We start from the raw sequence: 118,755 nt of genomic DNA on the forward strand, positions 1-118,755 counted from the left end.
TGATTTTGCCTTTCCCAAAGTCATATCTAGATTCAAAATAATAAAATTGTTAGGATGAATTTTATGCCTACACTATCTGTGGATTTTCTAAAGTGGCCATTAGATGGCATAAATAAAGATTTGCTGTTAACCACATAAAAGTAAGAGCAATAGGAATGATTAAGTTTGTCCAAAGTTTCTCCAATTCTATTTCTTCAATTCTATTGCAAGAATTTTTGTCTACCAAGCTTATTTTCTTTTAATAAATTAATTAATTTATACTTTGGCTGCGTTGGCTCTTCGTTGCTGCGCACGGGCTTTCTCTAGTTGTGGCGAGCGGGGGCTGCTCTTCGTTGTGGTGCGTGGGCTTCTCATTGCGGTGGCTTCTGTTGTTGCGGAGCACAAGCTGTAGTCGCACGGGCTTCAGTAGTTGTGGCACATGGGCTCAGTAGTTGTGGGTCGCGGGCTCTAGAGTGCAGGCTCAGTAGTTGTGGCGCACGGGCTTGGTTGCTCCACGGCATGTGGGATTTTCCTGGACCAGGACTCGAACCGTCCCCTGCATTGGCAGGCAGATTCTTAACCACTGCGCCACCAGGGAAGTCCCTACCAAACTGAATATTAAAACAATCGTGACAAATTAAAAAAGGAGTTGATCTTCCTAGGTTAGTTATATATAAGTAAGGTCTATTAAATATCTTTCAATGAATATGTTTTTCAAGTTAAAAGAAACATAGTCCTAGGACACAAAGACTGGTACAATCAAACTATCTTCCAAAAGTTTCCTCCATTGTTCTGGATTCACAAATCCTCCTCTTGCCCCACCCCCTTTCCTTTTATTATAAATCTGAACAGGCACTAGGGAACTGCTTCAGTTAAATGGAAATCACCAGAGGCCCTTTGCTTATCTCAGTCTTTCTTTAGCTCCAGTAGCCAAAACATATATATATCCATCTTGTCTAAGAACCACAGCAGTGACAACAAAAGTGTGAAAACTTCAGCTGGTTTAGTTCTAGGGTCTCCACTCATCTTAATGGTTTCCCATGCTGTGCTGTATAGATTCTTCCATTGACAGTAAGCTCTCAGCATCTTTCAGCTAGTCACCTAACCTATGAAGTACTGGTGCTTTTCCGTCACGCATCACTGCCCCGCTCTAAACCCAGCCACCTCCTTCCCTCTCCCACAAAGGGACAGCCCATAATTGCTTGCCTCAGGGAACTATCCATACCCTGCACTGACCTTCTGAAGACTCCCTTGGATAACTCTGATTTAATTGTGTATGTAGATTATTCATACTTAGAAAGTAAAATTAAAAGTGTCATCAGACTCAATTTACCCTTGAATTATAAGGTTTTCTCAAAAATTGCACCCATTCAATACCCTCTCCCAGATCTGCCAAATAACAAAAGTAAATATACTGATAGGATAGGTAGATGATTTGGAGATAGTCCATGACATTGAAATGCTTTAGAAACAAATGCCCAGGGCCTCCCTGCTGGCGCAGTGGTTGAGAGTCCGCCTGCCGATGCAGGGGATACGGGTTCGTGCCCCGGTCTGGGAGGATCCCCCATGCCGCAGAGCGGCTGGGCCCGTGAGCCATGGCCGCTGGGCCTGCGCGTCCGGAGCCTGTGCTCTGCAAAGGGAGAGGCCACAACAGTGAGAGGCCCGTGAACAGCAAAAAAAAAAAAAAAAAAAAAAGAAACGAATGCCCATCACACGGGCCCCTATAAAATTGACAGTGAATTAAAGAGCTTTGACATGCTTTTCTATATGTAAGGAGGTGACCATGATAAAAAGTGAAATTTAGCAAATATTGTGATATTAAAAATATCAAAAAGTAGTGATATTACCCATAAAGCAGAGAAAAATTGGCAACAGTATTGAACCAGCATTAGTAGGGTAATTTTAAAGATACCACTGAGGAGTTTTCCACTGCATATCCTACCTGCCAACAACACAATCCTGACAAGACTGGACAGGATGCTCATGTCCCCTTTGAACACCTTGATTTCCTCTAAGCTGGTGGAGGGTGGTTTGTACTTCTTGCTGCATTTATGAATTACAGGGCAAGCACAACTGTGGATATTAGGATAAACAAAAAATCCATCCGATTCTCTAAAAGACCCAGCTGGATTCTGGGACATGCTTTCATTGCCTGGGTTTTATAATCTGGGACCCTGGCTTTAAGTCTTGTCACAAGACTCATGATCCTTTTGCTTCTGGTCATTGCCTGTGTTACAGTTGGTCAGTGTATCCTGTCCAACAACTTAAATGCTGCCGTGCAGTCGTTGGCACATCAGATAACTCAACAACTCATCCTACAACTAGCCCTAGTCCAACAAAGACTATGCCCTCTGGACATCCTCCTGGTCTTAACTGACAAAATCTTGACCAGCGAAAATCTGGACGTCGTGGATTAATGCCTTGTGGTCTGACTTTGTCTGCCCTTGACTGAAGAGGGGCATTAGAGAAGAGCAGCTCTGACAGCCAGGAGCTGGCCTGGAAAGCCTCAGTGTGTCTAGGAGACGGCTCAGCACTGACAGGTGTTTCCTACTGAACGTAAGCAATTTCACAGGTCACCAACATCAGATGAAGCGGCTCTGTGACTGATGTATCAAGGCGAAAACAAGGTCACTCCATAATCACATCCGAGTGCAGACAAAAACACAAGCAGTGTTCAAGCTGGAAAAATGAGGCACATCCCCTATTCCGGGTAATGTGGGGCCTGCTGCTCCTCGTCACACAGCTTTAGCCTCGCTTCATTCCTCTCACCTTCTAGATGAGATTCATGAAGACACCAATCATAGAGCCATCTCTCTTTTCCTGACAGCATCCACTCCAGAGCAAACCGTGCTTCTTTGAACACTCATCAAAATCATCTAATAAGAGCCCAGATCCTTTAAAGTCCATCCCAAAGAACTTTTCATGAGATGCAATAAAGGGAACTTATCCAGCTCCAGGTGTGTCTGGTGGTCTGTGGCCAGCCTGCACTCCCGATACTAATTCTTGTGGCTCTCGGGTCTAAGCTGCTGAGGATCATTCTACTCAGCCTCGAACTCCTTAGAGTATCTCTTTGCTCCTTCCTTCACCACAGGTAACCCAGTCTGCTGGTTTCCCAGCCTGGAGAGCTTGCCAGAAAAAAAATTCAAGTGGATTTGTTATAAAGCAGAAACTAACACACCATTGTAAAGCAATTATACTCCAATAAAGATGTAAAAAAAAAAAAAACCTCAGGTGGCACCAGTCCTGCTTTCTCTTCTGTGCAGGAGGTCATCATTTCCCTGCTTTCTGTGTTCCTTTTTCCCAGGAAGGCTGGTACAATTCCAGGGCCTCCGGACAGCTTGGCCTGACATGTCAAGGGAATCTCTAGGGAAGAGAATGTGGGATAAAGCCTTGGGGGTGAGAAATGGGTGCAGGAAACAGGACAGGAGAAACCGTCAGGTGCCGCTACCCCTGCCAGGACACCTTGCCCCTGTTCCGCCCTAACTGAGGCTTGTACCCTGTCCCCTGCAGCCCCAGGGAGTCCTGGGCAAGCTCCTTGATAAGGGCAACTGTCAGCAACTGTGTGTCGTTATCCTAGCTGTGAGGTGTTTTCATATATGTACATGTAGTTCTTCCAAAGCTGGCATTCTGCTATTTGGGGAGCTTGGAGAAGATACTGCATCCTCTGTGCCCACTTCAGTGTTCACGGTCCTCTTTCTGAGCCCCCATAACCCCAGCCTCCACCTTCTCAGAGGGCACTACAAGGTCTCCCAGCCTCTGCTGGAGTGCCTTCCACAGGCCCGTTTCCCTTCACTGCAAACGTCCAGGCTCCCGGCAGTTCTCCCTCACTGTCTCCCTCCTCACCGGCGGGCCCTGCCCCCTACCACACTTTTCCACTGCATCACTGGCTCTTGTTCTGCCGCCAGGGCCCTCTCTGTCAAGGCCCCTCCATTCTCACTGGCATTCCCACCCCCAAGGCTGGCCTTACCACTTTGCTCGGGAGTCCCCTGGCCACTGTGTCCTCGTAATCGTCACTTGTCCTCTTTCACTCCCACTCATCCCCACCGGCTTCTTTGTCTTGGCCACCAGGGTCTTCTCTGTCCTTAGACCCACCTCCTCCCCACTTCCCCCTTGTTCACCATCAACCTTGGGCTTCTTTCTGACACCAGAGCCCTTCTGGCCCCTGGACCGCAGTCCTAGTGGACCATCTCCCCAGCTCCCACCAGAGCACGCTCTTGTTCCCCAACTAGATACCACTTTGTCTCTGGGGGTCTATTCTGTAACCCCACGTTCATAGCAGCATTATTTAACAATAGCCAAAACATGGAAACAAGCTAAGTGTCTATCAATGGGTGAATGGATAAACCAAATGTAGCATAGCTATACATATACATATATATATATACATACACACATTATATATATATTCAATATATATATATTATTCAGCCATAAAAAGAAGGAAATTCTGTCATTTCCAACAAGATGAATGGACCTTGACAGCATTATGCTAAGTGAAATAAGTCAGACAAAGACTAATACTATATGATCCCACTTATGTGGAATCTAAAAAGAAACCTCATAGAAAAAGAGACCAGATTTGTTGTTACCATAGGCAAGAGGTGGGGGAGTGGGAATTGGATGAACGTGCTCAAAAGGCCTAAACTTCCAGTTGTAAGACAAATACTAGGGAAGTAATGTACAATGTGATGACTCTAGTTAACACTGCTGTGTGATGTATTTTGAAAATTGGTAAGAAAGTAGATCCTAAAAATTCTCATCACGTTAGATGCTTTTTTGTGTGTGTACATCCGTATGAGATGACGGATGTTAACTAAACTTTTTAATCATTCCACAATATGTGTAAGTCAAATCATTATGCTGTACACCTTAAACATACAGTGTTGTAGGTCAATTGTATCTTAATAAAACTGGAAAAAAACTGAACTAAAATGAATAAAAGAAAAAAAGAAATGCAGTCATTGAATTAAGGCCTTGAGTCTTCAGGAATACCCAGGGAAGGGTCAGCTGTTCAGAAAAGTTACCTCCAAGCCACGGTCTGCTCTCCTCAGGTCATCAATTCAGTCTGATGGGGGAAGCAAGTGGGAAAGTGATGGTTCTCAGGGAGCAGCAGCCTGTCTGGAGCACAGAGAGAGGTGGTGCCCCAGGGAGGGAGCTGGGATTGGGTAGAAGAGGTGCAGGGCAGAGCCCCTGAAAGAGGGCACCTGGAAAGGCACATTTTGCCCACCTAAAACTTGCCACAGAGTATGCGTTGGGATCATTTTCGTGCTATAAAATAAAACAGTCCCTTAATCTCCTGTGATGTTTTATAGCCAAAATGCAACAGCCAACTGAACCAGCCTGCACGGCTTTGCTGTCCTACCTGCATCAGCCCGAATCCCAATCCGTTTCCTGTATCTCCCCAGGCATCTCTGAGGACCCGCCCAGCATGGCTCTCCCAGGAGATGATGGCTGCAATGCTCTTTGAGTCCACACAAAACCATTTCCCAGCTTCTTGGCTGCTGGCTTTTTTGGCTAACATCCTTCGAAGATCCTTTGCTTCAGTCTTTCGGAGGCAGTGACCCCTGAGGACAGGAGAAGAGAGAGGGTGCTGTCTCCAAAATGGAGCTTGCATACCCAAGGGAGAGAGCGTGGTACACTGGGGTGAGGGAAATAAGTACTGGAAATTCTGTTTCCATTTGTTTTTTCATCGAATCCTTCAAATTTATATTTTTGTACTATTTCATAATGTATGTAAAAGATCAGAGTACAGGAAATTTGTAAAATGAACAAATATATTCGGGTATCCTTAAAAAATTCTTCACTAGTAGCGATGTGCAATTAAAGTTTTGATGTATGTGCTCTATGTAATCTGCTTTAAAGAGCCCATCTACATGAGGGCACTGAAGGAAACATACTGTCACCATTACTAGCAATAAAAACAATGATAGCTACTGTTTCTGGGCACTGAATCAGTTGCTTTATATTTATTTCCTCATTCAGTTCCCATGATAAAAGTTCAGTATGTTTTCTTCAGAGTCACCACCCTGGGAAGGATCCTACTTAGTCCACCAGGTTGGAAATTCTTCCTTTGGGCCGGTGTGGTGTCCATCTGAGTTAAATCAGGCTCATTAAACCTCTACATTTGAATGAAAACAACCTTGCCCGGGCTAATCACCTGGTTCTTTGCGTGTTAGCTTTTTGCAACATGTGACTCCAAAGACCTTTTGGGGGTTTCCAGATATCACCTCTACCTTCACAGGTAATCTGCCTTCATGGGTGATATTTTAAAATTGCTTCCTAGGCAATTCCAAAAGAAGAATGTTTTAAATTATGCTGGAAGTTTCCAGGGTAACTGATCGAAGGGGTTGGGGGAGGACAAGGTTTCTTTGGGTTTATATCGGTTGTATTTTACATTTCAGAATTAGCCACAACATTATACATGTCTGAAACCGAGTAGGCCTTTATTTTACATACAAAATGAAGGAGGCGAACGAGGGAAGAAAAGATTCAGAGAAAGAATTTCCAACCAACATTTGATTGATCCCTTGCATTACTGAAGACATTTAATCAGCCATGTACCTTATGGGGTCAACTAGAAATTGTGAGGGCAGAGGTGGGAATTGGTGAATCCATGATGCAGACAGAACACTGTTACTACACACATAGGACATCACGGGGATTAAGGGCACATGCTCCAGAGCCTGGCATCCCTGGGTTCAAACCCTAGTACTGTCTGTGGGAACTTGGCAAGTAATTTAACTTTGCTGTGTCTTATCCATTTTCTCATCCATTAAATGAGGATGATAATAGAATTTTTATCATGGGAATTAAATGAGGAAATAAATGTAAAGCAGCTGATTCAGTCCCCAGAGATAGTAGCTATCATTGTTTTTATTGCTAGTAATGGTGACAGTATGTTTCCTTCAGAAATGAACACAGTCACTTAACCTTTTTATACCATTTGACCTCTGCCCCTAGCATATTAAGGCCCAGGCTATCAGTGAATCCAGGCTGCTGGGGAGAACCTTGGACTGGCCCCTACTTTTGCCAACGTGTTGAGGAAGGCAATTAATCTTAAGATTCCTTGACGTCCTAGCTTGGGAAGTAGGCCTCCTTACTCTCCCGACTATTAGCACCTGGGAGGCAGACGACACCTGCTAGCACTGGGCTTGCCCCCACAGTAGGGCTCATTTCCTGAGCGATTATGCAATTGAATTAGATCCATAACCCTGCCATGTCCGTAAGAATTTGATCTCACGGGAAAGACTTGATTTGAAAGTTTTGCGAACTGGACTCATATCTGTGTGCTGATTTGGGGTGTCCGGTGCCTAAAATGTTTATGCCCCTGTGCAAACACGATAGTTACTATTCACACCTGAGATCATTTTTCCCTCTCTTTGGGAGGTTATCACTGATGCTCCCTTAATCTCGCACTTGTGTAGATCACCAAAACACCCATCCAGTTCCCTCCTTCTCAAACACCAGCTGAAAATTAGGCAGAGAAATGAGAGTGTGTGTTGGCCGGGGCAGAGTTGCTCTCCTCAGGGCCGAACTTGCCTACTGGGAATTCCGGCAAAGTGGTCACATGGAGGTTTCTGGACCCAGCTCCAGACCCCCACATTGCTCCAGAAGGGAACAGACCAAGACTTTGAGGCCAGGCCCAGAAAAGGGAAGAAGCTGCACACAGAACAAAGAACGTCTAAGCGAAATGGTCCATATCGTACCTACAGCAGCTATGGCCCAGTTTTCTTCATCATCATGAGTTTTAATAATTGAATGTACTTTGCCATTAAGGAGGTCCTCTATTGGTCTCTCCTGTTGTTTCAACAGCAGCTTTGTGTGCAAAGAGGTCTTATTAGTAAAGGTATGCAGATGGATTCACTCATTGAATATTGATCAATGCTGGTAAATTAATCTTATTCCCTAATGGATGTACTCCATACTCTGGTCTAATTCATGTCCTCTGACCACCCCCCCACTGCCGTGCTGAGCCACCTCCCACAGAGCACGCACTCTCGGGTGAACCTTCGGCTCTTGGCTCTTCTTTGAGCAGAAGGCTTCTCTCTTTTCAGAATGCATCTTCCATACTCTGAAGATACCTGTGGCTCTCACAACTTCCCCCTCCAACTCTGCTCTCACTGTGGGTACTGGACCTCAGGACCTTTCAGAGGTCTTCGCTGGTGATGACAGTCAAGACGTCCTGAGATCTCCACAGGGTGGACACTCTCCCCAGATCCCCCAAGAAGACCCCAAGACCCAGAACCATCCACAGACTCCACAGCCTCATGCTCCTCACCTGTCTTCAAAGTATGCTGAGAAGGAGACAAAATGAGAACAGACCCTATCTCTTAGCACTACTCTGTAAATAAGAGCATAGATAGATAGACAGATAAAAACTAAAGCAACCCATGCACTGCACCTAGGGGAAAGTCTTTGTAAGCACCATGGTGTTGAGCAGCTGTGAGGAAAGCTGTGTTTTCTTCACCCATAAACCCCACAACAATACCTTCAGAACTGTATTGCGTTTAAGTTGTATCTTCTTCCCCTAAGATACTCTGACAAAACATTCTAGAATCTAGGACAACCCCAAGATCAGTTCATTATATTCTTGCAAGAAAATCAAAGTAAAAATGTGTGTACATAATCAAATTTAACCTAATTATTATGCTTTTATAACTTTCATAAAGTATAAGGACACATATTGGAACACATTGTTCTATCTGATCACTTTTATTTTAGATCCGTGGACACAAAGCTCAAAGGACACCTGAGCAGGGGACTCTTTTCTTTAGAGAGAACTTCAAACAATTCTCAAAGATGTAAGTGATAAGGAATTTTTGTTCTTTACTTGTGAAAATGCTAATCCAGATTCTCTGGCTCCAATTCCTTAAGTTGGAAATAACACATAATAACAATAACTTAACTAAGAGTTCACTTTGTAAAACATCTTCGTCTTCATTTTAGAATGCAGTGTGGGAAAGAGACAGGAAGTAGTGAAAGAAGGCTGGGAAATGGAGGCAGCGGGAGGGGATGCCAAGCCCATGGCAGAGCCTTAGCAATGGAGAGGTTGGTGTAGACCCAAGAATTCAGAAGGGGCCGACGACCTGGGCAACAGGTGGGGGAGCATAGATCCTGCAGAAGGAAGGACCAGGATGTGAGAGACGGAGTGAAGGACATGGTTGGAGAGAAATTTAGGCAGGAGAGAAGAGGATGTGGTTAGGAATGGAGCCATGTAGAGCCATGAAGAGAAGCCAAACCCATAGCTTTTCATGGCGTCGGCTTGGTGTGATCAAACAGGTGAGATGACATGCTCACAGCCATGGCTCCTAGAACACTCCATATAGTTTGGCCAGTTTCAGATTACAGCGAACAGCCTACAGCGACTTACTTCATTCTTTAAAAATGAGAAAAGCTATTTTTCCTACATTCAAAATGGATTTGGCAAAGCCAAGCCCTGGAGTGGGGTTGCTACTCTTTGCTGCTCTTAAATTAGAGCTTGTCAATCAAGTAGGAATCACCCCCAGACAACCAGCAAAGAAAGACAAGCAGGTGGAACAGAAATGAGCAGCAAACCCTCCGTACCCAGACTCCGCTCGCTCCCTGTGTGCAGCTCATCTCAGGATGCCAGAGCCTGCGGGTCAGGCAGGCGCTTCAAGCTCAAAGGCACAATCAGAAACCACGCCTCTCCCATCCCTTTCTGCCCTTCATATTTTCAAAGCTTCGTCCAAGTTTTAACTTTTCATCTTACTAAAAGTAAACAGCATAGCTTTTTTGAGGAACCTATTGAGTGAACCCAAGCAGCAGGAATGTCCACATGGCATGATAATTCCTTTGAGACTTTAATTTGTGTTTTTTTTGTGTGTGTTTTCTCTCCCTCATTGGCCAGGCCTTCCTTTGTGTTCCTTTGACTGAGGTCAGCCTCTGTTCCAGGTATTTGTTTTTAAAAGCGTGAAGTTATTAAGGGGTATTAAGCTAGAGGGAGGGAAGAGAAGTGTTTTAAAGAGTGGAGAAAAGAGAGGCTCTGCACCGCACACCCAAGCAGGCGCCTTCCTACATCCCTAGACATTTCAGGATGCTCAGCTGATTTCCATCTGCCAGGATCTGCATCTCGGTGTCAACGGTCTCATTCCCTTGCAAGTTCAGAAAAGTGTGCCACCTATTTGCATGGCAGACCAGAGGAGCAAAGAATTAAGCTGCTCTCCTCCCAACAGGCAGATACCCTAGTCAGTGGCTCTTAGAAGTTGATGTATAAATACCCCAACTTCTTGGCCCTTGTGTATAATAATTCTGCAGTGTGTTTTGCACAATCCCTCAACGTTTGCTTGGAGGATTGAGCTCCAGTGCCCACTGTGGTAGCCGGCTTGATGACACACATTTTATTGGCTTTCTTCCCTTCCCTGTATCCCCCAGCCACTTCATATCAGCATTCCCTGAACCTCTCAAATGAACCACCTGCACCTGAACTTGTTTCAGGGTCTGCTTCTACGGGAACCAAACTAAGACACCTTAAATATTGACCCTCCTCTAGAACATCTGGTATCTCAGTCATAAAAAGAATACTGGGGGAATAGATTCAGAGTATGAGTCATCATACTATTTCTTGTTTTTCACATTATTTGGAAATTACTTCACCTGGGTGTACTTTTTTGCTTTAGTAGTGACATTGAAGGAGTTGGCAATTAGATGGAGTACATGCTGTGGTTTCTCCCACAGAAGAAATCATTCTTGAGCGAAGTGAACATCTAAAGAATGTCCTGGATTGCCCACATGCAGAGATAATAATCAAAATATTTAACCGGTTCAGCATGGTCCTCAACCAATCATAAAAGATGCTGGTCTACATGCTGCAGGGCTGCCTCACCAGCTGACCATAGGCTCTGCCCAGTGAAACACAGGGGTCCCAGTTCTGCCTGGGTCAAATCTGCAGGTAGGGTTGAGAGGTCACTGAGCAGAGAAGGGTTTACTTGGCTTTCTCCAAGGGGGCTCAGAGGTAGGTGGGTATGATTTTGATTCCTCCTCAGAAAAAGAAGTGATGTGTAGAAACATTTATTGAACATCTCTGAAGGGAGCTAAAGGCCCAGCAGGGGCCACATCGGCAGGGACTTTGAGAGCTTTACATTCCAACATATTATTTGTGTTTTCTTCTGAGTATGGACGTAAAGCCACAAACTGCATCAGGTTTCCTTCTGGAAGAATGTCTCTTCTCCATTGTGGGTGGTCTGGGAAAGACCAAAAAGCAAAGCAGCCAGCCTGTAGGTGTGTATATGGTCCAAGGTAAGTCCATCAGTCTCTCCTGGAACTATAAAAGTGAAGCAGAATGATGAAAGGATGGGAGAAAACGTCGTTGGATTTCATTTACACAGTGAGAGTGCCCATTCATTCATGCAGTAGGGATGCTATAAAGTATGGTCAACTGCTTCCTGCTACCCAGACCCCAGAGTTGCCTGGTTACTCTTCTTGTCCTTGACCCTCTCATTGGCTCTGTGAGCCTTTTGATAGCCTTTCAGTAATTTCCTTTTACTGCTTAAAATTTCCAGAACTGGTTAATTTTACTTACACCTAAAGAACCATAGCAAAATTGGCTCCTATATGCTTATCTTCAGCCATGTTTGGTGGAGAATGGACCTCTTGAAAGATTGTGTGGCAGCAACTACTGAAAAGGGAAGAAAAGAAGCCAGTCCCTGGATCTTCAGCAAACAAGAGGAAGAAGACACAAGAGGTAGGTGTGGGCCTGAGGGACACAGTGTACGTCCCTTGAGGAAGATCAGCTTCACCACAGTTGGCTCTCAGGTACTCAGGGAGCTAGAATTCCACCCTGGGTTCTCCATGGCCTCCCAGGTTGACTGGCTTGGGAGTCAGGCATTCCTCACAAGCAAAGCCCTAGTAGCTTGAGCAGATACTAGGAAAAGGACAAAGGCTCAGATCAGGCTCTCTTCTTGTTAGCAATTCTGGTAAGACAGGGAGTAGGTGGGCATTGAAATCATGGGCTAGGAGTTCCCTGGAAGTCCAATGGTTAAGGCTCCACGCTTCCACTGCAGGGGGGTATGGGTTTGATCCCTGGTTGGGGAACTAAGATCCCACATGCCGTGTGGTATAACCAAGAAAAAAAAAAAGTAAAGAAAAGAAATCATGGACTAAAATGAGGCCTTGCTGCAATCTGTAGACTTACTCTTAAGAATATGCTAAGAATATGTCACTTACTATGATATTTACATTTACTGCACAATAATTATGCATATGTTTATGCATATTTCATGGGAACCATAATGTGAACTGGGTGGATTTTCCTTTTTTATGCTTATTTGCATGAAGAAAAGTGAGAAATGAATTTTCTGTCATAAGTGCAACCATTCCTTTGCCAGTGTTGGGTACAACACAACCATATCAAACCCTCAAAGAAGGGCCATCTGAGCACCTGCCAACCTGGCCCACCCACAGAGCTTTGCCTAGAAGCCGTGTCTCTTATAGAATTTAGCTCGAGTTATAATATCACTGATGAAGTCACTGTCTATGTCCACGGGGGTACCAATGGCTTCAGTTCCTGACTTGAAGGCTGAGAGACCACCTGAAATGAAACCAGAGGTTCAGATTAAAAGATTAACTTTCAGCAGAAATAAGCTATGAGCATTCCCGGGATGTCAGCCCTCCAGGGAAATCTTCCAAAGCAGACAGTCCCAGATCCTCTTTCCCCCTTTCCTCTCCTCCTGAAAGGATCCATTTCCTCAAGAATCACTGAAAAAATTCCAGATTGGTTTCCTTCTCTTTCTCTTTTTCTGAAGACTTTTGTTTTTCTTGCTGCAAAAGTCAGATTTGTTTCTTATTTAGTGCAGGCCTGGCAAAACTAGATCCCCAGTAAACCTTCAGTCTAAAACTGCTTGTAACATTCTCTCAGTCATTCAAGAACTCACTCATTTATTCATTCATTCATTCATTCAATAAAATTTTTTAAGCACCTACTATGGACCAGGATGTGTGCCACACTGAGTGCACGGTGCACAATGATGCTCAAGACATACTCATTCCTTTGTAGGTGTATGTGTGCAATATGCATGTTTGTTCATACGTGTATTATCCCCTAGAAGGTTAATCTTCAGTAGTTACTCATGTGTTTACCATAATTGTGCTCTGCTCGGATGTCTAGAGATAAAGACCCCTGGTCCTGATCCCTGCCTTCAAGGACTTTGAAATAGAAAATAGAAACTGTTTATTTGAAATTAAGGCCATAAAATGTAAAACTGTTTATTTGAAATTAAGGCCATAAAAGGAGAGAGGTATATACATACCATGGGCCTATAGGAGGCAGACTTAATAAGAATTGGTATGGCTGGATGTGAAGGGAGAAGGAACCAGAGAACCTAAGAAAAAAATGTTTTTTCTGGCTGGGATGACTGGGTATATTATAGTGCCTTTCACAGAGATAGAAAATACAGAAGAAAAAGCAAATTTATAGTGGGAGGCTATTGAGTTAGTTCAGTCTGGGAGATGCTGAACCTGAGGGGGTCTGTGATCAGCCGAGCAGGGATTTCCGCCTGGACACATCATGGTACCTAAAGCCCTGGTGTCACTGAGGATGCTCAGAGAGTGAAAACTTGTTCAAAAAATTCAGAAAGTGGGTAACAGCTTCTTGCACCAGGGGGAAAATAACCCATCAGAGGAAGGCAAACATATTCTTTGAAACAATCGCACTAACTCTCAAGGTATCACTCAATGGCTCAATAACCAATGAGATGTAATAAGAACACCCAACGTCTGGCAGAAGGGGAATGGAAATTGGGAATGAAGAACACTCTAAGGAACTCAGTGCTTCAGAGAACACTAGGGGTCCTCCCAGGCCCACTGCTGACCCTATGGACACAGGCCCAGGGAGGCCCAAGGTACACGTGGCCTTCTGGGCTCTCACTGCTCTTCTAAACAAAGCACTGGTCTACCTTTAAGGTATTGAGCCACACTCCACGTGGGGAATTTTTTCTGGATTGCCTTAATTCTGTCTGTGAGAATCCCAACAGCCTGCAAAAGGTGTTCTTTGCTGTCCCAGGTACCAACAGGTTGATGGATTTTTTTTATCAAGCTAGAAAATTCAGATAAGAATGTCAACATCTGGATGGAGCAACACATTTTTCTGCTGTCCTGATTTCTCCTCTTTATGTTCAAGGTCAGAGACACTGGCCTTATCCCTTTTCTTTATTCCCACAGAATCAATTCTAAAAGTCCTTTCACAGAAAAGAGAATCAGAGAAACACAGTAAGATTTGGGAGAAGTGTATGTGGCATAGTTTTAGTTAAGCACTCAAATATAGAAAAAAAAAGAAAAAGTTGTTTCAAAACAAATAATGAGCACCCAAAGTCTAGATATTTGCAGTCAAAAATAACTGGAAGGCTAGAAGTCTGGGTTTCTCAGACAATTTAAAATAAAGCCTGGGGGAGTTCCCTGGCGGTCCAGTGGTTGGGACTCAGTGCTTTCACTGCCGGGGCCTGGGTTCAATCCCTAGTGGGGGAACTAAGATCCCTCAAGCCGTGTGGAATGGAATAGAATAGAATAGGGGAAAACCTGGAAGCAAATATCCTGATAATTTGGGTCCCCTTCCTCCAATTTGCCTAAAGGACAAGTTGGTTCAAGTAGGGTTTCATTATAATGTTTTGATCTACATGGATGAAATTTACTATTGCATGAACCTCAAAGGGATACCTGTAATAGTACCCTTTATAAAATTTTCTCAATTTAAGTACATTGCATAATATTAATTACAAATTGTAATTACAAAACTCATAAGATACTTTAAAAAAAGGATATCCAATAACTGGTATATCTTGACACGTTTACAGAAATCCCAGTGGCAATTATGCAAATACCAGTGTTTTGAAGCCTAGGATAAATGCAGATAGATTTCCAGTTTGGGGTAGCTTCTGTGAGGAAGCATGAAGTGGGGCTGATGGAAAGTTTCTAGCTGAGTACCTGCATCAAGCCAAATTTAAGTCCTTTGTGGTCCCAGGCGTCTTGCCGGACGGTTCCGCCATGGCTTTCTCTGGAACTGATGGCTGCAATGAGAGCAGGGTCCATGCAGTGCCTCAGCCCAACTTCTTTGATTAGAATTTGGTAAGACTTGAAGACCTTCAAATCCATCTCAGCAAACATTTCAGAACCACGGATGCCTACACCAATAGAAAATAAACTGTTTCCTCCACTCCAGAGGAGACCCCTTTTTCAAAGTTTAATAAGTTAGCCACAGGTCCTGACTGTGGCCCACAGGCTTGGGACAACCATTTTAGGACATTTTTTGATCTCTGATTGCATAAACCCAGAAAGGTCCTCAGCCCCAGATGGATACCACTTCTGCTTTCTTTCTTGTTCTCTTTTCTGCCACATCTGGTGCATTGGGAAAAGTCTTGGACTAGAAGTCAGCCAACCTATGTTTGAGTTTGGTTCTGACACTACCTAGCCCTGGGCCCTTGGGAAGTCTCTCCTCCTTGCTGAGCCTCGGTTGTCTGATCTGTCAACTGGGAAGGTAGGATTAGATTGACCTTGTAGTTGCTTCCAGCTCTGACATGCTAATACTGAGACAACATGAAGAAGACTTCGGATCAGAATTACACAAGAGAGGACATACAGAGAGGGTTGCTTAAAATGCTCATGCTGTAACCTGAAGTAGACACAACAACAAACGAGAAAACATAGCCAGAATTTGATACTTTATTTAAGCAATCATTCCAATATGTAGAAATAAACACATCTCGACCAGGTTTGGAAAAGATGAAGGGAAAATGAAAAGAAGCAGATTGATAGGGGAGTCAGGGTTCTGTTTTTCTCTCTCTCTCTCTTTTTTTTTTTTTTTTTTTCCGATACGCGGGCCTCTCACTGTTGTGGCCTCTCCCACCGCGGAGCACAGGCTCCGCACACGCAGGCCCAGCAGCCATGGCTCACGGGCCCAGCCGCTCCACGGCATGTGGGATCCTCCTGGACCGGGGCATGAACCCGTGTCCCCTGCATCGGCAGGCGGACTCTCAAACACTGCGCCACCAGGGAAGCCCCAGAAGCACGAACTCTTAAAGCAAACACAGAAGGAAGGAGGCAGCTTGGTGTGACTCATGCTGAGACAGGAGTTCAAGAAGAGAGAGAAAATACACTCCAGGGACCTGGTCAGTGGTCTAGGACTGAGAAGCCCAAGTTTTGGTCTGAAATCCCTTGTGGCCCTCCCTAGACCTGAGATTATGATTCTCCTCCTTTGCGCTTGCGTCCACATCCCCTGAGGAGTGTCCTTTGTGCTCCTCAGCTGGGCTCTCAGGGGCTGCTCTGGCCCACCCTGGAAAACTCCATGGGCACAGACACCATCAGCCCCATCATAAGCATCCCAGAGTGACCCAATAAAATGTACCTGTCCATCAGCTACCATGTGACAGAATAGGAGAGAAAAGTTCTCCCAACTCTTCAAGGAGTCCTTGGAGAGTTTCTCTGGCAGGTTTCCTCATGCCTGGCCACCATTCTGCCCTAAAGTGACACCCAGAATCATGTGAGCTTAAACTTTTATGAAATAACGAGAAATGGCAAAATGAAGACCAGTACTAATTTACCTGGCTAGCCCACTTTCCTGGTTTCACAAGCACTCTCATCCACCTTACATCAAACAAAGCTGTCAACACTGTAAAGTAAGTGCTATTCTCACCCTTCCAGTGGATGCTCAGGAGACCTGAGTGACTTGTTGAAACCCCAGAGCTAACACTCAGACAAGCTCTGTGGACCCCACGTCCAGTGCTCTCTCCATCACTCCGCTGCGTGGGGCTGTGGGAAGTAGTGGGAACCTAAAGGATATGCTGAGAGGATCAAAACTGTGGGGAAGGGCAGGAAGGCTTGGGGTGGCATCTCAAGGGAAGGGACAAAATCCTGTGGAAGCCACGCTTGCCAAAAGGAGTCACCTTCTGAGAGAAAGAGGAAGAAGAGGAGGAGGGCAAGGTGGACAGTGAGATGATCAATACCACAGTATTTCAGGCCTTCCAATCCCGCAAGAAGCCCCAGGGGTGTAGAGGGTCTGGAGGTCTCCATAGCGTCCCCAACTGCTGCTTTCAGATGAGCCTACAAATGGAGAAAATGTCAGCCTAAGACATTGAACTAGTAATTCTGATCCTGCTTCTATCCATCATGAAGTGATGTTAATAAAAATAACTGGGGCTTCCCTGGTGGCGCAGTAGTTGAGAGTCCGCCTGCCAATGCAGGTGATACGGGTTCGTGCCCCAGTCCGGGAAGATCCCACATGCTGCAGAGTGGCTAGGCCTGTGAGCCATGGCCACTGAGCCTGCGCGTCCGGAGGCTGCACGTCCAGAGCCTGCACGTCCAGAGCCTGTGCTCCGCAACGGGAAAGGCCGCAACAGTGAGAGGCCCATGTACCGCAAAAAATATATAATAATAATAATAATAATAATAATAATAATAATAATAACTGTACTAAAATCAATGACAACAGGAACTCAATTTGCCATGGAAACACTTTTGAAATTTACAGTATGGCAACTAAGTGATCACAGATACTAACTTCTTACCTCCTCTTCCATGGACTCGAGAACAGTTGGAGCAGTTATACTACTTGCAAAGCTCTGGGGCTGAACAGTGCTGTTGGGTGGGTGTCTTAGAATCAAAGCAGAGATTCTGTGTTCCCTGTAAACTAGTCCTCATCTTGTGTCTTAGGTGAGCTCGGCACTTCTCCCTCAAATACTCCTAACTCATTGGTCTGGTGAGATACTTGTGTTTGCCCTGGAGAGACATGTAGTATGAAGCCTGGTCCTCCCTGGGACCTCAACCCAGACCCAAAGTAAAGGCACAGCTGGTAAACTGGGACTTGGAGTTGGCTTCCCCTGCTCTGGTGTGCACTTCTAGGTGGGAGCCTAAGACAACGAAGGGGGGAGGATACGTTGTGAGGTCCAGGACCAGGTCTCTATGCCGGGGCTCCCTCTTTCCCCTTCTTCCCTTTCTCTCTTTGCCCTTCCATCTCTCTCCCTAACTTTCACTGTCATTCTAGTCACTGAAGGGGAGGGCATTGTCTAGAATTTATAATTCACACCACAAGGAGGGCACATGAGCCAGCAACAAGTTACCTACAGGGGGCAGGAAGCTGCCCCTTGACAGAATCATCTCACTATAATCAGCCTGTAATGACTTCTCATTAGATTACTCTTTTTGATTAATTTAATCTTTGACTAAATTAGATTATATCCTCAAATCTTAATGATATGCAGATCTTTGTAAATATATCTGTTGCACATCATCATCTGTGTACTGTAGGTTTATGTAAATGCATTTTAAAGTTCTGTTTTCTTACTAAGAGCTTCATGGGATTGACATCTGAAAATACTGGTATTTTGGAGTAAATACTTCTATTTTAAAATCTTGTGATGAGTAATCTAAGAGAAATGAGGAAATGAAATGACTTGGTCTTTTATGAGTGTACTAAAAATTAAATGAGCCAACTGTTCCTTGTTTATTTTTTAATCAGTGCACTTTTTATCTTTATAATTGGTGACAAATACCCTTAATAGTAGTTGGTTGTGTCACTCATTACTCCTTGCCCTGTAGTCTCTCCCTAATCACATTATAGGCTCCCCAAAATTTCCTTTTCTTTTCTCTTGTAACGGTCTTTATTTTAAAGTCCATTTTGTCTGATATGAGTATTGCTACTCCAGATTTCTTTTGATTTCTATGTGCATGGAATAACTTTTTCCATCCCCTCACTTTCAGTCTGTATGTGTCCCTAGATCTGAAGTGGGTCTCTTGTAGATAGCAAATATTATGGGTCTTGTTTTTGTATCCATTCACCCAATCTATGTCTTTTTGTTGGAGGATTTAATCCATTTATGTTTAAGGTAATTATTGATAATGTATTTTCTGCCATTTTGTTAATTGTTTTGGATTTGTTTTTGTAAGTCCTTTTTCTTCCTTTCCTCTTTTGTTCTCTTGTGATTGTTGACTAACTTTAGTGTTGTGTTTGGATTCCTTTTTCTTTTTTTGTGTGTATCTATTATAGATTTTCGGTTTGCAGTTACCATGAGGATTTGATATAGCAGTCTGTATATAAGCAAGATTGTGTTAAGTTGCTGGTCTTTTAATTTCAGATGCATTTCCAATATCCTGCATTTGTGCTGTCCTCACAATTGCTGATTTTTTTTTTTTTTTTTTTTGGTACGCAGGCCTCTCACTGTTGCGGCCTCTCCCGTTGCAGAGCACAGGCTCCGGACGCGCAGGCTCAGCGGCCATGGCTCACGGGCCTAGCCGCTCTGCGGCATGTGGGCTCTTCCTGGACAAGGGCATGAACCCATGTCCCCTGCATCGGCAGGCAGACTCTCAACCACTGCGCCGCCAGGGAAGCCCAACAATTGCTGATTTTGATATCAAATTTGTGTGCAGATGATTTCCTACCTTTACTGTATGTTTACCTTTACCGGTGAGCTTTTCCATTTGTAATTTTTGGTTTCTAGTTGTGGCCTTTTATTTTCCACCTAGAGAAGTTCCTTCAGCCTTTGTTGCAAAGCTGGTCTGGTGGTGCTGAATTCTGTTAGCTTTTGCTTGTCTGTAAAGCTTTTGATTTATCTGTTGAATCTAAATGAGAGCCTTGCTGGGTAGAGTATTCTTGGTTGTAGGTTCTTCCCTTTGATCACTTGAAATATATCGTGTCACTCCCTTCTGGCCTGCAGAGGTTCTGCTGAGAAATCAGCTGAAAACCTTATGGGAGTTCCCTTGTACATTATTTGTTGCCTTTCCTTTGTTGCTTTTAATATTTTTTCTTTGTCTTTAATTTTTGTCAGTTTGATTACTATGTGTCTTGGCATGTTCCTCCTTGGGCTTATCTTGCCTGGGACTCTCTGCGCTTCCTGGACTTGGGTGACTATTTCCTTTTCCATGTTAGGGAAGTTTTTAGCTATTATCTCTTTGAATATTTTCTCAGGTCCTTTCTCTCTCCTCCTTCTGGGACCCCTATAATGTGAATGTTGGTGCACTAGATGTTGTCCCAGAGATCTCTCAGACTGTCCTCATTTATTTTCATTCTTTTTTCTTTATTCTATTCCACCACAGTGATTTCCACCATTCTGTCTTCCAGCTCACTTATCTGTTCTTCTGCCTCAGTTATTCTGCTACTGATTCCTTCTAGTGCGTTTTTCATGTCAGTTATTGTATTGTTCATCTGTTGCTTGTTCTTTAGTTCTTCTAGGTCTTTGATAAACATTTCTTGTATCTTCTTGATCTGTGCCTCCATTCTTTTTCCAAGATTGTGGATCACCTTTATTACCACTACTGTGAATTCTTTTTCAGGTAGATTGGCTATCTCCACTTCCCTTAGTCGTTCTTCTGGAGTTTTATCTTGTTCCTTCATCTGGAACATATTCCTCTACCATCTCATTTTGTCTACCTGTCTGTGATTGCAGTTTCCTCCACAGGCTGCAGGGCTGCAGCGTTTCTTGCTTCTGCGGTCTGCCCCCTGGTGGATGAGGCTGTCTCAGAGGCTTGTGCAGGCTTCCTGGTGGGAGAGACTGGTGCTTGCCCACTGGTGGGTGGAGCTTGGTCTTGTCCCTCTGGCGGGCAGGGATGTGTCAGGGGGTGTGGTTTATTGGACAGCTGTGTGTTCAGGAAGACTTTGAGCAGCCTGTCTGCTGTTGGGTGGGCCTGTGTTCCCACCCTGTTGGTTGTTTGGCCTGAAGCATCCCAGCACTGGAGCCTACAGGCTGTAGAGTGGAGCCAGGTGTTGGTGAGAAAATGGTGGCCTCCCAGAGGGCTCACACCAATGAGTACTCCCCAGAACTGCTACTGCCAGTGTCCTTGTCCCTGCAGTGAGCCAGAGCTGCCCCCCACACCTCCACAGGACACCCTCCAATACTAGTAAGTAAGTCTGGTCCAGTCTCTTATGAGGTCACTGCTTTTTCTTCTGGGTCCTGGTGTGCACAAGACCATGTGTGCACCCTCCAAGAGTGGAGTTTCTGTTTCCCCCAGTCTTGTGGAATTCCTGTGATCAAACCCTGTTGGCCTTCAAAGCCAGATTCACTGGGGGCTCCTCCTCCCATTACCAGACCCCAAGCTGGAGAGCCTCATGTGGGGCTCAGAACTTTCACTCCTGTGGGAGAACTTCTATGGTATAATTATTTTCCAGTTTGTGGGTCACCCACCTGGAGTGTATGGGACTTGATTTTATCATGATTGCACCCCTCCTACTGTCTCATTGTGGCTTCTTCTTTGTCTTTGGATGTAGGGTATCTTTAGCACTTTTTTGTTGATGGTTGTTCAGCAGTTAGTTGTGATTTTGGTGTTTCCATAAGGCGAGGTGAGCTCATGTCTTTCTACTCTGCCATCTTGTCTCCTTCACCCAAAGTTCTTTATAGTCCCAAAATTCCTTGTAAAATTTTAAAAAATATTTGTTGAATGGATGGTTCAAGAAAGAAAGGAATGAATGCAAGGCTGGCCCTATCTGAGAAGTTTTTAAAATTCAGAGCCAGGAAAAAATTTGCTTCTCTTGAGGAACTATGCTTCCTACTTTTCTTTGTCCAAAAAAAAAAAAAAATTACCTTTTCCTCTTTGCCCCAGTTGCAACGAACCTTAGGACCAAATCTGAAATTCAAGCATGGCAACGATGTCAGCCTCAGTGGTTAGCTGAGTCCCATCTCCTTGATCCCAGTGTTGCTAGTTTTTTATTGAATTACATTAGTTTTACAATGGTAAATCACGTCAATGCTTCTGTAGAATTATATGGTCTATTAATAAATTCAATAAATACTTCTGGTGAAAGAATTTTTATAGAGAAACAGTGAGCATTTTTCAATGATATGGATTTAAAGTCTGGCCCAAGCAATGCTGCTGTAATCCACCCCACATTCTGGAGAACCCCCTCCTTTTGTGAGGCACCTGGCAAGAGGCTGCTTGTCAGTGGCTGTTAGCAACTCCAGGATTTGTTGAACAGCTTGGTGGGAAAAAGAACATTTTCCACTGCAGTTTTAAGTATCAGAAGTACCACTATGTTCCCATGCTTATCTTTCCCATCTCCAAGGTCATTTGGGAAAAATACAACACACTCACCAGTAAAGGCAAGAAGGCCCAGAAGTAGCCACAGCACAGACATATTGAGGACTTGGCACTATGGATCCTAAAATGATTTTAAAATAGAAATTAGCTCAAAGATATGAAGATATCAATTGTTGTCATAACATTATGTAGTGTTTCTATGGAAAGATGTGAAAAGAATGAATGTGTGTCCCCCTGTCTGAACTAAGAAAATTAATTATTTGAATCCTAATGAAATAAGCCAGAGTGGGACATGTACTCCATCCATCCTTTTAATTAGCTTAAAAATGATGAGACTCCTGCTCAGCCCACAGGGACTCAACATACTGTCGAGTTACCAAATACAGGTTCTTTTAGGAAACCAAGATACTTTGATTCTCAATGCTGAGAAATATGGAGATCTGACTGCAGATCTTGAAAAGCCAATTTCTGATGCATGTAGCTTATCCCAATAGCCTCTTCATTATCAAAAGATAATACCAAAAGTAGAATTTCTTATCAGTGCTTCTCTTACTTTGGGTTCTTTTTCCTTCAGTTAAGAGGAAAGGTTACACTTTCCTTGGTGCCTTGCCATAGTCTTTGCTTTGGTTAGAAGGAGTTGGAAGACATTCCCCACTGCTCTAAGCCCCCAGCCTGGGAATCTCAGACCCCTTTTGTCACCTTGAGCCATGTTTCCCGTTCTCCCTCTGTAGGACTCCTAGGCAGGAACAAACCTGGGCCAGAGCCTGGGGAGACCAATAAACAGGCTATGTCCACCAGCAAAGTCAAATCCTCATGAAGTCAGGTCATGATAGGAGTCCAGGATTGAACTCATATGGGGGTCAGCAGACAAGAGATTGGACAACTGGTCACCATCAAGCGCTTGCTCTCAAATACTGTCTCATCCCAGCCATTCCTCTAATCACCTTCCTCGTGTACAAAGAGCCCTGGTTCCCCCACTAGCTACCAAATGAATATACAAATGCCACCCAGAATAGCTTGCCGCTGACCCCAGGGGATGCCTGAGGAGCCAGCCACCTGCCCCCAAAGCCTCCACCTTCCATGAGCCCCTTCTACTGCTGGCTGCTCCCATCATCTCCCTTGGTCAGCTGAGCTTGGCTATGATCCTTTTGAGTTATTACTATCATTACAAGTGGGGTGTGTATATTGGCACTTTCATAATGCTTTTCTCATCTCTTTTGTTTGAAGGTTAGTATTATGGGTGGTTCCTTCCAAACACCCAGGAAGAGAATATGTCAAGATGAAGAAGAGGTATTAAGGAAGTCATTTGAATTAACAAAAAGCCATGCTTTTTGTTTTTCTTCCCTACAACATTGAGATGGTCTATCTGATTTCCCTTAGTTGAGTAGAAAATGTCGTGCCCAGTCCAGAACACCAGAAAGATACAGGAACTTTGAATTTTAGCTGTGTTTACAGGAACTCTAAGATATAGTCACCTAACAGGAATCACCCACTGAGCCCCCAGCACTGAATGAGAGAGGACACTCCATCCCAGGAAAAAGAGCAGAGAAAGAGCCATGGAGGTACAGGAAAAGCTCGTAGTTTCATCAAAGTGTATATTTACAGAGGCTTCTCACTGGCTTTATGGAAAGGACCCATCAGAAAAAAGGACTGCTTGCATCCAGATGCAAAACCCAGAGCATTTTACTCTTTATACTGCTTTTCCAGGGAAAAAAATACTTCTTGGAAACACAAGTGGAAAAACTTAGCTTTTATTGCAACATGAAAGCTCATTTCATTTTCCAAGCATGGAACTAAATGTCTGTGTTGCGTAAGCACTTGAATGAAAAGAGTCTGTGTAAATACATGTGCCAATGACTTAGGTACACAGAGTTACTTTGGTTTGTTTTTTTTTTCAGTTACATCACGAAAGAGCAAGAAGTGACAATAAGACATCAACATAGCATATCGAAGGAACCCAAACTCTGTGACCCAACTTTCCAGGTGCCAAAAAGGAGTCTATGTTCAGAAGGGAGTGTTGAGGCGTCACTGGAGTGTGTGGGGGGAGAGTCCACTGGTCACCCAGGACTGATCCGGTCAAACCCCTGTGGCTCCAGACACTTGGAACCATTATCAAAACGTCAGGTCAGTCCAGCACTGTGTTCATGACGCCAAGCACAGCATCCACTGCAGCATCCCTCTTCTCCCTTTCTGGAGAGCAAAACTGTGACAGACAGCATGGGGGTGTCAAGGTGTAGGGCTCGTTGGAAACTGACAATCTGAATACCATTTGGGGCCAGTCCAGGTTCCTGGTGGCCTCCACTCACCCTTCCTCCACTGAGCACTTTTAATTCTCAAAGCAGTGTTTAGATTTGCAAGGTGTCATGGACCATTTCCTCGTCAGTTAAACAATGTTTCTGGAAAGATGGAAATAAAGGTCTTTGGTCTTTGTAGTTCTCTCACAAGACAACCCCCGTTCCCTTTCCATGAATGTTCTCCCAGATTTTCCCCACTAACCTTGAACCATAGGCATCCCAGGTCCTTAGGGTCCTCCAACCAACCTGGAAAAGGTGCCGTGTTAACAACCTAAGGTGCTGGGAGAGGGAGGTGGCCCTGCCCCATCGTGCCCCACCCCACGTGGTCCTGGAAGGACTGAGAACTGCTCTCGACACACACACCAGGCCGGTCTCCTCTGCTTCACGTTGTACTGTCACCCTGACCCCGGTTTTATTGCTAACTCAGCTTTCTTGCTTGCTCCCTATGGACTGAAAGGCCTTTCCAGTAGCATCACATCTTAGCCATATTCCCTCTCGCTCTCCCTCCTCACACACACCCTAGCATTGCCCCGCAGACTGCTGTGCACCAACAGGCCTTAAATGAAAATAACAGCAATGACAGTCACATACATAAAATGTTTCTGCCACTAGGACCACATTTTCTTGAGGAAAAATCTAACTTTCTAGAGTCAGATATAAGGCTCCTTTTAAACTCACTTTTTGCAGGGTTGCATTTTCACATGGTGCATGAAAATACATATTTACTGAATTTGGATTGTGAGCAAGGATTGCCAGCCTGGAAGGTTCGATCACTTCTCTTCACTCTCTGCAGGCAAATCCTTTCCTGGTTGAGAGAAACCTGGGAAGGAGTTCCTTCTCTCCCTTCGGCCTCTGTGCCTGCTTTCCTCACTTTGCCCATCTGGGAATCCCAGAGTTGGGAACTCCAGGAAGGCTCCTCTCCCAGTGCGAAGGACTGTCCCAGGAATATCCCGTTCTGAACAAAGTTCAAATCTAAGAGACTGTGGTCTCTCTTCCATCCAAGACTCTTGAAGCCTGTCTAGCCTTTGACTCTGCCAAGTTTAAGCTGTTAGACTTGTTGGCCCTAGATCTTTCACAGCCTCCAGAGAAGATAGGAGTTTGTTATCAAAGCGTCACTTAAGGTGGGTGGGGTTAATGAAATAGGAGGGAGCCTGAGGGTGGGGGAGAGGTTACATCTGGAAAAACATAAACACCTCTGTCCTTTGGCTTTGAATTCACAAAAAACACATCTCATATGGCCTATAACAGTTCCCATTAAATGCACACATGTTTCTGTTCTCCCATTCTTTCTTTCGCCTGTGCTCACAAATCCAAAAGTAACTATATACTTAAATTAAAAGAAATCTAAACATGTATAAGTATTGTAAAAAAAATCATTCTATCATCTACATAATCTTTTATAACTTGCGTTTTCCTTGCAAAGTTCTTGAGTTTTCTCTGACTCCAACTTTTCTTATTTATTTAGCAGCAGAGACACAGTCATTATCAGTTGATCAACATATCCTGGATTTTTCATGCTAAATAGAGCTGAGCAGAGTTCCACCGCTCACCTGTTTTCAGTGAGCTCTTGTCCTTAGCCCATCACCCCTTATATAGAGTCCCTGGCCTGCTGCCTCTTTCAAAAAGGGTTGACTTCACCCTCTTACTAAGAGATTTATGGCTAAGTCTTAAAATTATAGTAATCATCAAATAATTATAAAGACCTTGAACTTATATAGGGCCTTTTATTCAAGGACGTCCTGACATTTTGCAAACATTAAGCAATATTATTTCCTGCCACACCTCAGAGGGCAGATCCTAGTTCTATTCATTTTGACATTTCTGGTCCTACACTTGTTTTTATTTGCACCAGTTTCTGGGAATGGGGCCAGGTAGGAAGGAAGGAAGGGAGGAAGGGAGGGAGGGCGGAAGGAACTGAATCTGGAGTGTTAGAAACTCTTATTCTTGGTGTGTATTTCAGGCAAGCAGAGCCACACCTTAGGCTGAATGATGCTCTTCTATACACATCTAATACCTACAGTTTGTTCCTAAATGTCTACCCCAATAGATACTTCAAGAGGGTTTATATGAAATTTCCAGGAAAGACTCCTTGCCCCAGATTGCCCAAGGGATGAGTTCCATAACTAAAACAAGGAGCCTCCTCCACCACCATGCCCTATGCCGCAGCTCTACTGAATGGCTTGATCTCCCCCAAGCAGCCCCATCATTTGCTCTCTGCCTATGGACAGGCTCCTCCCTCTGGCAGAAATGCCCTCGGGGACAGGACTGTGTGTCATTTGTCTTTACAACCCTAGCACCTAACACCCTGCCCAACACATATGAGATACTCAATAAAACCCATGGAATAAATGGGTTGCGCATTGGCTGACTTGTTGCTAATCTGTCTCCTCTGCATCCCCTGCCTTCTCCTGGGTCCCCTGCCCTGCCACTCCTGGAATGTGTGAGAGCAGTGAACTTGGCGGCTTCATTCATGACTGAGTCCTCAGAGACCAAATCAGAGTCTAGCACATTGTGTGTGTTCGGTAAATATTTGTTGAATCAGTCAATGCATGAAGAATCTTCAATCTCACCCAGCAAGGTTCCGATTGGGCCTCCAACCTCGCATTCCAGGTTGGTTTCCATGCTGCCTGGTAGGTATTTCAGCCTGAGAACAACTTGCGAGCAAGAACTGGGCCTTTTTTCCTGTATCCCCTAAATGGCACATAAGAGGTATTCGGTAGATGTTGATAGAATGAATAAATGAACCAAAGGATATTTATGACTTGGGGAAGTCACTGACTCCGTATTTGCAGCTCAGACTTTGGGGACTGGGATTTCCTAGTTCACTCCCCATGGCGGAGATGGTGAGGCTACGAGAAGACAGGGCACTCTGAGCAAGGATCCAGACCCAGAGACCAGGAGTTCCTGAACTTTACATTTGGGGCGAGGGTGTGAGAATGCTGGTCTCCTCTCTGTTGTTGGCAGAGTTGGGATAAAAAGCAGATAAATAATGTACCCCACTAGAAGCCATATCCCTACCAAACAATGGAATCCTTTCTCTTTATTTTGTCTACCAAGGTCTAGCACACACCAATGACAACTCAAATTTATTAGAGTGTGTGAAAATTCGGGAAGGCCCTGGCCCCATCTGCAAAAACACCACGTCACCACGGCCAATCAAACCCAGTGCCGAGGATGCACATCAGCATCCTGGAAGTTTCTCCTCTGGTTGGCAGCCAGCATGTTGCCTGGCAACAGCTCCACGGAAATGATGCACACCAATGCCCTCAGGCTCATTCAGTCCTCAGCTACTCTGTATGGACAACCTCCCTTTCACAGACCTGGCGGACACTCAGTGGGGAAGCTGGGGCGGAGTGCGGGTAAGGACAGGTATTGAAAAGAAAGCTTGTTGCACCTGTTCTTAAGTGAGACTAAATATTAGAAACAGCTGAAGATATTCCCTGCCATGCCCCATACAATTCTGACACCAGTTCTGAGGTGTGTGTTTTTTTCCATCCCAAGCAGTTCTGTGACACCAGCTGAGTCCTATAATTTAACTCAATTCTGACACTATCTACCTGGAAATCGTGTCAGATCCCAAACATTAAGGTCTCAGTCCTATAAGACTGCCCTCCACCCCCATCTCCAACTTCAGAAGCCAATTTTTTTGTGTGTGTGTGGTACGCGGGCCTCTCACTGTTGTGGCCTCTCCCGTTGCGGAGCACAGGCTCCGGACGCGCAGGCTCAGCGGCCATGGCTCACGGGCCCAGCCGCTCCGCAACATGTGGGATCTTCCCAGACCGGGGCACGAACCCATGTCCCCTGCATCGGCAGGCGGATTCTCAACCACTGCACCACCAGGGAAGCCCAGAAGCCAATTTTAAGTCCAGGTTGCACCTGGTCTTCTGACCTACCGGCTGTAGATCAGAAGTTCCAACGACCTCTCCTTGGGTTCCATTAATTTGCTAGAATGGGTCACAGAACTCAAGAGAACCTTATACTTACTAGATTACCTATTTATTTCAAAGGCTATAACTCAGGAACAGCCAGATGGAAGAGAGGCTGTAGGGCAAGGGATGGGGAAGGGGTACAGAGCTCCCATGACCTCTCTGGCACCACTCTCCCCACATCCCCACATGTTCACCAACTCAGAAGCTCTCTGAACCCTCTCCTTTTGGGTTTTATGGAGGCTTCATTGCAGAGGCAGGATTGATTAAATCATTGGTTATTGGTGACTGAACTCAAGCTTCAGCCCCTCTCCCCTCCCAAGTAGAGGGGTGGGATTGAAAGTTCCAGCCCTAAAATCACCAGATTGGCAACCAGCCCCCATCCTTAGGGGCTTTCATTAAAATAGCAAAAGACAACTTTATGGTTCTCATCACTTAGGAAATTCTGAGGGTTTTAGAAGCTCCGTGCCAGGAAGGGGACAAATGGAGGGACCAAGCTAGGAACCCAGGCTTAGGCTAAGAGCCAAACATGTTTCCCCCTAGATGCGGCTCCAGGTGGCATTTGGTCCTGAAGTTATGGACAGTCTCTTTTAGGCAGGGGCTTCCTGGACTCTTCTATTCAGTCGCTGCCCTACTCAGTGTTTGACCTTTCCACCACTGTCAGTCCTGAGTGGAGCTCCTGTCTTTGGTTGCTATTCATGTCTCTGGGAAATGGCTTCTCACGGACCCTGCTGATTCTTCGATGACTTCTAATTCCTCCCACCCTAAGAATCCTCGTGACCTAAGAGGGCATTTTCCAAAAAGCCTCCAGGACACTGCAGAAAAAATGACAGATATGTACTATTGTACACGTCAGAGTCCAGGAATGCTCCTTGTGGCATTTTATAAGAGGTGGCTGGCTGGATAGGGCAGGTGCTGTGTTGTGCTCTGCTAATATTACCCGGGGGAAAACTTGGCAGCTCTTCTTGCCCTCCCCTGAGGAAGGACACACAGGCTGGTCCCAGACACAGGCTTGAGGTGCAGTCTAACAGAAAGTACCCCATAGATACCGGGTGTGGCCTACACTCACTTGGTGGGCAAGCTGAAGAGGGCTTTCCTGTTTCCACATCCTGGAAAGCTCTTGTTAGTGTTTTTCTAAGAACAAAGGAAGGAACTGATCTGATCTGATGTGCACCTATAGAACCTTTATACTCATTTCAAGAGACCCTACAGTCATATAAGCCTTATCACTGCTCTTTATCATAGATTATTCAAAACACCAGGAACAATAAAATCTATGCGATTTTTTTCATACATTGAACACAGAATTTGTGGATGATTTTTTTCTATTTCTTTTCACAGTCTATGATGCCATCCTCAGAAACAGAAGTCTACATGTAGTCGAGCATTCTCATTGCAAAAGGCCATATCTTCTAGTTTTCAATAAGGTCAATGTGACAGTGGAAAGATACGATTGAATTTTCAGCGTGGTAAAAGTTTGACTACCTAAAACTATCAGATGGAAAAAGGTGCCATGTCTAAATATACTGCTGGTTGCTGAAAGGAAAACTCAAAACCTTGCTGCTTTTCTTAGTGATCGCCAGAAGAAGAGGAGTATTTTGATCAATCTTGCTCACAAGACACCTCCTGCCAGCTCTGGGGTTCAGAAAGAATTGACTTATTCTTTTTTTTTTTTTTAATTTTATTTATTTATTTATTGATGTATTTATTTATGGCCGTGTTGGGTCCTCGCCTCCGCACGTGGGCCCCCTCCAGCTGCGGTGAGCGGGGCCACTCTTCATCGTGGTGCGCAGGCCTCTCACTGTCACGGCCTCTCTTGTGGTGGAGCACAAGCTCCAGACACGCAGGCTCAGCAGTTGTGGCTCACGGGCCTAGTTGCTCCGCAGCATGTGGGATCCTCCCAGACCAGGGCTCGAACCCGTGTCCCCTGCATTGGCAGGCAGATTGACAACCACTGCGCCACCAGGGAAGCCCTGACTTATTCTTAATAGTCAAACCCCAGTTCATTGAGAGGTTCTACCATGTTTGCTTTTTTGGGGGCGAAAAATCTTCTATTTTGCATTCCTCCTTTTTAATCTTTGGCTTGGCACATCCCTAAATTGTGAAATCTCCTTGTGTGTTAAGAACAGTGTTTTAATACCAATTTATAAACATGCGAGTACTCATATAAATTTAGACATGTAAATGCATGTCTTTTATTAGCTTTCCTCTTACACCTAATAAAATCTCCAAGAGAAATACTTTTCAATTGTCAAAAACTTCTATTACATGGACCTGAAACTACTTTTGCCTGAAAGTATTAGGGAGATGATCTATGAATGAAGGCTGGATCTTTAATTTGTTTCAGATTACTTCTAGTTTACATGAAGAAAAAGAATGATTGGGGATTTGAATTATGAACCAGACGTAGGTACTTTTGTACATTTTCTATTTATATTCATATGATGCCTTTTCTCCAATAAGTGTGAAATAAAATATGACCCCGTGTAACAAATACAATACAAAAACAAGGCAAATAATAAATGCCTAGGCTGACTATGGAGAAAAGCAATTCCAGGAAGCAAGTAACAACTGTATTCCTTTTAAAATATTTCTGTCCATCCATTAAATAAGTATTTACTTAGGTTAGTACCCACATTGTGCCAACCACTGGGTTTATGCCAGGAATAAAGAGTTGAATAAGACACAATCTCTGCCCTCAAGAAGCTTACTGCCAGGTGTTTACTGATATTTTTCTGACTTCTGTTGAGCCAAGGGGCTAAATTGCTGGTTCCCCCGGAGCAAACATCCAACCTCTCATGTACAGACCATAAAACTCCATAGGCTCCATTAGCCACCCTGAAACAAACTGATGAAGTAAATCTAAGTAAAGTTCTTTATTGTCCACAGGCATAGAAGTGTGAGACCAATAAAACTGTCTTATTCAGAAACCAATAAAATTCTTTTTGTGACTCATGCAGTTTGTCTCAAATATCCCAAATGTGGAAACCTGCCCAAGGGATCACCCGGTCAGACCTCACAGTGGTGGATCACCTCCCAGGGTATCAGATACTTTCACACATGCTATAGCAGCACCCTTATGATGTATAAAGCAGGTATAATCATTACCCATATTTTACAGTTGAGGAAACTGTGATCCTCAATAATAAAATGACTTAGATGACCAAATCATCAAGGAGCCAAAGGTCAGGTTAGGTAGACTTGTTTGCCTACAATTTTATGTCCTGTAACTCCCCAGAGAGGATAGAGTTCCTCTCTTTAATGGGATCTCTGGGAGTACCGTGATTTGGGAATCAGCATCAGTCAAGGCCACAGAAGTTTGCCTGTTATGTGGGGAACAATGGCCCACCATGATTGTATAGAGGTGATTGTCCTCTGGTGGTGGCTGGGATCCCAGGGGCATGATGCTTCCCTAGCAAGGCTGAGGAGATTGCCATTGGTCAGGGAATGCCATTGGTCAGGTGAGGGAATGAAGCACTGTGTTCTGTGCCTTGGGGATTTGCATTCAGGAATGGAGGATATTGGATGTTCTGTACAGTCTCTATAGAAGAGCATGGAGCTCCCAGGGGTTATTACCCAAAATCAGATCATGGGGGAAGCCCAGGTCATGGAGTCACCAATATCAGGTCCAAGGTGACCCTGGAAAATCTGAGATGGAGGCTTCTCTAAGTAGTAGGATTTGTTGACTTGAGAAATGAAGACCTGAGTCTTGGGCCCTCCTCATTAGCAGCCAATAATTCCAAGCCATCTAGGGCTTCTGTAATAGTGGCCACATGAGTAACCAGAGGGAATAAGAAGGTCCTATGGTCTGCAGATAATCCCTTGAGAATAACTGCCTTGTGTCTGCATCAAAAGGAGTGTGCTCAAAGCTGGCTAGGGCTTCCCATCCACTGGTTCTGAATTAACTTTAACTTAGGCTGAGATGCACGAATTGGCTGTTCTATCTTGTGATTCCCCCAAATAATATATAATGGGATCCACTAGACTTGTGGAAATGAGTGTGTAATTGTGTTCAATTCTAAAATTTCTATTTGATTCTTGGTATCTTTAAAAAAAATTTTCCTTTGCTGAGACTTTCTATTTATCTGCTGAGACTCTAATTTTTTGTTTGTTTCAAGTGTGTTTGTAATTGTTTGTTGAAGGATTTAGAAATCTTTGTCAGATAAATCTAACATCTCTGTCTTCTGGGTATGGGCATCTACTGATTGTCTTCTTTCATTCATTTGGAGATCTTACTGGTTTTTGGTATGAGTGATTTTTAGTTGAAACCTGGACATTTGAGGTATTATGTTATGAGACTCTAGATCTTATTTAAACCTTCTATTTTAGCTAGCTCCCTCTGACACTGGTCCAACAGGGGAAGAGAGAGGTGCCATGTCCTTTTTTTCTTTTTTCTTTTTGGCCATGCCGTGGCATGCGGGATCTTAGTTCCCCTGACCAGGGATTGAACCCGTGCCAACTGCAGTGGAAGCTCGGAGTCTTAACCACTGGACTGCCAGGGAAGTCCCAGAGAGGTGCCATGTCTTTCCTGCTAGGTGGGAATGAAAGTTCAGGCTCTCTACTCAGTTCCATTGACACCTGGTGGGTGTTACTACTGCTGTGCAGGGGTGGAGGGTTGGTTCCCAACCAGGCCTCCATTGACATCTCCCCAGCTGGGCAAATTAAGAGTGCCCTGCTGCTCCCCTGGCATTGGGTGTGCGTGGCCTCATTACCTCTGGATAGTAAAGTCCTGATTCTCCATTAGACCTGCTCAGAATCACCTCTATTGGAGAGAGGTGCTCATTACTGCCAGGTGGTAGTGGAAGTCCAGGTTCCTCACTTGGTCCCCAGTGACACTGCGGTGAGAGCAGGACATTCATTAGCTGCATTGGGATGAAAGTACCAGCTCCCTTCCTGACACCACAGCATAGGGAGGAATTGGGGCCCCTTGTTACAGCCTGGCAATGGGGGAAGGCTAAGCTCCCCGTTCAGCCTCTGCTGCTGGGGGTGGGGCCACAGTTTTGCCTCTGGTGTTTGGATAGACTAGAGCGGTGATTGTCTAAAAGTTGTCTGTCTTGCTAGGCTTCTCCTTTCCTGGTCCTTTGGTTAGACACAGCAGGCTTCTGTTGAGGTCTCTTGAGGGAGGGGAGGGAATTTTTCTGGGCCCTTAGGTGTTTCCAGGTTAGTGGCTTCTTCAACTTCAAGTCTGGCATATATGAAGCAAAAAACAAACAGACAAAAGGGGGAAAAAAACAAAGCAAGAGAAAGCAAATGAAACCCAGGGAACTCACGGCCATGTCATTCTTCAGGTCCTGAGCCAGTCTGCCTTCTTCTCTCAACCTTACAGTTTTCTTATGGCTTATTTTGTTTGTTTGTTTATTGGTTTTTTTAACTGAAGTAGAGTTGATTTACAATATTGTGTTAGTTTCAGGTGTACAGCAAAGTGATTCACACACACACACACACACACATATATATTTATTTATTTATCTAGCTGAATATATATAAAAGAATATATATAAAGATCCTTTTCTCTTAAAGGTTGTTAAGATATTGACTATAGTTCCCTGTGCTATACAGTAGGTCATTGTTGGTTATCCATTTTATATATAGTGGTGTGTATATGTTAATCCTAACCTCTTAATTTATCCCTCCCCCCCAACTTTCTCCTTTGATAACCATAAGATTGTTTTCTATGTCTGTGAGTCTACCTCTGTTGAGTAGATAATTTCATTTGTATCACTTTTTTAGGTTCCACATTTAAGTGATATCATATGATGGTTGTCTTTGTCTGGCTCACTTCACTTGGTATGATAATCTCTAGTTCCATCCATGTTGCTGCAAAATGTTTTTTAAAATATATAAGGTCCTGGGGATTTTTTTTTTTTTTTTTTTTTTTTTTTGTGGTACGCGGGCCTCTCACCGTTGTGGCCTCTCCCGTTGTGGAGCACAGGCTCCGGACGCGCAGGCTCAGCGGCCATGGCTCACGGGCCTAGCCACTCTGCGGCATGTGGGATCTTCCCGGACCGGGGCACGAACCTGTGTCCCCTGCATCGGCAGGCGGACTCTCAACCACTGCGCCACCAGAGAAGCCCAGTCCTGGGTTTTTAGTTGTACTTAGAGGGAAAAGTAGGGAGCAGAGTGTCTATTCTACCTTCCCTGAAGCAAAGTTCTTCCTTCACTTGCTTTTGAAAGAAAGGAAATTTTTTTCACATTAATATATTTTCCAAAAGGTACTTTATTTATTTATTCATTCATTCATTCATTCATTATTTGGCCATGCCACGGGGCTTGCAGGATCTTAGTTCCAGACCAGGGATCAAACTCAGGCCCCAGCAGTGAAAGTACTGAGTTCTAACCACTGGACTGCCAGGGAATTCCCAAAAGGTACTTTTCTAAAGCTTATTTTCACACTTAATATTATATTGCTAGGACCCATCCACATTGTGTGTAGCTGCATTCCAGGCTTGGATGATTTCCAGTGCCGACTCGTGGTCAGTGCCCTGTACTGCCAGTGTAAGGCTGCCAGGTTCATTTAACTGGCCACCTTGCCCAGTCCTCGCAGCCATGGGCCCTCCAGAGATGATCCATGACCACACAGCACAAACCCCATCGGTGGTGTTTTCGTGGTCGCTCATTCCCCTTTTCCTTCAAAGATGGAGATCTGGGGAACCTTGGGTGCCCACAGTGTTAAAGATGCAATAAGCCATGAATGTGGTCACTGGGGTGTTTGGAAATGACTTAGAAGGGTCGGGCCTTCCCAGTAAGGCCTGGAGAATCTTCTAAATTCTCTCAAAGAAAACTGCCAAAAGATGATAAGTGTTGCTTTACTGGGAAATTAAGCTACAGTTTGGCTGGTTTTATGATCCCTAACAAAAATCAGGGAAGCTCTATTTTTTTGTGTGTGTGTGGTACGCGGGCCTCTCACTGTCGTGGCCTCTCCCGTTGCGGAGCACAGGCTCCAGATGCACAGACTCAGCGGCCATGGCTCACGGGCCCAGCCGCTCCGCGGCATGTGGGATCCTCCCGGACCAGGGCACGAACTCGTGTTCCCTGCATCGGCAGGCAGACTCTCAACCACTGCACCACCAGGGAAGCCCAGGGAGGCTCTATTTTTAAAGGAGTAAAGATATGTGTGCATATATATATATATATATATATATATATATATATATATATATGTATATATATGTATATATGTTTTCTGTTTGATTTTAAATGCACAAAAAAGTAGTTAAGCTCAGTATTGGCTTATAAATCATGAAATGTAACCTGGCCCATCCACACTAAAGACCATTTAAAAGTACCTGGTTATGAACCTATTTCTACTTCTCTAAACACAGACCCCCTGTATCAAGACTCCTCAGGTCATATCTATACCTTCTAGAGTTCATCACAAGTTTATAGCCCTCCTGGAATTTAGATGTTCAAAATCTGATTAACACCTTTTGCTTGTGAGTCTAAACTCTAAATGCTCTTTTACCTCTATTATCCAGAAGCAAAATGATGCAGGTGTTACAAGTCAGACAGAACTGGGATTCACTCCTTGATCTACTGCTTTCTACCACATGATCTTGGGCAAATTTCTGAGTCTGTTTCCTTGTCTGTAAAATGGGGATAAAATCAGTACCTGTTTCCTAGGGTTGTTGTGGGGATTGCTTGAGAGAAAATATCTGTAAAATGTCAGCACAGTATTAGCACAATTAATTTATCACAATGCCCGACATATAGATGTTAGTTGTCATAAAGGAAAACTCCAACCATCATAAATTTTGAGAGATCTAATTGGCTTTATTCAACAATTCATGAAGCAATTCACGAATCGGGCAGTCTCCAGTCTAGCAGATAGAAAGGAGCTCCGAAGAACCGTACAAGGTGAGAGATTTTTATAGACCAAAGTAAACAGGAACAAGGAAGTTATCCTGGGCATTTGCTGATTGGTAAAAGCAGGGCTATTCCCTTGTATGGAGCAAAGGAATGTCTTGGAGCAGGTTAGCTAACTTGTGCTGAGCAGGCAAGCACTAATTGGGTGACCTGACCTTTCCTTTTATGGGAGAGCTGAACATAGAAAAGTAGCATGAACCACTCCATCTTGGGCCTAATCAGGTTACTTTAACAGTTGTTAAGTCAAAACAGGTTGTTGGGAAGGTTAAATGGTATATAAATAATAAAAACATCTAGGACAATGCTAGATGCATATGTATATTCTATTTCTTTAGAGCAGTGGCTTTCAATAGCAGGTCGTTAGAGCCTCTTGGAGAGCTTTAAAAACATCAAGATGCCTGTGCCATATTCCAGGCCAATTACCTCAGAATCTCTGGGGGTTGGGCCCAGGCATCATTACTTTTTGAAGCGCCCCAGGTGTGGTGGGCAGAGCAATGGCCTCCCAGAGAAGGCCATGTCTTAATCCCCGGAACCTGTGACCTGTTTTCTGGATGTATGTTACCCAGCAGAAGGGAATCAAGGCAGCAGATGGAATTAAGGTTGCTCATCAACTGACCTTAAAATAGGCAGAATATTCTGGATTATCCAAGTGGATCCAGTATTCACAGGGGCTTTAAATGTGACAGTGGGAGGCAGATGAGTCAGTGTCAGAGACTCTGTCAGGCCTTGACGCTCATGAAGACAGAGAGAAAGGGGCCCCGAGCCAAAGGAATGAGGCAGCATCTAGAGGCTGGGAAAGACAAGAAAATGGATTCCCTATAGAGCGTCCAGAAAGACCACAGCCTTGCTGACACTTCAATTTGAGCGCAGTGAGAGCCCCGGACTTCTGACCTCCAGAACTGTAAGGTAATACATTTCTGTTATTTTAGGCCTCCAAGTGTGTGGTAATTTTTACAACAGCAACAAGAAACTGATACATGCAACCAAAGTTAAGAACCACTGCAAAAAGCAAACAAACGAAAAGCCCCACTGCTGCAGGGTTTCTGTGGACTCTCAGCCGTCATTTGCCGAAATCTTTCTAGGAGTGTGGCTTTGCCTGAGAGGAAGGGGCTTGTCTCGACTGTTTCGCTGTTTCCGGTTCTTCTTTTTTATTTCTAAATTTTAAAACTTGAGATATGATTTATGTATAATATGGGAATTCCCTGGTGGTCCAGTGGTTAGGACTTTGCACTTTCCCTGCTGAGGCTGTGGGTTAGGGAACTAAGATCCCGCATGCTACATGACCAAAACAAAACAAACAAACAAAAAATTATGTGTAATATCGTGTAAGTTTAAGGTGTATGTGTCGATTTGATACAATTATATGAGGCAATTTGATTACCACCATAGTTTTAGCTAACATCTGTATCATGTCACATACTCAGCATTTCTTTTTTTGTGCTAAGAACAATTCAGATCTAGTCTCTTAGGAACTTTCATGTAATACGGAATTGTTGACTATAATCCCTGTACTGTGTATTAGAGCACCAGAGCTTATTCAGCTTCTACTTCCAGGATTATACCCTTTAACATCTCCCAGATTCCCCCACCCACTAGCCCTTGGTAACCACCATTCTACTCTTTTTTTTTTTTAATAAGTTTGGCTTTTTTAGAGTGCAGATGTAAGTGATATCATATATTATAATATTTGTCTTTGGCTTATTTCACTCAGCATAATGCCCTCAAGATCCATCCATGTTGTTGAAATGGCAGGATTTCCTTATTTCTCTTGGCTGAGTAATATTCCATTGTGTGTTTGTATACATAGTATATAAGGTATATGTGTGTATCTCATCTTCTTTATCCATTGGCGGACACTTAGGTTGCTTTCATATCCTGGCTATTGTGAATAATGCTGCAATAAGCATGAGAGTACAGATATGTTTTTGATACCCTGTTTTCATTTCCTTTGGATCTATACCTAGAAGTGGGATTGCTGGATCATATGGTAGTTCTATATTTATTTTTTTGAGAAAACTCCCTACTGTTTTCCATAGTGGCTGCACCAATTTACATTCCTACCAAGAGTGTAAGAGCGTTCCCTTATCTCTACATCTTTGCCAACATTTATTATCTCTTGTCTCCTTGGTGATAGCCATTTTAACAGGTATAAGGTGATACCTCCTTGTGATTTCGATTTGCATTTCCCTGATGATTAGTGATGAGCACCTTTTCATGTGCCTCTTGGCCACCTCAGATGTCTTCTTTGGACATTTGGGAAAATGTCTATTCAGTTCCTCTACCCATTTTTTAAATTGGATTGTTTGTTTTCTTGTTATGGAGTTGTATGATTTTTTAAATATATTTTGGATATTAACCCCTTATCTGATATATGGTTTGTAAATGTTTTCTCCTACTCCATAGGTTGTTTTTTCATTTTGTTGATGGTTTCTTTTGCTGTGCAGAAGCTTTTTATTTTATTTTATTTTAACATTTTTATTTATTTATTTTTGGCTGTGTTGGATCTTCGTTGCTGCACGCAGGCTTTTCTCTGGTTGCGGCAAACGGGGGCTACTCTTCGTTGTGGTGCGCGGGCTTCTCATTGCGGCAGCTTCTCTTGTTGTGGAGCACAGGCTCTGGGCACGCACGCTTCAGTAGTTGTGGCACACAGGCTCAGTAGTTGTGACTCGTGGGCTCTAGAGTGCAGGCTCAGTAGTTGTGGTGCACGGGCTTAGCTGCTCCACAGCATGTGGGATCTTCCCGGACCAGGGCTCAAACCCGTGTCCCCTGCATTGGCAGGCGGATTCTTAACCACTGCGCCACTAGGGAAGCCCCTATGCAGAAGCTTTTTAATTTGATGTAGTCCCACTTCTTGATTTTTGCCTTTGTTTTTTGTGCTTTTGGTGTCCTCTCCAAAAAAATCGTTGCCAAGATTAATGTCAAGGACCTTCTGCCCTGTGTTTTCTTCTAGGAGTTTTACAGTATCAGATCTTATGTTTAAGTCTTTAATCCTACATACAAACAAGTTCCATTCCAAGAGCACGTTCATAAAGTCCAATTTGTTTGTAAGTCTAACAAATTAGCCAAAGGTACCCAACTAACACAATCAGCTATACAGTACTGTACTGTAATAGGTTTCTAATACTTTTCACGCAAATAATACATAAAAGAAAAACACAAAAAATAAAACATTTAAAATCTTACAATGCAGTACCTTGAAAAGTACAGTAGTACAGTACAACAGCGGGCATCCAGGGGCTGGCATCGAGGGAACAGACAAGAAGAGTTACTGACTGAAGGAGGGAGAGGAGGTGGGAGATGGTAGAGCTGAAGGATTGTCAGCAATAGGAGATGGAGGGCAAGCTGCAAGTTCACTCACGCCTGACTTTGATGGCACAGGTTCTGGTTTCTTGTTGGATTCAATTCTATCTACCCTCTTGAAAAAACAATCCAGTGATGTCTGAGTAGTAGCTTTTTTTTTCTCATCATAGATGACACGGTAGCACTGGATTGCATTCTGAACGGCTGCTGCAACCTTCGTATGCCGTTCTACATTGGGGTCCTGTGCCTCAAAAACTAACAGGGCCTCCTCAAATAAAGAAAATCCCCTTGCCATTTTCTGTGTCATGAATCTCTTCGGTTCTTCAGTTACTTCTTCTTCCTCTTGTCTCTCTTTGTCCTTTCTCTGGGCACATTCCCATCTTTGAAAGTTCACAGCTTGAAGGTTCATCTGTAGGGGACTTAACAGTATTTCAAGTTTATTTTGGTGAGTTATGTAAGGTGAGGATCCAATTTCATTTTTTTGCATGTTTTTGAAACACCATTTGTTGAAGGGATTATCCTTTCCCCACTCAGTGTTCTGACCCCCTGTCAAGTAGTTGACTGTACATGCAGGGGTTTATTTTTGAGCTCTCTATTCAATTCCATTGGTTTATGTGTCTGTTTTTTATGCTAGCACCATACTGATATAATTCTTATAGCTTTGTAGAATAGTTTGAAATGAGGAAGCGTGATACCTCCAGTTTTCTTCTTTCTCAGGGTTGCTTTGGCTATTCAGAGTCTTATGAGGTTCCATAAAAATTTTAAGATTGTTGTTTGTATTTTTGTGAAATATACCATTGGAATTTTGATAGAATTGCATGAAATCTATAGATGGCTTTGGGTGGTATGGACACTTTAACAATATTATTTCTTCTGATCCATGAACACATTATCTCTTTCCATTTTTCACATTGTCTTCAATTTCTTTTATCAAAGTCTTGGGTTTTCGCTGTCCAGCTCTTTCATTTCCTTAAATTTATTCGTAGGTATTGTTTTTGATACTGTTGTAACTGGGATAATTTTCTTTATTTCTTATTCACATATTTCAATGTTAGTATATAGAAACATAACTGACTTTTTAATATTATTTATTGAAGTATAGTTGATTTACAATATTGTGTTAGTTTCAGGTGTACAGCAAAGTGATTTTGTTTTCTTTATATAGACAGAGATAGATACATGTATGTGTGTGTCTATTTCTTGGATTCATTTCCATTCTAGGTTATTACAAGATGTTGAATACAGTTCCCTGTTCTATACAGTGAATACTTATTTATCTATTTATTTATGGTAGTGTGTATCGGTTAATTCCATCCTCCTAATTTTTCCCTGCCCCCTTCCCCTTTGGTAACCATAAGTTTGTTTTCCATGCCTGTGAGTCTGTTTCTGCTTCATAAATAAGTTCATTTGTACTGTTTTTTTTTTAAGATTCCACATATAAGCGATCTCATATAATATAATAAGTACAAATAAATACAGTAAATACATTGCAACTGCCAAGGTCCCTGGGGCAGCAAGTGGGCTCACTGCTTAGTAAAGAAGCATCCTCAGTTTGATAGAATCATATGGGAGCCTTGCATTTGGTTAGCAGTTCTACATTCTTGAGGTACTAATATTTTCAGGGTGTGGGAGGGTATCAAGCTCTGAAAATACCCTTGGAGAGATTTGCTTATTAAGTTTGGCTTTTTCAATCTCCCTACTACTTCTTTACTAAACACCAGGCGGTTTCCTTCACTTTTCAGAACCATGGTGTTTTTCCCTTGTTTAATGAACTTTGAAATACTTTTGGATGAGCTATTAAGTTTGGGAAAAAGTAAACATCTCTTTAAAATAAGGAAGATAATAACAATGACAAGTAGAAAAAGCTCTAAAACAGAGAATATCCTCCATTCTAGCCAATGACTGGGAGTGGAAGGTTCGTGCTCACCGTCCAGGACGTAGAAATAAAAGCTGAGGAGGCGCTGAGGCGTCTCCTGGATCTCTATGAGCCTCCATCATTTCTGATGAGTAGGGTTGACAGATAAAATATAGGCTGTTTAGTTAAATATGAAAGTCAGAAAAACAACGAGTACATTTTGAAGATAAGTATGCCCCAAATAGTACATAGGATCTACTTATACTAAAAATAATGACTTATTATTCATGTGAAGTTCAAGTTTAACTGGGTATCCTGTATTTTTATTTACTAAATCTGACAGCCCTACTGATGATCCACAATGGAGGCAGTTGAGGAGCGGTACATGCTGGCTCTCGGACAGTCAGAAATGGCTTCAGCAGATCCAGGTACAGTATGAAATTCTTTTCGGATGTAGCTCAGAAGCCATGGCCAGCCCTTGACTGCAAGTACTGCCTCGGGTTTCCCTGGGGTGGGGTAAACCTTCCTCTTAATGGCCTTTTGGTAAGTCTAGAAGACCATATCCAAGGGGAGCCCCAAAGTCAGTTTCATCCTCACAACCATGTTTCCAATTCCTGGAATTGGCTGCATGTGACTCACAAGAGCTGAGGAGGTTTGTGGAAATTGGGAGTGTCATAGCTTGAACCCTTTGTAGGTAAAGTTTTGCTGTTGTGAGAGTTTTAACAGGAGCAATGTGAAAGACTCCAGGTCCCCAGGTAGATAGAAATAATCCTGTTCTACTTCTGTGTATGTGACAAGTCTCGAATAGTTCAGAGAGCAAGTATCTGGTCTTAGAAAGACTGATCCAAGCTTGGATGTTTCTGGTGACAAGGCAAGGTCCTGAGTTTCAAGTTCACCTTTTATGGTTGAGGAGACAATAAGGTGGTCAGAAGGGCAATCATGGAGGAGACCTTGGCTTCATCCATTGTGCAGGCTTGTATATGTGGTTCTATGTAGATTGTGTTTCAAAGGTGGAGCTTGTTTACAACTATGAACATTCTCCGATGTGCTTTTTGGACCTTCATTCCCAGAGCGAGAGCAGTGCCGAGGCTCTAGAAATGCCCTGGATATTCTGAGCTGTCAGTGGCATTTCCCAGGTACTGTTCCCTTGGTGTCGCTCCTTGAAATGTCCAAAGGGATTATCATGTGTCTTGTGGCGGGTCCTAGCATTGTGAAAGGAAGCTGCTGCCCCTGGCTCAGAGGATTTCGGCTGTGGTGGGAGGAGTAGTAGTACTACGACTCTAAATTGTATCACAGCATATCTCTTCCATCTTGAGAGTGGGGTTGGGGGGTTATGAAGGGGGGCTTTTATTGTACTTTTATACATTGTACCCTTGAAACTAATTCAATTTTTTAAAATTAATTAATTTATTTTGGGCTGCATTGGGTCTTTGTTGCTGCTAGCGGGCGTTCTCTAGTTGCAGTGAGCGGGGGCTACTCTTGGCTGTGGTGCACGGGCTTCTCTTGTTGCGGAGCATGGGCTCTAGGCACGCAGGCTTCCGTAGTTGTGGCACGTGGGCTCGGTAGATGTGGCACACGGGCTCTAGAGCGCAGGCTCAGTAGTTGTGGCGCGCGGGCTTAGTTACTCCGTGGCACGTGGGATCTTCCCAGACCAGGGCTCGAACCCATGTCCCCTGCATTCGCAGGCATATTCTTAACCACTGCTCCACCAGGGAAGCCCGATAATTCCGTTTTTTATAAAGAGAAGATTCCTAATATTATTCCAAAATTTTAAAAATATGTAGTTGGATAGCACTATGAAAAATTAACTGATATATTCTTTTATTATTTCTCTTTGCTCCCTGGGTTTTTCTCCCCATCCAGTCAGCTAGGCACTGTGAGTTCACTGCATTAGGAAGGTAAAGACTCAGCAGAAATGAGGGAGAAAAAAAGAAAATTCTCAGCTTTGGAATGTTCACAGCGGAGGCCACAGTAGAACAGGTGAGAATTCTGTGAACAAAAAATAAATGTCGTCTCAAATGGAGAAAAGTATTCTCTGCACTGGGAGGCAACAGAGGGAGGGAGGGAAGGACTGAAGGAGAGAGATCAGTGTGGCCAGGGACCTGGAGACTGTGCTTGAGGACGATATGCCCAGGAAGAGAATCAGAATCTGGAGAAGATTCAGCCTGCACGTGATCATTGCCTCCAGCCAGCACCCTCATCTCAGACGTTAGGAAATTCAGAGAGAGAGTGGGAGTACGTCAGGAGGGCCACGCGCATAGTCTGTGTGGCAGGGGTTGTGGCCATTCCCTATTTGTGAGGAGTCCCCAGCAATTTGCAGGCCTCTTCTGGAAAATGCTGGCGGACGTCTCTAGTGCTTATGTGAAAGCTTGTTCACAAACCTTGAAAGATACAGATGTAGATGACAGATAGATGCATAGATAGAAAAATGTAATTAAATAAAACCTCCAGGAAAGGTTTGGAAAATGCCCTTTATTGCATAGGACGCTTCTATTGTCATATGATGTTAGACTGAGTGCCGGTCCCTTCATCCTCCTTCAGACCACGGCATTCTGGCTGCTACTATCCCGAGGGTCCTTTCTTCTCCCTGGAAGGGATAAAACAAATGAGGTAGAACAGGAAGAGACAAGAAGCACTCCAAGCTCTGCTGGTCAGGGTTACCCTCCAGCGTTGCCTTAATGCTCAGAGCCACACACACCACAGTGAGCTTGGCTCCAGATCAACTACCACGCAGCGAAGGTTCTGGAACATTTCCATATCTCGGGGGACCTCATTTCCACGTGACTCTCTTTCATATTCCCCTTTGTCACAGAAGGCTAGGTCCAGTGGTCAGGGTGAGATCTCGGCTCAGGCCCAAGGCTCTCAGACCTCAAAGTTCTGGTCCTGCAAGGGCCCCTGTCCTCTCTTCAGACCACTCTTGGCTCTCTCTGCCGAGAAGGAGCTGCTGGCAGTACGTCCTCTAAGAGTTGAGGTCCATCGTGCAGACCCTGAGAAAACTCCTAGGAAAAGGCTCCACCTTCTTGTTTAAGTCAACAGAGGTCAATGCCTTTGTTAGTGCTGGGTGTGTCCCATTTGATGCAACTGCAGAGCCATTAGGTCAACCAGCACATGTGTGCGGCCCCTTCCCTTAGACTCCTCTGGGCCCTCGTGACATAGGCTCAGAAGACTGCCAGCATCAAGCCTTACCTCTTCCAAGGGACGGCCACACCATCTTCCAGGATCTTCTGTCCCATGAATCTCAGTTGCTGTGTGGAACTCAAAGGAGAGAAAAGACCCTGCCTGCGGGGTCTCTTTGGGCTGGGGCCTTCCCCCGTGGGCTGCGCTCCCTCATTCTCCTTTTCTTCTTGCTTCTCTTCCTCCTCCTCCTCCTCCTCCTCCTCCTCGTTCTCCTCCTCCTCCTCCACGTCCTCCTCCTCAGGGGTGCTCTCGGATTCCACATTGCCCATCAGCTGGGCCATGGTGAGATGAAAGACACGGCAGCTGAAGCCCTCCAGGACGCCGAACTTCACGTGCTGTTGGAGGATCTCCAAGGTGGGGAAGACCCGGCAGCAGGCCATGCACCTGAAGCCGGTCTCCATGGTCACCATCCAGTCCGCTGTCTTGGCGCTGGGTCTCTCCTCGACGGCAGGTGGCCCTGATGGGCTGCCTGGCTCTGCCCTTTCCTCATCCTCTTTCTCCTCCCCAGTGGGCTCACTGTCAGACAGGAGGCTTTCGGTGGACACATCAGAAGAGGGGTCAGTGGCTACTGCGCACACATCCTCAGGAAGGGTCACTTCTTCTATCCTCAGCTGCTTTTCAGGCAACTCCAAGGGTTTCTTAGTCTTCCAGGAGACAGCGACACCCTTGTTCACTTGTACCTGCATGTAGTATATTTTCATGCCCCTTTCCTCTTTGTCTGGGTGCAGATCGTTCTTACAGGGTGAAGAGGGTGAGGAGGAGACACAGTGTGATGGGGGAGCGGTCTCTCCTTCTTCCTGATCCTGGGCTAGGGGTGCTCTAGGCTGGGCAGTGTCTCGATGAAATCTCCGGATTCCTGAAAAAGGAAATTAAAAACATAATAACATGCATGGGCCATGCCGGAAGCTGAGGGAGCAGGTGTGGTAGACGAGAGAGGGACATTTGCACGACATAGCTATGTTGTGAGCTTGGTGTCTGTTGGCCGTAGGACGGAGTGGTGTATCTGGTGTCATCTGTGGGCTTTTCATGTGCGTGGGGGGGGTATACTGGAGCGGTGTCTGTATACAGGGGTGTGGAGTATGGTGGTGAGGGCTGTGGTATGTGAGGGATGCGGCTGGATGCGTGTACGACGAGGAGTGTGAGTTTGGGAATATCGGTGGTGCATTCCTTGTGGAGTGGGGCTGTGGTGCAGGAGAAGAGCACTGTGGATCACGTGCTTGGGGTTGATGTGCACTGAGAAGGGCTGTGCCTGGAGGGCCCGTGTATGTGTGAGCTGTGTGGACCTGAGCTGGATGGTCCTGCTCTCATGCTGGAGGTGTATGATGCAGAACTCTGTCCTTCTCTGGAAGCAAAGGCAAAGACAAAGCCTACATTTTCCTCTGAAGATGCTTAATCTGGTCCCTCTTCCCTCCACCTCAAGCCCAGACCTTTCCGGCCCCTGCCCCTTGACTTCCCCACCATGGTAGTAGCAGTATTCACACACACAACACCCCCAGACTCAGCTGGCATCCACGCCCTCGGAACAGCTCAGCCACCCTGCCCAGGCTCTTCCACAGAGCCCTCAGCACCTCTGATGACCCTGGATTTCCTCAGCCTCCCTGGGATCTGTGTGCCTCCTGCCTCACAGCCAAGCACCCCCTCACCTGAGGAGCCCCGCGCCCTTACCAGCGTAGATGAGCTTGCGCGGAGTAGAAGTACAGAAGAAGTATTTAGGGGCAGAGGAGACCTCCCCTGCCCCTGGGCTGCAGCCTTGGGCCACCACAGTGGATCCAAGCCGAGGGGGATCCTCTTGTGACTTCGAGATTCCTGAGGGAGGAATGAAAGGCTCAGGGTGGGTTCATCAGTCCTCTGTCCACAAATATTTACTGAGTGTGTGACACGTGTCAGGTGCAGTGAATACACACAGTTGAGAGTGTGGTTCCCAGTGGATACTCCAGGATTTAATTCCAATCAATACTTATTCTCTCACTGTCTAGTTGGTAATGTAGGCCTCGGTGGTGACTGTGAGTGTGTGGGAAGAGTGAGTGATGTGTATCAGTTAAGTCTGTGGTAAGTGTGGGGTTGGCATGGGGAGCACAGTGCAGATGTGTCTATCTGTGTCTGTGGCCTTTGTGTGCATGGTTTCTGTTCACAAGTCAGGAATTCTGGGACATGTAACTTTTCCTCATTACATGGTGTGGCTTGTATTTATGGTGTGTGTTCATTCATTCATTCACCAAGATTCAGTAAGCAGCTACTCCTGTGTATCCGGCACTCTTCCATTGTTGTAGTCTTTGGTAACGCTGCACATTCTAGTAGGGGAAGACACACACTAAACAAAACTACAATAAATATATAATACATCAGCTGGTGGTAAGTATATAAGGGTTGCCAGACTTAGCAAACAAGAATACAAGGCACCCAGTTAAATTTCAGTTTCAGATAAACCCAGAATAATTTTTTAGTGTCAGTATTCCCATGCAGTATTTGGTCTTACTTATTTTTAGTGTAAGTATGGCCCATACAATATGTGGGACATACTGATACTGAAAAATTACTTGTTGTTTATCTGGAATTCAAATTGAACTGGATAGACCATATTTTCTCTGGCAATCCTGACATGGGTTACTGAGACTGTGGTTTACTGTGGTTTGTACAAAGCGGGTCTGGCATTACTCAAGAATGTGTTATAAGTGTGGTGTGTATGACACGTGACTGGTTCTTATAGAGGATTTTAGAGATGGCTGAAGTTAGCTGTGTTTGTGCGAGAGTTGAGGAGACACATATATATATAGTGTGTGTGTGTGTGTCATATATATATAGTGTGTGTGTCTATATACATATCTCATCTCCAGCGTTTGGTGTTGCAGGAGAGGATTGTGATACAGGTGGGTTGTATGAGAACGTAGTACAGAAGGGATGCATGTATATACCTCCATGTGCTGTGTGTGGTTTAATAAGGAAGTTATATGTGGGGTGTGTGATATTTTTGCTGTATCAGAGTGTACATGGGTGTATGAGTTACTGTCTCATAAAACACCCCTAACAAGAATTCTGTATACACTCTTACGTACACCGAGTGTCAGCCAGGTCCAGGCAGGGTGACAAGAACTTTACCACGCAGACTTTATATCTGGTAAGCACTCTACCCCCATTCATCCTGCACTTCTCAGCACTACCCCCCACCCACACACACACACTCACACACACACACACAGAGGAACATAGAGCAAAATATTCTGAATGGTCAGGGGCAGTCATTGCCTTCCCCAGCCTGTCCCAGGCACTGCCTGAAAATCTGCCTGCTGTCTAGAGCTCCATTCCCAGGGCCCATCCTACAGTCTCCAGGGCCCTGGGCCTGGTAGGAGCTTCTGGGCTCTAATCTGGGGCAGAGGCCTCTAGCTGGAGCTCTGGGGTGACCACCCCTCTCCCAGGGCAAGCTACTCGCCTACATTTAATGCACGCAGGCACCCCGTGGCCTGTGGCTCTCAGAGCTCCCCGCAGGACACTGAGGCCATTTCTCACCCCTGCCCATGCGGTCTCAGTCTCTGGAAAACCCTTCCCTTCCCTTGATCTCCTTTGGGAAATTCTTCCTGTTGAAGGAATAAAACCTCCTTGCTTTCAATATGACACCATCCCTAGACAAACAATCTTCTTTCGAAGTGCATTCCACTTGTCAAGATATTTTTCAACAGGGCCTTCAACTCATGGGGCTTCTCTTTCCACTTTGGTAAAAGAGGCCAAGCAACTCATGGGTCTCCCTCAGCATCCTTGCATCCTTCACATCCCCCACCTCATGACCCCAGGGAAAGATCCAAGAGAATAAGAGAGAAATCGGGGGCTGAGAAAAGCTGCACCTCTAGGTCTGTGCAAGCAGGATGCAGCCTGCTGTGAGTCCGACAAAGCTCCAGGCCCGGCTGCCCCAGGAGAGAGTCCTCAGACCAGCGGAGCTGACCTCCCATCTCGCAGGGGGCATCTGGCCGTTCTGTGCCATCTCACACCACAGGGACCCTCCGGATAGATACGGCAGCATCAGTGAGACAAGGTCTCTCGCTCCCTGCTTCACAGGTGACACGTTCTCAGTCCCCCGCTTCCTAGAGAAGGTTCAGTTTGGCAGAAACCCATGTGCCCCAGACAAGTTGCCCCCCACATACCTCCTCCGTTCTCGGCAGTTTCCTGGGACTCTTCATTTTCCAGATGTTTCCTCTTTTGTCGCCGTTCCATCGTCCCAACTAGAAGTCTCCCTTAGAAGATGCCTCAAGAGATGTCCAACTCCTCCTCTTCCCTACCGGTTGGCCCTTCTTGGCTCTTGGGCAATCCGTTGCAATGATTCAATACAAATAAAAATAGTCAAGTCTCCTAAATGGCTGAAAAACTTGTACCACTTAGTGAACCAGCAGTACTGCCTAGTGCTCACCAGGGCTGTTATGTTTGCAAGGTTGCCAGGCGCACAGCGGAATTCTGTGACCTCAGTGATGACATCAGAGCATTCGGTGGACCTAGCTTGAGCACAGTGTCTGCAATAGCACAGGCCCCATTTTCAAGAACAATTCCTTTTTCCCAGCCGAACCTTTCCCGTGAAAGGGAAAGGTTCATACCATATCTATTATAAATTGTATCATACCATGTCTATTATAAAATTCACATTTTGATTGGAGATCTTTTAATGTCTTTTCTAGAGAGATTTAATATGAATATTTTAAATGGTCTCCAGTTTCCCTGTGGATTATTGACATTTTAAACTCTGCACTTCAATTTTCCCTCAATACGTGTAATTTTGTCACGGCTATTTCTGTACTTAAAGATGAGTAACTATATAATTGATTTCTTCATTTTTTTCCCATCTCTTTCCAAGGTACTGCATTTGATTGTGTCTTACGGATGAGTGAAAAATGCTAGTCCGTGAGTGAGGACATTGGGCCCTTTACCAAGTAACTCAACCTATCTGGGCTTCAGCTTCTGTATGTGCGATCAAGAGGCTTGGACTAGCTGACTTTTCAAATGCTGTGTTTCTTTGATTCACTCTCACTTACTGATCTGCTACTTAAGAAGAGGGTCTGTTCTCATAAAGTAACAACAGTCTTTTCCTAACCTTGGGTTGGGCGGAGTTTAACTGTTCGTACTCAGTTTGTTAGTTATATTTCCTTCTACGTATGCTTAGCTCTAAATAATTTATATGGCTCTTGGGACAATTTTTAGATCTTATTTTTTTCTTATTTTCTTTTACAGTTTCTAATTTGTTATCGCCAGTGTAGAGGAGCCTGATTGACTTTTAAAATTTATTGATTTTGTATGTGTGTGCCTTGTTGAACCGTCTTATTAGTTCCTGCTAGTTTATCTGTGGGTTCTTTTGGGTCTCCTAGATAAATGAGCATATTAAATGTAAATAATGTGTTCTTTGGATAAAGTTTATTTTCTTGCATCTATATATATAGAAGCAATATGTTGAATTGATTTAAATATTTAAATACTTACATACCTGTTATCACAATCTAACATTCTTGATCCTATTTTCTTTCAGTCAATATTATGTTTTCAAGATTTATCCACGTGAATCCATATAGATCTAGGTCTTTGATTTTTGACTGTTTGATATTATTTCATCACATGCATATAGCAACATTTATTTTCCATTCAAGCATTATTGGACCATTGGATTGTTTCCCTCCCTTCTCTAGAACAAACAACATTTCCTAGAATATCCCTGAAGATGTCTGACAGTCGAGAAGGGCCAGGCTGCCCGAAGGATTGCTACTTGCTTTTAGCCACCTTCCAACAGGCCGCATCCAGCCAGCAATTTGAAACACAGCTGAAATGAAAACTGCCCCAAATGTGAAGATCTTAGGAGCTTCCTAGAAGGTGGGAGGTTAATGATAGGCATCCTGCTGGGATCCCAGGGGAGTCTGAGCTGGCCTGAAGCTCATCTTCCTCCTCCACCTCTCAAGAGAAATGTGGAGGAAAGAAGACTTCCAAAACTGTGAGTAGGCAGAGGGAGAGATATTGGGGGCCAAAGCTGTAACTGAGGTCTTGGAGTGGGCTGTGAGCACGCAGAGCCTCTAGAGAGCCAGGCTCTGCCTTCTGAGAACTTCTCCCCTAAGGCTGCTCATCATTCAGGTGATACCAGCCATATAGAGCCGACTTGGCCCACACTGTCACAGAAAGCCTTATCAGAATCTCTTCTTCTTCATACACTCTTGTGTCTCTTACTTGGTTATTGCCTTTGGTACTCCACTGATGTGAACCACAGTCGCCAGGGGATGGAGGACACTAGTGACCCATCTTGCTCTGTGGCCTCAGTCCACAGCTTGAGGGTAAGGGAAGAGGCCAAATGAAGGTCAAGAAGGAAAGATGGAGTTTGAAGAGAAGACCTGAGTTAAGGGTGTCTTCTCAAGTCTTGATGACTGAAATGTAGCGCCAGTACCTGAAGTCCTGCTTGTTCTCAAGGCTGACCACGGGGCTGGGTGCACTCAGTGAAGGAACCATATACACTTAGTATTTCCTTGCTTGCTCACACTTGCCCTCCTCTGATACACCCTCTGCAAGACTGATCTTCCCCTGAAACAACTTTCCACCTGCTACTGTCATCTCATGAACATTTGCTTCCCCTTCCTAGTGTCCCCCTAGAATGCCATTGCAGCCAATTCATAATTTGATAATCATGCTGCTTACCATATTCTCAGCAACTTCTGATAAATTTTATTCACTTTATTCCATAGTCTTCACACATCAGTAATCTTCCTTAACTTCCTAGCTGCAGGTTAACCCATTCGGAATCATTTCTTTTTCTTTCTCTTCTTTGGCAAATCCTTTCTATCTTTTAAGGTCTTTTTCTTGTCTCTCTACCATCCTGCCTTCCTGAACTTCTTTTTTTTCCGTTTAAGTCACCTTTCAATCTCCTTCCCCAATTTCCTCATAAACATTGAGAGTTTATTCCTCACATGTTAGACAGCGGTTTATGAATGGCCAGGCATAATGGACTCAGAATGAGTTGGCACCCCCGAGGTACCTGTCTTGCTGGGGAGCCACAGGTGAAGGGCTGGCTGCTGGACACATGTTTGCATGGAGTCAGGCTGAGTGGCCTCAGGGTGTTTGCTCTGCACTTGTGTGTGTTTCTCCCTAGTTGGTTTCCTTGTCCAGCCACCTGTGACCTCCCTCCATCCAGCCCAGGGAATCCTTCTCATCACAGCGGTAGGATGTTTGTCTCCTTTTCCATCACATCCTTTCCCCAAAGTTTGGTTGTGAGTTGTTCCCATTCCAAAGACCTTTCCTCTTTGAAGAGAAAAGAGAAAATCTTGTCTCTCCTTTTCTCTCACTTCACTTCTGCTCTATTATCTCCTCCGTCCAGAATGGCCCACTGACTCAAATGGGTGTAGATCCAAAGATGGCAAGAAATGCCAGCAATTCTGAAATAATAATACGGATGTATCAGGAAAACTTGAAAATCTTTATCCCGCCACATTAAAAAAAATTGCACTTCCAGTGTATTCAGAGTCTCTGTGTAGAAACACAAATGATACAGAAATTGAATTACACTCAAGTTTTTCTTTCCTCCTTTCCTGATTTATTCTAATCCTCAAAGTTAACATGATGAACTCTTTGTTATGTAAAGTTTCAGACATTTTCTACCCATGCACACTTTTCTTTTTTTCACATAAGAGTGTGAACTAGGTCACTTTCAACATGCTGTGATTCTTTGATTCACTGTCTCCCACCGAGTCATCCACTGATAAAGTCATCTGTTTCATGGAGAAATATTTCCAATAGCTAATAGCCAATGTCTGTGGAGTGCTTATACTCTGTGTCGGTTTCTTGGAACTACTTTACAGATCATTTGTACAACGTACCCATGGACCAGGTACAATTATGACCCCCCAGTGACAGATAAGTTCAGATAAGTACAAATAAATACAGAGGCCAAGTGACTTGCCCAAGATACTGGAGCAAATCAAAATCCATGCCTCTGTAATCATTTTGCTCTATTGCCTCTGTCTGGGAGGCTTGATGATTTGGCAACTAAAACCTTAAATATCATGTTCCATTTTTATATCTGTGACACAAGCGTGGGGCTGTGATATGGTGTAACTAACCTGACTACTTTTGAAAACCCTTATGCACCTGGATGAAAGTAAGCCAGGGACTGCAAGCTATAGATTTAAGGTTTCCTACCAACTTTTAAAAATAGCTTCTTGAATGCAATTTATGTAATGTCAAGTCTAAGATGTAGTCCAAATAGTAACAGAAAAATGGAGATATGTAGAAAAATACTTAAAGTTGACAAGTATTGGGAGTGTAGTATTTTTGGGGCCAGCGTGTAGACCACAGGAAAACTTGCTGTTTCCATCCCAAAGGGAAGAGCCCTACGTTGCAACTGCCAAGGTCCCTGGGGCAGCAAGTGGCCTCACTGCTTAGTAAAGAAGCATCCTCAGTTTGATAGAATCATATGGGAGCCTTGCATTTGGTTAGCAGTTCTACATTCTTGAGGTACTAATATTTTCAGGGTGTGGGAGGGTATCAAGCTCTGAAAATACCCTTGGAGAGATTTGCTTAATAAGTTTGGCTTTTTCAATCTCCCTACTACTTCTTTACTAAACACCAGGCAGTTTCCTTCACTTTTCAGAACCATGTTGTTTTTCCCTTGTTTAATGAACTTTGAAATACTTTTGGATGAGCTATTAAGTTTGGGAAAAAGTAAACATCTCTTTAAAATAAGGAAGATAATAACAATGACAAGTAGAAAAAGCTCTAAAACAGAGAATATCCTCCATTCTAGCCAATGACTGGGAGTGGAAGGTTCGTGCTCACCGTCCAGGACGTAGAAATAAAAGCTGAGGAGGCGCTGAGGCATCTCCTGGATCTCTATGAGCCTCCATCATTTCTGATGAGTAGGGTTGACAGATAAAATATAGGCTGTTTAGTTAAATATGAAAGTCAGAAAAACAACGAGTACATTTTGAAGATAAGTATGCCCCAAATAGTACATAGGATCTACTTATACTAAAAATAATGACATTATTCATGTGAAGTTCAAGTTTAACTGGGTATCCTGTATTTTTATTTACTAAATCTGACAGCCCTACTGATGATCCACAATGGAGGCAGTTGAGGAGCGGTACATGCTGGCTCTCGGACAGTCAGAAATTGCTTCAGCAGATCCAGGTACAGTATGAAATTCTTTTCGGATGTAGCTCAAAAGCCATGGCCAGCCCTTGACTGCAAGTACTGCCTCGGGTTTCCCTGGGGTGGGGTAAACCTTCCTCTTAATGGCCTTTTGGTAAGTCTGGAAGACCATATCCAAGGGGAGCCCCAAAGTCAGTTTCATCCTCACAACCATGTTTCCAATTCCTGGAATTGGCTGCATGTGACTCACAAGAGCTGAGGAGGTTTGTGGAAATTGGGAGTGTCATAGCTTGAACCCTTTGTAGGTAAAGTTTTGCTGTTGTGAGAGTTTTAACAGGAGCAATGTGAAAGACTCCAGGTCCCCAGGTAGATAGAAATAATCCTGTTCTACTTCTGTGTATGTGACAAGTCTCGAATAGTTCAGAGAGCAAGTATCTGGTCTTAGAAAGACTGATCCAAGCTTGGATGTTTCTGGTGACAAGGCAAGGTCCTGAGTTTCAAGTTCACCTTTTATGGTTGAGGAGACAATAAGGTGGTCAGAAGGGCAATCATGGAGGAGACCTTGGCTTCATCCATTGTGCAGGCTTGTATATGTGGTTCTATGTAGATTGTGTTTCAAAGGTGGAGCTTGTTTACAACTATGAACATTCTCCGATGTGCTTTTTGGACCTTCATTCCCAGAGCGAGAGCAGTGCCGAGGCTCTAGAAATGCCCTGGATATTCTGAGCTGTCAGTGGCATTTCCCAGGTACTGTTCCCTTGGTGTCGCTCCTTGAAATGTCCAAAGGGATTATCATGTGTCTTGTGGCGGGTCCTAGCATTGTGAAAGGAAGCTGCTGCCCCTGGCTCAGAGGATTTCGGCTGTGGTGGGAGGAGTAGTAGTACTACGACTCTAAATTGTATCACAGCATATCTCTTCCATCTTGAGAGTGGGGTTGGGGGGTTATGAAGGGGGGCTTTTATTGTACTTTTATACATTGTACCCTTGAAACTAATTCAATTTTTTAAAATTAATTAATTTATTTTGGGCTGCATTGGGTCTTTGTTGCTGCTAGCGGGCGTTCTCTAGTTGCAGTGAGCGGGGGCTACTCTTGGCTGTGGTGCACGGGCTTCTCTTGTTGCGGAGCATGGGCTCTAGGCACGCAGGCTTCCGTAGTTGTGGCACGTGGGCTCGGTAGATGTGGCACACGGGCTCTAGAGCGCAGGCTCAGTAGTTGTGGCGCGCGGGCTTAGTTACTCCGTGGCACGTGGGATCTTCCCAGACCAGGGCTCGAACCCATGTCCCCTGCATTCGCAGGCATATTCTTAACCACTGCTCCACCAGGGAAGCCCGATAATTCCGTTTTTTATAAAGAGAAGATTCCTAATATTATTCCAAAATTTTAAAAATATGTAGTTGGATAGCACTATGAAAAATTAACTGATATATTCTTTTATTATTTCTCTTTGCTCCCTGGGTTTTTCTCCCCATCCAGTCAGCTAGGCACTGTGAGTTCACTGCATTAGGAAGGTAAAGACTCAGCAGAAATGAGGGAGAAAAAAAGAAAATTCTCAGCTTTGGAATGTTCACAGCGGAGGCCACAGTAGAACAGGTGAGAATTCTGTGAACAAAAAATAAATGTCGTCTCAAATGCAGAAAAGTATTCTCTGCACTGGGAGGCAACAGAGGGAGGGAGGGAAGGACTGAAGGAGAGAGATCAGTGTGGCCAGGGACCTGGAGACTGTGCTTGAGGACGATATGCCCAGGAAGAGAATCAGAATCTGGAGAAGATTCAGCCTGCACGTGATCATTGCCTCCAGCCAGCACCCTCATCTCAGACGTTAGGAAATTCAGAGAGAGAGTGGGAGTACGTCAGGAGGGCCACGCGCATAGTCTGTGTGGCAGGGGTTGTGGCCATTCCCTATTTGTGAGGAGTCCCCAGCAATTTGCAGGCCTCTTCTGGAAAATGCTGGCGGACGTCTCTAGTGCTTATGTGAAAGCTTGTTCACAAACCTTGAAAGATACAGATGTAGATGACAGATAGATGCATAGATAGAAAAATGTAATTAAATAAAACCTCCAGGAAAGGTTTGGAAAATGCCCTTTATTGCATAGGACGCTTCTATTGTCATATGATGTTAGACTGAGTGCCGGTCCCTTCATCCTCCTTCAGACCACGGCATTCTGGCTGCTACTATCCCGAGGGTCCTTTCTTCTCCCTGGAAGGGATAAAACAAATGAGGTAGAACAGGAAGAGACAAGAAGCACTCCAAGCTCTGCTGGTCAGGGTTACCCTCCAGCGTTGCCTTAATGCTCAGAGCCACACACACCACAGTGAGCTTGGCTCCAGATCAACTACCACGCAGCGAAGGTTCTGGAACATTTCCATATCTCGGGGGACCTCATTTCCACGTGACTCTCTTTCATATTCCCCTTTGTCACAGAAGGCTAGGTCCAGTGGTCAGGCTGAGATCTCGGCTCAGGCCCAAGGCTCTCAGACCTCAAAGTTCTGGTCCTGCAAGGGCCCCTGTCCTCTCTTCAGACCACTCTTGGCTCTCTCTGCCGAGAAGGAGCTGCTGGCAGTACGTCCTCTAAGAGTTGAGGTCCATCGTGCAGACCCTGAGAAAACTCCTAGGAAAAGGCTCCACCTTCTTGTTTAAGTCAACAGAGGTCAATGCCTTTGTTAGTGCTGGGTGTGTCCCATTTGATGCAACTGCAGAGCCATTAGGTCAACCAGCACATGTGTGCGGCCCCTTCCCTTAGACTCCTCTGGGCCCTCGTGACATAGGCTCAGAAGACTGCCAGCATCAAGCCTTACCTCTTCCAAGGGACGGCCACACCATCTTCCAGGATCTTCTGTCCCATGAATCTCAGTTGCTGTGTGGAACTCAAAGGAGAGAAAAGACCCTGCCTGCGGGGTCTCTTTGGGCTGGGGCCTTCCCCCGTGGGCTGCGCTCCCTCATTCTCCTTTTCTTCTTGCTTCTCTTCCTCCTCCTCCTCCTCCTCCTCCTCCTCGTTCTCCTCCTCCTCCTCCACGTCCTCCTCCTCAGGGGTGCTCTCGGATTCCACATTGCCCATCAGCTGGGCCATGGTGAGATGAAAGACACGGCAGCTGAAGCCCTCCAGGACGCCGAACTTCACGTGCTGTTGGAGGATCTCCAAGGTGGGGAAGACCCGGCAGCAGGCCATGCACCTGAAGCCGGTCTCCATGGTCACCATCCAGTCCGCTGTCTTGGCGCTGGGTCTCTCCTCGACGGCAGGTGGCCCTGATGGGCTGCCTGGCTCTGCCCTTTCCTCATCCTCTTTCTCCTCCCCAGTGGGCTCACTGTCAGACAGGAGGCTTTCGGTGGACACATCAGAAGAGGGGTCAGTGGCTACTGCGCACACATCCTCAGGAAGGGTCACTTCTTCTATCCTCAGCTGCTTTTCAGGCAACTCCAAGGGTTTCTTAGTCTTCCAGGAGACAGCGACACCCTTGTTCACTTGTACCTGCATGTAGTATATTTTCATGCCCCTTTCCTCTTTGTCTGGGTGCAGATCGTTCTTACAGGGTGAAGAGGGTGAGGAGGAGACACAGTGTGATGGGGGAGCGGTCTCTCCTTCTTCCTGATCCTGGGCTAGGGGTGCTCTAGGCTGGGCAGTGTCTCGATGAAATCTCCGGATTCCTGAAAAAGGAAATTAAAAACATAATAACATGCATGGGCCATGCCGGAAGCTGAGGGAGCAGGTGTGGTAGACGAGAGAGGGACATTTGCACGACATAGCTATGTTGTGAGCTTGGTGTCTGTTGGCCGTAGGACGGAGTGGTGTATCTGGTGTCATCTGTGGGCTTTTCATGTGCGTGGGGGGGTATACTGGAGCGGTGTCTGTATACAGGGGTGTGGAGTATGGTGGTGAGGGCTGTGGTATGTGAGGGATGCGGCTGGATGCGTGTACGACGAGGAGTGTGAGTTTGGGAATATCGGTGGTGCATTCCTTGTGGAGTGGGGCTGTGGTGCAGGAGAAGAGCACTGTGGATCACGTGCTTGGGGTTGATGTGCACTGAGAAGGGCTGTGCCTGGAGGGCCCGTGTATGTGTGAGCTGTGTGGACCTGAGCTGGATGGTCCTGCTCTCATGCTGGAGGTGTATGATGCAGAACTCTGTCCTTCTCTGGAAGCAAAGGCAAAGACAAAGCCTACATTTTCCTCTGAAGATGCTTAATCTGGTCCCTCTTCCCTCCACCTCAAGCCCAGACCTTTCCGGCCCCTGCTCCTTGACTTCCCCACCATGGTAGTAGCAGTATTCACACACACAACACCCCCAGACTCAGCTGGCATCCACGCCCTCGGAACAGCTCAGCCACCCTGCCCAGGCTCTTCCACAGAGCCCTCATCACCTCTGATGACCCTGGATTTCCTCAGCCTCCCTGGGATCTGTGTGCCTCCTGCCTCACAGCCAAGCACCCCCTCACCTGAGGAGCCCCGCGCCCTTACCAGCGTAGATGAGCTTGCGCGGAGTAGAAGTACAGAAGAAGTATTTAGGGGCAGAGGAGACCTCCCCTGCCCCTGGGCTGCAGCCTTGGGCCACCACAGTGGATCCAAGCCGAGGGGGATCCTCTTGTGACTTCGAGATTCCTGAGGGAGGAATGAAAGGCTCAGGGTGGGTTCATCAGTCCTCTGTCCACAAATATTTACTGAGTGTGTGACACGTGTCAGGTGCAGTGAATACACACAGTTGAGAGTGTGGTTCCCAGTGGATACTCCAGGATTTAATTCCAATCAATACTTATTCTCTCACTGTCTAGTTGGTAATGTAGGCCTCGGTGGTGACTGTGAGTGTGTGGGAAGAGTGAGTGATGTGTATCAGTTAAGTCTGTGGTAAGTGTGGGGTTGGCATGGGGAGCACAGTGCAGATGTGTCTATCTGTGTCTGTGGCCTTTGTGTGCATGGTTTCTGTTCACAAGTCAGGAATTCTGGGACATGTAACTTTTCCTCATTACATGGTGTGGCTTGTATTTATGGTGTGTGTTCATTCATTCATTCACCAAGATTCAGTAAGCAGCTACTCCTGTGTATCCGGCACTCTTCCATTGTTGTAGTCTTTGGTAACGCTGCACATTCTAGTAGGGGAAGACACACACTAAACAAAACTACAATAAATATATAATACATCAGCTGGTGGTAAGTATATAAGGGTTGCCAGACTTAGCGAACAAGAATACAAGGCACCCAGTTAAATTTCAGTTTCAGATAAACCCAGAATAATTTTTTAGTGTCAGTATTCCCATGCAGTATTTGGTCTTACTTATTTTTAGTGTAAGTATGGCCCATACAATATGTGGGACATACTGATACTGAAAAATTACTTGTTGTTTATCTGGAATTCAAATTGAACTGGATAGACCATATTTTCTCTGGCAATCCTGACATGGGTTACTGAGACTGTGGTTTACTGTGGTTTGTACAAAGCGGGTCTGGCATTACTCAAGAATGTGTTATAAGTGTGGTGTGTATGACACGTGACTGGTTCTTATAGAGGATTTTAGAGATGGCTGAAGTTAGCTGTGTTTGTGCGAGAGTTGAGGAGACACATATATATATAGTGTGTGTGTGTGTGTCATATATATATAGTGTGTGTGTCTATATACATATCTCATCTCCAGCGTTTGGTGTTGCAGGAGAGGATTGTGATACAGGTGGGTTGTATGAGAACGTAGTACAGAAGGGATGCATGTATATACCTCCATGTGCTGTGTGTGGTTTAATAAGGAAGTTATATGTGGGGTGTGTGATATTTTTGCTGTATCAGAGTGTACATGGGTGTATGAGTTACTGTCTCATAAAACACCCCTAACAAGAATTCTGTATACACTCTTACGTACACCGAGTGTCAGCCAGGTCCAGGCAGGGTGACAAGAACTTTACCACGCAGACTTTATATCTGGTAAGCACTCTACCCCCATTCATCCTGCACTTCTCAGCACTACCCCCCACCCACACACACACACTCACACACACACACACAGAGGAACATAGAGCAAAATATTCTGAATGGTCAGGGGCAGTCATTGCCTTCCCCAGCCTGTCCCAGGCACTGCCTGAAAATCTGCCTGCTGTCTAGAGCTCCATTCCCAGGGCCCATCCTACAGTCTCCAGGGCCCTGGGCCTGGTAGGAGCTTCTGGGCTCTAATCTGGGGCAGAGGCCTCTAGCTGGAGCTCTGGGGTGACCACCCCTCTCCCAGGGCAAGCTACTCGCCTACATTTAATGCACGCAGGCACCCCGTGGCCTGTGGCTCTCAGAGCTCCCCGCAGGACACTGAGGCCATTTCTCACCCCTGCCCATGCGGTCTCAGTCTCTGGAAAACCCTTCCCTTCCCTTGATCTCCTTTGGGAAATTCTTCCTGTTGAAGGAATAAAACCTCCTTGCTTTCAATATGACACCATCCCTAGACAAACAATCTTCTTTCGAAGTGCATTCCACTTGTCAAGATATTTTTCAACAGGGCCTTCAACTCATGGGGCTTCTCTTTCCACTTTGGTAAAAGAGGCCAAGCAACTCATGGGTCTCCCTCAGCATCCTTGCATCCTTCACATCCCCCACCTCATGACCCCAGGGAAAGATCCAAGAGAATAAGAGAGAAATCGGGGGCTGAGAAAAGCTGCACCTCTAGGTCTGTGCAAGCAGGATGCAGCCTGCTGTGAGTCCGACAAAGCTCCAGGCCCGGCTGCCCCAGGAGAGAGTCCTCAGACCAGCGGAGCTGACCTCCCATCTCGCAGGGGGCATCTGGCCGTTCTGTGCCATCTCACACCACAGGGACCCTCCGGATAGATACGGCAGCATCAGTGAGACAAGGTCTCTCGCTCCCTGCTTCACAGGTGACACGTTCTCAGTCCCCCGCTTCCTAGAGAAGGTTCAGTTTGGCAGAAACCCATGTGCCCCAGACAAGTTGCCCCCCACATACCTCCTCCGTTCTCGGCAGTTTCCTGGGACTCTTCATTTTCCAGATGTTTCCTCTTTTGTCGCCGTTCCATCGTCCCAACTAGAAGTCTCCCTTAGAAGATGCCTCAAGAGATGTCCAACTCCTCCTCTTCCCTACCGGTTGGCCCTTCTTGGCTCTTGGGCAATCCGTTGCAATGATTCAATACAAATAAAAATAGTCAAGTCTCCTAAATGGCTGAAAAACTTGTACCACTTAGTGAACCAGCAGTACTGCCTAGTGCTCACCAGGGCTGTTATGTTTGCAAGGTTGCCAGGCGCACAGCGGAATTCTGTGACCTCAGTGATGACATCAGAGCATTCGGTGGACCTAGCTTGAGCACAGTGTCTGCAATAGCACAGGCCCCATTTTCAAGAACAATTCCTTTTTCCCAGCCGAACCTTTCCCGTGAAAGGGAAAGGTTCATACCATATCTATTATAAATTGTATCATACCATGTCTATTATAAAATTCACATTTTGATTGGAGATCTTTTAATGTCTTTTCTAGAGAGATTTAATATGAATATTTTAAATGGTCTCCAGTTTCCCTGTGGATTATTGACATTTTAAACTCTGCACTTCAATTTTCCCTCAATACGTGTAATTTTGTCACGGCTATTTCTGTACTTAAAGATGAGTAACTATATAATTGATTTCTTCATTTTTTTCCCATCTCTTTCCAAGGTACTGCATTTGATTGTGTCTTACGGATGAGTGAAAAATGCTAGTCCGTGAGTGAGGACATTGGGCCCTTTACCAAGTAACTCAACCTATCTGGGCTTCAGCTTCTGTATGTGCGATCAAGAGGCTTGGACTAGCTGACTTTTCAAATGCTGTGTTTCTTTGATTCACTCTCACTTACTGATCTGCTACTTAAGAAGAGGGTCTGTTCTCATAAAGTAACAACAGTCTTTTCCTAACCTTGGGTTGGGCGGAGTTTAACTGTTCGTACTCAGTTTGTTAGTTATATTTCCTTCTACGTATGCTTAGCTCTAAATAATTTATATGGCTCTTGGGACAATTTTTAGATCTTATTTTTTTCTTATTTTCTTTTACAGTTTCTAATTTGTTATCGCCAGTGTAGAGGAGCCTGATTGACTTTTAAAATTTATTGATTTTGTATGTGTGTGCCTTGTTGAACCGTCTTATTAGTTCCTGCTAGTTTATCTGTGGGTTCTTTTGGGTCTCCTAGATAAATGAGCATATTAAATGTAAATAGTGTGTTCTTTGGATAAAGTTTATTTTCTTGCCTCTATATATATAGAAGCAATATGTTGAATTGATTTAAATATTTAAATACTTACATACCTGTTATCACAATCTAACATTCTTGATCCTATTTTCTTTCAGTCAATATTATGTTTTCAAGATTTATCCACGTGAATCCATATAGATCTAGGTCTTTGATTTTTGACTGTTTGATATTATTTCATCACATGCATATAGCAACATTTATTTTCCATTCAAGCATTATTGGACCATTGGATTGTTTCCCTCCCTTCTCTAGAACAAACAACATTTCCTAGAATATCCCTGAAGATGTCTGACAGTCGAGAAGGGCCAGGCTGCCTGAAGGATTGCTACTTGCTTTTAGCCACCTTCCAACAGGCCGCATCCAGCCAGCAATTTGAAACACAGCTGAAATGAAAACTGCCCCAAATGTGAAGATCTTAGGAGCTTCCTAGAAGGTGGGAGGTTAATGATAGGCATCCTGCTGGGATCCCAGGGGAGTCTGAGCTGGCCTGAAGCTCATCTTCCTCCTCCACCTCTCAAGAGAAATGTGGAGGAAAGAAGACTTCCAAAACTGTGAGTAGGCAGAGGGAGAGATATTGGGGGCCAAAGCTGTAACTGAGGTCTTGGAGTGGGCTGTGAGCACGCAGAGCCTCTAGAGAGCCAGGCTCTGCCTTCTGAGAACTTCTCCCCTAAGGCTGCTCATCATTCAGGTGATACCAGCCATATAGAGCCGACTTGGCCCACACTGTCACAGAAAGCCTTATCAGAATCTCTTCTTCTTCATACACTCTTGTGTCTCTTACTTGGTTATTGCCTTTGGTACTCCACTGATGTGAACCACAGTCGCCAGGGGATGGAGGACACTAGTGACCCATCTTGCTCTGTGGCCTCAGTCCACAGCTTGAGGGTAAGGGAAGAGGCCAAATGAAGGTCAAGAAGGAAAGATGGAGTTTGAAGAGAAGACCTGAGTTAAGGGTGTCTTCTCAAGTCTTCATGACTGAAATGTAGCGCCAGTACCTGAAGTCCTGCTTGTTCTCAAGGCTGACCACGGGGCTGGGTGCACTCAGTGAAGGAACCATATACACTTAGTATTTCCTTGCTTGCTCACACTTGCCCTCCTCTGATACACCCTCTGCAAGACTGATCTTCCCCTGAAACAACTTTCCACCTGCTACTGTCATCTCATGAACATTTGCTTCCCCTTCCTAGTGTCCCCCTAGAATGCCATTGCAGCCAATTCATAATTTGATAATCATGCTGCTTACCATATTCTCAGCAACTTCTTTTTTTTTTTTTTTTTTTTTTTTGCGGTATGCGGGCCTCTCACTGTTGTGGCCTCTCCCGTTGCGGAGCACAGGCTCCGGACACGCAGGCTCAGCGGCCATGGCTCACGGGCCTAGCCGCTCCGCGGCATGTGGGATCTTCCCGGACCAGGGCACGAACCCGTGTCCCCTGCATCGGCAGGCGGACTCTCAACCACTGCGCCACCAGGGAAGCCCCCTCAGCAACTTCTGATAAATTTTATTCACTTTATTCCATAGTCTTCACACATCAGTAATCTTCCTTAACTTCCTAGCTGCAGGTTAACCCATTCGGAATCATTTCTTTTTCTTTCTCTTCTTTGGCAAATCCTTTCTATCTTTTAAGGTCTTTTTCTTGTCTCTCTACCATCCTGCCTTCCTGAACTTCTTTTTTTTTCCGTTTAAGTAACCTTTCAATCTCCTTCCCCAATTTCCTCATAAACATTGAGAGTTTATTCCTCACATGTTAGACAGCGGTTTATGAATGGCCAGGCATAATGGACTCAGAATGAGTTGGCACCCCCGAGGTACCTGTCTTGCTGGGGAGCCACAGGTGAAGGGCTGGCTGCTGGACACATGTTTGCATGGAGTCAGGCTGAGTGGCCTCAGGGTGTTTGCTCTGCACTTGTGTGTGTTTTTCGCTAGTTGGTTTCCTCGCCAGCCACCTGTGACCTCCCTCCATCCAGCCCAGGCAATCCTTCTCATCACAGGGGTAGGATGTTTGTCTCCTTTTCCATCACATCCTTTCCCCAAAGTTTGGTTGTGTGTTGTTCCCATTCCAAAGACCTTTCCTCTTTGAAGAGAAAAGAGAAAATCTTGTCTCTCCTTTTCTCTCACTTCACTTCTGCTCTATTATCTCCTCCGTCCAGAATGGCCCACTGACTCAAATGGGTATAGATCCAAAGATGGCAAGAAATGCCAGCAATTCTGAAATAATAATACGGATGTATCAGGAGAACTTGAAAACCTTTATCCCGCCACATGAAAAATAATTGCACTTCCAGTGTATTCAGAGTCTCAGTGTAGAAACACAAATGATGTAGAAGTTCAATTACACTCAAGTTTTTCTTTCCTCCTTTCCTGATTTATTCTGATCCTCAAAGTTAACATGATGAACTATTTGTTATGTAAACTATCAGACATTTTCTACCCATGCACACTTTTCTTTTTTTCACATAAGAGTGTGACCTGGGTCACTTTCAACATGCTGTGATTCTTTGATTCACTGTCTCCCACCGAGTCATCCACTGATAAAGTCATCTGTTTCATGGAGAAATATTTCCAATAGCTAATAGCCAATGTCTGTGGAGTGCTTACTCTGTGTCAGTTTCTTGTAACTACTTTACAGATCTTTTGTACAATGTACCCATGGACCAGGTACAATTATAACCCCCAACTGACAGATAAGTGTGGATAAGTACAAATAAATACACTGGCCAAGTGTCTTGCCCAAGACACTGGGAAGGGCTTGAAGTGGAGCCTGAACCTCGACATGCATCAGAAGGTCCACACAGGAGAGAAACCATATAAGTGTGGGGAGTGTGGGAAGCACTTCAGTCAGGCCTCAAGTCTTCCCCTTCATCAGAGCATCCACACTGGAGAGAAGCCGTACAGATGTGATGTGTGTGGTAAAGTCTTTAGTCGGTCTTCACAGCTTCAGTATCACAGGCGAGTTCATACAGGGGAGAAACCTTACCAGTGTGAGACGTGTGGTAAAAGCTTCAGTTGGCGCTCCAATCTTATAAGTCATCACAAAATGCATACTGGGGATACATTTTATGAAAGCAGCGAGAGTGGTAAGAACATCAAGGAACTGTCAGAGGATAGAAGTTCTACAAAATGATGTTTTCAAAATACTCACGTGCAACGTGAATTCTTGCAAGCGTCAGGTCTCATAGGAGAGAAAGTATTTTAAATTAGTTGGTGTTGAAGCAGTAACGAAACAGATCCTAGTGTTCAGCAGACCACACAGCAGAGACCCCTTCTGAGTGGTTCAGTAAGGGCTGCATTCAGAACTTTGACATTTATCAGATGTCACTTAGGAGGTAGCACTTAGAAAGGAAAAGAGTTTGGTCTGGGCTTTAACAAAAGTGTAAGGATGAGCTAGTCAAAATTGATGTCCATGAGAATGTGCGCTCCATGAGGGCAGGGACTTGGCTGCTGAATCTACACAACCTTATCATTGACTAGTGCTTTTAGGTGTGCTCAGTACTTGTGTTTTAAAGAAACCAAAAGGGAGAAATGTATAATATATGAAAGTTGTATCCAGATGGGGAAACCTGCAAAATAAAATTAATTCAGGATATGAACTTTTGTTGAAATACTGAAAACCACTGCAGAAAACCAATCTGCAATATATTTTTTTAAATTTATTTTTGGCTGCGATGGGTCTTTATTGCTGCACGCAGGCTTTCTCTAGTTGCAGTGAGTGGGGGCTACTTTTCATTGCAGTGTGTGGGCTTCTCATTGCAGTGGCTTCTCTTTGTGGAGCACGGGCTCTAGGTGTGCAGGCTTCAGTAGTTGTGGCATGCGGCTGAGTTGCTGTGCAGCATGTGGGATCTTCCTGGACCAGGGCTCAAACCCGTGTCCCCTGCATTGGCAGGCAGATTCTTAACCACTACGCCACCAGGGAAGGGAAGCCCCCCAATCTTCAATATTAATATGCTATTAGCCTATCGCAACTGGCTCCTTGCCTCCCGCAGCCTCTGTTCTCAAGTTGGGTGGTTATTTGAGACCCCGTCTAGTTTTCCAAGGACAGTGTTCAGTAGAAATTGAACTATCTTGTGATTTTTTTTTTCTGATGGTACAGAGTGAAAAAACATGATTAACTTTGCAACAACAGTAACTGCATAGTATACAGTTGATTTTTTGTCTGTCAATATTAAGGCAGGGTTTACTGTAACACTTTGAAAGTGTCACACAAATTGTTTGTCCTTAGGAAAAAAAAAAATTTAGTTGACCTTGAACTTACTGATTTCTAATTCTCTGCATTTTCATCCAGACTTTGAAATGTTTGCCTTCTAATTATTGTAGCATTTCTTCTAAACTTCTCAGGTAGGGGCTATGCCATATTCTTCCCCCACATCCATGAGGCAAATACCCAGAAAACTTGTAGGAATTTGATAAAATTATCCAATGTATTATTGAGACAAGACTGACATTTATGTGCTTTTCCCTATTGGTTGCAGTAAAGCATGGTTTCAGGAAAGGAGTATATATATCAGAATATATTAGATCTCTTTGATTCAGAAATCATATAATTGGAAGTTATTGATTATGAGATTAAAATACCAAAAAGATGAATACCACATCAATGATGTCACTAAATTTTTTAATGGAAATTAGTGTACAGATGTAAGAATTTGAGTTTTGATAGATTCCTATATTAATCTGAAGCCGGTAAAATGATGACAGGGACTTCCCTGGTGGTACAGTGGCTAAGAATTCGCCTGCCAATGCAGGGGACACGGGTTTGAGCCCTGGTCTAGGAAGATCCCACATGCTGTGGAGCAACTAGGCCCGTGTGCCACAACTACTGAGGCTGTGTGCCACAACTACTGAAGCCTACGTGCTTAGAGCCTGTGCTCCGCAAGAAGAGAAGCCACTGCAATGAGGAGCCCGCGCACCGCAACAAAGAGTAGCCCACACTCACTGCAACTAGAGAAAGCCCGCACACAGCAACGAAGACCCAATGCAGCCAAAAATAAATAAATTAAATAAATAAATTTATTTTAAAAATTTATGACATATCATAATCGCAGGAGATACACAATATGGGCTTTGAGAGGTCACAGATTGTAGCCTTCATAGTATAATCAACCATAAATCTTTGTTAGTGTTTGTGTATGTGTGCATGTGCACACATGTATGTGTACATGCATAAGATCATGTGTAAAGGGATACTCTTCCAGAGTGGTTTTCCTAGGCAAGGAGCATTTTGTGATATTTTTCCATTTTATAACTTCATGTTATATTTTTTTCATTGAATAGTGGATATTGCCAAAGCAGGACCTTATTTTAACAGAATTTGAAAAAGTATTAAATAATTATCCCTTGCAGTTAAGACCTCATAGGATTGTTCTATATTGTCATAAGACATATAAGATCAAAATTATGGTAAGAACTCTGGAAGCCAATTTCAAAAACAAAACAGTTCTCAGATTATTTTGCGTACACAGAAAAATTCATGAGTTTCAACAATTGAAGCTTTATTATTTATGCTGTGCTTTAACTACAGATCCATAATAGGGAGAGGGAAAATCCTGGAGCTAGAAACAAAAGTGGATATACCTACATTGTGGAGGTTTAAAAAAAAAAAAGTTTCTCTTGTTGAAAAGATGCACATGAGGAGAGAACTGAGCATAATAGCAGAGGACCCTCTGGATGTGGAACCAGTAAGGACAAAGCAGGTTTGGATGGCATTCCATACGCAGACCAATGGTGGTATTTTTAATATAGTTGGTTAAAGGGCTTTATTTAGCAAGTTACAGTTGACCCTTGAACAATATGGGTTTGAACTGGGCAGGTCCACTTATATGCAGGGTTTTTTTTAATAGTAATTACTACAGTCCTACATGATCTGTGGTTGGTTGAACCCATGGTTGCAGAATTGCAGATACAGAGGAACCACGGATATGGAAGTCTGACCATAAGTTATTTATACAGATCTGTCTATCCATCCATCCATCCGTCCACACATCTGTAGAGAGAGAGAGGGAGTGAGTGCACGTGCTAGGTATTTACAGAAGTAGATATGGAAGTGTGAGGATATACAAACACACACATGTGTATGTGATGTATATAAGCATGTATAGCCACGTTTCTATTTCAGGGCTGGAGCAAGGAAAGTGTAGAATGATCCTGGAGAAAATTTACTGTGCCAGAAAGTAGGAAAGAGTGGTGGGATGTGTAAAAAGATCCAGCTTGAAGAGACTCACACTGGGTAAATCTGAGCAATTTGACCATAAAATAAATAATTATCATACAGAATATGAATAAAAAAAGAGGAAGGGAGGGAAGGAAGGGCTCTCATAATAGAATGCCAAACCATAAATATATAGAAGGTATGATGTAATGTAAAAATCATTATTTACAACCATCATAGTAATGATAGGTTCTGGCAAGAGTAATCAATGAATTATAAAACTACTGGTTGAAAGTTTACAAGGAGCAGTATGCTACAAAACCCAAAATATCTCTCCACAAAGTATTAATCACAACAAGAAATACAGTAGGTATAAATTTGATGAACACTACCTTAGCCAAGAGATGAACATTATCAATAACAGAACAAACGAACGTTTTAGATCTCTGGGGTATGATATACTGAGAAGGACGCAACGTTGCTTCAGTATTATTACTGACAGAAATAAACAACCAGATCTTATCACAAGGAAGCATCCACGTTGAGAGTCTCCTGTTTCACAGTTATGACCACAGGGAGCATAACTGGCCAAAGGTCCCAGCTGCTGCTCTTAAATCCATCACCACGTTTGCCTGGAGGCCGGCCTTGCCCCTGATTGCTCCTAGTCAGCACAGCAGGGATCCTAAGGCAGGCCATTTCTTGGAGACCAGGATTCCTCTGTCCAGTGACCTTTTTTCAAGGACTCTGACAGCCTTGAAGGATTTTATGTAGATTACAAGGCAGTCTCGGATGATTTACCAAATCTTTCTTCCAAATCTTCACTCAGGGTCAGACTTGCACTATGAGCTGATAGTTCTGCCAGCCTTCCAGAGCTCCCTGCCATTTTCTCTCCGATGTTTTCCCTAATGAAATATTTGTTCATTAAAGTCTTTCTCAGCACTTTGCCGTCTAGTTCTTGGAGGACCAGGACAAACCACAAACCCTAGAAGCATCCCTTTTTGGCTCTTTCTAGTAACCTTCCTTTCCATATGGTAGCCACTAATTTGTAATGGTGTAGATTCACTTAGCCGATTTTGTACTTTATAGAAATGGAGCCATGTAATAGGTGCTATTTTGTGTTGGCTTCATTTGCTCCACAGTATATCCATGACATTTATCCATATTGTTGGGAGTGGATACCTTTGATTCATTTTCATTGGTGGATATTACTGCAGTGTGTAAACATATCAAAATCTATTTATTAATCCCATTATTGGTGGGTATTGGGTACTTCCCCATTCTTGGCTATCACAGTTAGTGGTGATGTGAGCAATCTAGAATGTGCCTTGTGCACTTGTTTGAGGGATATTTCTATGGGTGGAACCAAAGGGTTATAGGGTATATGTTCAACTTTGGTAGATACAGTTGACCCTTGAAGAATGCATGGGCATGAGGAATGCATCTGAGTCTTTTATTCCATAGATGTTTTTAAAATATCTCTCACTTTTGGCCCAAGAGTGCTGCGTTTGGATTTACAGTGTTTCTTAACTTTAAAAGAGTCCAATTTTTCAATTTTTTCTTTCACAGTTGGTGATTCTTTTGGTCTTAAGAAATTCTTCCTACTCCAAGGCAAAAAGGCTGTTATCTTACGTTTCTTTCCTAAAGCATCATTGTTTACTTTTCAAATTTAAGTCTGCAGATCTTCTGGAATTTATATTTTTATATCCTATGCAGTAAATGATTAATATTTTTCCCATATGGATATCCAGCTGACTGAGAACCTAATAGTTGACCCTTGGACAACATGGGTTTAAACTACACAAGTGCACTTATACGAGGATTTTTTTTAATAGTAATTACTGCACTACTACACGATCCAAGGTTGGTTCAATCCTCAGATGCAGAATTGCCGATTATGGAGAAACCATGTACGTACAGAGGACTGGCTATAAGTTATACTTGGATTTTCAACTTAGCAGAGGGTTGGCACCCCTAACCCCCTTGAACCCTAGTTCAAGGATCAACTGTATTAACAAGAGTTCTTTCCCCTCTCTGCTGCAGTGTTTTCTTTTCTTTCTTTTTTCTTTTGGCCGTGCTGCGTGGCTTGCAGGATCTCAGTTCCCTGACCAGGGATTGAACCAGGGTCACCACAGTGAAAGCGCCAAATCCTTACCACTAGACCACCAGGGAACTCCCTGCAGTGTTTTCTTTTTACACGTTGTTATAATGTCTGTTTCAACATGGATTTTGATGTCTATTATCTTGTCTATCCTTGAGCAAACACCAGACTATCTTATATTGTAGATTTATAGTAAGATTTAATGTGACTAATATCTTTCTTTTCATTCTTCTTTCAGATTGTCCCAGCTCTTCTTTTATTTTTTATTTTTATGTTTTTTTAGATGTTGGGGGTAGGAGTTCATTTATTTATTTTTGCTGTGTTGGATCTTCGTTTCTGTGCGAGGGCTTTCTTTAGTTGTGGCAAGCGGGGGCCACTCTTCATCGTGGTGCGTGGGCCTCACTATCACGGCCTCTTGTTGGGGAGCACAGGCTCCAGACGCGCAGGCTCAGTACGTGGCTCACGGGCCTAGTTGCTCCGTGGCATGTGGGATCTTCCCAGACCAGGGCTCAAACCCGTGTCCCCTGCATTAGCAGGCAGATTCTCAACCACTGCGCCACCAGGGAAGCCCCCAGCTCTTCTTGTAGCTCTTTGCTTTCCCACATAATATTTGTAAACATCTCATCAATTTCCAAGGGAAAAAATGCTGATGTTTTTATTGGGGTTTGATTGAGCCTATAGATCATTTTGAGGATTACTGATATCTTTGTAATATTGAATCTTCAAGCCATGAATATCACTATTTTTAAGAATTTCTCTTGGAGAAAAATAAAAGTGGATCCCATGTAATAAAATGTACATAAATAGACTCCAAAATATTTAAAGGACCTACATGTGAAAGATAAGTCTAGAAACTTAATTTTTAAAAGGTAGAAATATAGTTTTTCACCTGAGGAGTTTCAGAAGCACAGATATTAAGAAATTATTGGTTTATTATCTTATAATTAAAGATTTCTATTCCATGAAGAACACAATAGAAAAATTTTAGAAACACGTGCCCAATTAGGAAAGGATACTTGTAATTGGTAAAACTGAAAAGGTATTAATAATCAGAATATGTACTAGAAATGAGGAAGAAAAAGATAGCATCCACATTAGAAAATGGGGCAAAAGTTTTAAGTAGACATTTATAGATGAAGCTACCAAGCATTTGAAAAAAAGATCAAACTTATTAGAAATCAGAGAAATTTCACTAAAACAAGATACTACTATACATTTAATACACTAGCAAAACGGTGATGAGTCGTCCAAATGAAGGTAAGTGGTTGCACAAAAACCTGACGTGCAACTCTTTGGTAATCTGGACTGGTGTAGCCATTCAGGAAGTCAATCTGGCTATATTATTAAAGTATACACATTTGCTATGAAATAATTTCACTCGGGTATGTGTTCCAAAGAAATTCTCAGATACGTCTATAAACAAATGTAAGAAGATGTTTATTTTATTATCATTGGCATGGCAGTTGGAAGAGTACAGGTAAAATGTGGGTGCAGAAAATGGAACTCTATGAAACAAATTAGATAGATGGGTGAATTTTTGTTTGTTTGTTTGTTTTTCTGCGGTACGTGGGCCTCTCACTGTTGTGGCCTCTCCCGCTGCGGAGCACAGGCTCCGGACGTTCAGGCTCAGCAGCCATGGCTCACGGGCCCAGCCGCTCCACGGCATGTGGGATTTTCCCAGACTGGGGCATGAACCCATGTCCCCTGCATCGGCAGGCAGACTGTCAACCACTGTGCCACCAGGGAAGCCCGGATGGGTGAATCTTAAAAATATACTCCTGAATGAAGGAAATAAACACCAGAATGAATTTTATGACACAATATTATTTATAGAAATTGAAAATATACACAAGTGCACATTTTGCACAAGAACACACCCAAAAGAAAACACATCAAACAAATTAGAATGGTAGCTTACGGGGTAGAGAAGGGAGTGGAGGGTGCCATAGGGAACAGGAGGTGAATAAATAAAACTTAATCATGTTACCATATTTCATCATGCTATATCCACGATTTCACTTTACTTGTAGTGGAAAGAAATCCTGTGTGCTATGTTGGCTTAAGTCAGGAATAGTTCTTGGAGGATATTTTCCTGAAAGAATTTGGAACAAATTTTTGAAAAAATCTTTGTTTATACTATGGATGATCTTTTTTTGTTTGTTTTGTTTTTTTCTTTAATTTCTGTTTTGTGGGTGTGTGTGGGATCTACTTTATTTTGTATTTCATTAATCTGATCTTATATTTTTCCATCTGCCTTCTTCAGTTTTATTATTCATTTATTAACTTCCTGAAATGGATGTTTTCTGAATCAATTTTCAACTTCCTTTCTACTTTATTTGTTTTGTTTTGTTTTGTTTTTGTTTTCCTTGCTGTACGCGGGCCTCTCACTGTTGTGGCCTCTCCCGTTGCGGAGCACAGGTTCCGGACGCGCAGGCTCAGCGGCCATGGCTCACGGGCCCAGCCACTCCGCGGCATGTGGCATCTTCCCGGACCAGGGCACGAACCCGTGTCCCCTGCATCAGCAGGCGGACTCTCAACCACTGCGCTACCAGGGAAGCCCCCCTTTCTACTTTCATATATGCTTTTAAGGCTCAACATTTCCCTCTATGTATGTGTTCAAATCTCCAGATCCAATTATGAATTTGAATGTTTCTCTTCATGGTTCTGTCAATTTTTGCTTTATAAAGTATCAGCTGAAGTTATTAGTTTCTGATAATTTGAAACTTTTATGACTGTGAAGTGTCCCTCCGTATGTCAAGTAATGCTTTTTTCTTCCCCTTAAAGTTCACTTGGTCAAATAGCAATGTCACAGATTTTATAATTACAGAAATAACTTGAGACCTAGGATGTTGATGTCTGTCTCTAGAAAGGATTTTCCCTTGCTTCTGCACGGGTTGTAAGATGCTAACAAAACACGTTCACCTTTACACAATTTCAGGGAATGAGGTGTTTTGGCGTTTGGCTTCAGTCCCTGCCAAAGAAAGCCCAGTTTCCTTCTCCCCTTATTCCAATGGTGAAACTCTTTGGGCTTTACCAGGAAGCCTTCGTGGCTGGTAATGCTTTTATGTCGCTTAGCCTCTTGAAGACGTCCAAAATTATACTGAGTTTGTACGCCTTTCAATGAACAGAATCTACACTCTTCTGAGGCCTACACAGTACAACGGCAAGACTGCCTGAGACCTTCTCAGGGATTCCGGAAAGTGAAAACCAGAGTGAAAACATGTAGTCCAGAGCTCCTGCCGGTAGACACCCCCGCACCCACCCTTGCATTCTGGGACATGTAGTCCAGAGCTCGTAAACTCGTGTAGTCCCATATACTGAGCTACGGTAACGCCTCGCTGTAAAGGTTGACCCGCGGAATTCTGGGAAATGTGGTCCAGGAGTTCCGGGTTAGTCGCAGGCACTTCCGCCCCAGGAGGACACGTAGCAGCCATGTTTTGGCTGATGACGGTGTTTCAGGTCCGCTCTTCACGACCCATTCAAGCTTCCCCGACCTGCGCCTGGGGCCAACCTTTGCAGACCTTTCATTTGGGGAGAAAGAGAAGGAGCGGCTAAAAGCGGAGGTTTGAGGGCCTGGAGTGGTGAGGTACGTCCCGCGGGCGGAGCTTCTTCGCGTTTGGTAACGTACCCGGGATTGGGTGGGCTCAGGTCGTGCCTCCTGGGGTTTGAGGGTCTCCCCGGTTTTCTTCACCCCTAACCTGACCCCGTCCCCCACCTATGAGCTAGCCCTACCGCTTCATACGGCGTCACGCTGGGTGAGTTGCTTAACTCCTCTGTGCCTCCGTTGCTGTTCGGTAAAAGGGGGGGAAAAGGAATGCCTTGTTAATATAGTGTTGTGAGAAGAAACGAGATAGCACAAGTAAAAGGTCTACAGCTGCCTGATACATTGTTGGTATTAATACTACGCTAATTCGGGAGGCACCCATTCCGCAGCGGGATTCTGTGAGCCCAGGAAGCTGAATTGTCCTGGACTCCTGGCCTGTTTTGGAAGGAGAGGACTTCTAGCTGGTACGGGGGCGGAAGGGGGTGCGGTATGAATTAGTGGGGATGGAAACACAGCCCTGGTATTTCACAGTCTCCTTTCCTTCCCCAGCCCTGGCTTCTGAAAAAGCACTGCACGGAGGAAGAGGCAACAGAGCCCCACGTGAGTAGGACTTGGCATTCTTCTACTTAAGATATTCCTATAAATTGTAGAACGTATGGGACATGGGTAACGATGATAACTGAGCCTTGGTCACTAATTTCCATTCTAAAAGCTTTATGCAAATGAACACATTTCCATCAGGCAGTGGCTGTGTGAATTGGTACTGCTGTTTTCTCTCCTTTAAGGATGAGGAGCTGGGGGCAGGGAACACAACCCTGTTGGCCCATCCTCACCCAGATGGTAGGAGGCAGAGCTGGGGTTGGGACCCAGGCAGTTTGAGTCCAGCAGCTGAGTTTGCTAATCCCTTTGGTATATTCTCTTTGAGCATAGGGTACTGGCTAGAATCATATCATGAAAGTAGGTTGGGACTTAATTGTGGGGACCTTGAGAGCAAGGTTTAGGCTATTTTATGAGTTTTTAAGGTAGTTTTCTCAACTGGGTCATTTATTTTATTTCAAATAATATGTATATCATAGAAGTAGCATAATCATTATGGAAAAGTGCAGATATATACATAAAGAAAAATTTTAATTATCTATAACTTTAGGATGTAAAGATAACAGTTGTTAATGTTTCAGTGCCTTTTTGTCTGGTTACTCTTTGTGCATGTTTCTGTGTAGTGGAGGCTGTTTTTTGTGGGACTGATGTTACACTGCAGTGCTACTCAAATTGTGGTCCACAAACCAGCAGCATTGGCATCACTTGGATAGAAATGCGCAGCCTTGAGCCCCATTCGAGACCTTCTGATTTATAATTTCTGCGTAGGGGGCCCAGGAGGCTGCATTCCAACAAGATCCCGCAGTAATTCACATGCACGTGAAAATTCGAGAAGCTCAAGAGAGGGTCTTTTCTGGAAACTGAGGCCGAGGAAATTGACCCTGCTGGATGTCACAGATAAAACTGAGCTGGATTCACCAAAGCCCTACTTAGTCCAATGATTTTATTCCCCCACTAATTATTGTCAACTGTCAGGGCCCCTTTCAGAATCCTGAATTGAGCAGAAGACAGCTAGCAAGTGTAGAGTCAAAATGGAGGTCGTTAGAAGTTGTGAAGATATCTCTCTCCCAAGCTTTGGGGAGTGGAATCATTGCCATCTTTTGTACTAGATCGAACCCGGGCCCCTGCATTGGGAATGTGGAGTCTTATCCACTGCACCACCAGGGAAGTCTCCCATTTATTTCTTAAACTTTCCTATATTTATAATGATATAATTACAATTCAGATTCCTGTCTTTTTTCATTTGAATTAGGTATGGACTGTCAAACTATTTTTTATTGTTGTTGCAGAATCCTGGCTTTTATTAGTTCTCTTTACCTCTGTGCATAATTGTCAAAAGGGTACTTCCTGTTTAAAAAGAAACTTAATGTATTTTTATACCTTTTGTAAAAAGTTGTCCATGTCAATTTAAATATTATTGTTGCAGTCACAAAATCTTTAGGAAGACAAGCAGAGATTTTCAGAAGTCTAAAGACTCTCACATAACAGGGCAACAACGTATGACCTCCACATGTCTGACAGTCTTCTGTTGGTAGAAATCACATCTCTAAGGATAATTTCTAACTAAAATATCATCTGCTTTACCGCAGTTGCTAAGAAATAAGAAACCCTGACAGTGGTGTTCTCAGAGCTTCCTACCTTATGACGATCTCACGAGGTGGATGCCCGTGTTCTCCCCTACTGGCAGAGGACAGAACTGAGGCGAAGAGATGTGAATAATTTGCCCAGGGTGACACTGCTAGTGAATGGCGTAGCCTGATCAGAGCCCATGCATATTGACTCCAAAACCTACTCTGACTTACATGGTCTCTGTTTACACCATACCCAGAATAAGAATGACCCCTGTGGAAGCTGCAGGCACACTGTGAGGGGGCCACTGTGTATGGATGGGCAGGTCATTCCTCACACAGCCACTGAGGGGGTTCACGGGGGCATCTAGTATCTGCGTGGGGCTCTGCTCATCAAGCATAATCAGCTGTAGCCACCCCGAGGACTGGGAGCCTTGGTAATTCACAATGAGCACCACGTGGGTTAGCGACTTCTTTTTCTTTAAACCAGTTTCCAGTTTGACTTCTTCTTTCCCCGTCTGTCTTGCTAGGACTCTGCACTTCCCCAGAAGGAGAGAGAAAATGAGCACATTCCAGGTGAGTAGAGCTTGCCTTTCTTGCTGTTAAAAACGCCATTTTTGTACTCAGATTGGACACAGGTTTTCCTCTTTTTTTTTCTTTTTCTTTTTTTTTTTGATTGGAGTATAGTTGATTTACAATGTATTAATTTCAGGTGTACAGCAAAGTGATTCAGTTATACATATATATACATATATTTTCAGATTCTTTTTTTTTTCTGTTTTTTTTTTTATTAGTTTCTGCTTTATAACAAAGTGAATCAGTTATACATATACATCTGTTCCCACATTCCTTCCCTCATGCATCTCCCTCCCTCCCACCCTCCCCATCCCACCCCTCCAGGCGGTCACAAAGCACCGAGCTGATCTCCCTGTGCTCTGCGGCTGCTTCCCACTATCTATCTACCTTACGTTTGGTAGTGTATATATGTCCATGCCTCTCTTTCGCTTTGTCACAGCTTACCCTTCCCCCTCCCCATATCCTCAAGTCCATTCTCAAGTAGGTCTGTGTCTTTATTCCCGTTTTACCCCTAGGTTCTTCATGACATTTTTTTTTTAATTCCATATATATGTGTTTGCATACGGTATTTGTCTTTCTCTTTCTGACTTACTTCACTCTGTATGACAGACTCTAGGTCTATCCACCTCATTACAAATAGCTCAGTTTCATTTCTTTTTATGGCTGAGTAATATTCCATTGTATATATGTGCCACATCTTCTTTAACCATTCATCCGATGATGGACACTTAGGTTGTTTCCAGCTCCGGGCTATTGTGAATAGAGCTGCAATGAACATTTTGGTACATGTCTCTTTTTGAATTATGGTTTTCTCAGGGTATATGCCTAGTAGTGGGATTGCTGGGTCATATGGTAGTTCTATTTTTAGTTTTTTAAGGAACCTCCATACTGTTCTCCATAGTGGCTGTACCAATTCACATTCCCACCAGCAGTGCAAGAGTGTTCCCTTTTCTCCACACCCTCTCCAGCATTTATTGTTTCTAGATTTCTTGATGATGGCCATTCTGACTGGTGTGAGATGATATCTCATTGTAGTTTTGATTTGCATTTCTCTAATGATTAATGATGTTGAGCATTCTTTCATGTGTTTGTTGGCAGTCTGTATATCTTCTTTGGAGAAATGCCTATTTAAGTCTTCTGCCCATTTTTGGATTGGGTTGTTTGTTTTTTTGCTATTGAGCTGCATGAGCTGTTTATAAATTTTGGAGATTAATCCTTTGTCATTTGCTTCATTTGCAAATATTTTCTCCCATTCTGAGGGTTGTCTTTTGGTCTTGTTTATGGTTTCCTTTGCTGTGCAAAAGCTTTGAAGTTTCATTAGGTCCCATTTGTTTATCTTTGTTTTTATTTCCATTTCTCTAGGAGGTGGGTCCAAAAGGATCTTGCTGTGATTTATGTCATAGAGTGTTCTACCTATGTTTTCCTCTAAGAGTTTGATAGTTTCTGGCCTTACATTTAGGTCTTTAATCCATTTTGAGCTTATTTTTGTGTATGGTGTTAGAGAATGATCTAATCTCATACTTTTACATGTCCCTGTCCAGGCCCCCCGGAAGGCGGGGCGGACAGTGACCCGCACTCGCACCCCCCGCGGCGGCGGCGGCGGCAGCAGCAGCCCCAGCGTCCCACGCCCGTCTCCGAGGTCCGCGCCTTTAGCCGCGGCTCGCGCCTGTCTCCGGCGCTTCCCCAAGCAGCCCTCTTAATGCCCTCTCCTCGCGCACCAGGAAACAAAAGGGAAAAAAGTCTCTTGCCTCTTCGGTAGCTCCAGACCCTTTCCCCGGACTCCCTCCGGGCTAGCCGTGGTGCACTAACCCCTTCGGGCTCTCTTCCTGCCGCCAACCCCAGTCCTCTCCCTGCGCTCCGACTGAAAGCCGATACCCGAGCCTCAGCTCCCAGCCCCGCCCGCCCCGGCGGCCAAGCAGACAAGCCTCTCGGGCTGGTGAGTGGCGGTCGGCACCGGTCCTCTGTGCGGGAATCTCTCCGCTTTGCCCTCCACACCCCTGTTGCTGTGCTGTCCTCCGCTACTCCGAAGCTTTCCCCCTCCGCCACCTGCAGTCTCCGCCCGCTAAGGGGCTTGTAGCGTGTGGAAACCTTGCCTCCTTCACGGCTCCCTCCCACTGGTGCAGGTCCCGCCCCTATCCTTTTGTCTCTGTTTATTCTTTTTCCTTTTGCCCTACCCAGGTAGGTGGGGAGTTTCTTGCCTTTTGGGGGGTCTGAGGTCTTCTGCCAGCGTTCAGTAGGTGTTCTGTAGGAGTTGTTCCACGTGTAGATGAATTTCTGATGTATCTGTGGGGAGGAAGGTGATCTCCCCGTCTTACTCTTCCGCCATCTTCCTCCGGGGTCTATTTTCAGATTCTTTTCCCTTATAGGTTATTACGAAATATTGGGTATAGTTCCATATGGGTTTTCTCTTTCAAGGAGAGTCTAAGCATATGAGGACCTGAGTGTGCCATGTGTGCTTTTTTAAAAATTCCTGTTAAATTTAATTGGTTTCGGTTTTAATTTTTGTTTTATTTCATCATTTTTTTATTTTACAAGTAAAAGAAAAATTAAGGGAAATGAAGGACATCTTGCAGTCTACTGCTTACCTGCTTACAAATTAGCTGCTTTTATATTTCTGTAATCTCTTCATCATATGTATTCATGGATGTGTATTTGTATTTATAACATAGATACAGTTTTAAATTGTTTTTTTCATTTAATACTAGCTAACATTCACTTTTAATTGCTTTATCATGTTCCTGCAAACTTATGCACCTATTTTTTTTTTTTTTTTCCCGGTATGCGGGCCTCTCACTGTTGTGGCCTCTCCCGTTGCGGGGCACAGGCTCCGGACGCGCAGGCTCAGCGGCCATGGCTCACGGGCCCAGCTGCTCCGCAGCATGTGGGATCTTCCCGGACCGGGGCACGAACCCGTGTCCCCTGCATCGGCAGGCGGACTCTCAACCACTGCGCCACCAGGGAAGCCCTGCACCTATTTTTTAAACTATTCTTTATTCACAGACATTTAGTTTAAAGACTTCTCCTGTTTTAGGAGCACTACAGTGACAGTGTTCCTGATTTAACCTTTTTCTCAAAATATCTGTTCTGAAGAATATTGCCCCTTTTTGCCCTTAACATAGTAGGTTTAGGTATTCAGAATTTAAGAGGTATGTTTTATATGTGGTGCCTTGGATGTTTTTTGGTAGAATATCCAAATACGGCAGAGCACAGCAGGATCAAACTGCTGCTTCACGCAGAAAAAATAATGTATTGTTAGAAGTTTTCTCACGACCAGAGTTAGATTCAGTCTTCCCCATGCTTGAGTCAGACCCTTTGTGTATTTTATTTACTGGTTTGTTTCTTTTTCCATCTTATATTTTTTTCTAATCAGAGTAATACATGACCTTAGTTTAAAAAGTCCAGTGGTGGGCTTCCCTGGTGGCGCAGTGGTTGAGAGTCCGTCTGCCGATGCAGGGGATATGGGTTCGTGCCCCGGTCTGGGAAGATCCCACATGCCGCGGAGAGGCTGGGCCCGTGAGCCATGGCCGCTGGGCCTGTGTGTCCGGAGCCTGTGCTCTGCAATGGGGGAGGCCACAACAGTGAGAGGCCCACGTACAGCAAAAAAAAAAAAAAAAAAGTCCAGTGGTACTTAAAGCACTTGTCACTGCATAGACAGCTCAGAACAATTGTATAAAGAGGTGCTTGGTTTCATCTTTGTTTTAAATATAAAGAATAGGGGTTGTGCAAAAAGGAGGAACCAACTCAGACTCACCCAGAAAACCAAGGGTCTGGAGTCAGAGTATTGCATTCAAGCGAAAGACAGAAACGGGGAAAAAGAGAGTTTTCATTCAGAGACCTGGCATGGCCTTTTGGTTAATTTCCACATATAACACTCCTTCTCAGCTGGTTCCCACCTCAATGAGAAAGCGGGTGCCATCAAATACTGCCAGGACTAAATTGGTAACTGTTTCTGGGGCACTTGGCAATAATAATTAAACAGTGAAAGCTTTTTAGTTCAGGATCCAGTGGTTAGAATTCTAGGGAGTTTACTTATGAGTTGTCTGAGAGCCCCAGGTAAATACACAAAGCTTTCTCTTTCATAGCTGCACGAGGAAAGTCAGTGTGTGGCATTGGCAGGATGGAAGGAGGGGGTGCTGGGAAGTCTGCACACCTCACAGGAGCCGGAGCAACTTCCCATCCTCCTCGTCTTCTCGGGGCTGCCCCTCTTCCACTGGCCACTGGGTATAAGATTGAGGTGGTGTTGTTTGTCGTAGGAGGCGGTGACCTTCAAGGACGTGGCCGTGGCCTTCACAGAGGAGGAGCTGGAGCTGCTGGACTCGGCCCAGAGGAAGCTGTACCAGGATGTGATGGTGGAAAACTTGCGGAACCTGGTCTCAGTGGGTGAGGACAGCCTTTCTCTGCGAGTGTCTTTGTGACCTTGGTGTTTCAAGGCTTTGGGCCTCTTGAGGTGGTTCCCTGAGTTTGGGGACCAGACTTTTGCAATTCCTGTGGGACACGAGAGGATGTCTCTGGTCTTTCTAAACAGTGTGTTTCAGGTCCTTTTCAATTATTTTGTAAAAGAACTGTAAATCGACAGTATCTTGCTGTACCTTGTGTATTCTTTTTCAGATTTCCCTCCCTGCCATTAGTGGATTATAAAGCCAATTTATTGAGCCCTACGTGTGATTTTTTAATGAAATAAAATAGTATAGAAAATATCAGAGTTTCTTAGGAAGAGTACAACACATTGCAGCAGAAACTCTGGGCGATGGCATGAGTGGTGTGAGAGCCAGTGGGAACAGATTTGATGAAAAGAGACATTGGTTAGATATAGGTCATTCAAGCTTCGTTTTAGTAATGTATACTTTTCTACCTGTGTATCTAGGTTGTGAAATAAATGCTGTTTCTTCAGTGGGTCGTGATCCAAAGTTTGAAAAACACAGCTTTCAATACCTTGAATATGCAGTTGGAACTCAAATTTCTAGTAAACTTTAGCTCTAGCCCGTTCATGTTAACTTGTGACTTTGCATGTTCTCATTCTTCAAACGAGATACAAAACATATAGAAAGAGAAGAGAGGCTTTGGTTGATGAATTCAGCAACCCAGATAGAAATTTAGGTGAGAACCAAGCAGTCGTGAGTTCCTGTGGTTAGCTCTCTATCTGTTTTGCTTCTCACCAGCCCTGTGCTGTCCATCACCTGGTCCCAGTTGGAAATCTCTTTCCAGGATTATTGCATAGTCTTTGTACTGGTCACCTGTTGCCACCCTTCTCCTCCCACAGTTTGTTCTTTAGGTGGCAAAGTGATCTTTTGTAACTTTAAGTCAGGTTATGTTGTTGTTTCAAAATTCTCTTGTGGCTTCTTTTACTTAGAATCAAAACCACTTAAAGTGGCTTCTAGAGCCTTCTGTGGGCTGCTGTTCGTTCTCCACCACCTCCCTGAATACATCACCTCTCCTCCCTCTTACCCTATCTTTTCCAGACGTGCAAAGGATGCTTCTGCCACAGAGCCTTTTCCTTGTCCTTCTCTCTGCCTGGAATACTCTTTCACCTGTAATCTTTTAGGCCTCTACTTCTTTCAGTCAGTCACCTTAAAGTTGAGGAGGTGGCTGTCCTCTGACCACCCTATGGAAAATACAGTCCTGTCTTTCTTACTCTCTCTGCCCTGCCTTGTTTTGTCTCTAAGCGTTTCACTCATGTACATTTTGTTCACCTGTTTCTCACCTCTCTTTCTTCCACTGGAGGGTAATCCAGGAGTGCAGGAGGAATTCGGTCTGTTATATGTTTATTGCTCACTAGCCTCAGTGCTTAGCATAGTCTTGGTACATGACAGGAACTCTTAAATATTTCTTGAATAAACGAATGAGTTAATGGATAGAGAAATTAGCCTTCCATGAAAATAGCTAGTAGGCGGTGAACAAATCCGAGTGAATAAGGGATATTGCTAAATGTTTTTTTGTCTTCAAATGAATTCCTAGCCTAATTCTAACTTCTCAGGTGCCCATGATGTGTGTATGTGTGTGTTTGCCTTTCTGTACAAGTTGGCCCTCATCAACTTGCACAAAAAATCTGTATAGAACCTGTAATTATAACCAAACTGAGTAAAATGCTTTCCCTGTGACTTTCCTTGAGCTCTTAGTAGCAGAGCAAATTCATTTGGGGAGGAAATACTGTTGAATGAGGATTCTTATGTCTACTTCTTAGGTAACCCTCCCATAGAAGGAAAGAAATTTCTATTTCCTTATCCCTTATACCAGGGGAGAACAGGTCTCAGAAAACAGCCAGCTGGTGAGTTAGCCTTTCCCTTAAAAGATTTGCGCCGCTGCGTCCCATTTGCCTCCTCCAAAGCCCACCTCACTAATAAGCAATCGATCTTTGTTAGCTCTACAAACATTTTGTGTGTGTGTATGTGCATTTGTATGTATCTTGTAGAAGGCATTTTAGATAATGTCACCTTGAGTGCTTTGATCATTCTTTAATAGTTTCTAGTCTGTTTCTTCTCAATACTTATCACAGGCTATGGAATTTATTCCCAGCTCACTCATAAACCCCATTCTTCACTTTGGAACTCATTCTTGTTAAAGACCAATGTATCTGTGTCCAAAAATTTTCCATGCTGTTTTTAAAGAGACAGCATTCTTCCCTAGCCTCTAAATTTTGACTCCTGCTTGGCAGGGGGAGTGGAGGAACATATTAGGCAGCACAAATGCCTCAGAAGGATCCAGTGCATAGGTCTTCATGCTTTTTTTTAACCCCACTGATTCTTAGAACCTTTTTTAAAATTAATTAATTTTTGGTTGCATTGGGTCTTCGTTGCTGCATATGGGCTTTTCTCTAGTTGTGGTGAGTGGGAACAGCTCTTCGTTGTGGTGCGCAGGCTTCTCATTGCAGTGGCTTCTCTTGTTTCAGAGCACGGTCTCTAGGAACGCGGGCTTCAGTAGTTGTGGCACGTGGGCTCAGTAGTTGTGGCTCACGGGCTTAGTTGCTCTGCGGCATGTGGGATCTTTCTGGACCAGGGCTCGAACCTGTGTCCCCTGCACTGGCAGGCAGATTATTAACCACTGTGCCACCGGGGAAGTCCCGGTTTTTAGCACCTTTCATATTCTCCTCAGCACTAACCCCCTTGGTGTGCTGCCGCCTCGGGTGCAGCCTTTCAACTTAAGCAAAACTGTACTTTCCAGTCCTTTTCCTGTATCTGATACCTGACTTGTAAAAGCTGTTTCGCTTCTCTGACTTGGTTCAAACTTAACCTGGGATTCAGAATTGTAGAGAATCCTAGAGATCAAACTGAGTTCACCTGTGCATGCATTTCTTGAGCCCTGACTAACTGCTAGGCACTGTTAAAGCTGTGAGCACAGCAAAATGCTTGTCTTTATTGATACTGTGTTATGGTAGGAATGACATGTAATTTTTGAAAGATGATTTAAACAGTATGTCAGAGTAGTCATTTGGTTTTAAATGGGTTTCATTAATGCTAAGTATTTGGGAGTTTAACAGACCATCTCTTGGTTTCTGTTAGTATATAAACCAGAGAACTTCATTTGTCGTGCGAAAGATAAGCTGAACCATCCTGAGGTTCATTAAAGTCTCATACTGTGTCTTAAGTGTAAAATCTTGAATCTTTGAACAAAGCTTTCACGTGTCCACATCTCTGAATTCTCTGTCCTTATAGAAGAAAACAATCAAAGTGAGTTGAGGGCCGTTCAAGACAGAGGGTCAGGTGAAGAGCTTTCCTGCTGGCAAATCTGGCAACAAATTGCAAATGACTTAACCAGATGCCAAGACTCCATGATAAATAGTTGTCAGTTCCACAAACAAGGTGATTCCCCCTGCCAGATTGGGGCAGGACTCTATTCAAATTTCTGAAGATGAGAACCGTATATTAAATGATAAAGCAGGTGATCCCAGTAGTACTGGAAATGCAAGGTTTGCAACTTTGAGAGCCCAGGATTCTTGGAGGAAAACTTCATTGACTGAGTCACAGAATTATCAGAATAGACAGCAGCAAATTTCCATGAAAAATAAACTGTGTCAGTGTAAAGAGGATGTTGACACCATCAGTTGGATTTCACATCACCTTGATGCTCATGGAGTACACAAGGGTCAAAAATCTTACGGCTACAGTGATTATAGAAAAGATAGCACGAGGGTTTCAACACTGGATCAGAATACTATGATTCACACAGGACAAAAACCTTACCAGTGTAATGAATGTAAAGAAACCTTCACCGATCTCTCCACCTTTGATCTTCACCAGCAATTACACTCAAAAGAGAAGTCTCATGTGCAGTGAGTGTGGAAAAGGCTTCCGTTGCAGCTCGGTTCTTCATATTCATCAGAGAGTTCACGTGGGAGGAAAACACAGTGAGTGTGATGAGTGTGGCAAGGAGTTCAGTCAGAGCTCACAGCTGCAGACTCCTCAGAAAGTCCACACTGTAGAGAAACCCTTCAAATGTGGGGAATGTGGGAAAGGCTTCAGTCGTAGGTCAGCACTTACTATTCATTGTAAAGTCCCCACGGGAGAGAAACCTTATAATTGTGAGGAGTGTGGGAGGGCCTTCAGTCAGGCCTCTCACCTTGAGGACCATCAGAGAGTCCACACTGGGGAGAAACCATTCAAATGTGACACATGTGATAAGAGCTTCAGTCGGAATTCACACCTTCAGTCCCATCAGAGAGTCCATACGGGAGAGAAACCGTACAAATGTGAGGAGTGTGGGAAGGGCTTCATTTGTAGCTGAAATCTATACATTCATCAGAGGGTCCACACAGGAGAAAAACCCTACAAATGTGAGGAATGTGGGAAAGGCTTTAGTCGGCCTTCAAGTCTTCAGGCCCATCAGGGAGTCCACCCTGGAGAGAAATCATACATATGTAATGTGTGTGGGAAAGGCTTTAGTCGGCCTTCAAGTCTTCAGGCCCATCAGGGAGTCCACACTGGAGAGAAATCATACATATGTAATGTGTGTGGTAAAGGCTTTACTGTGAGTTCAAACCTTGAGGCACATCAAAGAGTCCATACAGGAGAGAAACCATACAAATGTAATGAGTGTGGGAAGAGCTTCAGGAGGAACTCCCATTATCAAGTTCATCTGGTTGTCCACACAGGGGAGAAGCCCTATAAATGTGAGGTATGTGGGAAGGGCTTCAGTCAGAGTTCATATCTTCAAATCCATCAGAAGGCCCACAGTGTAGAGAAACCTTACAAGTGTGAGGAGTGTGGGCAGGGCTTCAATCAGAGTTCACGACTTCAGATCCACCAGCTGATCCATACCGGTGAGAAACCATACAAATGTGAAGAGTGTGGGAAGGGATTCAGTCGTAGAGCAGATCTTAAAATTCATTGCAGAATCCACACCGGAGAGAAACGGTATAATTGTGAGGAGTGTGGGAAAGTCTTCAGGCAGGCCTCAAATCTTCTGGCCCATGAGAGAGTCCACAGCAGAGAAAAACCATTCAAATGTGAAGAGTGTGGGAAGAGCTTTGGTCGGAGTTCACACCTTCAAGCCCATCAAAAAGTCCACACTGGAGAAAAGCCATACAAATGTGAGGAGTGTGGGAAGGGCTTCAAGTGGAGCCTGAACCTCGACATGCATCAGAGGGTCCAGACAGGAGAGAAACCATATAAGTGTGGGGAGTGTGGGAAGCACTTCATTCAGGCCTCAAGTCTTCAGCTTCATCAAAGCGTCCACACTGGAGAGAAGCCGTACAGATGTGACAGATGCAGTAAGGTCTTCAGTCGGTCTTCACAGCTACAGTCTCATCAAAGAGTGCACACAGGGGAGAAGCCTTACAAGTGTGAGACCTGTGGTAAGAGCTTCAGTTGGCGCTCCAATCTAACAGTTCATCACAGAATCCATGCTGCTGATAAATCCTATAAAAGTGATAGGAGTGGTAAGACCATCAGAGAGCCCGCACACGAAAAAAGTTCCATAAAATGATGAAAACAAAACCAAAAGCAACTCAGGTGTCATGTGAATTCTTCCAGTCATCAAGTTCAAAAGAAAAAAAAATCATTTGTTTCATTAAAGTCGGTGTTTCAGCCATAGCTCAACATGTCCCAGTAGTCAGGAGGCCACACGGCAGAGAACTCTGGTAAATGGTGTAGTAAGTTTGAACTTTGACCTCTATTAAATATTAGGGGAGAAGCCTTAGTGTGAGTTTTAGCAGGCCTTGTACAAAAGTATGATGAACATGCCAAAATTTATGCCCATTACAACGTAAATTCCACAAATGCAGCGACGTTTGTTCTGAATCTACAGTCTGAGCATTGTCAGCTACTTTGTAGGTGCTCGATATTTGTTCAGTTAATGAATGAGGAAAAACTTTTTGAAAATTATGTTGCAATCCCCTCCAAAATTTCATACAAATTTGTATTCAGAGCAGTTAACCTAAATCTGGCCTTCAAAGTAATTCAGGGAGACAAAAATTTGAAGTGTTAGAAAACCACTCAGTATTGCAATTTGTAATATTAATGTGGCATCGTCCTGTTATGATGAGCTCCATTTGTCTCCCCCCAGCCTCGCTTCAAGTTGGATCTTATCTTGGACTTTGTCTATCTAATATTCTGTGAATCTTATACAGTACAAATTTGGTTATCTTTTGTGACAGTATAGACTTACTGAAAATGGATTATTCATCTTGCAATACAGAAAACATACTGTTGACCCTTTTTTCAAGAATGTCAAGGCAGAGGTTTAAGTGTCAGAAAGAGTTACTAATGACAGTGACAGAGGACAAACATTTCTTAGTAAATGAACTGATCGTTGGTTTCTTATTCACCACGTTTCCGTCTAGGTTTTGATGTGATTGTCTCCCAAGGGTTTTAGCATTACTTTCATCAAGACTTCTTAAGTAGAGAAAAGAGGCTGTTTGAAGTAGATTACTTTTGTCAAGTTCTCTATCTCCTTACTCCTCTCTGGCCTGAGATAAAAAGAAAAAAATTATTTGTTGAAATTTGGTAATTTCATCAAACATATTTATTCAATGACTGACTTGCACACTTTTTCCTAGCGGTGGATTGAAAAATTGATTTTCAAAGTGAAGTTGCTGAGTACATATCAAAACATAGAACGTGTGTCCCTTTGATATAGAAATCATAGAATAGGACCTTATAATTAGGAAATTCAAATAAAAAAGGTGAGTAGCATGTCAATGTTACTAAATTTTGTAAAAGTGAAATATTCAATAGGAATGTCTTTATATTTTAAGATACTTATGTAATAACAGATCTGTTAAAATGATGGCTTAAACTTAATGACAGAAGCATGTAACAGTTTAATGTATTTTAGGTAGGTACATCACATACCTTAATCAAACATGTATGTGTGTGTGTTAATGCATCCTATCATCTGTAAAGGGATATTCACCCTTATGTAAACAGTGGCAAGATTTTCAGGGATTTTTTCCACATTTAACTTCCATATTTTAAATTTTTCATTGAGCATCAATTTTCCAGTAAAATACTGTTATTTTTATAGTAACATAGGTAGTAAAATAATGTAAAATATAATATTAAAAATTACTAAGAACATATTAATCCCTCACAGTAAGAAATCCTATCATCATGAGGTATACATATATATGGCCAAAATTAAGGAATAGACCTCTAGAAATCAGTTATAAAAAGAAAAAATGTATATGGTTATTCAAAGATACAGAATATTAGTCAGTGTAACGGTATATTTATAATTAATGCATTTGAAGTTTAGGATAAATCCATGCAGCCCAGAATATTCTGTTTTAATTCCAACAGTAGAAATTTACACATCCTAGTTCTCCTCCTCAGGCTTCCTTACTGGGTGAATGGATGGATAGCTCGGGGTACCGGCTTGTCCTTTCAAGTGCTTGGTCTGACTGGAGAAGTAGCTGGGTCGTTCCAGACACTATGACACAGAGAACCATTAGCTGTGGGAAAAAAGGAATTTACCCCCCAAAAAACTTTTTAAAATTGTTTACAAAGTAACAGTGATTGGGCAAATCCTGAAGATAGAGAGTGGGAATAGGTAAGTTTTAGAGGTAAAATTTATCAACGATTCCCTGAGGAAAAATGTGCATAGGGAAGAAACCTAGAATGATGGGAACAAGTTGTTAAGGAGGAGGTTTGCATACCATTTCCTACTTCTTAGTCATTTCACTGATGTTTAACACTTACTTGGTTAAAGGGCTTTACTCAGCAAAAGATGTATTTAATGTGAGAGGCAGGTTTCCAAGATTGGTTTCCTAGACCACACCTTCACATGTGTATGTAAAGTCCATGCTACCTCAAATTGCATTGCATTAGATGTCAGAAATCCTAGGGCTTTCTTGTTTGGTTTGGTTTGGTAGATATCAAACCACCAACTCTCAAGGTAATTTGTAGTTTAGTGAGTTAAGTCAAGGGCTGGAAAACTACCTCCTGTGAGCCCAAGCTGGCTCATTGCCTTTAAAGCTTTATTGGAACATAAAAGCTCTTTATTGGCCCATCCATTTATTTACCATCTTTGAGTGTTTCCCATTGTGCTGACAGTGTTCAGTGGTTGTGACGAGCACTGATGGCCCACAAAACCTAAAGTATTTACTTTCTGGCCCTTCAGAGAAAAAGTCTGTTGATCCCTGTGGTAAGCCCAAAAGGTTTGTCTCTGTAAGTGAAAGACCACAAGTAGAGCAGAACTTAGACTTGGTTCAGTGAGGATTCCAGAGAGGTTTCCTTTTTGATTCTCATATCTGCCCTTCTGGTTGACCTTGTTCTTTAGTTTGGTTCAAAGACAGTGGTAGCAACTAGGGACTACCTGTTTCTTTCTTCACATTCAATGAAAGATCTGCTCTTCCATTCTTAGTGATGAGTAGTTCACAACTCACTCCCAGTGCATGGCTTCCTCTAACCTTGACTCCCATCTATGCTAAAGACTAAATCTTTAGCTTTGTATCCAGTTCCATTGGCCTTTGTAGGGCCTTCAGTTTCAACTCCCAGTTGATAGCTTGAGCTCGAAATCTATTTTTACCGTTGGGGATTTTCTGTCTTAGCTTTGAGCTTGGCTACATAGCAACACTTTGGGGGACTTGTTATAATCAGCATTTCTATCTTTCTTTCCTTCCTTTTTATTTCTTTATTTTTTTAAGGGGATCCAAAGTCAAATTCAGTCAGTGGCTGAATGACAACACATTGATTCACAACCTTGTAGATTCTCTTATGTCATAGGGCATCAGTGGGAAGGAGCAGAATCCTGGAAATTTGAGGTGGAAATATATGGGCAGATTGCAACAAAGCTGAGGCCTGTGACCTCTGACCTGTGACCTCTTAGTTGAGCCTGCTGTGCTATTAGAAGGAAGTCTGCCTCTACTCTGAGATAGTTTCCTTGCAGGGGACTGTGGATCCTCAAGACTTGCCTCCACTACCTCTCGTTTTTCCAGACCTAGTAATCAGACTAGAGTCCTTGAAATGGGGACGGGAGCAGGGAAGGGGTGGGTACCCACCGGGTATAAAGGATGACCATGAGGAGACACTATCTGCTAAAATAAGGACTTTTATAATTTATATCAATAGAAACCTGAGAAATAATGTGTGTGGATTTTGTAGGTATTGAAGCAGGTGGGAGTAATGTAATATTGGGTTAGGCTGGATTTGTTGATACGAGTGCATTCAACACCCATTCCAGACTCAGCGTGTTAGCCTGGCTACCTGGGAATGCCTTCAACAGTTTGCTCAAATGACTGAAACCTGTACCCAAAGTTAGCGTCTGCTAAAGTCAAACTGCCAGAACTTTCTAAGTATGTTGTAGCAAAATTTCTTGACGTTGGCATGACTGACATTTTGAACTGGATAGCTCTTTGTTGTTGGGAGCTGTCCTGTGCAATGTAAGATGGGCCAGTGGCACATACTCTTCCCTGCCACCCTAGTTGTAACAATAAAAAGTGCCTTGAGGGCTTCCCTGGTGGCGCAGTGATTGAGAGTCCGCCTGCCGATGCAGGGGACACGGGTTTGTGCCCCGGTCCGGGAAGATCCCACATGCCGCGGGGCAGCTGGGCCCGTGAGCCACGGCTGCTGAGCCTGCGCGTCCGGAGCCTGTGCTCCGCAACCGGAGAGGCCACAACAGTGAGAGGCCCGCGTACCGCAAAAAAAAAAAAAAAAAAAGTGCCTTGATACATACACATGAATGTGCACCAGCCACGTGGGGCTCATTCATAACACAGCTCCTTAAAGAAAAAAGTCTCAAGACACTGCCACATATTTCCTGGGAGGGGGGACCAAAAGTGTCCCCAGCTGAGAACCACCGCTGTAGAAGGTTTACAAAGGCATAGGAATGCCAGACCACTGGAGTGGATTTATCACATAAGATCTGCTCACCCAAACCCCCTATGTGCCCTGGGAGGGCTCAGAGGACACGTATTGTTGAGGGGAGCGTTAGCAGTCTTGGAATGCTCTGTAGCTGCTCTTCTCTGCAGGCCAGGAATGAGAGGGAAATTATGTCATAATGGGCTCCGTAAATTCAGTGAGGCTAATGGGATCGTGGGGCATCATTGGTCAAGTGGAAACACTTCATTGGCAGAGATAAAGTGAGCGTGTTTTTCACAATGAACAGCAAAATGAAAGGGCTCATTAGAATGCTTTGATACACAGAGATTTTTTATACTTGCTCATGTGCTATCTCTAGGGCTGAAATAAATGGGAAGTCTACTAATACCCTACTTGATTTGAATCAGGAGAAAAGCTCTAGGTCTGATGAACATGTCTGACCGGAATCAACATGGGAGTTGTGCTCCCTCAGCCAATTCGATACCATGAGTCAGTTCCCATTTCCAGAGCATCTTGAATGAAGGGCAGGCCGGGTCCCCTTGAGGGAGGTTATACCCTGGTTTACTACCAACTATCCCGAGGGTCGTTTCTTCTCCCTGGAAGGGATAAAACAACTAAGGTAGAACAGGAAGAGACAAGAAGCACTCCAAGCTCTGCTGGTCAGGATTACCCTCCAGCGTTGCCTTAATGCTCAGAGCCACACACACCACAGTGAGCTTGGCTCCAGATGAACTACCACGCAACGAAGGTTCTGGAACATTTCCATATCTCGGGGGACCTCATTTCCACGTGACTCTCTTTCATATTCCCCTTTGTCACAGAAGGCTAGGTCCAGTGGTCAGGCTGAGATCTCGGCTCAGGCCCAAGGCTCTCAGACCTCAAAGTTCTGGTCCTGCAAGGGCCCCTGTCCTCTCTTCAGACCACTCCTGGCTCTCTCTGCCGAGAAGGAGCTGCTGGCAGTACGTCCTCTAAGAGTTGAGGTCCATCGTGCAGACCCTGAGAAAACTCCTAGGAAAAGGCTCCACCTTCTTGTTGAAGTCAACAGAGCTCAATTCCTTTGGAAGTGCTGGGTGTGTCCCAAGTTGATGCAACTGCAGAGCCATTAGGTCAACCAGCACATGTGTGCGGCCCCTTCCCTTAGACTCCTCTGGGCCCTCGTGACATAGGCTCAGAAGACTGCCAGCCTCAAGCCTTACCTCTTCCAAGGACGGCCACACCGTCTTCCAGGATCTTCTGTCCCATGAATCTCAGTTGCTGTGTGGAACTCAAAAGAGAGAAAAGACCCTGCCTGCGGGGTCTCTTCGGGCTGGGGCCTTCTTGCTTCTCTTCCTCCTCCTCCTCCTCCTCCTCCTCCTCCTCGTCCTCCTCCTCGGGGTGATCTCGGATTCCACATTGCCCATCAGCTGGGCCATGGTGAGATGAAAGACACGGCAGCTGAAGCCCTCCAGGACGCCGCCCTTCACGTGCTGCTGGAGGATCTCCAAGGTGGGGAAGACCCGGCAGCAGGCCATGCACCTGAAGCCGGTCTCCATGGTCACCATCCAGTCCGGTGTCCTGGCGCTAGGTCTCTCCTCGACGGCAGGTGACCCTGATGGGCTGCCTGGCTCTGCCCTTTCCTCATCCTCTTTCTCCTCCCCAGTGGGCTCACTGTCAGACAGGAGGTTTTCGGTGGACACATCAGAGGGGTAAGTGCCTACTGTGCACGCATCCTCAGGAAGGGTCACTTCTTCTATCCTCAGCTGCTTTTCAGGCAACTCCAAGGGTTTCTTTGTCTTCCAGGAGACAGCGACACCCTTGTTCACTTGTACCTGCATGTAGTATATTTTCATGCCCCTTTCCTCTTTGTCTGGGTGCAGATCGTTCTTACAGGGTGAAGAGGGTGAGGAGGAGACACAGTGTGATGGGGGAGCGGTCTCTCCTTCTTCCTGAACCTGGGCTAGGGGTGCTGTAGGCTGGGCAGTGTCTCGATGTGATCTCCGGATTCCTGAAAAAGGAAATTAAAAACATAATAACATGCATGGGCCATGCCGGAACCTGAGGGAGCAGGTGTGGTAGACAAGAGAGGGACATTTGCATGACGTAGCTATGTCGTGAGCTTGGTGTCTGTTGGCCGTAGGACGCAGTGGTGTATCTGTTGTCATGTGTGGGCTTTTCATCTGCGTGTTGGGGGATACTGGAGCGGTGTCTGTATACACGAGTGTGGAGTACAGTGGTGAGGGCTGTGGTATGTGAGGGATGCGGCTGGATGCGTGTACGACGAGGAGTGTGAGTTTGGGAATATCGGTGGTGCATTCCTTGTGGAATGGGGCTGTGGTGCAGGAGGAGAGCACTGTGGATCACGTGCTTGGGATTCATGTGCACTGAGAAGGGCTGTGCCTGGAGGGCGCATGTGTGTGTGAGCTGTGTGGACCTGAGCTGGATGGTGCTGCTCTCAGGCTGGAGGTCTATGATGCAGAACTCTGTCCTTCTCTGCAAGCAAAGGCAAAGGGAAACCCTACATTTTCCTCTGAAGATGCTTAATCTGGTCCCTCTTCCCTCCACATCAAGCCCAGACCTTTCCGGCCCCTGCTCCTTGACTTCCCCACCATGGTAGTACCAGGATTCTCACCTGCCCCCCACCCCCGACTCAGCTGGGATCCACGCCCTCGTAACAGCTCAGCCATCCTGCCCAGGCTCCTCCACAGAGCCCTCATCACGTCTGATGACCCTGGGTTTCCTCTCAGCCTCCCTGGGATCTGTGTGCCTCCTGCCTCACAGCCAAGCACCCCCTCTCCTGAGGAGCCCCACGCGCTTACCAGCGTAGATGAGCTTGCGCTGAGAAGAAGCACACGAGAACTGTTTAGGGGCAGAGGAGACCTCCCCTGCCCCTGGGCTGCAGCCTTGGGCCACCACAGTGGATCCAAGGTGAGGGGGATCCTCTTGTGACTTCGAGATTCCTGAGGGAGGAATGAAAGGCTCAGGCTGGGTTCATCAGTCCTCTGTCCAGAAGTATTTACCGAGTGTCTGGCACGTGTCAGGTGCAGTGAATACACACAGTTGAGAGTGTGGTTCCCAGTGGATACTCCAGGATTTAATTCCAATCAGTACTTACTCTGTCACTGTCTAGTTAGTAATGTAGGCCTCGGTGGTGACTGTGAGTGTGTGGGAAGAGTGAGTGATGTGTATCAGTTAAGTCTGTGGTAAGTGTGGGGTTGGCATGGGGAGCACAGTGCAGATGTGTCTTATCTGTGTCTGTGGCCTTTGTGTGCATGGTTTCTGTTCACAAGTCAGGAATTCTGGGACATGTAACTTTTCCTCATTACATGGTGTGGCTTGTATTTATGGTGTGTGTTCATTCATTCATTCACCAAGATTCATTAAGCAGCTACTCCTGTGTATCTGGCACTCTTCCGTTGTTGTAGTCTCTGGTAATGCTGCACATTCTAGTAGGGGAAGACACAGACTAAACAAAAATACAATAAATATATAATACCTAAGCTGGTGGTAAGTATATAAGGGTTGCCAGACTAAGCGAAGAAAAATACAGGGCACCCAGTTAAATTTCAGTTTCAGATAAACCCAGAATAATTTTTTAGTGTAAGTATTGCCATGCAGTATTTGGTCTTACTTACTTTTAGTGTATGTATGGCCCATACAATATTTGGGACATACTGATACTGAAAAATTACTTGTTGTTTATCTGGAATTCAAATTGAACTGGGTAGCCCATATTTTCTCTGGCAACCCTGACATGGGTTTGTGAGACTGTGGTTTACTGTGGTTTGTACAAAGCGGGTCTGGCATTACTCAAGAATGTGTTATAAGTGTGGTGTGTATGACACGTGACTGGTTCTTATAGAGGTATTTAGCGATGGCTAAGGTTAGCTGTGTTTGTGCGAGAGTTAAGGAGATACATATATATATATAGTGTGTGTGTCTATATACATATCTCATCTCCAGCGTTTGGTGTTGGAGGACAGGATTGTGATACAGGTGGGTTGTATGAGAACGTAGTATAGGAGGGATGCGTGTATATACCTCCATGTGCTGTGTGTGGTTTAATACGGAAGTTATATGTGGGGTGTGTGATATTTTTGCTATATCAGAGTGTACATGGGTGTATGAGTTACTGTCTCATAAAACACCCCTAACAAGAATTCTGCATACACTCTTACATACGCCGAGTGTCACCCAGGTCCAGGCAGGGTGACAAGAACTTTACCACACAGACTTTATATCTGATAAGCACTCTACCCCCATTCATCCTGCTCTTCTCAGCACTACCACACACACACACTCACACACACACACACAGGAACATAGAGAAAAATATTCTGAATGGTCAGGGGCAGTCATTGCCTTCCCCAACCTGTCCCAGCCACTGCCTGAAAATCTGCCTGCTGTCTAGACCTCCATTCCCAGGGCCCATCCTACAGTCTCCAGGGTCCTGGGCCTGGTAGGAGCTACTGGGTTCTAATCTGGGGCAGAGACGTCTAGCTGGAATTCTGGGGTGACCACCCCTGCCGAGGGCAAGCTACTCGCGTACATTTAATGCACGCAGGCACCACGTGGGCCGTAGCTCTCAGAGCTCCCCGCAGGACCCTGAGGCCATTTCTCACCCCTGCCCACACGGTCTCAGTCTCTGGAAAACCCTTCCCTTCCCTTGATCTCCTTTGGGAAATTCTTCCTGTTGAAGGAATAAAACCTCCTTGCTTTCAATATGACACCATCCCTAGACAAACAATCTTCTTTCGAAGTGCATTCCACTTGTCCAGATACTTTTCAACAGGGCCTTCAACTCATGGGGCTTCTCTTTCCACTTCGGTAAAAGAGGCCAAGCAACTCATGGGTCTCTCTCAGCATCCTTGCATCCTTCACATCCCCCAGCTCATGACCCCAGGGAAAGATCCAAGAGAATAAGAGAGAAATCGGGGACTGAGAAAAGCTGCACCTCTAGGTCTGTGCAAGCAGGATGCAGCCTGCTGTGAGTCCGACAAAGCTCCAGGCCCGGCTGCCCCAGGAGAGAGTCCTCAGACCAGCGGAGCTGACCTCCCATCTACCAGGGGCATCTGGCAGTTCTGTGCCATCTAACACCACAGGGACGCTCCAGATGGATACGGCAGCATCAGTGAGACAAGGTCTCTCGCTCCCTGCTTCACAGGTGACACGTTCTCAGTCCCCCCCCCCTTCCTAGAGAAGGTTCAGTTTGGCAGAAACCCATGTGCCCCAGACAAGTTGCCCCCCACATTCCTCCTCCGTTCTCGGCAGTTTCCTGGGACTCTTCATTTTCCAGATGTTTCCTCTTTTGTCGCCGTTTCATGGTACCAACTAGAAGTCTCCCTTAGAAGATGCCTCAAGAGATGTCCAACTCCTCCTCTTCCCAACAGGTTGGCCCTTCTTGGCTCTTGGGCAATCCGTTGAAATGATTCAATACAAATAAAAATAGTCAAGTCTCCTAAATGGCTGAAAAACTTGTACCACTTAGTGAACCAGCAGTACTGCCTAGTGCTCACCAGGGCTGTTAAGTTTCCAAGGTTGCCAGGCTCACAGCAGGATTCTGTGACCTCAATGATGACATCAGAGCATTCTGTGGACCTAGGTTCAGCACAGTCTCTGCAATAGCACAGGCCCTTTTTTCAAGAACAATTTCTGTTTCCCAGCCGAAGCTTTCCCGTGAAAGGGAAAGGTTCATACCTTATCTATTATAAATTGTATCATACCGTATCTATTATAAAAGGAACATTTTGATTGGAGATCTTTTAATGTCTTTTATATAGAGATTTAATATGAATATTTTAAATGGTCTCCAGTTTCCCTGTGGATTATTGACATTTTAAACTCTGCACTTCAATTTTCCCTCAATATGTGTAATTTTGTCACGGTTATTTCTGTACTTAAAGATGAGGAACTATATAATTGATTTCTTCATTTTTTTCCCATCTCTTTCCAAGGTACTGCATTTGATTGTGTCTTACGAATGAGTGAAAAATGCTAGTCCTTGAGTCAGGACATTGGGCCCTTTACCAAGTAACTCAACCTATCTGGGCTTCAGCTTGTGTATGTGCGATCAAGAGGCTTGGACTAGCTGACTTTTCAAATGCTGTGTTTCTTTGATTCACTCTCACTTACTGATCTGCTACTTAAGAAGAGGGTCTGTTCTCATAAAGTAGCAACAGTCTTTTCCTAACCTTGGGTTGGGCGGAGTTTAACTGTTCGTACTCAGTTTGTTCGTTATATTTCCTTCTACGTATGCTTAGGTCTAAATAATTTATATGGCTCTTGTGACAATTTTTAGATCTTATTTTTTTCTTATTTTCTCTTACAGTTTCTAATTTGTTATCGCCAGTGTAGAGGAGCCTGATTGATTTTTTAAATTTATTGATCTTGTATGTGTGTGCCTTGTTGAACCGTCTTATTAGTTCCTGCTAGTTTATCTGTGGGTTCTTTTGGGTCTCCTAGATAAATGAGCATATTAAATGTAAATAATGTGTTCTTTGGATAAAGTTTATTTTCTTGCATCTATATATATAGAAGCAATATGTTGAATTGATTTAAACATTTAAATACTTACATACCTGTTATCACAGTTTAACGTTCTTGATCTTATTTTCTTTCAATCAATATTATGTTTTCAAGATTTATCCACGTGAATCCATATAGATCTAGGTCTTTGATTTTTGACTGTTTGCTATTATTTCATCACATGCGTATAGCATCATTTATTTTCCATTCAAGCATTATTGTACAATTGGATTGTTTCCCTCCTTTCTCTAGAATAAGCAATGTTTCCTAGAATATCCCTGAAGATGTGTGACAGTCGAGAAGGGCCAGTCTGCCCGAAGATTCCTACTTGCTTTTAGCCACCTTCCAACAGGCCATCTCCAGCCAGCAATTTGAAGCACACATGAAATGAAAACTCCCCCAAGTGTGGAGATCTTAGGAGCTTCCTAGAAGGTGGGAGGTTAATGATAGGCATCCTGCTGGGATCCCAGGGGAGTCTGAGCTGGCCTGAAGCTCATCTTCCTCCTCCACCTCTCAAGAGAAATGTGGAGGAAAGAAGACTTCCAAAACTGTGAGTAGGCAGAGGGAGAGAGATTGGGGGCCGAAGCTGCAACTGAGGTCTTCAAGTGGGCTGTGAGGACGCAAATCCTCTAGAGAGCCAGGCTCTGCCTTCTGAGCACTTCTCTCCTAAGGCTGCTCATCATTCAGGTGATGGCAGGCATATACAGCCGACTTGGCCCACACTGTCACAGAAAGCCTTATCAGAATCTCTTCTTCTTCATACACTCGTGTGTCTGTTACTTGGTTATTGCCTTTGGTACTCCACTGATGTGAACCACAGTCGCCAGGGGATGGAGGACACTAGTGACCCATCTTGCTCTGTGGCCTCAGTCCACAGCTTGAGGGTAAGGGACGAGGCCAAATGAAGGTCAAGAAGGAAGGATGGAGTTTGAAGAGAAGACCTGAGTTAAGGGTGTCTTCTCAAGTCTTGATGAATGAAATGTAGCTCCAGTACCTGATGTCCTGCTTGTTCTCAAGGGTGACCACGGGGCTGGGTGCACTCAGTGAAGGAACCGTATACACTTAGTATTGCCTTGCTTCCTCACACTTGCCCTCCTCTGATACACACTCTGCAAGACTGATCTTCCCATGAAACAACTTTCCTCCTGCCACTGTCATCTCATGAACATTTGCTTCCCCTTCCTAGTGTCCCCCTAGAATGCCATTGCAGCCAATTCATAATTTGATAATCATGCTTCTTACCATAGTCTCAGCAACTTCTGATAAATTTTATTCACTTTATTCCATAGTCTTCACACATCAATAATCTTCCTTAACTTCCTAGCTGTAGGTTAACCCATTCGGAATCATTTCTTTTTCTTTCTCTTCTTTGGCAAATCTTTTCTATCTTTTAAGGTCTTTTTCTTGTCTCTCTACCATCCTGCCTTCCTGAACTTCTTTTTTTTCCGTTTAAGTCACCTTTCAATCTCCTTCCCCAACTTCCTCATAAACATTTAGAGTTTATTCCTCACACGTTAGACAGCCGTTTATGAATGGCCAGGCATAATGGACTCAGAATGAGTTGGCACCCCCGAGGTACCTGTCTTGCTGGGGAGCCACAGGTGAAGGGCTGGCTGCTGGACACATGTTTGCATGGAGTCAGGCTGAGTGGCCCCGGGGTGTTTGCTCTGCACTTGTGTGTGTTCTCCCTAGCTGGTTTCCTTGTCCAGCCACCTGTGACCTCCCTCCATCCAGCCCAGGGAATCCTTCTCATCACAGGGGTAGGATGTTTGTCTCATTTTCCATCACTTGCTTTCCGCAAAGTTTGGTTGTGCGTTGTTCCCATTCCAAAGACCTTTCCTCTTTGAAGAGAAAAGAGAAAATCTTTTCTCTCCTTTTCTCTCACTTCATTTCTGCTCTATTATCTCCTCCGTCCAGAATGGCCCCCTGACTCAAATGGGTGTAGATCCGAAGATGGCAAGAAATGCCAGCAATTCTGAAATAATAATACGGATGTATCAGGAAAACTTGAAAACCTTTATCCCGCCACATGAAAAAAAATTGCATTTCCAGTGTATTCAGAGTCTCAGTGTAGAAACACAAATATTGTAGAAATTGAATTATACTCAAGTTTTCCTTTCCTCCTTTCTTGATTTATTCTAATCCTCAAACTTAACATGATAAACTCTTTGTTGTGTAAAGTTTCAGACATTTTCTACCCATGCACACTTTTCTTTTTTTCACATAAGAGTGTGAACTAGGTCACTTTCAACATGCTGTGATTCTGTGATTCACTGTCTCCCACCGAGTCATCCACTGATAAAGTCATCTGTTTCATGGAGAAATATTTCCAATAGCTAATAGCCAATGTCTGTGAAGTGCTTACTCTGTGTCGGTTTCTTCTAACTACTTTACAGTTAATTTGTACAACATACCCATGGACTAGGTACAGTTATAAACCCCAAGTGACAGATAAGTGCAGATAAGTACAAATAAATACAGAGGCCAAGTGACCTGCCCAAGACACTGGAGCAAATCAAAATCCATGCCTCTGTAATCATTTTGCTCTATTGCCTCTGTCTGGGAATCTTGATGATTTTGCAACTAAAACCTTAAATATCCTGTTCCATTTTTATATCTCTGACACAAGCGTGGGGCTGTGATACGGGGTAACTAACCTGACTACTTTTGAAAACCCTTATGCACCTGGATGAAAGCAAGCCAGGGACTGCAAGCTATAGATTTAAGGTTTCCTACCAACTTTTAAAAATAGCTTCTTGAATGCAATTTATGTAATGTCAAGTCTAGGATGTAGTACAAATAGTAACAGAAAAATGGAGATATGTAGAAAAATACTTAAAGTTGACAAGTATTGGGAGTGTAGTATTTTTGGGGCCAGCGTGTAGACCACAGGAAAACTTGCTGTTTCCATCCCAAAGGGAAGAGCCCTACGTTGCAACTGCCAAGGTCCCTGGGGCAGCAAGTGGGCTCACTGCTTAGTAAAGAAGCATCCTCAGTTTGATAGAATCATATGGGAGCCTTGCATTTGGTTAGCAGTTCTACATTCTTGATGTACTAATATTTTCAGGGTGTGGGAGGGTATCAAGCTCTGAAAATACCCTTGGAGAGATTTGCTTATTAAGTTTGGCTTTTTCAATCTCCCTAATACTTCTTTACTAAACACCAGGTGGTTTCCTTCGCTTGTCAGAATCATGTTGTTTTTCCCTTGTCGAATGAACTTCCAAATACTTTTGGATGAGCTATTAAGTTTGGAAAAAAATATACATCTCTTTATAATAAGGAAGATAATTACAATGAGAAGTAGAAAAGACTCTAAAATGGAGAATATACGCCATTACAGGCAATTAATGGGAGTGCGAAGCTCGGGCTCACTGTCCAGGCCATAGAAATAAAAGCTGAGCATCCTCTGAGGCATCTCTTGGATCTCTATAAGCCTCCATCATTTCTGATGAGTAGGGTTGACAGATAAAATATAGGCTCTTCAGTTAAATATGAAAGTCAGAAAAACAACGAGTACATTTTTAAGATAAGTATGCCCCAAATAGTACATAGGATCTACTTATACTAAAAGTGATGACTTACTATTCATGTGAAGTTCAAGTTTAACTGGGTATCCTGTATTTTTATTTATTAAAGGTGACAGCCCTACTGATGATCCACAATGGAGGTAGTTCAGGAACGGTACGTGCTGCCTCTCGGACAGTCAGAAATGGCTCCAGCAGATCCAGGTACAGTATGAAATTCTTTTTGGATGTAGGTCAGATGCCATGGCTAGCCCTTGACTGCAAGTACTGCCTCGGGTTTCCCTGAGGTGGGGTAAACCGTCCTCTTAATGGCCTTTTGGTAAGTCTGGAAGACCATATCCAAGGGGAGCCCCAAAGTCAGTTTCATCCTCACAACCATGTCTCCAATTCCTGGAATTGGCTGCATGTGACTCACAAGAGCTGAGGAGGTTTGTGGAAATTGGGAGTGTCATAGCTTGAACCATTTGTAGGTAAAGTTTTGCTGTTGTGAGAGTTTTAACAGGAGCAATGTGAAAGACTCCAGGTCCCCAGGTAGATAGAAATAATCCTGTTCTACTTCTGTGTATGTGACAAGTCTCTAATAGTTCAGAGAGCAAGCATCTGGTATTAGAAAGACTGATCCAAGTTTGGATGTTTCTGGTGACAAGGCAAGGTCGTGAGTTTCAACTTCACCTTTTATGGTTGAGGAGACAATAAGGTTGTCAGAAGGGCAATCATGGAGGAGACGTTGGCTTCATCCATTGTGCAGGCTTGTATATTTGGTTCTATGTAGATTGTGTTTCAAAGGTGGAGCTTGTTTACAATTATGAACATTCTCTGACATGCTTTTTGGACCTTCATTCCCAGAGCGAGAGCAGTGCCGAGGCTCTAGAAATGCCATGGATATTCTGAGCTGTCAATGGCCTTTCCCAGGTACTGTTCCCTTGGTGCTGCTCCTTGAAATGTGCAAAGGGATTATCATCTGTTTTGTGGCGGGTCCTAGCATTGTGAAAGGAAGCTGCAACACCTGGCTCAGAGGATTTAGGATGTGGTTGGAGTAGATGGGCCAAATTTAGGTAACTGGTGTTACTATAGCCAAGGAGAACAAATTATTGGAAGTGGAGTTGTCTGGGATGGGAATGATGGTGCAATTTCACAAATGCTCCAGGACCAAGGAAGACAACCAGAAGTACTGGGATTATTTTAGGTTGCAGGTAAGAGACAGAGGGATGGACTATAGATTGAGCTCATACAGCTGGTCAGTGTGTTGTTCATTCTTTCATTCATTCATTCATTCATCCAACACGTATTTACTGAGTTACTATCATGTGTCAGTTAGTCTGTTAGGTTTTGTGGTACGATAGTGAAGGAAACAACTTCTCAGTCTTTAAGGAGTGTATAGTTCAGTCAGAGAGACTGATAAAGAAATAGGTAATTACAACATAGGAAATAAGTCATTTGATAGAGGAAGTAGGTGTTTGTGGGTGTAAACAGGAGGGTAAATGTAACTAAGTCCAGTTGTGGCGGTAGGGAATGGGAGACCCAGAGGGACTTCTTGAACGAAGTGATAGTGGAGATCAGCAGGGTGAGTAGCAATTTTCCAGGACCTTCCCAGGCAAAGATGGAAGGAAGGAAGAAAGTTTCAGGCAGAGGGACCACTCTGTACAAAATCCTTAAGATAAAGAGAATATTTTATGTTCTTCAGCATGGCTGGGGCATGAACTCTGAGAAAGGGGGTTGATAGGAGATATGGCTGTAAAGAGAGCCATGGCTCTGTCATTTAGACTTTGTTCTGTAAGCAATGGGGATTCATTGAAGGTGAAGGCAGAGGAGTGACTCCATCAGACTGTGTCCTAGATCACTTAGGTGACTGTGTATAGGGTGGGTTTAACTGAGCATCAGTGTGGACAGTAAGCTCAAATTTTTCTGTGTGGGACCAGTGTCACACATGGGACTATGTAGGGCACCAGATTCAGTGGGGCAATGAATGTTTTTTGGTTTTTTCCTCCTTTTTTATATGAGGCTAGGCAGATGATGCCATGCCTTCGTTCCATTAAGAGCAATGTGAAATCAGTGAAATCTCCTAAGATTCTGCAAGGCAGATTTTTCTTTGTATTATTTTAAATTCCCTCAAGACCTGAAAGGGCCATTGCTGTAGGAAAGGGGTCTGGTACATGTAACACCTGGATGGAAATAACAGCTTATGGGAAAACATGGAATTTGAGGAATTCTGGGGCAGGATGCTGGAAGTAGATGACCGCAAAAGGCCTTTCCAAGTCACAGCCTTATAGCTCCTGGTCCTCTTTACCTTCTCCTCTTCCTGACCCCAACCTCATGAGGATGAAAGTGTACTCTAGAGACCTTTGATCAAATCCTGCCCACAACAGTCTGTGGTTTGAAAGTTACAAAATTCCCTGAGAATTGGTAAGCTGTCTATCTTCCTCATTAGTCATTTAGTACCATTTATAATTTCCAAACAGCTACTGTTTATAGAGCCCTTGCTTTCCATTTCTGAGTGTGTTTTATCATTATTCTTTTTGATGTTGGAAATGTAATCTTTAACAAACCACCAATTAACCATGAAATGTCACTGCAGCAAAACATCAGTATTCTCCATGGGGTTTGTTGTACTTGGATTTGAGCTTCATTGTTCATTCTTGGACTGTCTTCCTAGTTTGTGGCTTATTTGGATTCGCATTTCTTCTTTTTGTTGATTACTTGAAAGCTTTTGTGTAGAAATTAAGCTGGTAAAATAACATAGAAGGCTTTTCCCTTATGATAGTCCCTTTCTTTTGATACCAGTAATTAAAAGTGTGCTGTGATAGCATTAGAGGACTTAAAGTTTGAAGGTTTTAAGAATGGCTTGGAGACTCAGGAGTGAAAAGGGACTAATACAAGTGAGTATGAATTATTATTTTGCTGAAAATACTATTTAAAAGAGATTAGAATTCAGGTTTATTGAAGAAAATGGTTATATTTGAGCTATTTGAAGTTCTAACAGTCAGATATTCTTTGAAAATCTATTTTAAAGTTCTAACTGGTGATCGTAGAATAAAATTGCCACTTGATGGAATGTGGAATGTGAAGAGGTGAAAGAAAAGTCAGACTGGAATGATGCTACAAAAAAAGAAACTTCCCATCATGACCAGGCGGAGCGAATGGAAATCAGGTGGGAAAGGACATAGAAGCAGAGATGGCTTTGTGATTCCTGGAGCCTGCAGCTCTTTGAAAGTGCTACCCACCATGGGGCAGGTGCAGGGCACCAAATGAGAGCCTCTCGTAAAAGTCCACGCGGCAGAGGTGGCCGGGGCACCAGGTGGGAAGTCTCTCCACGTGTGGTACACAGGCTGGAATTTCAAAGATATGACGACACAGGTCCTTCTCTGAAAGGGGCGGACTGTGACGTTTTTTAGATAGAATTTCCAGAGCTAATGACATACTCAAGCTAAAGAAAATACATCTGTCCATCTAGGGTCACTGAAAACAGTGGGAGGCAGAAAGAGAAACTATTTTGGCAACTGAGAGACCTGGGCTGGTGTCTGTTACTTCAGTAAATTACTTAATGCCTCTGAGTCCAGCTTCCTCATCTATAAACTGGTGATGTACTAATAAGATTGTTGTGGGCATTAAATGAGATCATGGACGTTGGGCCATTGGTACAGTACCTGGCACATAAGAACTGTTTAATAAATGGAAACCAGCACTCATTATTCAAATGATAAGAATAGTGCATCTCAGGCTCTTGTTGAGAGAGGTTTCTTATTATCTATTCTAATTGCTAAGATGCCTTGTGAAGCCCTCTGAATTTGCATTTGCCAGTTGCCTGCTATTGGCAATTTGTTCAATGTCCCTCCTATATTTCTTAGCCCCTACCATTTTGTGCATGTGGCAAACTTTCAATTGCCATTATTTGGCATTTTCCAGCCCAGGAACTTCTGAAGCTGTTGAAGTCTGCGCTGCCTGTGTAGATGGCAGGAAGGAAGTGAGGGGAATTAATAGCTTCCCAGCAGCAGTCCTCAACCAAGGACTGATGGGAGTGGGTATCTAAATGCCCCAGCTCCCTGGCCCTTCAAGTTGGAAGCTTGTGTTTCCCAGAGTTTCTCTGTGGATTACCTCCACTTTTCCACACTATTACCTGGCTATAACACAGTATTTAATGCTTGCCTTCTCTTCCCTATCTCACTTTCCTATTGGAGTTTCTTCCATATCTCATATTAACTATTTGAACTGGAATGTTTATGACTGGGTTTGATTCTGGGAGAACCCATAGGAAGTCATTTTCTTGAGAGAAAACAGTTGTCAAGTTGCCTTCTATGAAAAGATATTAAATAATAGAAAAACTTAAGCTTTCTTTATGGTTGATTCATTTTTTCCTATGCACATTAATTGGCTACAGTATTGTTTAAATAATGATATAATATAGAAGTGATACAAAAAGCAAAAGGACACTGCTGATTTTAGAATATTTGTTTTCATGTTAAGCATCTAAGACACATCAGTTATGTGAAATGAAAACATGATGACCCAAAACCTATGGGATGCAGCAACTGCAGTTCTAAGAGGGAAGTTTAGAGCAATACAATCCTACCTCAGGAAACAGGAAAAATCTCAAATAAACAACCTAACCTTACACCTAAAGCAATTAGAGAAAGAAAAACAAAGAAGACCCAAAGTTAGCAAAAGGAAAGAAATCATTAAGATCACATCAGAAATAAACAAAAAAGAAATGACGGAAACAGTAGCAAAGATCAGTAAAACTAAAAGCTGGTTCTTTGAGAAGAGAAGCAAAATTGATAAACCATTAGTCAGACTCATCAGGAAAAAAAGGGAGAAGATGCAAATCAACAGTTAGAAATGAAGAAGGAGAAGTAACAACTGACACTGCAGAAATACAAAGGATCATGAGAGATGACTACAAGCAACTCTATGCCAATAAAATGGACAACCTGGAAGAAATGGACAAATTATTAGAAAAGCATAACCTTCCGAGACCGAACCAGGAAGGAATAGAAAATATAAACAGACCAATCACAAGTGCTGAAATTGAGACTGTGATTAAAAATCTTGCAAGAAACAAAAGCCCAGGACCAGATGGCTTCACAGGCAAATTCTATCCAACATTTAGAGAAGAGCTAACACGTCTCCTTCTCAAGCTCTTCCAAAATGTAGCAGAAGGAGCAACACTCCCAAACTCATTCTACAAGGCCACCATCACCCTGATACCAAAACCAGACAAATATGTCACATTGATAGAAAACTACAGGCCAATATCATTGATGAACAGAGATGAAAAAATCCTCAACAAAATACTAGCAAACAGAATCCAGCAGCACATTAAAAGGATCATACACCACGATCAAGTGGGGTTTATCCCAGGATGCAAGGATTCTTCAATATACGCAAATCAATCAATGTGATAAACCATATTAACAAATTGAAGGAGTAAAACAATATGATCATCTCAATAGATGCAGAAAAAGCTTTTGACAAAATTCAACACCCATTTATGATAAAAAGCATCCAGAAACTAGGCATAGAGGGAACTTACCTCAATATAATAAAGGCCATGTATGACAAACCCATAGCTAACATCGTTCTCAATGGTGAGAAACTGAAACCCTTTCCTCTAAGATCAGGAACAAGACAAGGTTGTCCACTCTCACCACTGTTATTCAACATAGTTTTGGAAGTTTTAGCCGCAGCAATCAGAGGAGAAAAAGAAATAAAAGGAATCCAAATTGGAAAAGAAGAAGTAAAGCTGTCACTGTTTGCAGATGACATGATACTTTACACAGAGAATCCTAAAGATGCTACCAGAAAACTACTAGAGCTAATCAATGAATTTGGTAAAGTAGCAGGATACAAAATGCGCAGAAACCTCTTGCATTCCTGTACACCAATGATGAAAAATCTGAAAGAGAAATGAAGGAAACACTCCCATTTACCATTGCAACAAAAAGAATAAAATACCTAGGAATAAACCTACCTAAGGAGACAAAAGACCTGTATGCAGAAAAGTGTAAGACACTGATGAAAGAAATGAAAGATGATTCAAATAGATGGAGAGGACTACCATGTTCTTGGATTGGAAGAATCAACATTGTGAAAATGACTATACGACCCAAAGCAATCTACAGATTCAGTGCAATTCCCATCAAACTAGCAATGGCATTTTTCACAGAACTAGAACAAAAATTTTCACAATTTGTACGGAAACACAAAAGACCCTGAATAGCCAAAGCAATGTTGAGAAAGAAAAACGAGCTGGAGGAATCAGGCTCCCAGACTTCATACTATACTACAAAGCTACAGTAATCAAGACTGTATGGTACTGGCACAAAAACAGAAATATAGATCAGTGGAACAGGACAGAAAGCGCGGAGATAAAGCCACGCACATATGGTCACCTTATTTTTGATAAAGGAGGCAAGAATACACAATGGAAAAAAGAGAGCCTCTTCTATAAGTGGTGCTGAGAAAACTGGACAGCTACATGTTAAAGAATGAAATGAGAACACTCCCTAACACCATACGAAAAATAAAGTCAAAATGGATTAATGACCTAAATATACAGCCAGACACTATAAAACTCTTCAAGGACAACATAGGCAGAACAGTCTATGACATAAATCACAGCAAGATCCTTTTTGACCCACCTCCTAGAGAAATGGAAATAAAAATAAACAAATGGGACCTAATGAAATGTAAAAGCTTTTGCACATCAAAAGAAAACCTAAACAAGATGAAAAGACCACCCTCAGAATGGGAGAAAATATTTGCAAACAAAGCAGCTGACAAAGGATCAATCTCCAAAATTCACAAACATCTCTTGCAACTCAATATCAAAAAAACAAAGAACCCAATCCACAAATGGGCAGAAGGCCTAAATAGACATTTCTCCAAAGAAGATATAGAGATTGCCAACAAACACATGAAAGAATGCTCAACATCACTAATCATTCGAGAAATGCAAATCAAAGCTACAATGAGGTATCACCTCACACCAGTCAGAATGGCCATCATCAAAAAATCTACAAACCGTAAATGCTGCAGAGGCTGTGGAGAAAAGGGAAGCCTCTTGCACTGTTGTTGGGAATGTAAATTGATATAGCCACTATGGAGGTCAGTATGGAGGTTCCTTAAAAAACTAAAAATAGAGCTACCATATGACTCAGCAATCCCACTACTGGGCATATACCCTGAGAAAACCGTACTTCAAAAAGAGTCATGTTCCACAATGTTCATTGCAGCTCTATTTACAACAGTCAGGGTATGGAAGCAACCTATGTGTCCATCGATAGATGAATGGATAAAGAAGATGTGGCACATATATACAATGGAATATTACTCAGCCATAAAAAGAAACAAAATTGAGTTATTTGTAGTGAGGTGAATGGAGCTAGAGACTGCTATACAGAGTGAAGTAAGTCTGAAAGAGAAAAATAAATACCCTATGCTAACACATATATATGGTATCTAAAAAAAAAAAATGTTCTGAAGAACCTAGGGGCAGGATAGGAATAAAGACACAGATGTAGAAAATGGACTTGAGGACACGGGGAGTGGGAAGGGTAAGCTGGGATGAAGTGAGAGAGTGGCATGGACATATATACACTACGAAATGTGAAATAGATAGCTAGTGGGGAGCAGCCGCATAGCACAGGGAGATCAGCTCAGTGCTTTGTTACCACCTAGAGGGGTGGGATAGGGAGGGTGGGAGGGAGACACAAGAGGGAGGAGATATGGTGATATATGTATATATATAGCTGATTCACTTTTTAATAAAGCATGAACTAACACACCATTTTAAAGTAAGTATAACCCAATAAAGATGTTAAAAAAGAAAAGAAAAGAAAAGAAAAGATTGAATCTGACCAGAACCCATGTGTAATCACAGCTCGGCATTTAACAACTGGTTTAATTCCTTATCATAAATATACAACCAGGCCAGAGGCATCCAGTATTTATAATAAATATCAGTGACATGATAGTATCATCATGAGACCTCTGTGTATTCTTTCTGATTCAGATGAAACCCAAATTTTCTGTCTCCCCACAAAACTTACTTTTTCTATTTTCATGCATTGACTGCATAATTGATTTTGGAGAGCTGTTCCATCTGTGTTTTGAGTTGGGCTGAAGTAAGCAGTCTCCCTCTCAGTGGGTATGCCTACTCATAACTCGGACAAAATACAGCATGGAATACACATTGGATGTTTTGGTTTTATCTATCAGGTTGATTTACAAATGATGCCAGCGGTTGTATCGTCACAATAGCAGCTTTCAAACTTTTTTTCCCCCCAGTGATTGATTCCTTTTACAAATATAATTTTCTCTAGAACTCCAAAGTATAAAGTATATTATGAAAATACTGATTTGACAGGCAGGTAGCTGAAAATGGTAATGGACTGCTGTGTGCTCTCAGGACACTCTGCAGTTATTATTTACCCAGAAACCCATGGGAGGTATAGTAAGAAATCCCATTTCAAAATTGCATCACCAACAATGCCTAACTACTGCTTGTATTTTTTTTTTAATTTTTATATTTTGCGGTACGCGGGCCTCTCACTGCTGTGGCCTCTCCCTTTGCGGAGCACAGGCTCCGGACGCGCAGGCTCAGCGGCCATGGCTCACGGGCCTAGCCGCTCTGCGGCATGTGGGATCTTCCCAGACCGGGGCACAAACGCGCATCCCCTGCATCGGCAGGCGGAGTCTCAACCACTGCGCCACCAGGGAAGCCCTTGTATTTCTTATCATAAGCATCAAAGTCAGGGAAGAAGCACACAAAACTTCTAATAAGTACTAAAAGATGTATAACTAAGTAATATTAAAACATTATCTGTTAGAAATTAGTTATTGAGTAATTGACTATTATGTGATAAGACTGGGTTCCAGGTAGATGAGTCTGAATTTTACATGGTATAGAAATTGGAGGGGCATGTTATTGTAGAAGTGGGTTACTGATATGGGAAAACGGAATTCTCTTATTATATAAATCTTAGAGAAGGGACAGTTTACCGTGATAAACTTAAATGATATGTACTTAGCCAATTGTACCAATAGGCCAGTCTGTGCGATGTTCAAGGAACATGGATTTTCCATTCTCTGAGGTCCTATCCAGTTGCATGAAACCCAGAATGGTGTCTCATCTAACCCTTTATGATCCTGAAAACTGTTTGTCACCCTGAAAATCCAGCATGATTCCCCAACATGATTGCAAAATCTGCCATTAATCAAGCAGCCCTTGTAACCTGGCTCTAGCAGTTTCTCACTATACCACTAGCACCATCTTGCCTCATTGCCCAAAGGTTGCATGATAAGACTAGGTACTGCACATGCCCAATATGGACTGGTTTAGCATATAGGCTTTGACAAAGGCTTTCACAGACATGAGGACTTGATTACACATCTTTAGAAATGAGAGCAAACCAGGTACTGCTGTTTTTAAAAAAATGACCAGGGCCAATCTACAGACTTACTAATAAATAACATATTTAAAGTAAGGTCATTTATATACACAAATTTGGTAGGAGTCTTAACACTGAGATTTGCAGACAAGAATGAGTTAACCAGACATGCCTTGCAAGGGGGTTCACCAAAATGTGTTAAAACCTAATATATATCACTTGTGAGTCAGTGACTCCTAGAATATTCCCACAGTGTTAAAATATACATTAAAAATAAAAAATTTGGACTAAATTATTTGTGACACCTGAAACAACTATGCAGAATTTTAGGGCTTCTAGAAACATAGCTTAAAAATAAATCCTAAAATGAGGTCCCTGGCTTGGAGAATTTGGATTATTGCCGTTTTACCAATGGAGAAAAAGCAAACAAATCAAAAAATGACTTAGGCATGATTACATAGTAACTCAATGGCAGGCCTGAAGAGTGGAACTCAGGGTTTCTGTGCTGAAATCCAGGAATCCAATGAGCTAAACTTCCAGTAAGTAGAGTATAGCACTGAAGTTCCAGACGACAGCTATATCATTGAGTTTGGTGTAAAATAAAATTCATTTCATTCAAGTGAGAACTGTTAGTTGCTCAAAAATAATATTGGGATATAACTTCCTGTTACTTTGACTTTGCTCCTAATCCATGCCTGATGGCTTGGTAATGATAAAAAATCAAAGTGTAAAGTTATGTGCAGGAATACTCATTAGACTTGGAGGACAGAACCAGTAATGGGAAGGAATTGTAGGCTACTGTCTTAGGCTGTGAAGTCATTCATAATAAGTTTCTTACTAGCTTTTGGGCCACCATGTTGTCCTGAATATCAAGCGTTAATCAACTCAGCTTGTAGACTGTAAAGTGTCTATAGGAAACAGAGTGTCATTTGATTTTCCCTAAAGTGATGCTGAAGCACATTGGCAATAGATTAACATTTTAAAGGACCATCATTTAAAGAAATGCTTTTCCTCAAAGAGTGAAATTCAGAACAACCTATTCTAGCCTTAAAGTTCGGATGGCTCTTTGTTTGCATCCAACTTCATTCTGATGGGAAATTTTGGACAGTCCCCTTCCCTCATTGTGGAGAGTCAGGGGGAGCTCAGATAAGGTGCTTGCCTTGAAAATGCATGATGAAGTTTGTGTAGTGAAGGAAGATGTAGGGGTGAGTATTCACTAAAGGCATTTAGTTTTCTCATTCAGAAGATAAGTTCAGATTTTCCCAAAAGGTAGGAAAAGATCTAGAAATGGAAGACAAAGCTGAGAGTAGAAGTAGGACAATGTGAGATCAGGTGGGCATGGAGCATGGAAGGATCTCTTTTTCTCTTTGTTGATTTTCAACTGGTTTATTGGCTTTATTGGTGTATTAGTTTTGGAGAGAAGGTGTGAACGTAGGCTTTGTGTATGTACAATCTTCTCGTTTCCTTTTACTGAGAATCTCTGGTACAGGGTGGGATTAGGCTCAGTGATAGTGGGTATGAGTCAGCAAAGGAACAGATCTCAAGAAATAGTTCAATTGAAGAATTTTAATAACGAACTAATAATTTCATAAGAAGATAGGGCATGTTTCAGCCCACAAAGGGAATATTTTATTGAAAAATACACTCTCTCCATAGTATGTGCTTGTACCCACTGGGGTAATTCTGGGAGTTAGATAATGCTTTGAAGTTAGTTGGGTGGTTTGAAGGTTTCTACCACTCTGTTCCTGAAAAGGTGTTTTTCATCTTTCTTGTTGATAATAATGCTTACAGGCTTTGTAGAGTAGATACAGTGATGCAGAATAAACTCAATAGATAGAACAAATAGGTAGCTAAAATACCTCTCAATGGAAGGGGACCAAATGCATTGTGAATAACCAAGTGTTCATTTTATTCCAAGGAGGGGGTTGGGTAAATGACCCTGGTTCTGTGCCAGATGTTGTTTAACAACTGGAGCTAGTGGCGATGGAGTCTTGCTGTGTCACTTCAGAAAGGACGTGTTGACTACCATTGTCAGTCTCTCTGGTGGCAGTCTTTGTCGTCATTCGCCACAGCCGAGAAGGCAGGCGTCTCACACAAAGTTGTTTAGTTGACAGATGTTTCTTGCGTGGAAGCTCCGAGTTAGCTACCTTTGTAGAGTTTCCTATCCAGCTCAAGCTGGGACTACAGGAACCATTCAGCAAATGAACACTGACTCTACCAGCTGTTGCATCTACAGCACACGGAGGCTTTTCAGCTTGTCTGAAGCCTGGTGCAATTTGTCTGCACAGGTGCTGCAGGTGGAAAGGTATTAGACTTTCATTAACGCTGGCATTTCACTAGAGGCATTCAAGCCTCCCAGAGCTGGAAAGGGTTGCACTCTTAAATGTTAGGATTCAAAGGACATTCAGATCTTAAGGAGAGAAGCAGGGACATGTAGGCAATGGCCCTCTTTGTTTATAATGTCTCCTTGGTTTCTGAACTCATTCAGTGTTTTGTCCTCCCCTGCCGCTCTGGATGCTGCCGTGCCAGATTCATTAACTGATTAACCCCCCTTTTCATTTTCATGTGAAATGATTCTAACGTTTAAGTAATGAACCCTGGTCTCACTGGTGTGCTGCTGACCTTGGGCTTGTTTTGAATTTGCTAGCTGGCTGCAGCTTACTCTTCAAGCCTTGCCTAAAGTTATCATTCTGTGATGAGATATGAAGAAAATTGGTTAGAAATGGTCCAAAAGACTGAACCAGTACAGGAATGGATGATTTTTTTCACCCAAACAGAGATGGAAGAGAGGGAAGTAGGATAACTGCATCTTGGTGGGACATGGCATGTCTGAAGTGAGTGGGAAAGGGAGACGAATATGGAAATTCTTTAGCCCTTGCAGTAGAGAGTGGGGGTAGAGGGATAGCTTTAAGTTCCCTTTAGTTTATTTAAGAAATGATTTTATCCTCACATCTGAATGGTCTGAGTACAAATCCAAGTTAATTACAGTGGAACCCGTTGGACTCCTGATGTTATGGTGGGAGTCCTATACCTGCTTTATGAGTTGGCTGCATAAGATGGGTCTTTGATTCTAGTCTGTGTTTCTGTTAGAAAGGATGTTAGGATAGTGACGTATCTTAGGGGTATCAGTGCATTGTGCTGTGATACTCCTTCTTTTCTTTCCTTCTCTCCCCACCTTCTTCCTTCTCCTCAGAACATATAGAAGCCAGAAATTTCCTAACCTCTTTTTACCTTCAATTTTTAAAACATTGACCATGTCCCTGGCTCTGTGCCAGGTAATGTTGAGTCATTAGCCCATTTAATATCCTCAGCAAGCAGCAGAAGTAAGCATTATCAGCACCATGTTACAGACAGAAAATTGAGGCTCAGAGAGGTAACGACACTAATGTCAGGTCATGTAACTAATAAGTGATAAGGCTGAGATTCAGATCCATATCTCACTACAAAAGCCGCCTTTCCCCCACATGACTGATGTGCATTGACTTTCAATCCGTGTTTTCTTTAAAAAACTTTGGAGAGAGACCAAGTCCTTGACTTGGGTTAGAAAGGTGTTTCATAGACCTGAATCTCAAAATGCTTAAATTACTGAAATAACAAACAGTAAGAAGTCCAGACCTTCTCCACATTTGGAATCGTTGTTCTTCCCATAGTCTTGTGTCTGTTTCGTCAAATATGAGTTGATTATGTTTCAATAAAAAAGGCCACTGAAACATAAAGCTGGGTGATTTAAAGTCATCTTTCGAGGCTTGACAGTCGGTGAATGTTTTATTCTCCTCTGTTGCTATGTCACAAGGACAGACTTAGATCTGATTATAAAATGCAATTGTGTTCCTCTCCGTATTCTACACAGAAAGTGTTATTAAGCCGTGGTGACCTTTACTCACAAGAAACGTGGTTGGCGAGTCACAGAAAGTGTGAGCAATTGCTCTCCCATGAAGCCCTGCTCCTGTGAATGGAGAGATGTCTTTTGGTAAAATGTAGCCATCTGGGAGGATGTAGGAAGGTTGAATACTGAGAAGTAAAGTGATGTGGGTCTTATGGATGGTTGTTGTGAAGTAGATCATTTGTCTAAATCCCAAACCCTGAAATGGCTATCTCTATGAAATGGAACATAGCTTTTATGATATGAATATTCAGTGACCTGACATCAATAAAAAGAGGAATAAAAAGAAGAAAAGCACATAGGTCAATTACATTTTTCCCACCTGGAGAGGTCTTTGCCGCTGAAGCTTGGCATGTCTCTGGACGCAGAGCATCCTTCTGGTGTGTGCTTCAGGCATTGTGCGCAGGTGTCTGGTTGCCATTGCGCTGCCAGTGGGCTGGGGGGCCACTTGCTGATGGAGCTCATTGGCAGCTCTTTGTGTATCTTCCTGCTCCCACGAAGCATCATGTCTTTATCTTCTTCCTTCACTGCCTACCTCAGGCACAGCAGGGGGATTGGATCCTCTAGCACCACCATGAACTTGAGAGCTTTGCCTCTGCTCTTAAATCTTGCCAAAAGCTTAATTGACACGTTTTCTTGAAAATTCTTTTTTACGTTATAACTAAATCTTTTGGAGCTTTTTCCAGGTTACTTTGTTGGAGTTTTCTCTTACTTGCTGTGAATTTGCTCTTAGTTCTCAATTCGTGGAAGTATCAAATTTGGTCTGTCTTTTATTCATGGTTAATTTTACGTTATTCATTATCCATTGATATTTTAACTCCTTTAAGCATATTTAATGGTGGTACACGTCATGCCAAACACGTCTGAGTTTCTCAGATCCATCTGAAGCAGAGAGGATGAAAAAAAAATCAGAATCTTCACTTTTCCAGAGGAAGGGGGGCCAGACCTTCTAATATTGTAAAATGTGTGAAATCATTGCTGTCTCCAACCGCAAGATTGTTTCAGCATCCATGAGGCAATTTTATGTGTTTTTGGAATGAGATCCTTTAGTTTCTCTCTGTATTACATTTAGTGTCTGATAAACAATCCCTACTGCCTACACTTTTGTCCTGTTAGTAGTCTAAAGACTTCATTCTCACAAACTGTACCAGTTGACTTTTATCTCCCCTGTTATAATAAGTAGTTTGATGTCTGTTATAAGTAGCCTTGCCAGTAATGTTCGAGAATCATCAGGTTCACTAAAATCCCTTTGGGCTGAAATGTTTTCAGTATTCCTGCTCACCTCATTGTGTTCAACCAGCCCTTCTAAGCTTTCCTTAATGTTTCCATTGATTTCCTTCCTAAGTCACAGTCCCTATGACCAGTCCTGCCATTGCAGGTGCACTCAGAGTTCACCCTGGTGGATCACAGGTTCTCATGTCTATCAAATGAAGTGGGATGATATTGTAAAGAAGAAATACGTTAAGTCCATATGGCTGGCATCTCATGAAACTCACTTGGCATGTGGGCTAACATGCTTTCATGATTTTATAGTCTTTGTTTTTAAAAAATGTTTGAAAACATTGTGGTAAAATATATATAACATGTAATTTACCATTTTAACCATTTTATAAAAAGGTATACACTTCAGTGGCATTCACACTGTTGTGCAACCATCACTACTATCCACTTCGAGGACTTTTTTCATCTCGTAAGATGGGAACCCGGTACTCATTAAACAATAACTCCTCTTTCCTCTCTTCCCCCAGCCCCTGGCAGCTATCATTCTACTTTCTGTCTCTATGAATTTGACTATTGTAGGTATCGTATATAGGTGAGGTAATATACAGTATTTGTCCTTTTGTGACTGGCTTATTTCACTTCACATACTATCTTCAAGGTTCATCCATGTTGTAGCGTGTGTCAGAATTTCTTTCCTTTTTAAGGTTGCATAATATTTCACTCTAGGTGTATACCACATTTTCTTTATCCATGCATGCGTTGATGCACAATTGGGTTGTTTCCTCCTTTTGGCTATTGTGAATACTACTGCTATGAATGTGGGTGGGCAAATATCTTTTCACATCCTTGCTTTCAATTCTTTTGGGTATATATCCAAAAGTGGAATTGTTGGATCAGATAGTAATCCTATTTTTAATTTTTTGAGGAACTGCCGTACTACTTTCCACAGTGTTGCACTGTTTTATATTCCCACCAGCAGCGCACAAGAGTTCCGATTTCTCCGCATCTTCACCAATAGTTATTTTCTGTTTTTTTGATAATAACCATTCTGACGAATGGGAAGTGGTGTCTCACTGTGGTTTTGATTTGTATTTCCCTAAATTAGAGATGTAAAGCCATCTCTTCATGCGCTTATTAGATATTTGTATATTTTCTTTGAAGAAATTCCTATTCAAGTCCTTTGCCCATTTTTAAATTGAGTTGTTTGTTTGTTTTGTTGTTGAGTTGTAGGAGTTCTGTTTATATACTTGATATTAACCCTTTGTCAGACATATAATTTGCAAATATTTTGTTTCATTCCAAGAGCTGCCTTTTCACTTTGTTGATAGTACAAAAGTTGGATGCATAAAAGTTTTAAATTTTGATATAGTCCAATTTACCTATTTTTTTCTTTTGCTGCTTCTGCAGCCTTTGTCTTTTTATATTCAATCTTTTATAGTGTTTTTATCTTGAAAGAATCATCTTGGTTATTTTACTCTTTCCTCAAGATTCATGTTCTAGACCTTTACTTAACCTCACTGCTAAGCATGCTTTTCACTCTCACAGACACTAAAATCTAGCCTGGAGTGTTGCTCCACGCGGAAGGTGAGTGGGCAGGCTGCAAGGGACCTTACATCCCCATGCTTTTACTTAGGCTTTCTCTAGGTTGAAGTTGTGTTATAAACAATAACGTATGATTTGGTTTGTTGGATAGCCTCAGAATTCCACTTTCTTTTCCATCCATGTATTCACTGTTCATTGGTGCTTGTATTTTCTATTTGTGCAGTTACTTTTCTATTAGTGTTATCTGAAAAATGAATGAGTATTCTAGATACCCTCATCTAGGTCAGGGTTTTTGTAACTTCTTTCTTTAAAGCACTTGAACCCCTTTTCTAACAAAAGCTTAAGTAGAAGCTCAGTACAGTGGGTAAGAGCAGTGGTTACTCGGGAGCAGGGAATGAAGATGTTCAGCTCACTGCTTTCCCTCCTCCAGCCCTTGAACCTTTCCCTTTGAACCTGGATGGAGGCTCTGTGGAGCCGAGTTTGCTCAGGACAGAAAAGCCTGTTGATAAGGCAGGAGATGAATTACAGTCATTCACTTCCCACTTCTCCAGTCCTACTTACATCAAAGCAATTCAACTTTTGTATGGTAAATGTATTTAGGAATCCATGTACTATTCAGCTTAAACTACAGGGTTCTCTCAAACTGGAAATCAAATAAACAAACATCCCCCCACCCCCTCAAAAAAACCAGGTTTCTCTGCCTGAAATTGTTGTTCAGAAACCTCCAATCGACTTTACTGACCAAAACGATAACCCACACATGCCAAGGACTTGTAACCATGATACATGATACACTTCTTGGGACACCCCATTGTGCATAGTGACCCATTTTATTGATGAGTATTTCACATAGGAAGATTCAAAAGCCAGAGGAGAGTTCCCTGGTAAGGAGGCCACCTACTGAGACACAGGAAACTTAATTTTGATCCACAGACATTTTAAACTAGAAAGGAACTTGGAGATCGGTAGCCCAAGAGGCAGCAAGAGTGGTGTGTTTGGTTTGCACAGAATTTAAAAAATTAGTTGCCAGCATTAAAAAAAAAACCAGCAGTGTTTATATAAACATTACAAATAAAGATAAAAATCTTGATTTTAGCCTCTCTTGGGAAAATCATAACATGTGACACTAGGCCCATGGTCCTGTATGGCACTGATGAATTACAGGAGGCCTTTAAAAACTCCCAGTGTTGGGCTTCCTTGGTGGCGCAGTGGTTGAGAGTCCGCCTGCCGATGCGGGGGACACGGGTTCGTGCCCCAGTCCGGGAAGATCCCACATGCCGCGGAGCGGCTGGGCCCGTGAGCCATGGCCGCTGAGCCTGCGCCTCCGGAGCCTGTGCTCCGCAACGGAAGAGGCCACGACAGCGAGAGGCCCGCGTACCGCAAAAAAAAATTAAAAAAAATAAAATAAAATCCCAGTGTCCAGTCTGCATCCCAGACAAATTAAATGATATTCTCTGTGGTTAGCACTCAGACGTCAGTATATATTTAAAAAATTGTACTAAAAACACATGACAGTGATTATCATCTAAGTCATTTTAAGCGTACAGTTTAGTGTTTTAAGTGTATTCACATTGTTGTGCAACAGACTTCTAGAACTTTTTCATCTTGCAGAACTGAAACTCGATACCCATTAAACACTAATTCCCCCACCCTCCTTCTTCCAGCCCTTCCTTGGCAACCACTTTTCTACTTTCTGTTTCTATGATTTTGAGTACTCTACATACTTCATATGAGAGGAATCGTACAGTATTTGTCCTTTTGTGACTGTCTTATTTTGCTTAGCATCATGTCCTCAGGTTTCATCCATGTTGTAGCATTTGACAGGATTCCCTTCTTTTTTTTTAAGGCTGTATAATATTTCATTGTTTGTATGTCCATTCATCTGTGAAGGAATATTTTGTTTGCTTCCACCTCCTGACTATTGTGAACAATGTTGCAGAGTGTGCAGATTTATTTCTGAGATCCTGCTTTGAATTATTTTGCATATAAACCCAGAAGTGGGATTGCTGGATCATATGGTAATTTTATTTTTAATTTTTTGAGGAACTTCTGTATTATTTTCTATAGTGGCCGCACCATTTCTCATTCCCAGCAAGAGGGCACAGGGTTCTAACCTCTCCATGTCCTCTCCAACACTTGTTATTTCTGTTCTTTTGACAGTGGCCATCCCAATGGGTGTGAGATAATGTCTCATTGTGGCCTTGATTTGCATTTCTCTTAAGTTTAGTAGTGTTGAGCATCTTTTCATGTGCTTGTTGGCCATTTGTAT

General features: G+C 43.6%; 3 protein-coding genes, 2 long non-coding RNA genes and 1 pseudogene across 6 annotated transcripts; 2 read left to right on the forward strand and 4 right to left on the reverse strand.

The window, feature by feature from the left end:
* Nucleotides 1-12,407: 12,407 nt before the first annotated feature.
* LOC307064149 (lysozyme g-like protein 2) lies at nucleotides 12,408-27,464 on the reverse strand (annotated as a pseudogene). The gene is made up of 6 exons: nucleotides 27,405-27,464; nucleotides 27,022-27,111; nucleotides 26,813-26,933; nucleotides 14,914-15,110; nucleotides 13,890-14,029; nucleotides 12,408-12,526 (listed from the first exon to the last, which is right to left on the reverse strand). The product of its transcript is annotated as a lysozyme g-like protein 2 (transcript).
* A 16,904-nt stretch (nucleotides 27,465-44,368) lies between these two features.
* On the reverse strand, nucleotides 44,369-48,566 carry LOC307064150 (protein FAM170A-like; the record flags this gene model as incomplete). Its single annotated transcript, XM_079720636.1, has 3 exons — nucleotides 44,369-45,219; nucleotides 46,029-46,169; nucleotides 48,497-48,566. 3 exons carry the CDS (start codon nucleotides 48,564-48,566, stop codon nucleotides 44,369-44,371), a joined length of 1,062 nt encoding a protein of 353 aa, XP_079576762.1.
* Nucleotides 48,567-48,627: 61 nt separating this feature from the next.
* LOC307064151 (protein FAM170A-like) lies at nucleotides 48,628-60,449 on the reverse strand (the record flags this gene model as incomplete). The annotated part of the gene is made up of 3 exons (XM_079720637.1): nucleotides 48,628-48,859; nucleotides 56,257-57,103; nucleotides 60,380-60,449. 3 exons carry the CDS (start codon nucleotides 60,447-60,449, stop codon nucleotides 48,628-48,630), a joined length of 1,149 nt encoding a protein of 382 aa, XP_079576763.1.
* Nucleotides 60,450-73,332: 12,883 nt separating this feature from the next.
* On the forward strand, nucleotides 73,333-80,829 carry LOC307064333. The gene is made up of 4 exons (XR_013811288.1): nucleotides 73,333-73,478; nucleotides 73,986-74,036; nucleotides 76,132-76,177; nucleotides 80,431-80,829. It is a non-coding gene; the product is annotated as an uncharacterized lncRNA (long non-coding RNA).
* Nucleotides 80,830-87,938: 7,109 nt separating this feature from the next.
* LOC307064152 (protein FAM170A-like) lies at nucleotides 87,939-95,728 on the reverse strand (the record flags this gene model as incomplete). Its single annotated transcript, XM_079720638.1, is given in 6 exon segments — nucleotides 87,939-88,039; nucleotides 91,626-91,802; nucleotides 91,805-92,413; nucleotides 92,604-92,898; nucleotides 93,225-93,365; nucleotides 95,648-95,728. Coding segments are annotated over 6 exon segments (1,404 nt in total).
* Nucleotides 95,729-103,284: 7,556 nt separating this feature from the next.
* Nucleotides 103,285-107,101, forward strand: LOC307064104. The gene is made up of 3 exons (XR_013811276.1): nucleotides 103,285-103,330; nucleotides 103,465-103,602; nucleotides 104,916-107,101. It is a non-coding gene; the product is annotated as an uncharacterized lncRNA (long non-coding RNA).
* The last annotated feature ends 11,654 nt before the right edge of the window (nucleotides 107,102-118,755 follow it).

The sequence above is a fragment of the Hyperoodon ampullatus genome (assembly GCF_949752795.1).
Source record: "Hyperoodon ampullatus genome assembly, chromosome: 15".
In the NCBI taxonomy this organism is placed as follows: Eukaryota; Metazoa; Chordata; class Mammalia; order Artiodactyla; family Ziphiidae; genus Hyperoodon; species Hyperoodon ampullatus.